This window comes from Primulina tabacum, chromosome 6 (assembly GCF_025594145.1).
Source record: "Primulina tabacum isolate GXHZ01 chromosome 6, ASM2559414v2, whole genome shotgun sequence".
In the NCBI taxonomy this organism is placed as follows: domain Eukaryota; kingdom Viridiplantae; phylum Streptophyta; class Magnoliopsida; order Lamiales; family Gesneriaceae; genus Primulina; species Primulina tabacum.
Genome location: NC_134555.1, coordinates 39,665,502 through 39,791,479, shown reverse-complemented (window position 1 = coordinate 39,791,479; position 125,978 = coordinate 39,665,502). Strand labels below are relative to the sequence as shown.

Genomic DNA, 125,978 nt, shown 5'->3' with positions numbered 1-125,978 from the left:
AATTTAATTCATTTTAGTAGTTATCATTCAATTGTATTTATGTTGGTAGAAATTGATGTCTTGTGTTATTTATTTTTGGTTCATGCGTTTATTATATTCTTGTGATATTTAATATTATCTTTCGTGTACTTCATTTAACTACATTGTTGTTTGGACCTTGGTAAAATCTATTACTCTATTAATTATTTTTATTGTTTTTCTTTTATGAATGATATTTGGATGAAAAAAATCTTTTATGGTTTGATAGAGTTGTTAATATGTCATAATCAGGTTGATTGAAAAGTTTGTGATGCGATCCTGGTGAAATGAGTGAGCAGGGTCGGGTGCTCCACCGGATCTGCTATCAAAATGATGAAGGAAATAAGAGTAATGTAGATATCTGAACCAGAAGCTTCTTCCCCGGGCAGAGAGGATTTCTGCACTCAAGAAGGTAACCACGTGAATGAGCGCCGGAGGGGTGTCCGGCGTGGCCACTCCGATGCTTAAGTCAGTGAATGATTCAAGCCAAGAACCAATGTAACCAAGTGATGGTTGTGATATTGGTGTGAATGAATGAATGAGAGTATTAAATATGTGAGTTAATATCTGAATAGAGAGTAAATGCAAATGAAGAACTTGATATTTATAGTAGAGGATGCAATGATGACCTCGTTTTTTGTGTTTGAGCATTAATGATAGTAGGGTGGCTGACTATACCCTATTAATCTGACATGTCAAATCTTACATTAGTCACGTCCAGCCCACTTGATTTTATCAACAATTAATGTCATTGTCAGAGATAGGTCGGCTGTGCATGCTCTATCAAGTTGGCGCCATTAAATGCTTCACTCATATCGAGGTGGCCGAGCAGAATGCCTCTCGGGTAATTACAGAAGAGCTCGGGTATTTCACGTCTCGGGGAAATCATGTCCCGGGTGGTCCAATGGCTCAAGGCATTAATCCATTTTGTCATGCTACCGGCCTGAGAGCATCCCATCCTGGCCCGGGCACCAACCATGGATATGCTCCATGGCCCGGGAAGTCCCATGGCCTATCCATGACCTGGGACATCCCAGTGCATCAGTTTGTCATATGAACAAGTGAACACATATGTTCATGGTCATGATGCTATATTGCTATTTTATCTATTGTATTTTGATCTTTTTAGATTGACAAATACTCTTAAACATGATGTTATTCAAATGAATTTAAACAATATCTAAATTTTATGATCATGTTTTGATCGTTAGTCAACCACATGTAACGCACGTGCACTTTCCTAGTATATATATACATATGAGTATGTGTGATACATGTTGATACTAGTTATATATAATATCAACTAAAATATGTATATATATAGAAAATTAAAAATTCAATCTAAATTTTTTTTATTATGAACGAATGATAATAAATAAAATACATATAAAACAATATAAATTGAAACAAACTCAAAAAAAAAAAAAAGTTTATGCATCCACACACTATACATTAGGCAAAGTAAAAAAAAAAAAAAAACAATGTAGATGGAGATAAAATGACAAGCATTATATGGAGATAATTCAACATATAATTCAAATTTATAGTTTGACCTCAATTGTCTTCTATCATTGTAATATATCATTAAATATATATTGTAGAAGTAAATAGTAAGTGCGATAAGAAAAAAATAGACAACATATCTATCGGAAAAAAAACGACAACCAAACAATTAAATTAAATCAATTGATCTCTCTTCCTTTTGCACTTACCCATGCACAATTTTTTAAGAGAAAACTGGATGCCAAAACTATGATCTCAAATGCAATTTCAAGAAAAATAACAAACTTTTCCATTTAAGCTCTTAGCAATTTACAAATACTCAAAATAACAATTGCAACAAGGGAGAATCTTTGTGAGTTTCAAAGAAATTAAAGGGATAAATAATGGTTATAGAATTTAAATTGTGATTAATATCAACATTTAATTTGACATACATGATTATTGACTCATTAACCTAAGAATAAATAATGTTAGAAAATTAAAATTAATAAAAAAATATAGAATACAATTTTAATATATATCTTATGATATTAAAATTTTAACATATGTCTTCGAGGAGTCTATCGATTTGTGTAGATGAATTGAGATTTTTATAATTGGACAACTAAATTTAATTAAAATAAATATTAATATTTTTAATTTTTCACGAACAATAGTTACATTGTAATGTAATTAAATATAAATTTAATAGTAACCAATATAAAATAGATAACGTAAATTAAATATATAGGATCGAACGCTTGTCGTTCTATCAAAAGCTATAACTGGTGGTAATGGTCAACTCAAATCTTTTAAATTGCACAGCAACACAAGCCCCACGTTTAGATTGTTCCACTCTGTAGGGACAATTATTGCACTCAATAATCTTCTTCCTAATAATTGCATTCCCTGCAATCAATAAGGATAGAACTCGTGACATTGACTCTGATATCAATTGTAGGACTGAGCGTTTGCCGCGCTTTACTAAAAGTTATAACTGGTAATGACGATGCAACTCAAATATTTTAAACTACAAAGCAACACAAGTGTCCGTTTTGATTACTCTACTCAGTTCGGACAATTATTGCACCCAAAAAGTAGTAAACACATACAATACATAGACAAGTGAAACGAAGGATGTAAATTTAATACTATCCAAACCATTACAAATCAATTTGTTTAACTCACATTCACATTCACATTAACAAATAATCATAAATAAAAAACTTAAAGCATATATTATCCTAATTAACTTATAATCGTTTTATTATAAGCCAATCGATTGTCATATCAGTTAAATAAATATATGCACTGAAGTATTATATTTACATTCTTTTAACTCAAATTTGCACATATTTATGTGATTCAACAACAATTTGCACCTACCATTTAGACATTCGAATAACAAAAAGACAAATCATGTTTTATAAGAGAACCATATTCAACCGCACATACCAAATTTGTTTTAATAATGAAGTCAATTTATTAAAAATAAATAAGAGAGATGAAAGAGCTCAAAATATATTATATTTTTTCGTTCTAATTAATTGTTTATTGAATTTGTTTAGTTAATGGTTGATTACATTTTTGTCAATATAAGTGTCATTTTCTATGTACATGAGAATAACTCTACAAATGCAAATAAATTATCATGACATTATTGTTATAATTAAGTACTATTTGATAATATATAATTATGGGGAGATTTAACTAAAATAGAATCTACGAGAGAAATTAAAACAATTAATCATTCAATTTATTTTATTTATTATTACAATTAGTGGAAACAAACTGATGAAAAAAAATTGATTAATTTTCCACACATTTCTTTCTCATTTTAGCAGCTTTACAAAAATATCTTTCTAGTATCGTATCATATAATAAAATAAATGTGGATGAACGGTTCATTTCATCCACACTTTTATAGGTACTCCTGATTCAAATTTATATATTTTTTATTAATAATATTTAATTTTGCAATTAAATTTTGGGTTTTAAAATATTATATTTGTTTGTGAATTTAGAAATTAATAATAATTATTATTTTCTTTTCAATTCAATTCATTTATTTAATTTAAAATTAATAATGATGGTTTTTACATTTTTTATTTTTTCATTTGTCAATATATTTAATTTAAAATTTATTTGAATGACTCTCCATTCAAAGCATTCAGATACTTTATCACGACTCTTTCATGTATATAATTTTTTTATTTTTTCAAAAATTAATTAAATTATGATTTTTTCAATAATTCATTGAGTTTATTCAAATGATAGTGAAATAGCTCAATAAATAACATAATTAATTTAATTTAAAAATTAAATGAAATTCCAATAAAATTATTAAAATGGGCCCAATAAATAACATAATTAATTTAATTTATAATTTAAATGAAAATCCATGAAAAGACTTATTTTGCTACATACAAATTAAAAATATAAATATGACTCAACTTTATTTTTCTCACGTCCGTTTATAATTGGAAAATTTTTTCATTATCCACACTTTTATTGGTATATATAATGAAATAAAATATTTTTTTTAAAAAAATAGAATGCAATATGCCATGATTAAATAGTATAATGAAGAAAGGCAATGAGAAAAAATCAAAAGCACGAAACCATAATAGTAAAATGTGGTTAATTAGTATTAATTATTAATTAAATGACAAAATGTGAAAGTACCATATATATTACTTGATACGTGGGAAATAGTAAACAAGTGAAGGGTAATTACATTCGTTCGTAATTGAAAAAACTTTTCATCATCGACATCTTTATAAATACTAGCACGAAACAAGTGCTTTCGTTCGATGCTCGCAAATACCAATATATAATAAAAATTAAAAATTAAATTTTCAAAAAAAAAAAATTGAATCATTTTGTTATTTATATGAGTTCAATCTATTGTCATATTAGATAAATAAATTAATTAAGACCTTATATAACTTAGTTGTAAAAAAAGAAAAAAAACATATATAACTTATTTTCAAAATTATTTCTCAAATTAAAATTTAAGCTATATAATAATTGACAATGAGAATAATAAATAGAATGAATGAACTGAAACAAATTTTAAAAAATATATATCCAAACACCAAGTTAAGGCATAATAACCTAAAAATCAACCAAATTATGGATTTTATCAATGCATAAATCATAATTTACATAAGTGAAATATATTAAAAATAAATAATTATCAATTTAAAATTTTCGTGACTAACTCATCAAAACAATATCAGAGTTAATGAAATTATAATATTGATAATAAAATATAACTCGTAGTATTCAATCTAAATAATATTTAACACAAAATTTTTTTGCATTTTGTATTCAAAATTCTATATCACGTATAGTTAATTTTATATCAGAATATATATTTTATAGATTAACATTGATAACTATTAATTTTTTGTTAAATATAATTTTAAAATAATAAATAAATTAATATATGTAATGAAATACGCATTCATAAGATTTTATGGTAAATATCAAAGAAATTCATATCAAATTTTTAAATATAAATTTGGAATTATATTCTCACCAAATATAACCAAAGAAATAAATCTTAATAAAAATGATATTGTTTGTATTTATTGAATTAGTTAATCAATTTCAAAATAATTAAATAAAGATATTAAAAGATTATATATAAAAGCTCTAGTACTTTAACAAATGTTAATCAATGATTGATATAATTATATTTATTATAATTAATATGTCATATATTGTTTTTACGGTAGAAAATAACTTATGTGTTTTTTAATTGCTCATCAATATTCTTTTCATGCCTTACATATTTAGGGTTTGATTGATGGTTGATTTTGACGATCATATGGATGCAATTTTTTAGTTATAAAATTTAATAAAATAATCATATATATAATATATACATTGTTATAGCTTTTTTCCCTTCAAATTTTCATATATTTTTGAATTTTTACTGTTGGGGATCGATGAAGAGTTTAGAGGGGGGGTGAATAAACTCTTTTCTTTACTGATATATTTTGCAAATGTGCTAAAATCCTGTTAGAGATTGTAGCTTTTCTTGTTCAAGGTTACGTCCAGCAGATCACAATAATAAGTGCGGAAACAATCCGATGGAATAGGGTGAAAACAGTAATAACAGTAGGCAGTAGAACTGTAGTTGTTTCTGGAAGTTCGAAGATAAAGTCTTCTACGTCTCCCCTTCTTCTGTTTCCAGAAGGTATCACTAAAAGACTTTGGATTTTACAGCATAACACTTGTACACACCCACTTCAGCAGGGCTTATCTTTTGCCTACTTGAAACTCTTAGTAACTCAACACAATATGATTCAATATGACAAAATTTGGAAAAGACTCTTTTCTAGTTTACATATTCTTCTTCAAAAGAATATCGTAAGGGGTTTTACTAGAAGAGATTAAGAAACAGCAGTACAAAATGATCTCCAAAGATCAGATATAAGATATTAAGCGTGTACTGCTTTTCTGCAAGTTGAGCTTGGAAGATAACGATTTGTTCGCGGTTGCTCAATGTAACGTTGGATAGATAATAAAGTTAATCAGCGTTGTTCTTCAAATGGGTTTGATCCATATATATAGATAATTTGAATCCAACGTCTGTAATGCCCGATATTTTGATTCTGTTAATATGAGATTATTGATTATGAATTGATATAATTATAGACGGGCTATTACGAGACCAGATTGGCCAAAACATATGAAGGGTGCAATTTTTAGACATAACTATTGGCGCCCGAGCGGTAGAAAATAACCGCCCGAGCGCCAATGGTCAACAGGAGCATGTTTTGGGCAGAGGATGCGGCGCCCGAGCGGTAGTTTGTGACTGCCCGAGCGCCAATGCATCGCAAGATTGGAGTTTGGGCAGAAATTCTGGCACCCGAGCGGCAATCTTTAACCGCCCGAGCGCCAGTGTTTAACAAAGATATGTATCGGGCAGAAGGCTCCGCGCCCAAGCGGTAACTTGCGACCGCCCGAGCGCCGACCGAAATTCATGAAAAAATAGACACGTATCATTAACCGAGCAACTTGATATATATATATACATATACACTTTACTTTCCCAGCGGAAAACGAAGAGAAGAATCGAGGAAAGGTTCTTGTATATGTGTTATTGTATATGTGAGAAATCCGTCCGTCCGAATTGTAATCTGACTTCAGTACTGCAATCCTATCGACGTAGGCTACAACTTGACGTAAGTTTTGCTACGTTTTGACATGCTTTGAAATTATGTCATTGTCAGAATTGAATAAGATTCATATATGATGTTCTTGACATGTTAGACATCATAGAATCGAAGTCAGATTAAGAAACGGACTGGTTATGTAATTGTTATGAATTTTGGAGTCGATTTGACTGAGATTCGATATCAGATTTGTATTATCGTTGAAATTATGAGTTATACCGGTATTGATTATGAGTTCTGGTATTATTTCTGAGATGTTGGGATTTACGGGGTTATCGAGACTGTATTGTTATGTCGTCGAAACCTCAGTAGATTGATATTGACCAGATTTACGATTGACTGAGATTGTATTGTTGTACTATATGTCGATTGACATTGATCAGATAGTATGTTGATTTGAGTATTGATCAGAACAGGTTCTAAATTGAGTTACATATTGATATTGTGTATGTTCGGTATTGTTATTACCAGATTGAGAATGGACAGAGTTGAATTCAAGACTTCGTCTTCGTCAGACCGAGAAGATAAAGGTATAAGTCAATGTGGTATTGGGACATCGACTCAAGTAGGATGTACTTGAGTTTCCCTAAATCACATACTTTACTTTATTGCATTGATATTTGCATTGATTTGATTGATATACTTGTTTCTTGATTGATAGATAGCAGATATTAGACGAGAATCTTGTGACAGAAGTGCCTGATAGTGGTGGGATCGCCACGGACACATTGCACGATGTTACAGGATAGTGTAGACATCTTGGGACGGAAGTGCCTGACAGTGGCGGGATCGCCACGGGCACATTGCACGATGTCTCAAGATGGGATATTAGCGATAGAGCTACAGTCCATGACGGATAGGTCAGGACACCGGATGTTGGTTATATCGAGTAATAGGATTGGAGTTCTTCTATTACGGAATTCGATATAGGAACACCATATTTGGTTATATCGAGTAATAGGAACATAGTTCCTTTTATTACGGAATTCGATATAGGAATACCACATTTGGAAACCGGGATCCCTAGACTAGGATTGAGTCTAGTCTTAAATGTGACGTCATGAGTCTAACTGACAGTTATATTGATTCATGTTGATTATGTGCCTGAATATGGTACATATTGATTTATGTTCCTGATGATGGTATATGTTTAGAATATGATTTATTCTTGATATGAATTTATATTCTGATTTGAATACACGTTAGACATATCTGTTATATGCTTTTATATTTTTTTTATGATTGCATGTATACATGATTTATACTGAGAATGTAATTCTCACCGGAGTTATCCGGCTGTTGTCTTGTTTGTATGTGTGCATGGCAACAGGTGGGATAGGATCAGGGTCAAGAAGAGAACGAGGCTGGACTAGATAGCGTGGAGATCCGGGCTTCGAAGCAACTTAGGATTCAACACTGAGATATAGTTGAACCTAGTTGAATTCTTGTAGATAATACATGATTTGTATATTTATGTTTCATATGTAATTTGAATTGAATTACATTACGTTTCCGCTTTGTATTTAAAAAAAAAATTTAGACCCTGTTTATTATAAATGTTTGAATTATTCCTAAAGACGATTAAGGAATGAATTAGCGTCCGGGTCCCCACAACGTCTATAATCAAAACGGCTTCTTTGACTTCTGATGAAATCAGCTTTATTACTTGAAAAGGGTCCTGCAGAAAAGCTTCAGAGCAATCAGTCTTGTTTCATACCAAAACTGGTAAGACGTAATAAATAACTTCGTACATCATTAATGGTGTAATTAATACTAATACTCGATAAAGTAACGGTAACATTTAAGACTTGTTCCGTTAGCACAGAAGACGTTAAGTTACTCTAATTTTAGATTGAGTTCTGCTTCTGGTTTACTAAGTTCTGAAGACTACTGCTTTTATATTGCCTACTGATTTTAACTAACAACCTGCTGGTTTTGATTCTTATCGCCACAATTAAGTTAAGTTAACAATTTTCCCCTTTGTGGTGATGCCAAAATCTGGACGTTAGCAGAGATAGATAATGGCAATATAAAACAAAAATATATATATTAAGATAATTAAAAAACAAAAGTTTTAGTTATCAGTGCCAATGTTCCTGAAAATAATTTCATCATTCTGAGCATCAGCATTTTGATCTCTTCTGGCAGAGGATTCTGCCATGTCTCCAGTTCTTCTTTCTTCTGCTTGTCTTCCTTCTGGTTCTGTTTCTTCCTCCTTTTTGGCATCAACGGCCATAACTCGAGCAATTAAGTCGTTCATACGCCCAGAGAGATTCATAATTCTATTGTTTAGCATATCCAGATATGGTGCCTGATGAGATACTCGTTCATTTAGAGCATTAAGAGATTGAGATTGAGACTCAATCTTGGCATCCATAGATTCCATTGTGGTGGAGACTGAACGAATAAAATCATCATGGTCAGTAAGTCGTTGGAGAATGTCAGTTTGGCCGAGCATGATGGCACCCTGGCTTCTGGAAACATCCTGTCTAAAAACAGTGATCTTAGCATACATTTTGCTTACAGATTCCACCGTGCGAAATATTTCTTTATATATACGGTCTCGGAAGAACGTTGAGCCACTCACTTCTGCGACATGTTCACGAGATATCTTCTTTACTATCTCCGAGAGATTGTTGAGATTTCTTTGCAGAGTTTCTATCTCAAATTCCATATTAAAGATTTCTGGTTCCGGAGATGGAGTCCTTGTGAGCATACGCTGCTTGATTTCAGCAACATGAGCAACATGAGCAGCATGAGCAGCTGAGTCAAAGACAGACACAACCAATGCAGTAGAGGTTGTAAGCTTTCGTACAGCATTAATGGTGCAACTAATACTAGTACTCGATAAAGTAACGGTAACATTTAAGACTTGTTCCGTTAGCACAGAAGACGTTAATTTATTCTAATTTTAGATTGAGTTCTGCTTCTGGTTTACTAAGTTCTGAAGACTACTGCTTTTATATTGTCTACTGATTTTAACTAACAACCTGCTGGTTTTGATTCTTATCGCCACAATTAAGTTAAGTCTAACATTTACTATATTTTAAAATAAAAATAAAAATTATATGTATTACATCATAAATTTTCATATGGATAGTATAATATTATCTCACTTGAAAAAAAAAAAGATGCAAATATATAATTTTTTTACAATCAAGTAATTTTCACACACACACACACACACATATATATATATATATATATTCATGTGTGTTTAGTTCTTATTTACGTATATGCATTGGACATTTCAAAATATTTGTTTTCGATGATTCATTTTTTAATATCAAATAGATCACAATATTAAAATTTTGAAATCATTTTTTTTTTAAGTTCTAGGGTTGTAGCATGATCAAATTTTATGTAATCTTCTGTCATTTACTTGAATCTGAATTTTTTTCTTATTATTGAGAATCTGGGCCAAGTTTACTTTTAGACACTTAATATCTAAATCTTAAACAATCTTAGTAGATGTTTCAAATACTATTAAATTTTGTGTATTGAATTGATAAATTTGTCTAATATATTTTTATATATATAAAAATGTCACTAAAATCTTTAAATTCTTAATTACAGCTAAACTCTGAATTTTTCTATGATATTCATGTTTTATGAGATTATTAAAAATTTAACATTCATAATCGTTTATATAAATTCTCCTAAATAATACATTAAACAATTTGTACTTTCAATTCTTAGTTAAAAAAACAATAAATTATGTTTGCACCGAACTTCACAATATCATATTATTATATGTTTATCGTTTTATTCTACTGTTACATATATATTTAATTTTTTTTCATTTATTTTCTTGTGATAATATAATTTATCACTTAATTAGAAATTACACTAAAAATATAATTACAAAATTGTACTAAAATTATATGAAAAAGATGTAGAGAGAAAATCAAAAGGATAAAATATATAAAGATATTATAAATATGTATTATTTGATAAAACTAATACATGAGCTATCTTTTATTTTTTGAAGTAATATAAATTAATACAATCAATGTATATTGTAGTGATAATTCATTAATTATTAATTATATATTAGGTGGAATAAATATCAAAATTTATGTTACATCATTTTTATATTTGTATTGAGAATGATGTCATTTTTATATTTTCGTGATTGGATAACAAAGTTTATGATCACAAACTTTTATAGTTATACAGATATAAATATATGATAATTCGAATGATATCTATTCATATATGTGGTGTATATAAATTTTATATATATATATATATATATATATATATATATGTATATATGCACAAAAATAGTAAATTGATTTGATTTTTTTTTGTCCAACGCAAACAGTCCGTGATTAAATGAACAAAGTCCATGGGACCAAATAATATCTCTAGCGCCCGCCGAATTTTTAAAGCATGAATTTGCAAGTGTCATGTGCTTGGTCGTTAATGCACATGGATCCTCTTGAATTTTGTCGATCCAACATTAAATGTTTGGCCATTATGAAAGAATATCAGTGGTCTGTTCTTGAATTTTAATCCGATTCAGTCGATCTGAGACATCCAAATTAAATCCCATGTTTTCTGGCACAAACTTAATTATATATGTTTGGATCCCGTCAAATCTTGTCTAAAATATTTTTGTGCAACACAACTTATATGATATGAACATTTGTAGGATCGAGTGATTGCCGCTTTACCAAAAACTATAACTAGTGGTAATGGTGCAACTCAAATCTTTTAAACCGCACAGTAGCACAGTAGCTCAAGCACTACGGTTCGATCGCTCTATCAAACAGGGACAATTATTTCACCCAAAAACATTAATTAGAAATATCATAGAAACATCGTGCAAAAGAAGTTAGAGAAGATATTTTACCATTATACATACATACTATATATATATATATATAATTGTTTGTGATTAACAATTAATGGAAATGTAGCAACACCATTTTCACTGAGAAAATGTCCAGGATCCATACATAAACATATCGATCGTCGATAATTTCATATATTAAAAAATTAGTTATAATATATATGTGGTTTTAAAAAAGAAAAAAATAATAAAATATAATTAGTATGGCCTCTGGCCGATATAATTACCGGGAGGATCATAATTGCAAGTAATGAAAACACCTCTGCCACCATAACAAACCACTCTAGCACACCCAATTCTCCTGGTGTTCCTCCACACTATCTGAGTGTAATGCCCGCACTGCTGACCATACACACAAGAATTTGACCAGTAGTCGTATTCACGTGCCTCGTCCACCCAAGACTGGGCAGCCTGATCCGGCGTCCACTCGACTCCGCTGCCCCAGAAGATGTTCTCCCCGTACGGGCCGTGCGAGTGCTCCAATGCACAATCTACTTGCCTTTGGTACGCGTACCACTCAGCGTATCGTGCCACGTTCCAGTCCCATTGCAATGGAGCCAATCCCACCTCGGATCGGGCCGAGTTTTGGAGATACAAGAATTGTTGGATTTCATCTTGGCATGTGACAACATTGTTGTCTAGATCAGTGAAGAGGAGGAGAAAGACGAGAATGAAAGTAGTATAGCGTGGCTTCATTTGTTCTTTTTCGTGTGATGGAAATTTGGAAGTTGGATACTAAATTTTATATCCCCTCGTATCCGTAGATCGGCGAGAAATTAATAGAGTAGTTGGATTATGCTGGTGGTTTAAAGTAGGGTTGTCTTCCATGTGCTATAAATGATAGCCACAACACTAGAAAGTGCGCTTTTTTCTTCCCCAAAACAGTCATGATGAGATGGGTAAAGTATACTCATTTTGATTCAATTTTTTTTTTTAAATACTACCACTGCCACATGTTGTTTTGCCAATGGGATTTAATTTTTTTCCTTAAAATAATATTGTAAGAACGAAAATTAACAAGTTGAGCTATTGGAATCTTGAATTTTGATATGTTTTGTGCTTTTTTGGTATAGAGATTCGTAGCCAACGATCCAAGTAATCTGAAAAGTAGTAGCAGCAGTAGTCATGGCCGGATGGAGATCTCCGAGTCATTAGGCACGACGCCCAATCAGAATCGTAGTAGGCATCAATGGATGGATCAGATACTCCACCATAAATAAGCTCAGTCACACCACAAATAGTGGTTTGAACGAAACTTATCCAGTTACCCAAAAAGTTACAATAGCTTTTTCCAAAAAAAATATTCATCTACGGACACCACATTTATATAACGGCAAAAGCTTATGTGAAATGATCTCACATATCGTATTGTGTGAGACGAGTTTCTTATTTGGGTCATCCATGAAAAAAAGTATTATTTTTTATGCTAAGATTTTGTTGGATCTCGGTTTTCTCGTGCCCAAAACGCAACGTAAGTTTTAAAATTTTATTTTGACATTCAAAATATTGTTTGGACACTCGTATGGTTTTAATAAAATAAACATACAAGGATGTTTAGTATATATACTTTTAGTGAAAATTCACTTTGCACCAACTACTCCGGTATTAGCGGATGTAGTTCTTGTTGTAAATCCCTTCGAACTTTCTTCAAATCTCCGAATCAAGTCCACGACCAGTTTATTTGTTCCTCTTCTAACTTGCACTAGAAAGTTAGAAGATGTTTTGCGTAGATATAAAACACAATTTGGTTCAAAACTCTTTTGAGAGCACAAAGAAATTGGAAGAGCCGAAAGTTCAATTTTCTAGCGAGAAACTTTCGGCTGCCTTTCGTCTAATAATGAATCAAAATCCTCATTTTACTTTTTATTAAGATTCGGTGATCTCCAACATATATTATTAATTTGATTAACTAATTGTCATTTCCTTAATTAATCATATTAATTAAGTCAATAATTTCAATAAAATCCTTGTGATGCATGTTACGTAAATTAGGAATCAAAATCCCTCATTATTATTTCTAATCCTTTCTTAACTTAATTAATCTAATTAATTAAATTAATTAAAGATTCTAAATATGCATGCCAATCTTTTCAATCTTGATTTTCTTTTAATACATATATTTGTGAGATCACCAAAATCTAAATAAAACATGTTTACTTCTTTTGACTGTCTTTAGTAGTCATGCTCTCAAAATTTTTATAAGCTTTTATAAACTTTATTTATAAGCTTATCGATTGATGATATCAAACTTATTTCTTATAAATTCAACTCATTGAATTTATTATCTCAACGGGAACAAGTAAACCAGTGCTTGTGTGACCCTCAATGGTTTAGAGATACAGCTAGTCATGGGTTCACAATTCTTTGTGATTCAGGACATAATCCTTTATTCGGGCTTACCCTAGTTAGTCTCATTCTTTTCATCAACACCTTGATCAAGAATGTCAGAACTCATTTCTGATTGCACCCATCGGATCATGGTAAGAGCGTCTAGTAGCATCGCCCCATGATCCCCTAGGTATCACTGATAGTGCCTGCAAGAACCAGTCGATTATGATTAACGTACAGTACGGTCCCTTCATCTCATATATCCCGATCGAATCTGCAACCATTGGTTAATCGAGGGTTGCATATTAATTCGATAACTACGTTATACATATAAATAGTGGCATCACATGTACTGTTGGATAAATCCTTCTCTAACGTACATATAATACTCTGGCAAGAGATTCCACGCACTATTATTTCATCAGATCACATAGGATATCCACACCCGTAGGTGAGCGGTGAATCCCCGACTACAATACACTGGCTCCTACATGTGTCGCAACTGTACCCAATCTCGCCACCTGATGACTCTCCTGGAGCCGGTAAACGAGTCAAAGCGTAGCCCTAGCATATAGAGCCTCAGTGTTGTCCCGGGTCGTAAGGACTAATGGTGTACAATCATAACCACGGACTTATCCCCTCGATGAATGATAACCATTTGGAAAGTCCGAGGGAGGGTTGTTCGGTATAATCATCATATGACTACCCATCTGTATGTTTGGACATCTCCATGCCCTTACCAAGAAACGCAGTACACAACATCACAGATGCTAGTCTCGAGCTCAAACGACATTTATCCATGTTTTAGGTGGCTGAATCGACTAGGAACGAATTTAGATCATACAATGTTTACAAACGAGTTTCAACATTGAATTACGATTCATTTGTATTAAAGTATAATCAAGGTCTTTATCTATGTTTGATAACATGGGTATACAGATAAAGAAATAACAAACCATAAAATAATGAATTATATTAAAGAAAGATTTTTATTACAACTGAGTCAATAAAATCCCTAGCCAACAGTTGGCTTGCAGGGCATCTACTCTAACAGATTTTTACTTTTTTATTGTGAATATCGAAAAGATTAACACGTCTCACAGATAAAGATTCGTAAGACCGTCTCACAAAAGATCGTATCATATTTGATTATATTATACCAACAAATTGAAAATTTTGGAATTTGATGTATAAATAAATCATTAAAGATTATTAAAAATGACATAAAATTGGTTGGTTAAAACAGTATAGACATATTGAAATATTATCCTATAACGAGAACCTCCAACATCATCCAGACTTTTATAATTTTACGTTCTTTTTGACCTATTTTCCTATTATTACTATAATATCAGTCATTAAAATATATATGAGTCTCCATCGATTTATTTTAATTGGAGAGAGTCTGATTTTTTTTAATTTGATCAGAAGAGTGACTTAGAGGGCAAGATGTTCTTTACACATGTTTGTTAAAATAAAATAAAAAACTAACATCACATTTTGATTCAGTACAGATTCGAATCATGTGTTTTTGCACAATTTAACACATTACCACTCCATTACATCATATTTAATTGGATATTTACGTAAATCATTTATATATATGTATATTTTTATCTAGATCGAGTTTTTTTTCATATTTGAGTCGATTTTTTCTTATTTGGGTCGAATATTTCACATTTGGGTCAAGTTTTTCATATTTGAGCCGAGTTGTTCATATTTGGGACAATTTTTTTTACATTTGGGTCAATTTTCACATTTTTGTCAATGTTTTCACATTTGGGTAAAATTTTACACATATGTAGCGGAGTTTGGGATGAAGTTTTGGGGTAGATTTTTATGTTTGAGTTGAGTTTGAGGTAAATTTTTTATTTTGATTAATTTAAGTTTTATTATTATTTGCACAATAATAAAATTAGGACGACTCTTTTTTTCAGTTTAGAACTTACTCAAAATTACCTAATTTCCCCCGATTTTAATGTATATATCAATTTTTATAAAATGGGTGGAGTTTGGGGTAGAGTTTTATGTCTGAGTGAAGTTTGTGGTGGAGTTTTTATTTTGAATAATTTAAATTTTTATTTTTATTTGAAAATTAATAAAATTAGGACGACTCTCTTTTTTCAACTTAGAACTTAATTGACTCACAATTACCTCATATCCCCAGTTTTATTGTATATATAAATTTCTATAATGATTTTAAATCAAATTTGAAAATTTCGAATTATCAAAATCTTATCAATTTATGTAAAGTTTCGACATTTAAATATATCAAATCAAACATTGATATTAAACACTTTTTATCCAAAAAAACTATGAATTTCGATAATATTTTTATTGTTAAAAATTAAATAATATATGAAATCTTAAATTAAATCCATATCTTACGTATTTACAAAATTATTATAAGAAGTAGAATTAATTTCAAATTCATTCATTATTGGATGAATTTGAAATTTATCGTAATTAACATGTAATATTATATAAAATAGAAATGTTGATTTGATGATATGGTATTCTTTATCTAAACTATAAAAAACATTTAAATATATTTAAAATATATAAATTTGAAATTCATCTAGTCAAACACAAACACAAATATTAAACAGAAGTCATTATATATGTTTCATGGTATATGTATACAGACAAAAATTTGCGTGAGACGGTCTTACACTCTTACATGTTGTATTTTGTGAAACGGATCTTTTATTTGATCATCTATGAAAAAATATTATTTTTTATGCTAAGAATATTACTTTTTATTGTGAATATCGGTAAGGTTAGGTTGATTTGTCTCACAGATAAATGTATTATTATTTAAAAAGCACAAATTTCATATCCAAATTAGATTAAATATTTGTATAATTGTATTATTATTTAATGTGCAACTTAAATGATTTTGTAACAAAAAAAGAAAATGTTCATCGTCTCAATCATTGTCAATAAAAAAAATCTCGAGCCGATGTAAAGGACGGACTCGCTTCCCGTCTCCGAAATCTTTTCAAGATTAAATTTTTTTGGGTATGTATTGACTTCCATGACCATCATCTCGAGGATCCCTTTCCAGCCCTTTACTCCGAATACGAAACCCGATTCAAAATTTGTAATTACCAGTGCTGGGCTGAGTTTCTTTCGAGTGGGTTTCCCGAAGAACAGGGAGCTTTATAGATTGTTGTGGGTGGATGACAGTGGGGAAATGGAATGGATTAAGAGATTAGGAAGTGGTTGGTTCGTGGGATGCTGTTCCGAGAAGGATAGGACGGTAGAAATAGAGACTGTAGATGGCGGTGAAGATGTTTTTGATGCGGCGGCGGCGGCGGCGAAACCCATGGCACAGCCTGATCATCTTGTTATCATGGTTAATGGCCTCATTGGAAGGTATAATTAGGATGATTATGCTCGTGATTTTTGTTTAGTATATTTGCCTAGAAATTCAGTTCTTATATGATTAAGCAGATGGAATTAGCTGAATGGCTTCCTAGGCAGAAATGGTATACGATTTTATATGGCTTGTATAATGATTCAATTGGTTGCAGTTTAAACTTTGTATTTTGTTGCTCGATTCTTTTCCAGTTTTTAATAAATTGTGTTTTCCTCACACCCTCAGCTCAGAAGATTGGAAGTATGCTGCTGAGCAATTTGTGATGCAATTTCCTCATAAAGTTATTGTTCATCGTAAGTACTGTATTTGCTTGATTTTTCTTGAATAAAACAGGCTATTGTGATTCTGTGAAACATAATTTCTTTGTTAGACCTAAACTTTCTGCTCACATTTATCATTTATGTCAGAACTCAGAAGAATGATATATTTTTCCACATCTGTTTTGTTGCAGGTAGCGAGTGCAATTCATCAACATTGACTTTTGATGGTGTTGACAGAATGGGTGAAAGGCTAGCCGAAGAGGTACTTTGGTAATATCAAACCCGCCCTTCTTTCTTCCCATAAAAATAGCTGGTTAAGATCAATATTCATCAGCTGAATAATTAATACAATTCTGACAACATAACCCAGGTGATTGATGTTATCCGTCGTTGGCATGGAGTTCGCAAAATTTCATTTGTTGCTCACTCCTTGGGTGGACTCGTTGCACGGTATGCTATTGGTAGGTTATATGAACTTTCAGCCAAAACTGGATCCACAAAATTTCCTGGATATGGCTCACATGAGGAAATAAATCTTTCCTCTCAACACCGTAACCAGATTGGAGGACTGGAACCCATGAACTTTATAACATTTGCAACCCCACATTTGGGTTCAAGATGGCATAAACAGGTGAATGTTGATCTCTCTATTTCCATTGAATCAATGACTTATATTTACCACATATTCTTAAACTTACAGTGGTTTACTTTCGAAAACACGAGTAAATAGGCTCACAACCACAACTCTCACTTGTCTTCTTTACCCTTCGTACTTCCTCAGCTCCCATTCCTTTGTGGTCTTCCTTTCTTGGAGAAAAGCGCGTCACAAACAGCACACTGGATTGCAGGGAGATCAGGAAAACATCTATTTCTCACGGATCAAGACGATGGTAGACCTCCACTTCTGCTGCGGATGGTCAATGACTCTGATGATATCCATTTCATGTCAGTGTAGATTACTGGGTTACCGATTACTTAAATTTTTTGAACCGTAAAACAATCGTTTTAGTTTGGTGACACTTTGTTTGTCAACACTTACAGGTCAGCTTTACGCTCTTTTAAGCGCCGTGTTGCATACGCCAATGCAAACTATGACCGTATCCTTCACCAGCATTGATGGAACAACAAGGTGGACATGGATTGTTGTCCACATGGCGTTTAATTAATCAGTTTACATATGTAACCATTTATTTTGTTTTCAGTTTACATTTGTAACCATTTATTTTGTTTTACTTAAGAGTGTGAAAATGCTCCAAATTCCTATTTCAACCCTGTCCATCAGGGTCATAATATTTTATTTAACCAAAAAAGATGTTCTATCAACTTGCACAATTAATTAATGTTTGCCTTCATGGATACCTAAGATGTGGTGGGGTGGCGAACTTCATCAATTCGCCGTCAAGATGAACTTCCGAAGGTTGGTTTCTGTTTTTGTCCGCTTATCAAACTCTTTTCTTTTCTCTAATAAAGTTAGATGAAGTGGGTAATTTTTCGAATTTTCTTTTATACAGTCAAATCATCTTGTTAGTGATACGAAGTATCCGCATATCATATACGTTGAACAGAGAATGACTGAAAATGAACCTAGTAAAGCATCCTCTGCAATTGGGACGCAAGTTATTGACTTGGAAGGTTTGTTCCATTTGCTTGCAATGGCAAGCTATTGTAGCTGAGTTGTTTTTGGCTCATTGAATATATTTATTTTGTTCTACTTTTATGAAGTGGTTAGAAACAAATGGTTGCACCTAAGTCAATGATAGATAGAATTAATTAGTAGCAAAGTTACTTGTGTCGAAATTCTCCAGTCTCTTGTCACACCACACCTCATTGACCCGGTGCGTGACATCATCTGTATCATATAAGAAAATGGAGAAGAATTATTTCAAAATGTCGGTTCCTGAAAAATAAGATGTAATCGTGGACAGAAGCTCACATATTCGTTCTGATTTAGTTGACATGAATTTCATTCACTTTTTTAGAGGAGATGATTAGAGGACTTAATCAAGTTTCTTGGGAGCGCATTGATGTAAGCTTTCACAACAGCAGACAAAGATATGTAGCACATAATACGATCCAGGTATATCTACCACCATGCCATATTCTTTCAGAATAGGGACCTGTTTATTTTTCTCAAAGTATCAATTGTTATGGAGTTCTATACACGGTGCAATAACGTTTAGCAGTGAAGTGTTGTTATGATATTAAAATATTAACACAGAAAAATAAATGAATTTACACGAAGATTGATAAGCCTAGAGTTTTCCCTCTGTACAAGTAAACATTCCCTAGCATAAGTTAGTAAAACTTCACCCAGAACATCAAAACTGAATGACATAACAAACACACTTCTCACATTTCATTCCCCTCTCTCGCGTGCAAAACCCTATCTCTCTCCCTCTTTGCTTCTAGATCCATCCATTACTATTTTGTAATTACCCGGCCCATTAAATCCTTAAGCTCCTGGCGCATGACAGTTTTCGATGCAAAGAATGATGACTAAGAATTGAGAACTATGGAAACTTCACAGCGGGCTTCTAGTTATTAACAACAATCGCATAGTAAATCACTTCCATGATTCAAACTTTTAACAAGATTCAGACGTTCTATAATCACAGCTGTGCGTAAAATATGAAGTCCCCGATATGATATTTTAATTTGCACCATCTACAGCTGGCCTTCATCTTATTATATTGAAAACCAACACTCCTTTAGAACTAGTTGGTTAGCTGGACTGCACAGTTGTTTAAGAGAACATGACACAATACCAGAAAATTTGCGTGAAACAACCACAAACATCTTGCCCGAAGATGCTTTTATTTCGACAGCATTTCATGCTCGTATTCTATATGTGACCTATGAAACATAAGAAGAGTTCTCCTAGAACTCTCTTGGTATAGCCTAAAATTAGTTTTATTTACTAAATTTCATTAGCTTCTTTTCTCTTTACTTATATATATATATTTTTAAAAAAAGATTTCTTGTAATGTTTGTATTCATGCCGCGGGTTCAGGTTAAAAGCTACTGGTTGAATTCTGATGGTGCTGATGTGGTTCAGCATATGATAGATTGCTTCCTTCTCTAGCTGCACGACCATGCATTCGGATACACTATAGCTAGACCAAAGAAGTATGAAAATTATTCCTTGCTCTATGGAATTTCATAATTCTCTAATTGTAAGTAATTTGACAGAATTATAGATACACGTGAGATTCTGTAATGTAAGCCACCTCCATTGTATGTATGCTTCCAATCTTTGAGCACGATAGACTTTTTCTTTCCAATGATCATATATATATCATATCAACTCTACTTATTTACACTAACCTATAACTTAATGATCACATTCTAATTCTTCCAATCAAACGAGATTATTTATCCTCTCTTTGAAAAGTATACATTTACTCCATCTAAGAAAATGCAACTGGAATATAATGTAAGTAGAAAATATACATTCACATGTGACAAATCCGACGTTATGAATGAATCGCGACCCAGAAAAATCGAACACGCGAGCTAAGATACCCGAATGCAACAGCGTAGTTCGATTGTAAATGTATACATACATGTATGTGTACATATATAGTGTGATGTGTGGGTATAAATCCTACTTGGCGGCCAAGAGCCTCCATGCAATAAATAAATAAATAAATATGAGTTTTATCCCTAAAAAAATTAAATAAATATGCATTTTATTATTAATTAATATTCACTTTTTAAAGAAAATATAAGTATTGAGTCAAGGATGTGGAGTCAATTCGTGCAGGCCGGAAGATTGAATAACTGGAGTGATCAAATTCAATCCTCCAAATATTCAAAAGCAAGATATTAGGCATGCTATCTATATATATATTATATATATATAAGGGTGATATTGATTATTTATGTCAATTAGTCTGCGCTGGTGTGCTGCAATATTAAAATATAGTACTACCTATTTTCTAGTATTATTAAATACCAGTGATCACGTTTCAGTTTTTTTATAGATAATTTTTGTGTAAAAAAATATATTATTTTTATTAACATATGATAATTATAAATTAATAATTAAATAATATTTACTTATATAGTTTGAACTTTTAGATAAATTTGAGATAAGTCGGAGAAAAATCGAAAAAAATCATAAAAAATTAGAGAAATGTACAAAAATTACTAATAAACTCACACCAGCAAAGTTAGCTAACAAATATTATAAAGGTTAAAACTGAAAAAAAAAAAAAAAAAACTTTCATGCCATATTGACATACAAAAGTTAGTTAATAGGAGGTGCTCAAGTTTAATAATATAGTATAATATAGATATATTTCGCAAGTGTTATTTCATACCCATACATACTATACTACTAGTGTACCGACGCAGACGTTGCGTGCTTGTATAATATTTTTTTATAATTTATTTGATTTATATTTAAATGAGCATCAAAATATAATTATAAGAAATAGTGAGGGACTACACTGTAATTTTGATATATAAATTAAAAAAATAAAAGAATAAAAAAAATGACCTCAGTAAGAATACTCTATCTGCTGAACTACATATAAGTTACATTAAAACTTTAAAATTTTATTAATATATATAATTATGACACCAAAATTAGCTACTCTAAGTGTCTCAAACTTAATAAAATAGTATAGATATCTGAATGAATTAATACTGGAGCATAAAATAATAAACCATGCATGTCAAATAAAAAAAACTAGAGATTAGATATAATCACGGGCGGAGCCACCGTACTTTTCACCCGGGCTAAACCGAAATTTTTTAAAAAAATTTATATGTAAATTTTGTATATTTTGGATAAACTTGATATTAGCCCGGGTAGATCAATTTAAAATATTAAAAGATTTTAGAGTATAAAATTCTAGCCCGAGTAGAATCGGATTCTTGGCTCCATCACTGGATATAATCATATAAATCTGAATATGATTTTTTTGCCCTCGGACAGTTTACTATGTGCTTAAAACAGAAATCAGATATGCTTATTAATTTCATTTCTCCATAACTCACACACAAACTCGAGTCAGTACGCAAGATGCCGGTCATTTGTATGAGGGGTAAAATCGTCTCGTCCAGTTAATACATAAGGCATTTAAAAAAAGAAACGTTTAAATCTCGTTTTATATTTAATTATAGGACAAATCAACTTTGGCGACCGTAAACTGAGAATGTCATCCGTGAACGGAAAAATTTATATATATATATATATATATATATATATATTTATATATATAGAATTACCTGACTTTTTTGGCCTACATTGCCCGGCATTAATTTAAATAACTCACTAGGTTAAGTATCATAAAATTATTGATTAATTAATGAAATTAGATACAGTCCAAGAAAAAATTATTTTATTTTTTATTTATAAATTACATATGCAAGTGCGGATAGAATATCTCTATATGTCCAGTTTTGATATTTTGCACATTCACCGGGCACATTTACGTGAGCACCGATAAGATGACACTCCACCCTATTGGATGCACGGTGTTAATATAAGTGTACATTATGAGTGTCCAAAACCGATTATATGTTTATTATTTAGGGTTGAGCATGAATTAAATGTTATCCATAGAAACTGAAAGGCTTAGCATGCCGACTAATATGACTTGAAAACAAGTAATTTGCTTTTTTGAATTTCAATTCCAGTGCGCTTCATTTGACCCTTTGATTTATATATGTATATTTTCTTAGATTTAAATATAATATCTGCGATATTGTAGAATATATTATGGCTGGCGACTTTGATTTTTGGTTGACACCTCAGAACTTTGAACATCATACCTTTATTAATATATTCTATAAATTACAGTGTCTCATTTCATTAATCATCTAGCCATCTCTCCTGCTTGAGGCAAAAAAAAAAAACTATATATATATATATATACTGAGGTATATATATATCTCTCAAAATCTCCAACTTCGAAGCAATATCAGATATGGCTTCTTGTGGCGTTGTGAGGAATAGTTTCTTTCAGTTGCTCCATTCTCATGATAACTCAAGCTTGCTATCTTCATCGTCATCCACACTTCCCAGCACAAGGCAAAAGGTAATTAAATTTCCATTCTTTATCTACAATAATGTGTCGGGAGAAATAGTTATTTTCGCTGAGAAAACAATCAAAACATGATTCTGTGGGTTGATGCATTTATTAGGAGATTATTGTTGTAGAAAATGTTAGTTGTCTCACATCGATTGGATAAAATATCTGAGAGTTGTATATATGGTCTTGGACAATCCTCCCCCATTGAACTAGCTTTTGGGGTTGAGTTAGGTCTAAGTCTCAATCTTAACAAAAAAACAATTGTCTGGGAGAGTAAATGAAACGTGACACATAAGCTGTGATATATGATTTGACACATTTGAGTTATGCATGTTACAGTATTGTTATTATTATCCGTCGTAGCTTTAGGTAAAGCAACAAACATAGCGTATAGTTGGACAAGAAAACCATGATAGCAGAAATATGTGCCAAAGTCGTCTTGTTTATAACAATCGCGGCCTAAATATCATCGGTCAAGCTCATGGAAACCATTCATTTTCAGTTTTCGGGCATTAAAGCTATCAAAGAGGACAACAATGGCAATGGAAGGATAACAAGAACCCTCAATTTTACAGGAGAAATGCCTTCAACTCCTATATTGGATACCGTAAACTATCCCGTTCACATGAAAAACCTTTCTATTGAGGTAAACTTCACGAACACTATTTTTTTTTTTTTTTTTTTTATGTATTGTTCAATTGTGCAAAACATGTATTACGCTAATAAATTAAATTTCTGAGATTCAAAAATTATATAATTAGAAAATTTTATAATTTAAATTTCAAAATTTTATAATACAAACTGTTGCATGTAGGAAGTTCGTCGAAGAATAATTATTACTGCTGTTATTTTAGGAGCAAAAAGTTCTTTCGTAAATTAATTTTATTTACTGGGTGGCGTACGTATAGAATCGTGCTAAGTATTAGGTCATGCACAATAGTAAATATATTTTCTCCAAATATTTGTAGGTCTCATGCTCTACATCATCAATCAAATATTTCACTTTTCAAATATCTCAAATTTCACAATCAAATATCACACCAACCAAATATTAATTGCTCCCACTGTCATTTTAATTAATAGTTTATTTTCATTTAAATAAAATAACTTACAATTTTATAAAAAATTATTTCACCACTTTAATTAATTTCATCTATTATTTAATATGTAATTTTTATTCGAATATAAAATTAGAAAGTTTATAACGGTTACAAAATATTTTTGAATATTAAAATGATTATTAAAATTAGAAAGTTTAATTAAAAGATATTAAAAAATGAAAAAAAAAATATGAATAACCGGTTACAAAGGTTACAAATTTGTAACCGGTTATTAACTTGGCACACAAATCAATAGAGCACAATTGTGAATATTTGGTAGTGAAAAATATTTGGATGACATGACACACACAATACCCACTAACGTGGGTGTCCTTACAATATTTAGTCAAATAAATAAATATTTAAAAAAATCCAAAATTTGAGTGCATGAAATTTGCTGCCACTGAATTTTCTTGACTAACCATGATAACACAAAAGGCCGTCAATATTTCAAACTTTGACTTCTATGTGCTAGAGGTAACTGTTACTACGAGTAGTTTCCAAATTAACCATGAAAAAAGATATTAAAAAAAATTTGAACTTCTTTATGAAATTAAATATGTTGTTTTCTTACATTCAACGTATTTTTACATTCTAGTTTTAATAATTTTCCCACTTACAGGAACTAGAAACATTGGCTGATGAATTAAGGGAAGAGGTAGTCTACAATGTGTCAAAAACAGGGGGCCATCTGAGTTCAAACTTGGGTGTGGCTGAGCTTACTGTCGCACTCCATCACGTTTTCGACGCACCTAATGACAAAATTATATGGGATGTTGGCCACCAGGTATGTATGTTTCGTTATGTAAGGTCGATTTTCTCGTATGAAGTCACGGTCTGATGATTGGTTTTATGCATCATACGTAGACGTATCCGCACAAAATATTAACCGGGAGGAGATCGAGAATGCATACGATGAGACAGACTTCCGGGCTAGCAGGTTTCCCGAAAAGGGAAGAAAGTGCTTATGATGCCTTTGGTGTGGGTCACAGTTCAACTAGCATCTCAGCTGGCCTAGGTAACCATTTACACTAAGATAAGAATAAGACTGATTGTTGAAGTAGATTTGTTTAATTATGAGAGAGTAAACTTTTGTCGTCCTCAGGAATGGCAGTAGCAAGGGATCTACTAGGGAAGAAAAACCATGTAATATCGGTTATTGGTGATGGGGCCATGACTGGAGGACAAGCATATGAAGCATTGAACAATGCCGGATTTCTTGATTCTAATCTCATCATCATCTTGAACGATAATAAACAAGTTTCCCTACCGACTGCAACTGTCGATGGACCTGCACCACCTGTAGGGGCGTTGAGCAAGGCTTTGACAAGGCTTCAAGCCAGCCGAAAATTTCGCCAATTTCGCGAAGCAGCTAGAGTACGCAACTAATTTTCCCCTAAGTTGTTTTGTAACTTTCGAACTGTCTCCTACATCAAAATTTTTGTCATGTCCATGCTATTGAATCAGATTTCACGGGATTCAACTTTTTGACAGGGCGTAACAAAACAAATAGGAAGCCAGGCTCATGATGTAGCATCGAAGATGGAAACTTTGGTTAGAGGGATGTCAGGGAGAACTGGATTTAGTCTTTTTGAGGATCTCGGCATATACTACATAGGTCCCGTGGATGGTCACAGCGTGGAAGACCTCGTCCATATTTTGAAGAAGGTAAAAGAGATGCCAGCACCAGGGCCTGTAATGATTCACATTGTCACGGAAAAAGGCAAAGGATACCCTCCTGCTGAAGTTGCTTCCGATAAAATGCATGGTACGTCTGCACAAGAATCTAATTAATCGGGTTAATTACGCAACAAGTAAGTATAATTTTACTCACGTATAAGAGTTTTATTTTGATCAGGTGTAGTGAAGTTTGATCCCAGTACAGGGAAACAGACGAAGGGTAAATCGATTACGCTTTCCTATACTCAATACTTTGCGGAGTCCTTGATAGCTGAAGCGGAGCGAGATGACAAGATTGTAGCAATTCATGCTGCTATGGGAGGCGGCACCGGGCTTAACATATTTCAGAAACGCTTCCCCGACAGGTGTTTTGACGTGGGAATAGCCGAGCAGCACGCTGTCACCTTCGCTGCTGGTCTAGCTACTGAAGGGATCAAGCCATTTTGCTCGATTTACTCGTCTTTTTTGCAGAGAGGCTATGATCAGGTGAAAAGAACTAAAAATAGAACCTGATCTCTAAGCCAATTTTTTATCAAGTACTCGGTCTTTTTACCAGTGGGTGATGATTTGATACAGGTGATACATGATGTAGACCTTCAGAAACTCCCAGTGAGATTCATCATGGACAGGGCCGGACTCGTTGGAGCAGATGGCCCGACTCATTGTGGTGCATTTGATACTACTTACATGGCCTGTTTACCGAACATGATAGTCATGGCTCCATCAGACGAGGCTGAGCTGATGCACATGATAGCCACAGCTGCGATCATAGATGACCGGCCTAGTTGCATCAGGTACCCCAGAGGAAATGGTGTGGGCACGGTTCTTCCTCCGAATAACAAAGGAATTCCTTTGGAGGTATAATAGAATAACCTTTTTTTTTTCCCTGATTCTCAACATGTTGCATAATTTGTTCCAAAAACAAACTCCATTAATTCTTCCGAGGTTAAAAGGCCAAATTAAATATTGCTGATTCGTCGCAGTATCTTAATGTTACATTCATTTTCCTACACAGATTGGCAAAGGAAGGGTACTAAGGGAGGGAAGTAAAGTGGCACTTTTGGGTTTTGGAACAATGGTACAAAGTTGTTTAGAGGCAGCAAACCTTCTTGAAAATTATGGCGTCGTGGCCACTGTTGCGGATGCACGATTTTGCAAGCCTCTCGATGGAGACCTGGTTCGGAAGTTGGCTCGGGATCATGAGGTCCTCATTAGTGTTGAAGAAGGGTCGATCGGAGGATTTGGTTCGCATGTTGGGCATTTCTTGAGCTTGAATGGATTACTTGATGGAAATCTCAAGGTAAGATATATATAATAATCACAAGCTAGTTCCATTAGTGCCGCAAACAGGCCTAGAAGTGCTCCAATAGTGCTACATACAAGTGTAGATGGTTTCTTTTGTAGATTAACTATATACAAAACTCATATGATCACATGCATGCATAAACAGAATTCAGATTTTGATGGTTTTGTTTTGATTTGTTTTTGGTGATGTTGATGCAGTGGAGGGCAATGGTTCTACCAGACAGATACATTGATCATGGAGCTCAGAATGACCAAATTGAAGAGGCGGGTCTCAGCCCCAACCATATCAAATCCACTGTTTTGTCACTCATTGCTGAACCTCAAAGGGCAACAAGAATCTCTGGTTGATCACGGGAAGAAATCTTCCCCAACTCCCTGTATATCCGCGCCGAGACCGAAAATTTTGTTTAACGGCTGAGCTACTTTATAAATAAATAATAATGATATATAAGTAGCTAAAGTGTGATGTGGTTCAATTCGTATTAGTTAATTTTTTGGTAAAAAAATGTTACAATATGATAATCTTTTGTATTATAAAATTTCAGATTCTTCATTTTTATTGTTGTTTTAGGCTTTAAACGAAGAGTAGATCTCTCGTGATACGGTCTCGCAAATCTTTATCTGTGAGATGGGTCAATCCTAACAAACGTGACGCGTAAACAAAATCAAAGGGAAAAACAGTTTTCCATACCCAAACCCATGACTAACAGCATTTCCAAGGAACGACTCATCGGTATTATTATAATTAAATAATACTTAATGAGACACCTCAATTAAATTATATTTTTTTCATCAAATTTTATAGTAACATATACTTCGAAAAATATGCACACACACACATGCGTGTGTGTGTATATTTGAGGTTTATTTTTGGGAAAAGAACAGAAGGATCGAGTTCGCACAGCAATTAGTGCAAGATGGGTCATAGATTTGAGAAACACTGACTGCTTTGGAATGCATTATTGTTGTCCTTTTTTATTTCATGACGTGTGTCATTGCGTCATGCAAACAAAGGCCAACTTCAAAAATTTTGTGTTTCATCGCTAAGACAAAAATTTGTGCAAGACAGTTTCACGGATCGTATTTTGTGAAACGATATTATGGATCGTATTTTGGAGACATATATCTTATTTGGTTCATACATGAAAAATTATTACTTTTAATGCTAAGAATATTATTTTTTATTGTGAATATCGGTATGTTCATCCGTCTTACGAATAAAGATCCACGCATTTTGACGAAATATATTATTAACATGATAAGTATAATTTTCATTTATTTCGTGACTAAATTACAATAGTTTTGAATAATAAAATAACAAACATGTATGTTTATAATTGTAAGATGATATATTTATCCACACTTTTAAATAGGAAATAGATTAATTAATTGATAATAATAATAACAACAACAATAATAGGTCATAAAAATGAATTGAATTCTATGTATTTTGAAATTGCTCCAATATATTGGAATTTATATGTTTTTAGCGACAATTAATCTAATTTCTATGAATTTAATTGATTATTAATTGATCGATATATTAAGCATAATGTTAAAAAATTATCAATAACTTTTAATGCTTTTGTTCATATGAAAATAACAATATTTTAGAACCATTTTGGCTTATCGAAATTGAGATAATCATTTCGGACATGTGACGAGATGAATGGAAAAGAAAATTTATTAAAAATATAATAATATACAATTATGAACACTTGAACATAGTTTTTCCATAGCTAATGTACATTTAAATATTTTTCAGGACAACGGCAATTACTCGATAAAAATATGTATTATATTAAAGGAAAAATTCATTTTACGACAAAAATGGTCTATAAAATGTTTTAAGTTGAAGTCATAGCAACTTTTCATGGCACCCGATCAAGTCAATATGAGGTTTCAGAATTTTTGAGTCCAATTTCCTTCCTTGTTAAAACAATTATTACGTGTGAATGGTGAACATATTCAAGTGCACATTAGCAACAAAATATGTAAAAACAAATATTTATAATTGTAATCCACATTAACAAGTGACCATAAGAAAAAAACATATTATCATGGAGAATAAGACTGCTGATAGATTGAAAACATGAACAAAGACACATGACAGAAGATCATATCGCCGAATACATCCTGGGGCACATGCGATAACACAAAATCAACAAGAAATTCGAACGCAACTTAATTTCTAGACGATTCGAAATTATCTATTTAACTTTTAGTCGAATTGTCAACGAGAAATTCGAACGCGACTAAAGTTAAATTCTTACTCTAAAGGTTAAATACTCGACTTTCCAATCATTTCCAAATGTGGCCATTGTTGGTCATTCCATTTCCATTGTTTCAAGAAATTAAGCTCATGTTCTGATGATAAGTATACTATTTACCATTTACTTAATAGTGCATAATGATAAGTATAATTTACATTTATGTTCTAACTAAAATACAATAATGCTGAATAATAAAATGACAAACTTGTAAATTCACAATAGTAAACTAATAGATTTATTCACACATATAGATAAGAATAGATAAGAAATAGATTTATTCACATATTTAGATACAAAATGTTTTGATGATAATTATATTATTTACCGTATAACCAGTAAGACATAATAATAAGTACGTTTATGTCATAAATAAAATACAATAATGTTGAAAAATAAAATGACAAATTTGTAAAATTCACATTTCTAAATAGGGAAATATATTTTATCAATTAACCCAAGGTCAACCCAAAAGTACTTAATTAGTGTGGTCCTTAATTAGAGGTTAATTCCTCGTTGTTATAAGATATATATGGACAAACAGAAATGTACACAAAAAACCAGCGAGGTAGTATCGTGAACAAAACAATAGGACAATGCTTAAAATAAAGCAAACCGAGGCCTGTATGAAATACAGTGTCCTTAAAACAGATTCGTCCACTCCGGGATGTGTTTCGAGTGTGAACTTGGACGTCTGTTTCCCAGGATACAACGAAACAACTAGCAGTACCCTAGCACGAGGCACCACTGCGGCGAACTGAAACGTACATAAACTTTATCACGAGACTGAGTAACGACAAAGGAGCAGCAGCCGGTGGAAGCAGCAGCAGCCGAGACAGCAAAACAAGCACAGCTTCGAAAATATCAGAATGTAGGAGAGTGTGTTGGGTGTGTATGAAGGACTTGAGGCTGCCCCTATATATAGGCACTCTGGTTCCATTTGGACAGTCACGGTTGGCCATTTGAAATGCCAAAGGTCAGCCCAGCTGGAGAACCAAAGGTCATTTCAGTTTGGAATACCAACGGTCAGCTGAAATACCAAAGGTCTTGGTCCATAATGTAAATTTTCGAAAATAAAAATAGCAAAAGCCAGGTGAACCTTGGTGGGAAATTTTTCCTTGATCGGTCCGACATTCGACGCACACAGGTCGCGCTCGTACGCTTGCACACAAGTCAAGCCTTTTTCCACTGCAAAACAAGCCCGGGATTTGCACCCCGCGCTTGTGTGCGCGAAAGAGAGCCTCTTGACCAATCATTGTTACACATCCATAAAGTGCAACTCAATATAAGCTCACTCATGCTATGTTTATTTTCCTATGTGAAACACTTCCCACTTACCAACTATTGGGCATTGCTTGTCCAATTTCCCATTTAATTGATATAAGTCCAATAGGCCTCTTAGTCCAACACTCGTAGTCCCACTCTAACTAATAACTAAAATATTGTTCCAAATGGACGAAACAAGTAAAATGTGAACATTGATCTTTTTGTTTCAATGAAATTTATTTTTAATTATGTGGCTCTACCAAAATATTGAAAAATTGTTTATTTAATGTACTCATCTATATACACTGGTGTTAAAAGTAAAAAAAAAAAAAATAAAATTCTCGTGATCTCACTTGATGATTCTAGCCACCCTTACATCTTTAAACATTACTTTCGGTTTGATACATGATATTATAGTATCCAATTATATTATAGTATCTAATAATACGAAGAGTGGGTCTCTTGTGAGACAGTCTCATGAATATTTATACGGGTCAACCCTATCGATATTCAGAATAAAAAGTAATAATCTTAGCATAAAAAATAATATTTTTTCATGGATGACCTAAATAAAAGATATTTCTCACAAAATACGACCTGTGAAATCGTCTCACACAAGTTTTTGCCTTATATGAATATGATATTTTATGTAGTGCGATTAATTATATCAATTAATTTTTTTTTTTTTTTTTTTGTGTTTATGCTGTGTATTGTTGAGCTGAATTCCAATCTTAAAACATATAAGTTATTTATGTAGTGCGATTAATTATACCAATTAATTTTTTTTTATGTTTATGTTATGTATTGTTGAGCCGAATTTCAATCTTAACTATGTTCAATCTCTGAATATATATCACATAAATAATTGTGGCCAGAGAGTCAAATAGATATGGAGGAAAAAGTATGAGCTCGGGTTGGACGACATACTCGCATACACCTTGGTTATTCGAATTGTTATGAATTCGAATTCTAACAAGTGTTTTTTTTTTTTTTTTTTTAATTTCAGATTGATCACATATGAGCTTCAAAAACGTCTTTGATACAAAAAAAGGCTTTTGAATGGAAATTTGTATTGAAACACCTTCCTTGTGAATTCAAGGAAAAAAATGTATTTAAATCTTCAATGCTTATAAATTTCATACCTACCCCTTCTCGTTTGATTGCTTTCTATATCAATGAAATATAAATTTGTATTTTACTGTACATTTATATTGTTTGAAACTGAATCAAAGGCATCTTTATATTTAAAAAAAAAAAAAAAAACCCCACAAAAACTTTTAAAATCCGAAAAATTTCTACAAAAACTTTTGAAAAAATTCGTAGAGAAATTCCTACAAAAATCTTTAATTTGGAAGCCTACTTTAAAAAATAATAATAATTTGCAATCTTTTTTGAAATAAAATAAATTATTACGATATAAAATTTATTTTTCCAATCCTGTCATGTAATATTAATGCAAAAAATTTATTTTTATAATTAATTTGATTTATATTTAAATATGAGTATGATAAAAAATAATGAAAAATTATATTATAATTTTAAATTATTATATTTAAATAGAATCATATTATAATTATGAAAATTAATGAGAGATTAAACTACAATATAAAATAATATAATTAAAAAACAAAAATTATAGAAAAACTCAAATGAAGTTTGAAATAATGAAAAAAAAAAAAAAAAACTGACACCGATTTGTTTATATTATAGATATTTTTAATAAATAAAAATAGATTTTTAAAAAGAAAAATAGATGCATAATTAGAAAAATAGAACTAAACGATATTTCAAAGAATTCCAAATTGTGGGCCCTATGCCGGTACCTATAACTGACAACAATAGTTGCATATAAAGAAAAATGTAATATATTTAAATTGAGTTATAAAATATATTTAAATATATAACTTTTAGTCTGGTCTTAAAAAGAAAACATTTATGTGGCTGAAAACATATCCACGTGTCCAGAAATAGTTCTATCTGTGACTCGGATATAGATACACACTCTGCTCTGGTAACTGGCACCCATACATCCCACTATTTCACGCTTACTCATCACCATCATTTTCCAAGAGAAGATCCAGATTTACAGCTGAAATGTCCATGCATGGAGATGGAGAACCGGGGACCAAGTATTTTCCGGCGGCCAGGAGCTGCGACTATTGCGAATCAGAGGCGGCGCTGCTATTCTGTAGGTCTGACTCGGCCTTCTTGTGTATCGCCTGCGATTCCAAGCTGCATGTTTCCCATACAAAACACGAGCGTGTCTGGATGTGCGAGGTGTGCGAACAGGCAGCTGCTGTCGTCGTCTGTAAAGCTGACGCCGCCGTGCTTTGTTCCGACTGCGACAGCGATATACACTCTGCAAACCCCCTAGCCTGCCGCCACGACAGGACGCCGGTGGTTCCCTTTTACGAGAATGCCGAATCTGTTGTCTTGAAGTCCACCGCTGCGCCGTTTGTGCCCATCTATAACCTCAACAGCAGCAGCGGCGTAGAACAGGCAGACCTTTTGACCAACGCATCTTCATGGATGCCAACAAAACTTCCTGCTGAAGGCCCGGACGTTAAATCCATTGAATTCTTGTTATCTGACTCAGATCAGCTCCTGGATTTCGAAATCTCTCAGCAAATCTCGTCACACCTTCTCGGCGATTGTGTTGTCCCTGCACAAACAACCACCAAACCGCCGGTGCCGTCTCTTTCACCCCAGAACTACTCATCCGATAACCGACTCGAGATCGATTTCACGACATCCAACGTTAATTCTTACAACAGCAGCTACACCACCTCATCTCTAAGCCACAGTGTAAATTTAATACATATTATTTTCTTTTCCATCCAAGTTAAATTGTCAGTGATCCTCATTGAATTTTATTATTTAATATTTCAGGTCTCATCATCGTCCATGGATTTGGATGTTGTCCCCGACGGTACCACCCTGTCGGACATATCGTACCCTTTCCCGAGCAACGTCATAAATTCCGTGGTCGATCTTAGCGGAAATCAAGGTTTCCCTTCCTTAGGACTGGACAGACAAGCCAGGGTGTTGAGGTACAGGGAGAAGAGAAAGAATCGAAGATTCCAGAAGACCATCCGATACGCTTCCCGGAAGGCGTACGCCGAAACCAGGCCAAGAGTCAAAGGCCGGTTCGCCAAGAGAACCGACGGCGAGCTGGAACTGGAAGGCGAACCGGTTTTCATCTCCGGCTCACCTGATTATGTCTTCGATGCCAGATACGATGTCGTTATGTCGTTCTAATTCGGAAGATTGAATTAAGTTTATTAATAATATTATTATATATTATAAAATATGAAATAATTGAACGCCATTCCTGCGTCTTTTCTGTCCCATCGTAAATTTCAGGACAAGTGGCTCCTCTTCCTTCATTAGGCAATGATTTGGTCAACTTTGCTTTATTTTGAGTTTCCCTGTATGATTATTAAAGTGAAATTGTGTATATATATATATCAAAAATTTGTTTGAGACTGATCTCATAGGTCGTATTTTGTGATACGATTATTTTATTTGGGTCATCTATGAAAAAATAATATTTGTTATGTCAAAAATATTACTTTTTATTGTGAATATCGGTAAGATTGACCCGTATCACATATAAAGATTCGTGATATCGTTTCACAAAAAATCTATTATATACATACGTATACCTTCAATTAAATATGTTTGACAAGATTTGGACGGTTACCAAATCAGCTTAACAGCGTCCACACATCATGATTTAGCAACAATTAGTTCCAGCTTCAAACCATACGTTATTAATACGCAATGAATTTGAAATTCGGCTTTATTGGTATATGAAGAGAAACGCTGCGAATGAAATTTCTTTTTTTGTTGTATTTTTGGATGTATTTAAAGATATGTAGTCAAACTTTGAGCTTAACGAGTTTTCGATAGATGAAAAAGACTTGTCGAAATATGATGCAATTTTCCATTTATATTTGTTTCCAAGCGTGGAATAAATCAAAGCTGGGTGTTATATTTTCTTTACTATATTTCTTACAACAATTAGAATATCTTCCTATGTTTCATTAAAAATGTTGTCCAATCAAAGATGTCATTCAATAAGACATGTGGTAGGGATATAATATAATAAAAATAAACGTGGCAATTTATTTTTAATAATACCGAATAGCTTAATAGATTTGTACCTTTCATTCCTGATTATCTAATTTTGATATAACATCAAAGGCTAATTTTTTTTTTTTTTGGCAAAAATTTGTGTGACATGGTTTTACGGGTCGTATTTTGTGTTAAGAGTATTATTTTTTATTGTGAATATCGATATGATTGATCCATGTCACAGATAAAGATTCGTGAGAAGGTCGTATACTCTTATCCAATATTTCACTTTGATTGATTCTGGCCAACTGTCGGTGGAATGCCAATGCAGCAATCAATTGTAGATTTGATTATTGTGCTAAGAAAATGGTACGGTAGACGTGAAGTTCATGTGGGCTGCCCATACTATTGCATAATGGGACCAGTGATTGTCGGGCGTAGCCAAGTCACTTTCTAATCTAACAAAAGATTGCTTATCTGATTGTCTCCAACTACGTTTCAGTAAAGAATTGGATTTTACGAAACACGACATTTCCAATGATACCATGTTACAGTGGACTTGGACTTGTTTTAAAACTTTAATATGGTTTCAAGGCGTATTCAAAACCGCTCGATAATGATAGGATCTTTATCTTTGAGCTCGATCAAAATATAATCATGTTATGACAAGTGACAATGCCAAGCATCGGATATGTCCACGGATTACTTATTACCCAATATCAGTATTCGAAAAATTACAAGATCAGTACACCGTAGTCATAGATTGAAAATTGTTGTTATCTTAAAGGTTGAAATGCAGCGAAACCAATTGGCGGGCGGGCACATTGACATTGGTTGTCAGAACTTTTTGAGAGATCATCCTACGACCTCCGAGGTTAAATTTCACTTTTCACTCCCTTCAAAACTACAACAAAAATCAGGGACATGCTCTCGTATTTGCGGCAAACCGTGAAGCCAGTAATGTCAGTCACCCCAAGATTTGATGATATTGACTGGCCGGGTAACGGACTGGAAGTGGAACCCCTTCCCCATCTTCAGCTTCATCTTTTGTCTTGTCCAACCTAAGCGCCTCCAAACGAGCAAGATCCATGGCCATCTTTCTCCTCTTAGTATACCGTCTACACGCCACCTGGATGAAGCAGCTGGCTGCCCTTGTAATCCATTATCTTAATTAACTTATCATCAGTTTATTATGAACCAATTAATTGTCATTATCAGTTAAATAAATATCTGCACTGAATTACTGTATTTACATTCTTTCAACTTAAAGTTGCATATATTTATCTGATTCAACAACAATTCATACGACTATTATTTGTCTACATTTGAACAACGGAAAGACAAACAATGTTATATAAGATAATCATAGTTAATTGCATATATCAAAATCTTTTTAGTAATGAAATCAATTTATTAAGAAAAAAATAATACAGGTGAATGAGGCTCAAAATATATTATAGATTGTTGGGTGCAATTAATTGTCTCTAGTGAGTAGATCAATCGAACGTGACATTTGTGATGTTATGCGATTTAAAATATTCGAGTTGCACTGTTACCACTAGTCTATAACTTTTGATAAAGTCGCATACGTTCGATCCTACATATTTAATTTATGTTATTTGTTTATTTTATATATGTTGCTATTAAATTTATATTATCATTTCATTATTATATAATTATTGTTAATGAAAAATTAAATATATTAATAATTATTTTATTTTACTTTTCTTTACTTGTCCAATTGTGAAAATCTCAAATCATCTACATAAATCGAAAGATTTCTTAAGGACATATATTTAAAATCTAATATCATAAGACATATATGGAAATTGTATTATATATTATATTTATTAATTTTAATTTTCTAACCTAATTTTTTCTTAAGTTAATGAGTCAATTACTGTGAATGTCAAATTAAATGCTAGTATTAATCAAGATTTAAATTTTATAATCATTATTTCTCCATATAATTTCGTTGAAACTCACAAATGTTCCAACTTATTGGAATTGTTATTTAAAGTATTGTTATATTGCTAAAGACTTAATTGAAATATTTGATATTTTCTTCAAATTGCGTTTGAAATCATAGTTTTGCCCTTCATTTCTTCTCAAAGAATTGCACCTGGATAAATGCAAAAGGAACAGAGAACAGTTCATTTTATTACTTGTTTGCTTGTCGTTTTCTTTTTATTTTTCAAGTGTTATTTCATCAATTTTTTTTCCTTATTGTACTTATTATTTACTTCTAGTATATATATTTAGCGAGATGTGCAATGACTAGTAGAAGATTTGAATTGACATATGATGTATTATTTATATAATCTAATTTTTTAAAAAAAATTCTTAATATATAGTGTGTGGATGAATAATTTTTTTTTTTTTTTGTTTCAATCCATATTATTTTATATGTGTTTTGTGTATTATCATTCATTAATAATACAAGTTTTTGATATTGAATATATATATTTCATATTATATATAATTTGTATCAACGTGTTCATGCTAATTATTACAAGTGCCTCCGTTGTAATAATTCCATCTGAAAATGGATAAGCCAACAATATATATATATATATTTTCTTTTATTACCCATTTTTCTGGGGAAAAAATAATGAAAACTCGTACTTTAAAATAAATATGAGTATTAAAGAGAAGACAATTACTCCTTCCCATACTATTTCTGAGTGCTTCATTAGCTAGCTTTCCGCCGCAATAATGAATACTTACATCAAAATATTAAAAAAAATCATCAATAATAATATATATAAAACGTGGAAATAATTGCGAACTTGAAAGAAAATATACATCATGAGAGACGATGATGTCCTAGAAAAGAAAACTGATTTTATAATTTTAATAAACATATAATTTAATATTTTGTTGAGAATAATTCTTGGCCAATTAATGTGAATTCTAAGATGCTATGTTGCACTAAAAATCTGTGATCTTCTGTACAAAGCTGCATTTCCATCGATCTCCAGTTCAATCTTCGTTTCGAGCTGATTATGGCTTTTTATCCACCGCATTTTGGCTTCAAACTAAACCAGATTTCTGTTCTGATGCGAAAGCTGAAAGGCCCTGAAGCATTTCGATGACTTCAAATGTGTCGTCTAGATAATATTTTGCCATACTTGGTTTCTGGCCGACGGTGCAGGCGAATACTTCTGCTGCAGCAGGCAATACTCGGTTGACAACCGAGCTTGCTATAGCCTCGAACATGTCCTCATCGGATCTGTCATCGCCTATGCACAGAACAAAATCTGCCGGCTGCCCTTTGATCTGCATCGTTTCTATTGCATTCTTTACCACCATGCCTTTGCTCACGCCCTACAAGACGTCATTTCGCTTGTCAAAAATTTCTGAAGATCGAATACAAATGATCAAATACATTATCCAATATACATACCTGTGGTTTCACCTCGACTATTTGCTGGCCACGTTTTACAACCACGGGATCGTTAGCAAGCACGCTCTCCAAGTGATCAAGAAGTTCTTTCGCTTGCCATGAACCAAAATCAGGATCGGCTTCTTGATGGTGCCAAACTAAGGCACTTTCCTTAATCTCAATCCAAGAACCATCTGTCGCCTCCGTGTAATGTTCCATTACCGGTAACACAATCTTTCTCCAATCCAAGTCAACTGCTAATCCGCAAGATTCCCATGGAGAAACTTTATTCCACCTAGTTGCAATTAAAGATACAAATTTAGCAATGAAATACAGAAACAAACCCATCATCATATCAAATTTCCTCACCTTGTGAAATAACCATGTTCTGCTGATAGCCCAAGCCGCTCACATTGTGAGAACCACTTCCCCAATGAATCCTTTCCTCTGCCACTAACAATAAACACCATATTTTTTGGGTCACTGCATAAATCGTTCAAGACCGATATGACTTCAGGGCTTGGTGTTTTGTCCACTCTATCTTGTGGCATCACAGTACCATCATAGTCGAGAAGTATAAGCCTGTTCTTCGTGCTGTTATATGCAGCAACGATATGTTCCACAGAAAGTTTCCTGAAATTCGGACCCAATGCAATTACTCTCGAATTCAAACCGAATCCAATACCCCAACACCTCTTGTTGTATTGCTCAGCACAAGCTTTCTCAAGATCCTTATCGAAACTCCTAGCCCAATAGGCAATGTCATGCGACAAAATGTACTTGTAATGCTTCTCGTGGTGCAACTCTTTCTCAGAGTCGGTCATCTTGATTCCTGAAACCATGGCCTCGGTCACACTATTAATATCCCAAGGATTTACCCGGATGGCACCACTGAGGGATGGAGAACACCCGATGAATTCTGATACTATAGCAACACTCTTCCTAGGTGTGGCAGAACCGTGAAGTCCTAAAGCCTTGTCTAACTCAGGGCTGCCTTGTCTAGATACAGTGTACTTATATGGCATCAGATTCATTCCATCTCGAATGGCATTAACCACGACACATTCTGATATGGCATAATATGCGACTTTTTCTTGAGAAGACACTGGCCCATTGAGACAAACAATTGGCTCATACCCCGGCTTACCATGCTTTTGATTAACCTCGGTTGCAATTTTCCTCATCTCATTCTGAACTTCTTGAATATCCTCCCCTCGACTCCTCGGTGCATTCATGATCTGAACTAAAACCACACGTCCCCTATAAATGGGATTCTCATCCAAAACCAGCCCCAATGCCATAAACTTCAAACTTATCCCCTTGAACATGTCCATATCATCTATACCTAACAACACAATCTTCCCATCATATTTTTCCTTTAATTCCCTTACTTTATTCGTGGTATCTGGTAGTGCCATGAGAGATTGAATTTGACCCATGTGAACCCCAATGGGGAGGATCTTAATACTAATAGTTCTACCGAAGTAATCCAGTCCAATATAACCCCGCTTGGATTGGTAGTCCAATCCAAGCATCCTACCGCAACAAGACAAGAAATGCCTAGCATAATCAAAAGTATGGAATCCAATGAGATCACAATTCAAAAGAGCCCTCAAAATCTCCTCTCTGACAGGTAACGTTCGATACATTTCCGACGAAGGAAAAGGAATGTGAAGGAAAAATCCGAGTTTTATCCGATGATACCTCTTTCTCAAGAACGTAGGAAAAACCATGAGATGATAATCATGCACCCAAACATAATCCTCATCTGGATTAATCACTTCCATAACTTTGTCAGCAAAGATCTTGTTCGCTGATACATAAGCCCGCCACCAGGCTTTATCAAACCCGACCCCATGATTCAGTGACAAAGGCAGCATATAATGAAACAAAGGCCACAAATAATGCTTACAAAAACCATGATAAAACTTGTTAACCAAATCTGAGGACAAGAAAGTCGGCACACATTTGAACTTATCAAATAATAACTGAGACACCTCTTCTTGCTCTGATAAATCAATATCCACTGATAAACAGCCCACATGGACAACCTCCACATCCGATGAAAACCCATCCCTCAATTGCAAAGTTACGGCATCTTTATCCCAATCAAAGCACCATTTTTTACCTTGAGAAGAATCTTTGTAACACTTCAAAGGCAGCTGGTTGGCCACAATTATTCTCCTCTTTTTACTAACAGGAGAAAATGGATAAGATTCCGGGCTCTCAACATCATTTTCACTTTCACTTACAAAATCTGAAATGATCCCTGGTACGGAAATCACTTTCGGAATACGGATTCGGTCGCCAGTACCCGAATAGTCCTCAAAATTCAAGAGATTAAAATAAGATCTCGACAACATGATGAGAAAAACAAAATCTTGGGATTTTCTTGAGTAGATAAAACAGAAAAACTCTCAAATGTACTTGAAACGAAACAAGATTAAGATTACACAATGGGTTTTTTTTTTTATATCATTTATCAGGTAATGTGTGTGTCAGCATGTTATAGTACACATGGGGCTAAAAATCGAAAGCTACGAGGTTGTGGTCATGGAGCTTTACATAGGAAGTAATGAGTTTTCGAATATGGAGATTTTCATAGATGCGAACAATAAATATTCAAGGCAAGTTTGAAATTTTAAAAATTATTATTATTTATTGATTTTTTGTTATTCAGCGGTGCTGAGGATAAGAACGAAGGAAGATGGATCGACTTACAAATATGGTACTCTGATCTACGTTAGTTTGAAATTTGACACCCAAGATTGACCAACCCACCTTTATATTGTGCGTGTGTGTGTGTGTGTGTATATATATATATATATTAGTATATAATAATGGATTATTTTAAACATATAAAGTTAATATGAACATGTAAAATATGATTATGTGTGAAACGGTTTAATATTTATTTAATTTTTTGGTGATATAAAATAACTGAAGTCCATATTTTCCTCCCTCTCAATCTTTTCCTTATTAAAGCCTTTTTCCCATTTTATTATCCATATATTCTTATTTCCAATAAAAAAATATTTAACTCAAACTTTTATCGGTTACCAAGTATACTTGTGCTATACTATATTTTAACCTATATATATATGTGTGTGTGTGTGAGAGAGTGTGTGTATTACTCCCAAAAGGCGTGCTTCGGGAGAAGACCGTGAAGTAATAATTAATTCACAAAGTTTGCCCATTTGGTTGTGACTTGTGTGTGTATCTGATTAATAATAATAATAATAATAATAAATAAATAAACAACTTTTATTTGCCGTATCCAAAAATGACATTCTTACCATTCAATTCTTATCATGCATGTTTCTTAATTAATATAATATTAGTACATTAAAATAATAAAATATGGAAAAATTTGTGTGAGGATTGAGACAGATCTCTTGTTTGGGTCATTTACGAAAAAGTATTACTTTTTATGCTAAAAATATTACTTTTATTATGAATATTGATAATGTTGACCCGTCTCACAGATAAATATTCGTGAGACCATCTCAGAGACCTATTTTACAAATACAAGGTAATGAAAAAAAATTGATTTTAAATTTCTTTTTCAATTCATTTACTCGCAAATCCTTTGTCATTGGTCAGACGATGCGTGGATGACCAATTTTTACTTTGACTAATTACCCACGATGGACGGCGAGGATGGCAGGGTGACCTTGCGACTTTGACTTTATGTTATCTAATTAAAAACTGACACGTAAGGAGAAACGTACAGTTGGCTGTTTTCAAAATTTGAAGTGGGATCCACTTTATCCAGTTTTGAATTTTGAATTTTATTTATTTAATTTTGTACCTACAAAAATATATTACCTCACGTGATTGTAAATTTCCAGTGTCTCTCCATTACACATCGGAAAATGAAATAGTGTTTGAAAAATGATAAAAACTCGGTGTGAGACGATCTTACGAGTCGTATTTTATGAGATGGATATCTTATTTGGGACATCCATGAAAGATTATTACTTTTTATGCTAAGATTATTACTTTTTATTGTGAATATCGGTAGGGTTCACATCTCACAGATAAAGATTCGTGAGACCATCTCACAAGAGATTTACTCTTGAAAAAATCATTAGAACTGTGCATTTTTTTTAAAATTTTAATTCACTTAATTTATGAAACGCATGATTGTTCCCATCACGCAGCTAATTAATTGATTATATAATATTGTTTTTTTGTTTGAGTGAGATTATCTACAACTACTTTTGAAATTACGTTCAAAAAAAGTAATCAAAATTAGTTGGTGAAGATGGTCTAATTTTAATAAATAGTATAGATAATAATCCAGAACAATTATATTTTACATAAAACCTTACTATATGTGAAACATATTTTATGAAAAAATTTGATCTGTATGCATCATATTCAAATAAATTATAATCCATTGAATTAGTCGGTAAAGTAAAATTATGAAAAGTATTTATGATAAAAGTGCTTTTTTTAAAAAAAAAATATAGAAACTTCGAAATTACGTTCTTCGACTTTTTAATTACTTATTGAAATTTATGCAGAAAAGAAACTTTGACTTTATTAACGTGTTTATTAGGTGTGGTTTACAAAGCTGAATTTTTTTTTAAAAAAAATGTGCACTTGAAATTCTTCCCACCCTTTGTTGATCAAGAAATGAATTTTTCTAACGTCAGAAAAATGGATTTGGGTCAATTCAAAGTTTTTTCTTTGTTGATGACTGCCATGCTCCCTTTCAGGAACTTGCATCTAGGGATAAATGAACCAGATATTATGAAAATTCTAAGCCTCGAATTAGACTCGGCTTGATTTGAAGCTCGAAAAAATTGTGAGTTCGGTTTAAATCAGGTTCCAATTCAAATTCGGTTCAAAATATTCGTAAGTTATTCAAACTATTTCTCGAAAATAAATATTTGAAAAACTCATGATCATACATGTTTATGTCTTAAAAATAAAATGTCAAGTTTTAATAGCGGCTCGCGAACTATCTATTAGTATAGTTTGAGATCGAGTTTTGCTCGGAAAAATTTCAAACACGTCGAGTTCGGTTCAAATTCGAATTCGAATTAAATATTTTTCAAATGGGCTTGAAAAGTTAGTTTACACACCTACGACTTACATCCATCGATAACAATGTATAAATAAATAAATAACATTCACGATATACATCACAAATGAACAATTTTATCAGAAGAAATAGTTTTGGCGTGCAAATGTAGAGTTATTTAGGAACAAGATATCGTCGTCACACATTTACAACACTGTAAAACAACCAAGAACTTCAGTTTCACCCTGCCATTTTCAAGGAATCAGTTTGGAGCAGAACCGATGAGAGTGATTATGTTAAAATAAGCTGTATATTAAACCCGAGCCGAAATTATCTCACAAAAAACCCGATAAAAGCCGCCCAGTATCCAGCCAACTGCAATAAGAACAAATTGAAGAAGCAAAACGACTCGAACTTTGTTACATTTACCAAGAAACATCCATCTTAGTGAACGAGTAAGGGTATGGTCTTACCTGAGCTATAATGCTTTTACCAGTTCCACCTTCAATGACCAATCCTACTGTAAGACCGATCATGGCCCAAGCACCATTGATTGCTTCAATTTGGCGTTGTTTCTGCAGTGACCGGGTCGAGTCATTGTCAAGAACATAGATATGGAACGTCTCAAACATGTATAACTAATAAAAAAAAAACTTTCGATAACATTATTATCAACTTACTCTGAGTTTCTCTTTTGCTTTGATTTGAGCCATTTGTTTTGATGCCAATCGCTTGGCTTCCAATGGATCGACCATGACCACTTCTTTCTTTGAATTTCCTTTGTCTGGAGACACCTATATGAGAGTCAAAAAGATGAAATTTTTGTTACTGATTAGCAAATATGATACTATCGTTGCATTTGACAGAAATCCACCTTTTACTGAAAGATACACCCCTTCAATTAGAAATTTATTTGATTCTTCATCCATTTTCAAGAGTAAATATATCTTTTATCATATAAAATAAGCAAAACAAAAACATAAAATGGTAATTCTTTCCATTAAATCAAGTACACGAACCTATACCAGCAAAAGTGCAAACTCACATGTCTCCATACAAATCACAAAGATTGACTCATAGCTCCACGAGTTTCCCTAGCTTTAACTAGCTCAAAAAACTGGTTTCTTCAAAACCTTCTTTGAAAAGAGGGGGTCCAATGACGGATATCAGCAGTTGAATAAGCAGCAAATGCTTGGTTTATTAACAAACTATTCCCTAATAAATGACCCATCATGCCTCTCGCTAAGGACAACTTAAGAACAAACTATATAGCATGAAAGCCAACCTCAAAAGTCAAGTGCAACTTATTTAGTATCGAAACAACAAATTAAGGGCTAGTTAGTTTTAACAACCTATTGACTCGGCTGGCGATAAAACAAATAATCATGTTCAAGCAATCTCTTCTAAGTTGGACACCAACATGCTGGTTGAAAGCCACCAATCACATACCTAAAAACCGCTTTGAGCATATTCAAACCATTAAATTGGTATTATACATGCAGAAGCCTTGGTTGGTGCATACATTTGGATTCGCCAATAGGATTGCTTGACTCCTTCGAGGATGCAGTCTCGTATCTTGTTTTCTTTTCAATCCCCACCTGCAAAAGGAAGGGGAATTGGAAGGATTGAAACTGCCAACTGAAAAAAAAAGACGATTCACTAAATTTTTTATTTAAATACTTATTAAAATCGATGCAGATTTCAATAAAGCTCACACGAGATCAGGTGATAAAATATTAGCAAGCATATTCTCAGTCGGACGGAGCAGTGGAGAGTGTTCCTAAGGATAACATCTTTCACTAATTAACTTACTATTACACTCACAAAATCTTAGTACAGCTTACCATAAAGATAACTAAAAGATTAGGTAAAAAAAAGTCGAAGTATAGAACAAAATATTAACTAACATATTCAGCAACAAAACGAACAGGGGCAATCGCTAACAGGGATAAACTTCACTTGCATATTTCGTGGCCCAAGAATCCTGGTCCACCCCTTCACATATTCCATTATATTGCAGTAAATACAACAAGCGGCTAGCTCACACAAATTCAAATTAGGTGAAAGCAATCCCAAAACAAGCCCTTTCAAGAAATGGGAATAAAAAAAGAAAAACTCAAAACTACTGCTGAAAATCAGTAATCAATGAAAAATATTCAGATCTCATCTCCAGTCGTACAAATAAAGATTACAAATTGGGCCCTGGGGAACAGATAGCCCAGCTCTTAAATTAACTTCAAGAACCACAATCTGCCGACATTTATGAGCCTAAAACCGTTCACCCAGTGTGCTCTACAAAGATTACAACTCAGGTCCATCCCCAAGCTCATGGGATGAACGAATAAAAAAATTGTAGGCTAATAAAGAATGGGCATCAGAAAATTGGCAAAAGACTTGCCTAAACGTAGTTGGAGGCAGAGAATTAGATGAAGATAAGCGGCGAGCGGAGAACACAACGGCCCCATCCATAATGGACAGTGTTAAAGAAGACAACATATTTCCTATCTTTTGGAGGAACGATTCAGATTTTATAGTTATAATGGCCGGAAGGATTGGGATTGGTTGGAAACGTAGGAATCTTTGTAGCCATTGCTGCAGTATGCTTGTAATAAAAATAGGACGGCGCAGATCAACCCAGTCGATCGTGGCCGTTGATATATCTAAAATAGTTGGGCTTATCTTGTGGTTTGTCAATCCAGCTGCGGATGAAATTGTTGTATTTTGGACTTTTTTTAATCTGCATTTGTTAATCAGTGTGATATTAACTCAAAATAACAGTTTTGTGACGGGTTTTTTTGTTTAACCTGAACAGTAAAAATATTGTGTATTAGATATTAGAGTAATTCTTTTGTGAGACGATCTCACGAATCTTAATTTGTGAGACGGGTCAACCCTACCCAGGGGCGGAGCCAAGGATTTAAAATTAGCTGGGGCTAGCTCCGTCTCATGATGTATTTAATAAAATAAATAATTATCTAAAAAATTTAAAATAAAAAATATGTAAATATTGACTTAATGAAAACATAGAACAAGAGTATTTAATATTTAATACATTCAAAAACAGTAAAGCTAAAACACTATTGAAGTTGTGCTCTGCGATTCTTCTTAGAATAAAACTCGTAAATTATTAAAGCATTATTAATTTTTTCAACCAAATCTCGTTCGATGTAGATTACCCTAGAATCTCCGAAAAACTCTGCTTTCATATTGTTACGAAGAGCTGTTTCAACAAGTTTCATTGCTCAAAAATTCCTACAAAATTCTATAAATTCGCATTTATATTTTCTATAGCATCTAAACATCCAAATAATCAATAATCAACACAAAAATCGACAATACCCAATATAAAATCTGAAAATTCGAAATAATACTCAAATAAATTCCAAAAAATTATCAATACTATCAATCGGCTCAAATATAGTATCTACAATCAACAATTTAATATATATCTATTATCAGAATTCAAAAAAACCAAAATACCCAAATTTCGTAACACTAAAATATGAAATTACATTTAAATTCGAAATCTAACTAAGAACAACAAGAACGAGCTGTAGAAAGTCTAACACTAAGATTTTCTCATGATTTTTGGTGAAAACGGCGATCGATGGGCGACGGCTAATTTCAAGACTACAAAGAAACTTCAAAAATTTGGTATTAAAAGAAAGCTTATGTCGTGGGCTTTCCGAATCTACAATCAATTTTGAAAACTGATGACCGATGATGAAGTTATGGTCATTTGAAGTAATGAAAATTGTGATAGTTTGAGATAGAAGAATAGATTGACGTAGACGTAGCAGGTAAGTGAAAAGAGAGAAAAAACATATTAGGCTTTGGGACTAATCAATTTTTTTTAAAATAAAACATATTTATTCTTTAAAAAAAAAAAACTAGGTGGGGCTGGAGCCCAACCCAGCCCCTTACATAGCTCCTGCCCCTGACCCTATCGATATACACAATAAAAAGTAATACTCTTAGCATAAAAATTAATATTTTTTAATGGATGACCCAAATAAGATATTCGTCTCACAAAATATGATTCGTGAGACCGTCTCACACAAGTTTTTGCCTAGATATTAAACTTGTCTAAGATGCTGTTACAAATAAATAACTTAAATAAAAATAATTCATGCTAGAGCAAAATAATCACTAAAAAAATTATTGATTTTACAATACCAAAAATGTTTATTTTATTTTTTAAAAAAATTATATTTCCTCTTAAGTTAAAAGAATGAAATTGCATTCCAAAAACAATAATAAAATAACTAAATAGTGTAAAAACTATGTAAAAAAAAAAAAACTAAAGCTACAAAACAAAATTTTCAATCAACGCTTTAATAAGTATTGTTGTCAGATGTATCCAACAGCCATTGCAACACAGTTGTAAATAATCGTATTATTCAAACAACGGCGTTCTAAGACTTAATTCTTTTTACCTCTCCGCTCTTTTGTATAGCATATGATCCTCATATTTATAGGCATGTTTTTTATACATACAAATAATTGTAAGACAACTTTTATAAAGAAATAAACATTTTTAAGCTTATCAAATTAAATCCAGAGTCAATACAAAACTCTTAATCAAATATTTAATAAAATCCTATCAATAAAAAAATTAAAAATAAATTATATATTATATCAAAGAATTATTTTTCCTTTCAAGTTTCATGTTATTATATATACGAAACTCACGAATTCGGTCCAATTAACGTCAAATTCTTAATAATTAAAATTCCTTTCACATTCAACTTTGGGTAATTTGTAGAAAAATACATCTGTCAATCATTTTTTTAAGATTCAGTACCTATCAATTTTTTTTTTGTATTTTAATACCTGACAAGTGACCAACTTAGTTTTTACAACATGTTTCAAGCATTTTTACTTTTTTACCCTTTTTAATTAATAAAAAAGTATATAAATCCCTATTTTTGTTGGTCTATTCTCTTTCCACTCATCATTCCCGATGCATTTGGATGACATGTACATTGAATTAAATATTTTTTATTTAAAAAAATTTCACAACTAAGCATTGAACTCTTTGAAATACTTAGTTTTACTTGTCAAATACTTAATTTCAATTTTAAAATACTTGATTCAGTAAATAACATACTCAAAATATGTATTAAAACACTAGATATTCGAATATGTAACGAAAGTTCACCAAGTGTTCGTATTTCCATCCAAGATCCATTTGGATGACATGTTCATTTCATTTAATTATTTTTTTGTTTTTAAAAAAACAAATTCGCAACTAAGCATTGAACTTTTTCAAGTAATTAGTTTTACTTGCGAAATACCTAATTTCAATTTTAAAATACTTGATTTGGTAAATGAGATACTCAGAATGAGAATTAAAATACTGGATATTCGAATATGCAACGCAAATTCACCAAGTGCTCGTATTTCCATCCAAGATCCATTTGGAAGACTTGTTCATTTCATTTAATTTTTTTATTTTTAAAAAAACAAATTTGCAACTAATCATTGAACTTTTTCAAGTACTTAGTTTTACTTGCGAAATACCTAATTTCAGTTTTAAAATACTTGATTTGGTAAATGAGATACTCAGAATAAATATTAAAATACAGGATATTAGAATATGCAACGTACTTTAAAAAAAAGAATAGGCAACGTAAGTTCACCAAATGCTCGCATTTCCATCCAAGATGCATTTGGATGACATGTTCATTTCATTTAATTATTTTTTTATTGTTAAAAAAACAAATTCGTAACTAAGCATTGAACGTTTTTCAAGTAATTAGTTTTACTTTCGAAGTACCTAATTTCAATTTTAAAATACTTGACTTGGTAATGAAATAATCAGAATGATTGTTAAAATACTGGATCTTCGAATATGCAACGTAAGTTCACCAAGTGCTCGCATGTCTATCCAAAATGCATTTGGATGACTTGTTCATTTCATTTAATTATTTTTTATTTTTAAAAAAACAAATTCGCAATTAAGCATAGAACATTTTGAAGTACTTACTTTTATTTGCGAAATACCTAATTTCAATTTTAAAATACTTGATTTGGTAAATGAGATACTCAGAATGAGTATTAAAATATTGGATATTCGAATATGCAACGTAAGTTCACCAAGTGCTCGTATTTCCATCAAAGATCCATTTTGATGACTTGTTCATTTCATTTAATTATTTTTTTATTTAAAAAAAACAAATTCAAAACGAAGCATTGAACTTTTTCAAGTACTTAGTTTTATTTGCGAAATATCTAATTTCAATTTTAAAATAATTGATTTGGTAAATGAAATACTCAGAATGAGTATTAAAATACTGAATATTCGAATATGCAACGTAAGTTCACCAAGTGCTCTCATTTCCATCTGAGATGCATTTGGATGACATGTTCATTTCATTTAATTATTTTCTTTATTTAAAAAAACAAATTCGCAACCAAGCATAGAACATTTTGAAGTACTTACTTTTATTTGCGAAATACCTAATTTCAATTTTAAAATACTTGATTTGGTAAATGAGATACTCAGAATGGGTATTAAAATACTGGATATTCGAATATGCAACGTAAGTTCATCAAGTGCTCGCATTTCTATCCAAGATACATTTGGATGACATGTTCATTTCACTTAATTACTTTTTTATTGTTAAAAAAACAAATTCGCAACTGAGCATTGAACTTTTTCAAGTTCTTAGTTTTACTTGCAAAATACCTAATTTCAGTTTTAAAATACTTTATTTGGTAAATGAGATACTCGTAATGAGTATTAAAATACTGGATATTCGAATATGCAACGTAAGTTCACCAACTGCTTGCATTTCCATCCAAGATACATTTGGATAACATGTTTAAGGACTTTTTAATAGCCACAAGGCTTTGAAAGAGAAAAAAGGCTTGGAGCGAAGATTTGAAGATTTTCGGACAATGTTCTTCGAGATAATAGCCCGTGATAGGAACGAGTAGCATAATTCATGGATTTACAATTTACATATAAATATGAAGTCGGATACATGTCGATAGTCATAGTCCAGTAGGTCGAAAGTTAGGGGATTTAATAAAACAACATGCAATTCACCCTTGATAGGAAATCTCGTCGAAAGCATAGATCATTGTCGAACGAATTAAGAAGATTAGCGAGGGGTAGGTGAACCGAGATTCTCAACAAATTCATTTCTCATTGAACTTTAATCAATCATTCTACCTTTATTTATTTCATCATTTAATCCTTGAACCATTTCATTGAATTTTTATTTAATAATCGTAGTAGTAAACAATCATATGAAGTATCACTGCTAAAAATTGAATAACTGAGAATAATAATTGAGAAATACAGTCCTTAGAGGAACGATACTCGTACTCTTGTACACTATATTATTACTTGACATCGTGCACTTGCGATTATTTCGAGCTTGAATATTATTAATTTTTACTAAGAATTTTACAATGAAAGTTTTGCTCGATCACTAAGCATGAAACATTTTGAAGTACTTACTTTTACTTGTGAAATACCTAATTTTAATTTAAAATACTTGATTTGGTAAATGAGATACTCATAATATGTGATTTAATACTGGATATTCGAATATGCAACGTAAATTCAGTCATGCTTGGTTTTTCCAACTAAGATTCATTAGAATACTTATTCATGTCATTTATAGAAATGAACACAGTTCATTACTGATCGTGAAGTAAGAGTAAGTTGTTTGTAGATCAAAATAAGCACTTACTTTTAACAAAAATATAGTAGCATACTTGTCCCGGAGTAAAAGTAAGTTCTTTCTTTGTATACCGAAATAAATTGTTATTTTTATTTCATAGAGAGTGATGAACAATGTATTTGTTAAAATTTCAATTGCATTGAAATTGCATCATAATGCATATTAGAAATATTCAGTATTTTATTACATATTCTGAGTATCTCATTTATGAAATCAAGTATTTTGAAACTGAAAGTTACTTATCAAATAAACTAAGTACTTTAAAAGTTTCATGCTTAGTTGAGAATTTGAATTTTTTTTTTACAAAATAGATATCACATGAGAAGAATATGTCGTCCAAATGCATCTTCCAAGTAAAGACCAACACTTGGTGAACTTACGTTGCATATTCGAATATCAAGTATTTTAATACCCATTCTGAGTATCTCATTTACCAAATCAAGTATTTTAAATTAGGTGTTTCGCAAGTAAAACTAAGTACTTGAAAATGTTCGATGCTTAGTTACGAATTTGTTTTTTTTAGCAATAAAAAAAATAATTAAATGAAATGAACATATCATCCAAATGCATCTTGGATGGAAATACGAGCATTTGGTGAACTTACGTTGTATATTCTAATATCTAGTATTTTAATACTCATTCTGAGTATTTTATTTACCAAATCAAGTATTTTAAAATTGAAATTAGGTATTTCGCAAGTAAAACTAAGTACTTCAAAAAGTCTAATGTTTAGTTGTGAATTTGTTTTTCTTTTAAAAATAAAAAAATATTTAAATGAAATGTACATGTCATCCAAATGCATCTTGAATGGAAATGCGAGCACTTAGTGAACTTACATTGCCTACTAGAATATCCAGTATATTTTATTAACTTTTATGAGTATCTCAATTATCAAATCAAGTATTTTAAAACTGAAATTAGGTATTTCGCAAGTAAAACTAAGTAATTGAAAAAGTTCAATGCTTAGTTGCGAATTTGGTTTTTTTTTTTAAATAAAAAAATAATTAAATGAAATGAACAAGTCATCCAAATGGATCTTGGATGGAAATACGAGCACTTGGTGAACTTGCGTTGCATATTCGAATATCCAGTATTTTAATACTCATTCTGAGTATCTCATTTACCAAATCAAGTATTTTAAAACTGTAATTATGTATTTCACAAGTAAAACTAAGTACTTGAAAAAGTTCAATGCTTAGTTGTGAATTTGTTTTTTTTTTAAATAAAAAAAATTAAATTAAATGAACAAGTCATCCAAGAGCACTTGGTGAACTTGCGTTGCATATTAGAATATCCAGTATTTTAATACTCATTCTGAGTATCTCATTTACCAAATCAATTATTTTAAAACTGAAATTAGATATTTCGCAAGTAAAACTAAGTACTTGAAAAAGTTCAATATTTAATTGCGAATTTGTTTTTTTAAAAAATAAAAAAATAATTAAATTAAATGAACATGTCATCCAAATGGATATTAGATGGAAATACGAGTACTTGGTGAACTTACGTTGCATATTCAAATATTTAGTATTTTAATACTCACTCTGAGTATCTCATTTACCAATTTAAGTATTTTAAAACTAAAATTAGGTATTTCGCAAGTAAAACTAAGTATTTCAAAAAGTTCAATGCTTAGTTATGAATTTGTATTTTTTTAAATAAAAAATATTTTAATTCAATGTACATGTCATCAAAATACATCGGGAATGATGAGTGGAAAGAGAATATGACCAACAAAAATTAGATATTTATATAATTTTTTATTAATTAAAAAGGGTAAAAATGTAAAAATGCATAAAACATGTAGTAAAAACTAAGTTGGTCTTTTGTCAGATAATAAATTACAAAAAAAAACTGTTATATATATATATATTATTCTTACATTTGATTATTATTATTATTAAAGTGTAAATTAGGAGGTTATTATCTTATTTACCCATAGGACATCCAAAATAAATGCCCAACACTAAGACAAAAACTTGTGTGAGACGGTCTCATTGGTCGTATTTTGTGAAATTGATCTCTTATTTGGGTCATCCATGAAAAATTATTACTTTTTATGCTAAGAATATTAATTTTTATTGTGAATATCGGTAGGATTGACCCTTCTCACGGATAAAAATTCGTGAAATCGTCTCACAAGAGACCAACTCCAAAACTAACTAGGACAAGTGTTGGCTTACAACTTTAAATGTTCACATGAATCAAACATGGGAAGTTTGGAAGCGAATCGATATTACTATAAGGTAAAAACTTTTGTGAGACGTCCTCAAGGGTCGTATTTTGTGAGACGGATATCTTATTTGGGTCATCCATGAAAAAATATTACTTTTTATGCTAAGAGTATTACTTTATTGTGAATATCGGTAGAGTTGACCCGTCTCACAGATAAAAATTCGTGAGACCGTCTCACAAGAGACTCACTCTTACTATAATTTGATTAGATTTCTACAAATAAGATCACCTCGTATTGTTTCTTTAATATTCCATCAAAATTTTCGAGCGAGATGAAAGAATTGCGGTTTTTAAAGTAAATAAAAAAATAAAAGGATCCAATTTATATTTTGCAGAACAATATGAACACATTCATAAAATTTATATGAGATGATCTCACGGGTCATATTTTGAGAAACACGTCTCTTATTTGGATCGTTCATAAACTTTTTATGCTATGCGTAATATTTTTTATTGTGAATATCGGTATGGTTGATCTGTCTCATCGATAAAGATTCGTGAGACTGTCTCACAAAATACCAACTCAATATTGAAAATGACTAGTATAGTAAGACCGGGGAATCTTTCGATAATGTTATGCAAGAAAAAGAAAGAAAGAAAAGAAAAATCAGATCTTGATAAATCCATGGCAAGTATAACAAGATTCAAAATACGTATACACAATAACTCCTAACATTTTATGCAAAGAATAAACCAAGAAAAATTACAAATTCTGATCTCATTTTATTTTCCAATTTATCTACCAATGAACTGCCAAAAGAAACAAACAAGCGAAATGACCAAAAACCAATTTTTTTTTTTTTAAAAGCCCTCTAAACATTAGAAGAAAAAGTTGAGTGAACCACTTTATTTTGCCTTCCCATAAGCCAAAGAAGAGTCCTCCTAGCATAAGATGGTGCATTTGTTTCTGAATCCAAACTGTTGCAACTTTGTTGTTCATCTTCACCTCCATTTCGCCACCTACTTATGCCGATCTCCGAAATAGTCCTCCCGCATCTACTACCGTTCTTGGGGTTAAACTCATTGGCACCCACCGGATTCTGATGCAATGGGAACCGGAACCAAATTTCGGAGACAGCCAAACTTTCACTCTTGCTCCTACCAATGGACTTGTTAACATTGCAATGACTATTACCACTTGTACCCTTTTCATCACCTTGGATTTCAAGAATCCGAAAGGCCTCGAAGCCGTTAAATTCGACCCTCGAATCGAATCCACATTCGGACATAGCTTGCCTGTGCCCCGGTGTCAAAGGCATACTAGGCTTCTTGCTAATTTGTTTCTTCGTGGGAGTGTTTCTTATAGGAACTTGCAAAGATAAATTCTCATCCATTACATAAGCAAATGACCCCATTGAAAAGCACCGCCTTGCATCAGCATTAGTTTCACCAACACTACTAGAACCATCTTCATGACTTCCATCATCAAGATTCTTAAACTTCCCAAGCTTAACTGAAACAACTTTTTCCCCACTACCCAAAATTACTTTATTGCCCTCGTGAATCTCGCAAGAATCCTGCGCTAGATCTGCATGATGCAGCTTAAAATCATCTCCATCTTCATCATCACGAGGAGGACTCAACGGGGAATTCACTCTCGCAACGTCTCTATCAGAAACAATCTCCCTCGAACTTTCACCGCCAGATTCAAGAAGAAGAACTATAGGGCAACAGTTTATGTTACCAGTATTAAAATCAGGAAGTAAAGTTGCTCTACAAAGGGGGCAAGTGGAATGAGACAAAAGCCAAGTATCAATACAATCCATGTGAAAAGCATGGCTGCATTTAGGCAGTAGCCTGAGCTTATCTTCACCCTCAAATTCACACAAACACACCGCACAATCAAAAGGATCCTTCACTCCTATAATGGCTTTGTAGTTGAAAATGGGGAGGGTATCAATAAAAGACTGGTCAACCCCAGAATCATGCAAGTGAAAAAGTTGATGCAACTGGCCCTGAAGGGCTGTCACGTTCTCCATTTCATCGGGATCCCTGTTTGGAGGTCTTAACAAGAATCTAACAAGAAGGTGAAGTAGCCCGGATATGAAGAAAATAATAGCGATGATTATTATGATCAGAAGTACACTAGGGCTTACCTTTTTATTCAGATTGAACCCAGAACCGGAATATTGTGAAGCGGGGATGGAGGGTGGGGGTGATTGGAAGAGAAAATATGGCTTTTGCTCTTTGATTTCAAGAACCATATTCATATTTTCTTGAAAAAGCTTGAAACAAATACCAAGATTGGATCTTTATTCAAACATCATAAATGAGTAGACGTGGGAAAACATTGGCTAAATGAAGAAATGTTTTCAGCAAGTTTTGAATAAAAAATTTGTGGAGAGATGAATAAAGAAGTTTGTGACAAGGGCTAAAGGATTTCTTTTCAGAGTGAATTTTTAGCCTAAAGAAGAAACCTAAAAGGTCAAATTCCAGAGGAGGAGAGAGCTGGCAGGAGGGGGAAGTAAATGATGCACAGAAGGTGAGATTTGAATTTGCATTAATAAATTCATCAGCACAGCCAAGCAGCATTATTAATGCTGCTTGAGCAAGTAAATAATTGAATTTTCCTTGTGAACCCAAACAGCCCACTTCCAGTATTGTATCTTAATTAATAATTGTACACACGGGGTTTCTAAATAATTTGTTTTTGCATTCTGATCACATTCTTATTTCAGTGCTTCTATTCTATTCCCTTTCGTTTCTTTAAAATTTTAAAATATTTAATTCCCATGCAAATGCAAGTCTTGATGTGGGAAAAAGACAACAAATCATATAACCGGAAGTCAAAGGAGGTACAGGTAAACCCCAATTCATGTGAAAATGGAGACCCAAAAGCGCGGATTATTCCATCCTACCTATGCAGGCACGGCCTGCAGGGGTACATCCATTCCGGCCCAATTTTTTTTTTTCCCCATGAAGTGGAATCCCAACCATTCATATGGGGGGTGGGCACTGCTCCCACACTCAGGATCGAACGAACCCAAAAACACAAGAAAACATCACATTTTTTGTTTCTTAGAATTTGAGACAAATACAACAAAAGCACACTGCTCAAGTGACTCCAGGTCTCCCAAAAATCATGCAATCCCTACTAGATTGTACATACACAATATTATATATGTGTATATATATATATATATATAATACAACTAGTTATATATAATACAAAACATATTCAAATTTATTCCTGTACATTGTTGTTTTAGTCAATAAAATAAAATTTATCCAAACATCTTTTATGATATACTATAATTTGAATTAAAGTTTGAAACCATGACGATTATATATCCCAAGGGATCCATATATCACAACCTGCCCTGTGCAGCAGTCCTTGACCGATCCCTATATCATATTAATATTTAAATGGGGATTTAGAAGGTCACCTCTCCCATGTGCAAGCGTTTGATTTTTGAGCCCATGTATTGTATTACATTTAAGTCCATAATTTTTCCGAACCAATTCTTTGAAATCTTGATAACTCCGTCGAACAACTATTTAAATCAGTATTATAACATTAAATTTAATCTATGATGTAATGGAATAGAGACGAGTCCTAATAAATTTAGTTGAGACGAGTAAATATATGATTTAACATGTTATATATGATGATACTTTATTAATAGGTCCATTAAGATCAGACCCAAACCGAACTTTATACCCATTGTCCATTCCTAACCAAGGTAGGTGGTCCATGATGAATCTCAGATATTCTCCTATAAAAATCAGATTTACAAGTATAATTATTCATTCACTATATTGATTCTTAGCGGCGTTGCTCTCTTATTCTATTCTCAGTACCTGACATGAGCGTCGGAAAGGCTACGTCGGGACATCCTCACGGCCTCCTTCTAACTAGGTGTGTCAAAATCAGACACGACCAATCAACCTAACACGGTTCAACCCGAAAAAATCAGATTTGGGTTTGGGTTTTTCGGGTTCGGGTCAGATCGGGTTAGACCCGATAGCTGACCCGAAAATAATGATCGGGTGGGGTGGGCTCGGGTTAACCCGAGTTGACCCGAAAATTGGGTTGACCCGAAAGTTTTAATTTTTTTATAAAATATTATTAATAAATATTGCATACATTTTTATATATTGTAAATCTGAAAAAATATTATCATAAATTTTCATAATTTAATATTTATTTTGAATATTTTTTATTTTTTAAACAATTGTTTATTTGATTTAGTAAATTTATTTTATTTTTCTACAATTAGACTTTCAAATTTAAATTATATATACAAGGGATATTTAGTTATTATGTGTTTAAATTAAATATTATTAATTTTTTTTGAATTTTATTTAATTTTCTTTAAAAAAAATTTAAAATCGGAAGAATCGGGTTGATATAGGTTTAAAGTTCGGATTGAGAGTTTTTGGATTGGCTCGAATTCGGATTGAACAATTTTTGAATAATACTATTGCTCAACTCGACCCAACCCACCCAAATTGACATCCTTACTTCAAACGATCTCATTTGTGATTTCAGACCAGAACAGATTTGAGGATTGAATTCGGTCTAGTCTAATCCACGTGAATCGAAGCGAATATTGTTAGTGAGTATCATATGGGGTGATGCATTTTTTTCATTGCATATATTTTTATATGACTTGAATCCAATTCAAGGAACCCGAGAAAATCAAATACATCTTCTACCACAAACAAAGATCACGGGAATTAGTATCTCAAGAATAGTGTAATGCCTAATTTAAGGAACAAACGTTTCATAAATGAAAAGTTAGTAGCCTTGGAGCGCATAAACAACAACGGATGACTGTAATTCTCGATCCACCTTGAAGTGAGCATGAAAGAATCGCCTTACCTGTCCGTGGAAAAACAATTCCTTGTTATATTGCCATCTATGATCTACCACATTACGACATATCATAGATTAAATAACATGTGGTCGTATACTTATGTTTACCTCGCGGAAACCACGCGCCAAAAAGAATTCCTTTAATAGCTTTTCTTGTGCATCAAACACTACAATGTGGCTAGGTAAAGACCAGTTCCTGACCAACTCGGTTGCAAAACCAAGTGGATGCAGTAAAAATCGATCAGACTCATCCAAGATTCCTTTCTCTTCGCTGTTTGAACATACGTTAAAACAAAAATGAAGTAATATCTCCTAAGGAAGATCTGAAATCTTCGACAAAGTGTACCAGGAAATTCTATATTTCCACCTTGGTGTGCAATCCAAGAAGCGCATGGGAAGATCGTGATGCAGTGTTGAGTAGTATGGTGTAGCATGGCATGGTGTCAAGAAGAGTATATTTTTCACTTTGTTCTCACTAGCCTCCTTTGAGAGATAGTTCATTACATCCTCGGTTCCTCTCTGTAAAGTAGCAGACGAGTCAAATCTCATGGGTGAATTTGTAAAAAATCACAATACAAATACATAGTAACCATGTGTATCAGAAAACCTTGGTTTTCTGATAAAAAAATAAAACATATTTCGGTTGAAATATTGATTAATTCAAGAATTGGAATTATGTACCTGGTGAACCATACTCATATATAATGCCATTGGGATATTAGTAAGGAGCAAGAAAAAGACAGCCATTTGCAGCTTGGTAAGGCGCTTAACATACGAGCTTGAAGTCTCTCTCAGTTTCCTCTTTGACAGTTCAGATGGGCTTAACTTCGCTAATGAGTACCCAGAGAACATCAGTGCTAAAGGAAGCACAGGAAGAACAAACCTGATATTTGAATTCTGGCAATAATGAGAAGCATTAATGTTTGAAAAATGAATTTAGCGCACTAAATAAAAGTATTGGGGAACAACAATTTCTTCTACAGGCCAAAGTGGCTGTGGTATTTGAGCTATTGTACGGCTTAAAATGATATAAAATGCACTGTTAACTGTCAAGGATGACTTTCGGTACAGCTGTAGGCACTCAATCTTACAAATAGAACAACAAATTAAACAGTACCTGAATTCTTTGTGACCAAGGAGACTATATGTTCCTAAAACCCATGCAACCAGTCCACAAAGCTTCCACTGTCTAGACATGATAAAACCAGCCAAGGAAAATGGAAGATACGTAAATACCATGACAGTAAATCCTTGAGAAAAGTACCAGTGCCATGGATGAGTTCCATAATAGTCTCCACCAGAAGAAAGGAAATTGAACTTTACAAAGTTAAGAGGTACAATCACCCATGTGCCATACATTAAACGATCCAATAATGTAGTGAGACCGAGCACCAGTCCCCTGGGACAAAAATTTGGAACATAAAGCAAGCATCTCTGTTAGTTAGTTCATAAATAAATTATGAACTGGAACATAAGAAGGTACATTGCATGGTAAATGTTGTGGATCCAAAATATATTATTAGTTAGCTCATATCAGAAAAAAGTAAATTACAGGTGGTATACAATAGAGCTAGCACAAAATGTCCATTATGACTAAGATAAGAAAAATAAACACCGAAACGGATGGAAGCATAAACAGGTACTTTGCATGGTCATGGACCGGTATAAAAAGTTAAAATATAGGGGCACGCTAGTGCTGCCAACTTTATTGAACCAGAGGCAACTGGAATTGGAGATACCATAATGCGGGGCAAGTGGCACAAATTTACAAGCGTGAGAACCAACTCAAAACATTTAGATGAAGTACGATTTACGCAGAACAGACATGAACCAGTTGGTCGAACCAGTTGGTCGGCTGTGCAAAGAGCTGTGGCCTATGTTGCACAAGCAGGTAATTTGCATGGTCATGGACCAGAATAAAAGTGAACAAAATAAATTTGAAACCAATAAATAGAAGTAGTTAATCCAAAAAATATTGTTAATGAACTCATATTGAAGTAAGGACAACGAGAGGTATTCTTCAATAGAGTTCACCCGAAATGTCCATCATGACTCAGGTAAGAAAAATAAAAATAGAGAGATGAAAGTAAACTAAAAGTCAAAACTTGAACTACTCACCCAATTGGAATGACATCGAGAAGGACAAATTTTAGCTTATCACGAGCCAACAACAACTCCAAAGTACCAACATAAATCCATATGATAGCACTTGTTGGCCGAATGGCACATGCTAGTGCTGCCATGGCCAGCGCAAACTTTCTTGAACTAGACGAAAGTGCATTGGGAGATACTCTAATACAAGGCCAGTAGTACAAACTCACAAGCATGAGAACCGACTCTAAACAATTAGATAACGTACGAGTGATGCAGAAAAACATGAACCAGTTGGTCAATTGTGCGAAGAGCTGTGGAATACGTTAAGTACTTCATCACAGTCCATTAAGCGAATCAACAAACCAAAGTAACCAACATGAAACCGTATGAAAGCCATCAATAGGTAAATCACAAGACAGTTAAAATAAAGTGGGAAAACAAAAACAAAAGGAAAAAAGAAAGCATCGATTCCACATGAGGATACTGCCCAACTTGCAACACTGTCCCCAAACAACATCTTGGATAATTTGTACAAGTATAGATCACCAAAAGCTGCGAATATGGACTGCAGCAATCGAGGAGTCCTTGTCTGCAAAAGGTTCCCATATTTCTGACTTTGAGAAAAATGGGTATATTATTATGCTAACAGACTGAAGAAATCGCAGAGATAACCTTCGCAACATGACATATCTTGTCAATTAAGATACAGACGACAATACAACAAGATTAATATCACAATAAAGCCAAGAAACTGACTCTAGGAGCATTAACAAGAAAAAAAATAAGCATAATTTACCATGAACCAAGGTGAATCAAGTCGAAGAAATGCAAGAATTTTATAAATAGCAGCAAAGAGAAGCGGATGCAAGTAACTCCTTAAACCCTTTCTCCATTCCCACGTCAAATGACCATATCTGATAGAAATGCGAAAACAAATTATAATATATAGATGGTCCATAAATCAACGAAGTAGAAAACTTGGCAGACCCAAAAGCGATTCGATGAGAAACTTCAAGAGATTGCCAGTGTTCATCTGGATTGAAATATGTCTGCACAAGCAATGAGTTAATTATCCGCAGAACCAAACAAAGCGTAAATATCTTGTTCAGTGGCGAAAAATATTGATTTGGGACGAGTTTCTTGCTGATATCTTCATCAATGGGTGCTTGAATTGCTCGGTATTTCCTTCTACTCATAGTTTCCATAGCTTTCTCTCGCTGGATCCGACCGCCGCGAGTTGCCGGAGATTGGGGCTGCTGGTGGAGTGGCAAATTTCCGGTTCGCAAGGAGGGTTTTGTTGAAAAAAAGTTATATTATACAAAAAAAATCATTTTTATTAGGAGCCTCTTTTAATTTTTTCAAGGGCACCTCAGATATTTTTTTATTTATAATTGTAACAAATATTTTTATTATTAAAAAAACCTAATAATATCGATATTAACAATAATAATAAACCATATGAAATAAAATTAAAAATAATGTTATACATTTTAAATTTGACAATAAAAATATTTCCAATTTCACTTAACCTAGAATGACCGCTACATTTGATTTTAATTTTAAATAAACCAAATCCAATTAAAATAGATTATTTTGGTTTTTATCCAAATTAAACAAATATTTGGAAAAAAAAATTAACTTTTATATATATAATATAATATTGTCACAAATGTTAGAAAATATAACTCAGATAATTGGCAACTACATGATAATAATTTCAATTTCCTAGTTCTAATTCCAAATTAATCATTTTGGCTACGTTTGGTTGGAAAGATAGGATAAACTAATGATTAGTATGTAAATGATAAAGAAAATGATTGTGGTAGGATTGTAATATATGGTGTAAAATAATATTATGTTTGGTAAGATTTTTAAGTGTAGGATAATTTTGAATTTTTTGATGAAAAGACAAAATTGCCCTTCCCCTTCGCGGCAGGCGGCCGGAAACGGCAGACGGGAGGCGGCGGCCAGAAACGGCCAGCCGGAAATTTCGACCGGCGCCGACGGTCGGCCGGCGGTACGTCGGCGGTCGGCCGGCGGCGATCATGGCGGCGGCGGAGGCAGTCGGTGGCAGGAAGTGGTGGTGAGTTTGAATATAAGAGAAGGGTAAAATTGGAAAAAATAAGAGGTATTAATAGTTGGATAAATAATCCTAGGGGGTGATGAGGTATTATTTTAACTACCTAATATAACCTAATCATTCATAGGAGGGATTGACTTGGTTAAACAATCACGCGTACCAAACAGCTGACTAGGTAGGATAAAATAATCTATCCCGGCTAATCATCCGAACCAAACACGACCTTTAGGTTTAAAGAAAGTATATATCGAACTTCCTGCGAAGGTGGACTGTCGTGTAACTTTGCATTAAAACAAAAACAAAAACTTGTGTGAGAGGATCTCACGAGTCGTATTTTGTGAGACAGATCTCTTATTTGAGCCATCCATAAATAAATATTATTTTTAATGCTAAGAGTTTATTGTGAATATCGATATGATTGACCCGTCTCACAGATAAAGATTCGTGAGACTGTCTTACAAGAGACCTACTATGAAAAAAATCTCGGTTCTTTATCTCAAATTTAATGCATGATTTGTCAAACTTTGATCAAAGCTTCTTGTTAATATATACCAGTCCCGTGGTATAGAGTGAACCTCTAGATTGCATTATTATTTTTTGAATCATTTATGTACCTCATTACTAATAATTCTACATTTTGTTGGGATTTTTAAAAAATAGAATCACATTGAAACCAATGTAATACATTAAGATTGCGCTCACAAAAGAATCTTAATTCTATATCTCAAATTTAATGCACGAGTTGTCCACATAGATTACATCCATTTCAATATTTGATCTTTCTTAATGGGATTAAATAACATATACAGATGTAGATAGATGAACTGATGCAAGATTTGATTTTCACTTATACTACACCAAAAAAAAAGTGTGTGCGCGCGCGCGTAAATAAAAAAGATATGGTAGGATTACAATTCGTAAGTAACGGGAAGAGCGGTCCATAGAAGAAGCCTTCGGGGCCGGTCCAAAAACCGGGCTTGCCATGCCGGTTCATCACTCTCAAATGAGAAACCACTTTTCATGTAAAGATTTTTTGCTGCCTCATTATCCACAGCCACATGAACATACAAATCACTTATCCCTGATTAAAAAAAATGATGGCGACCAAAACTCAAACTTAGTTGAAAAGGAGACTAAAATTTAAGAAAAACATCGTTCGGGCGAACCCAGCTAAGGGAAAGGACTAGATAGAGGGGGTATATGCTGCATAAGTACTCGTGTAAGTAGGATAATTTGAGCTATTTTACCCCAGGCTTCAGCAACATTCTTAGCCTTTGCCATGAGCTCATACCCGAAACCATTTCTCTGGAATTCGTCGGCCACACAAACATTGCTCAGGTACGCCCTGGCAAAATCAGCTCCAATCGTCTGTTGAATTCGAATCCAAATTGATGTCAAGTCATTAAATAGGAAAATATTCAGCTACTTAACAAAGCCTGAAAAAATTGAATAACCCATTGAAAAATTTGAGGATTGATACATTCGTGAATAAGAAAAAAACATCCAGTAATTCATAACACCTCCTTATACTAGTAAAAAAACACAATGGTTTTAAAGATACAAAAACATTCAATACCCAGAATTTACTCTTGATAACTACCGCATACAAAATAATACATGCTTTTTTACATAGTTTGGTGCTAGAATATACACCTTAGGTTTCATCCCGACTAATTCATGAGGGAGGCTGACACACTGATTCAGATCTAGAGTTCCTACGACAACTCGGTCTTCTTCGTTAAGCGAAAACTGCAAGGAATTGAGAGAACACAGTTCATATCATGCCACTAGCAATCATGCATAACACAGAAAAATCGATAAAAGAAAATTTAACATATTATTATGATCTCTTTTGTTGTTATCTTTCAGCATTTCTTCTTTCATTTTCGGGAGTTTGGTTCAGGCCTCCGTAGCTAGCACTCAGTTCATGAATTAAATAGCTTGTTTACCATTGTTGGCCATATAAAATTTATATGATTAGTTTTTCACGTGAGCTTCAAGACAGTATCAGTATGCAGCATTTCCACACAGGCAATGCATAATTTCAGTTCCAGCATCATGTTACTGTCAAAAACTACAAAGCTTACTCAAGATAGCTAACTGAAATATAAGTATGAATCTAAGTTATTGGGTAATATATGCTACAAATATAAATGAAAAAATAATATTCAAAGGAATCCAATTTTAAATATTAAAAAGGATTCGTCTCAATTTCTAGAATCAAACGCATCAGCATTAAATCACAACGAACAAGAACAATATTTCTGTATATCAGAAGCAACAAACAGAAGAGGGTAAGATTTTAGCAAAAAGCAACTTAGAGATATCGCCATGAACTTAAGTTACCCAGAACATAGGAAAAAATCTATAAACAGCCAATATAATTTTTGCTTCTTGTGGCCATGTATCACCTTAAAGTCTATTAGTCATAATTCCCAACTGACACGACACAATACCTTAGAAACCAATATAACAATACTTCAAAAAAAATAAACATGACTGTCCAGATTCCCCCAATCGTACTAATCAGCATCATACCCATAAATGATAAAAGAACATTCTCGTTAGGACAGCTTACTTTGCAAAAACTGCAAAAATGTACGAACTAACATCATTCACATAAAACGATAAAGATCATGGCAGTGTGGAGAGCTTACTTTGCAAGAAGTGCACAAATCACGGAAAATATTTGAAACTAGAGATATTGGCAGTGTGGCATTGATACAGGAAACTTTTCTAAAGCCCGTCTTTTTTCCTGCAACACGTTCTTTTAAAGCTTCGAATTCAAGATCAGCCAAGTACTTTTTATGATCCTAATAGAACTTGACAAGAAGAAAATAGCATCAGAGTTAAATAAAATAAAATGAGAATGAATTGGTTTCTTACATCTAGCCGCCGATGAATCAAGCCAACACTTGAGCTTTTATATGCTCAAAATTACACATGAACATATTGGCCGGCGTGCAATAGCTTGAAATCAAGTCCGAAATGGAACTTGAATTCGAAATCTGTTTCAAGTCCAACTCAAACCAAGTTTTAATCGAACTTCGTATTAAAACAATTCATATTACTCAAACCAAGTTCGGTCATACTTTAGATTCAAACAATTCATTTTCAAGGGTGCAATTTGCTCAATAAATTTGGGGCTCTAACGTGAATTTCAACGCTGCTCGTATTTACTTAACATTGCAGTCTTTCTTGCAGAAGCATGAATGGCAACAGCAGGACATAAATCACTACGACGGAAAGCAGCTGAAAACAAATGAGAGACAGATGATAAGGTTTTGAGATGACACTCACTTCGATGCCGAAGGTCTGTTCATTGAATTCATAGAAAGTGCGCACGCGCAGATTAGCTGCGGCCCAGAGTTCCACGTCAGAGCAGCTTTCCGACACATTCAACAACGACTTGTCAGTTCTTGCAATCCTCGACCGCGGCAGAGGTGATACCAGGGGTGTTTGGTGGTCGGATAGTTGACAATAACGAGGAGACGAGCGAGAGACGTTGGGAAGGTGAACGGAGGCAGGAAAGAAAACATCGGCGGCGGCGGTGGAGGGGTACGCGTAGGAGCTGTGATGTAATGGTATTAGGATAGCCATTTCCCTTGTCCACTCGATTGACTTTGGAACCGATCGATGCAACGGTTTTTGCTAAGCGTTCAAAGCAGATTCGATTGTGCACGATTTTTAATTTATTTTAAAAAAAATTATTTTTTTTTCACTTTCATCGACTATTTATTTAAAAATAATAATTTCTTAAATATATTTGAAATATTTTTTTGAAATAAATAATATTTAAAAAGATACTTCTTTGATGTCTTCGAACTATTTATTTGAGAAAATGATCTCCAAATATATTTAACTTTTTAATATTAATTTAACCATTAAAGTATTAAATATTATAAAATAGTAACTTGAATTATAATAAAGCATTGGTAAAAATTTGTGTGAGACGGTCTTATGAGTCGTATTTGTGAGACAAATCTCTTATTTGGGTCATCCATTTAAAAATATTACTTTTTATTCTAAGAGTATTACTTCTTATTGTGAATATCGGTAGGATTGATCCTGTCTCACAATGAGACCGTCTCACAAGAAACCTACTATAAAATATATGAAATTATGTTGATGTATTTGGGTTTCCAAAAACCGGACATAAAAGATTTTAAGCGACATAATTGTAAATTTTAATCGGAAAGGAATTAATTATTCAAAAATTTATTATTCTATATAGTTATTTTAATTTTAAAGTTTTAAAAAAATCTTACCATTATTTCAATTCTAATATTGGTAGACGGAGTCCAATCATTTGGAAAATTAAAAAGTATATGAACAAATCCGATGAAGCATAGTCGGTGGATAAAATAATTGAAATATCAAATTAAACTTCGATTGAAACATTAATGTGTATTATTTTTATACGTACGAGCAAAATTGTTGTCTAATTTTAAAATTTTTATTTATCAAATCTTTAGTATTGCTTCATTGCAGTAAAAACGAGTATATCGTCTACTCGTGATAATAAAAGGATATATAAATATATAGTTTTGATATAGAGAGCATCCACCACGAGACTTATATGAGTACCGATGAAATGGTGTCTTGTATATTTAATAGACGGAGTTCGTCGTCTTAGTCGGTTCTCACATAGGAGCTTGTCATATTAAAATTAAATAATTATATTGGACACTGGCTTCAAGCCATGCTTCAATGCTGCTTTCCATACTACATCTATCATGTCCACGTCCAACGCCCCAACTTCGTGGTGAGTCCATCCTTCCAGCGAATGCACAACTCCACCAGCATGGCAGGCGTGGACGACCCCTCGTCCCATTGTATACTGCAGCCAAATTGACAATAAAAAAACTATAATTTTGAGACAATTGGTGCTGGAGTTGAATGGTGTGAAACAACCAACTTTACTTAATTGTACAAGGGACATTTGAGATGAAAACGTTTGATTATTTGATTAGGGGTGGTTTATGTATCGACTTACCTCGCAATATCCTAGTCCTTCGACGTCTTCGGGTAATTTCATAGCAGCAAGATCACCATAAGTGCAGTCTCTTCTGAATTGAAGCACGGGTGGGACAACAAATTGATGGAAATGAGTTCCAGATGGGGCAAACCTTTGCTCTCTTGCTGTGATCCACTTTCCAACTATCCATGTCTGTCAGAAACCAACACACTTATCAAGCTTACAACAAGTTCTTGTATATCTGTTCTGAAGGTGAGGAAAAACTAGTACCTTGCAATGTTGTGCTGCTTGGTACTTGGTCACTTGGACTAGATACTTCTGATGATCAGCTTGTGCTTCTTTCTGAATTTTTCGAAATCTTTCGGTTGATTGAGTTAGCATCTGCATAATCATACATTCATTATATGTCTTGTTAAAAAAAAAAAAGAAGCATACTACACAATCGAAATTTGACAGAGTATTCATATCTACGCACAAGAACTCGAACTCCTTTTCTGCAAAGATAAAGGGCGATAGCCCTTCCGAGTTTTGAAGTTGCTCCAGTCAAAAACACCTCAGTCACATCCTCATGGATCTCATTTAGTATCACTGCAGCTGTTAAAGTATTCCCGTGGACAACTCGAACCTTAAGGTCGGGATGCTTGTCAACGAATAGTTTTCCACCTCCATTGAGAGCCTCATTCTGCACAGAGATTTAAATTTAGAAACTAAACATAATAAAAACGACAAACAATTTCATGAAATCGGAGCATTCCTCCACATGCACACCTTATTTAAAGCAGCGAGACTAATAACTTTAACACCCAATCTGTTAGGCCCTCAGTATAGCCTCTTCAATCTGCTGATTGATGCCTTTTGCAGCAAATGGCAAGAAATACTGCAAAATAAAAATTAGAAAAAAAAATCAGAGATTCTTTAATATTTCCTACCTTGCCAAGATTGGTTTTGAATCAAGTCTCATTTACAAACCTGAAAACCAAATCTGGGAACAATCCACGATTGGTGCAACCGATCCCTAAGCTCGTAGAATGAGTACAAGAACGTCTTGGACTTAGCCCACATGATTAGCATAGCCAAAAACGATAATGGCAAGAAGGGTATCAAGTAAAGTCTGGTGTAGTAAGGCAGAGCTGCAATATTTCTGTTGCAAAAAGGAGGGTGCATAGCCGATGACATGTCTACTACATGGGCTAGAAACACGAAATCAGGGATTCTCACATTTTTTCCTGCATTTTCAAAAACACAGAATTGAGTTTCTCACTTGTCATGTTTCCTGATCAAATACTTTTTTTGTTCGACCTTTTTCCACATTACTAATCACACAACAAGCACAGTTTAGGGGACTACAATATCCTACATTTAACAAAATAACAGAGAACTGCTAGTCATATATGATGATGGATTAGCCGACCTGACTCTACACGGTTTCTCTTGTGCGTCTCCCATGATTTTTTGTTCAAAGTATTTCCTAATGCATCAAAAAGAGGCATGAAAAGGCAATAATTGGTGTCCATCTCTGCGTGATGCAGGCTGTGGTACCTGCGGTGAAAAGGAAATACAAACAGAATTACAACTGCAAATGGACCTTAAATTCATGTTGGCATATAGCATACACGATTCACCAAAGTTAACCAAATGACTTGACGCTTACGTAGGCGTATAGACGACGTATTTGAGAAAAGGGATGGCCTCAAAAATCTGATGAGGAATGATTTCGACATTTGAGTGACCCAAACATCTCAGCAAATCGAAGATCAAGATGTAACCATAGATCAAGCTTAAAGATCCACAACCGATCAAGAACGAACCCATTACTGGTATCCCGATCAAGATAGTCAATAAAAGTTGTTCCAAAAAAGTGCCATGTCCAGCTGCAAGAAAGATCGAACAGGAGACGAGTCACAAACTGGCTCTTATTCATTGACTGGTCCAAAAAAATTAGTCCATCAAGTATCAAAGTTTGAGGTATAAAGCTGCATAATTTAATCGGTCTAACCTGTGTAGGCTTGTGGCACAGGAGATGAATGATGGAGAGAATGGTAACTATTAAAAAGATAATCTCCATGGAACCATTTGTGCATGGAATAATAAAGGGGCTCTGAAATGGCTATGTGAAGTGCAATGGCTGAAGTGATGCCTCTCTTGTTCCATAGAGGCATTGTTTCAAAAATTGGAAACATGTACATAACCAAAGTAGCCACCATAGCTTGAAGTAAGATAAAATTATCCCTGTTCAACCAAGAAATTCTTTTAAAAAAAGCAAACACGATATTGTTAAAAATAATAATAATTATTATTATGTGATCATAGTGATTACCCAAAAAATATAACAATTTTCATAGTATATTTTAAAATAATTTGTTACTCTAAGCTACTTTCTGTTTCCTGCTACACTTTATTATGTTAAAAAATAAAAACACAATAATCATCCATAAAAGAAATATATATAAATTTTCACATATATATGATATTCAAAATTTAACTCTGAAAACCAGAACAATTTTAAGGTTTGGATTCAGCCCTCCAAAGACGATTACTTTTATCTTTCTTTTTTTTTCCAAAAAAAAAAGGATTTGCTGCAGAAGAACTTTATAGGGGTTTCTTAATCAGCCTCTTTTAGCACTTTATAGGGGTTTCTTAATCAGCCTCTTTTAGAAGAGGCTCTGCCTCTGCGTACACTAATGATCTGTTTCTTGGGAAATATATTCCATTGCACGTGAGAAACAAAAAAGAGAACATTAAAAATCCAAACAAGAAATTACCAATGCCATTCTTTATCAATCTGCTTAAAATCAACCCCTTTCTTCACAATCAACCGATTCCGAGTAAAAAATAGCATGTTGCAGTAACATGTCCACCCTTGGTACATTAAAACTCTAAGCGCGCATAAAAGGAAGATATGAAGGAACCAACAATCTTTAAAGGACTCCTCTTGATATCTTGAATACATGACTTTCCCAGCAAACAGCCCATACAAGACATACTGCCAAAAAACAAATAAAACACCAAAAACTAAATCCCCTAATATGTTTCAAGAAATCAGAAAATTTCACATGGGTTTCGTCTAAAATCTATTAAAAAAAAAATTGGCGGACAAAAGTTTTCGTCTTGTTGCTAACGTACCTTATATTTACCCAAGATTTCCCATGGCCAAGCGGAAAGGGGTGCAGCCATGTCTGAGTAGCTGCAGAAACCTTAATTCCTCTCTGTCTCCCAGAGGTGTTTCCCTTCAAACTGAAGTATATTTCTGAAGCGGAAATATATTGGAAACTCCCCCAGTTACTTTGGAGGAAGAGGAGCAAAACTATATATTATGGAGAAATATAAGCTTTGGAAATGAATAATGCTGTTTAATTTGGATGACACTTTCAGATTGGAACATTAATTTTCCACACCAGTGTTATTTATAAACACATAGTATACATTGATGATTGATGGTTAAGATTCGAGCTGTGTTTTATTTATTAATTAATTTATTATTATTATCCTCCAAATAAACATTAAACCAGGCAAAGTCTGTGTTCAGGTAAGGAGTTAACAGTTGATCAAGGTCAAGCCATTATTTGTGCCACTTTTCAATGTCCTTGCATTTTGTACTATTTTAGCTAATAAACTGCATCTTGAGAAGCAATTTTCCCATTCCCACAAATAAAACATTTCATTGTACGTAAAAATCTTTGTATTCGTCATGATTCGCAGTCTAATCACCCCAATAACTTTATTTGAATTTTAAATTCCATTCTTATTTACATTTTTCAAGTTCACATGTCACTTATTGATGGGATTTTGACAAAAAAGAAAAAGAAAAAAAAACCAATGAAACTAACTGATGGCCTTTTCAGTTTACAAATCAGACCGACTTTATTTTTCTAGAAAGAAAATGGGAGTTGAACCAAATTTTGTTGCATTTTTCGTACCGTTTTCATTTATTTCTCGTGGAAAAATTGGATCATAGAGAAGGCAATATAAAGACGTTTTTTTCTATAGACTAGTGAATAGATAAATAATTAATGTGATCTTCTCGCCAACAGATTGACGGTCACCAATCTTTCTGATATGCGCAAAATAATAATAACATTTTGGAAGATCAAAATTGCATTTGGTGGAAGTCATCTTTTTGTTACTATGCGTGTCCACATGCATGGATTTAATGTGGCCTTGAGTGTGTAGGTGAGTTGGGGGAAGGATATGGGCTGGCAGCAGATGAGCAAATTTAAGGGTACGTCTTCTCCACAAATCAAATTATTCGAAATATATTTCAGTTTTCACTTGGATATATCAAGATGCTACCTATGACTATAGCTCATGCTACTTTTTATCACCAAAATCGACATAAATTTTGATATATATATATATATATATATATATATATATATAGGCAAAAACTTGTGTGAGACTGTCTCACGGGTCGTATTTTTGTGAGACGGATATCTTATTTGGGTCATCAATGAAAAAGTATTACTTTTTATACTAAAAATATTACTTTTTATTGTGAGTATCGGTAGTGCTGACAAGACACTGCGTACATCATCATTATATTAGCATCACATCAGCTCCACGTCGTTGCCATTTTGAAAGAGGACTAAAATTGCAACAAAATACATTTTCTCGTATAATAATAATGATAATAACAATAAACATATCCGCGTACAACCGTGTGTGTCCATTCATATACATGTATTATATTCAAAGTTTATAAAAAAAGTATTTTTTTAAAAAAATGACCAAATTGAACAATACTTTTAATTTAAATTTCTATTAGAAAAGGAATTTAAATTAGATAAAATCGGTGAGAAAATGAATAAATAATAATAATTTTAAGTTTCCCCACCCACCATCATTCTCACAATCTCCTATCTTCCAGCTGCTATTGTTTCTCAGAGCTGGACTGACCATCACATTTCGCGTTCTATTGTACTAATCTTTCATGGGATCTTATCTAACCAACGTGGGAGAACTCTATTTAAACTCATTTATATACAATACTACGTGTTGTCACGGGAGAAGATTGTCCAACTCATATATACAACTTTCAGAGATTTTATACAACAAATGCGGGACAGTTAACCGTTTGCATTCAATTATTTTAAGTTTTTTAAAACTAAAACCAAAACTAATTAGCACTTCTGTTCAACTAAAAATCATGAATTCAAATAAAAATAATTTGCTGACATGCAATTGAATGTGTGAGATGGTCCAACTTCCAAGTAGTCCATCTCTTTTGGCTCTTATCTTAAATACACCATGTGAATATTATAAATCCCTATTAAATTCAATTGCATTCATCTTCACATTCACTGTCTGCTGCACTACTACTTCACTTGAAATGTTTCCAGTATTCGTACATATATTAATAATTCTACATATTCATTCCAATATATATATTGATACTCAGGGATGAACCCATCAAGATCCGGCCCAAATTCCCGGCCCATCATTAAGGCCCACAGGTGAATGGCCCATGACAAGCCCAGGTATTCTCCTATAAATACCAGATTGGAGCGTATGATTATGGGATTCAATATATTGTTTTCAGCAGCGCCCTTAGCTGCTCCCCCCATATATCCTCAGTCACTGACTTGAGCGTCGGAGGGGCTACGCCAGGACACCCTCCTGGCCCCCTCCTAACGGTCTTATTTGTGATTTCAGGCCCAGGGTAATTTTGAAGCCAGTGTCTGGATTAGTGACGCTTGCGTGGATCGGACCCTAAATTTCCCGTATATATATAAAGTTATACCTTATTGTAATATATAAATATTAGAAATTATTATTTTTTAAAAAAAATAAATAAATAAATAAAATAAAAAGTATGGGTGCAAGAGTTGCCTGGGAAGATTCATATGTTTGTCGTTTACCTAAACTTTGTTGTAATCCTATGAAAGCGTTTGTTCTTTTTAAGGAAAGTGCATGTCTTTTAATCTTTCTTTTTTTTTTTTTTTTTATGTGATTCACAACTTGAATAATAACGAGTTGTTCAACCTTTATCCAAATAAAAAAATATTTGTTTAACTTCATTCAAGTTTTTATAAAAGTTTAAATGAATAAATCCTTTTTAGAAAAGTGTTTTATTAAGTACAAAAATAATTATTTAAATTATGTAATCTTTTAGTTTGTTTGTGATATTGTTTTTCTCCGTTTGTAGAGATTATGTAAAAAAAAAAATTAAACATCACGTGAATTTTAGAGATGGATGTTTATAATTGGTTAAAATGATTATTTAGTTAAGTAGGATATAATTTTGGCATTTTCCAAATTTATATTATATAATAATTATGTGGATTTTTTTTTTATAATAGTCATTTTGTAACCATAACAAGAGATCGTGAACGCTTATTTTAATTATAATAATTGTATTATGATATGAATATATGCATGTATACATAATAGGTTTATAGATTTCATTAAAATACTTATTAATTTTTAATCCAATAGTCTGATATTCTTTTTCTCTGCTACAAACGCAACATGGAATAAACTAATTTTTTTAAAAAAAGGTTATATTTTTCGTAATTATTTTTTTAGGGTTTTTTCTAATTATTTAAATCACATCGAGATTTTTTTCCGAAAGTTTGTCAAGTTTCTCTCTATTGCACATAAAAATAATAATTCAAAATCACTTCTACAAAAAAAAAGGATTTAAATTTTTATTTTTTCCGAAAGCAAAAATAATTCAGAATTTAGAGAATATTAATAAGTTACAAGTAAAATCTCAGTTTGGGCACGGAAATGACTCGTCGCTGTTGCCACAGCTATATTGTCTTTTTTTAAAAAAATAAATTTTTTTTAAAAAAAGAAATTCAATACATTAATATTGGTGTCATAACTAATTAACATTGAATTTTCCCAAGCTAGCGCTCACCATTGTCCAGCATCCTACAGCCAACAATGAAATTGAGTTTTAAATTCTTTCAATTATTAAAATTTTGAAATTTTTAAGGATAATGTGAGAACGTTACATGATTATTTTCTTTTACATATTCATTAAGTATTTATTTATTTATATTATATTTTTACAATAAAATTACAACTTCGTACTTGTTTTTGGCCCTTTTCATGGAACTAAAGAGACCCATTAATCGTTCGTAGAACAATTCAAAAATTCTTCTCGAAAAGAAAAGGTCAAAGTATGATATTGAAAGTTGAAACCATTGCCAGAAGATCTAGCATTCTTCGAACCAGAGGCGGATACAAAAATTTAAGGTTTGAGGAGACCGCATATTAAGTGACGATAGTGTGCGGCGTTTTGGAGCTACCCAGAAATCTTTTTTATACGAAAAAAGAGTTAAAAAAAAATTTAATTTTTGATTCCATAGGAGATGCTCACGTTAAACATCGACATATCATAAAGATAGAAATTGAGTTATCTTAACAAATATTCAAATTGAGTTCAATAATAGATGTTGAAATTGGTCTAATTGAAAAAGAACGAAGGTAGACTTATTAATCACTAAGCCCAACAATCATAAATAAATAAAAATTTAAAAACAAACTTGAAAATGGAAATGAAACCGATGCGATCCGGGTGAATTGGGTGAGCAGAGCCGAAGTAATCTACCGGATCTGATAAGAGTTTTATTAAGGGAAAAATGAGCAAGGGATATGGCTTCAAACTGTAACCTGCAAACAAGGAAGAGAACTCGTGAATGGGCGTCGGAGGGGTGTCCGGCGTAACCACTCTTGTGGGGCCCTTAGCTCCTAATCGTTATCACAATGCACTTTGATTAGGGTTAACTTGGGACCCTTAGCTCCTAATCGTTATTACAATGCACTTTGATTAGGGTTAACTAATTACAGCGGAAAACTGGGTTTAAATTTTTTTTACAATGAGTCCAAATCATTTTATTTGAATATTAAAAATAGTATTTAATCTCACGTCATAAACATGCCCACACGTAATCAAAACCAATCATATACAAACATCTCATATCCTCGGGACATGCCCCGGTATATAGATACATATACATATATACTGGGAACAAGACATAAACATAAAACCTCAGCCCAAGCTGTGGCTTCCTCCAGAAGTACCCTCTCCGGTATCCTGATATCCTGGAGTACCTGCCATTGTCCACACACAAAGACAACAACAGCCCCCCTTGGGGGTGAGCAAAGCTCCGTATGGAACAACCAATCATATATACCACAGATATCTAAACAATGATATATGGTATGCAATGCATGTATGTCGTAGAGGTATCATGTCAAATGCCCATCCACTGAGCACATGTCAGAATCAATCGAATCGCTATCAAATCAATGCTCGAGCTGGCACACCGGCCTCAATAAGGGATACTCGTATGATAGCGTCGACAAAGCGCCATCAAATCCCAAATCTCATATCCAATCATCGGGGCCACAATTGTCTATGCTTTACGGGTCATATAATACCAACATAGCAATTATGTTCACAAACCCCAGAATCCAATCAAATCATATCAGGGTATCCAATGATCATAACTCAACGTGCATGTCATGTATCGATGTATGCATCAAACGATGTGTGTTAACAAAACATTTATTTTATACATCGATATCTCAATCTCATTGTCATGTATGCCACATCAATCAACAAATAAGGCATATAGACATGTATTCTCATTCCAATCAATCAAATCAATCCGACATATATCATATAATACAGATACCTGTCGTATGTTACCCGGTCGCAACATACCTTAATTCTTCGTTTCCAGTTGATGTAGCCTGAAGATATTGATATAACACTTTATCTACATCAATAACATACTCATTCCAATCAATAACATAATCCAAAATCATTACTATGATTTTCAAATATCATTTGAAACTTCAAAAATTCATATCAAATCCAAATCATATCATAATTCAATTCCGACTTCGAATATGAGTTTCTTGTCGGTTATTCTACTACATACATGAATTTCAACTTCAAATACAGGCTATTCCAGCACTTTGATGTTTAGAGCTGCTGGAACTAGAAGAAAATTACCTCAGTCAGAAGCCCTCGACGCGAAGATCACAAATATATAATTTGTTTCGCGTTTAGACAGCGTTTCGAAGTCGATTCGGACGAAAGAAATTCGAATTCCCTCGTATTCTCTCAAAGCCTCTGAAATGAAATGAAGAAAACGAACGGCAAAAATTGTTCTTATCTTCCCACCGCTCTCGCGCTCGGGCGGTAGAATTCTCGCGCCCGAGCGCGAGAGGTTCTGACCCCGAGTTTCAAATGCACCGCACTCGGGCGATCAAAAATTACCGCTCGGGCGCGGCATGTTCTGCCCGAACATACCTTTTATATATCCTGGCGCTCGGGCGGTCATTTTCTACCGCCCGGGCGCCACATGTTCTGTACAAATATTTATTTTTGTACTATATTGGCGTCCGGCTTCTCCATTCGAGCTCTTACAACGTCAATTCATATCCAATATTCATTTTCTCAATTTCATTGTCATGATATACATCATATACATAATCACATGACAATTTCATAATTATCGATAATCAACATGGGATTTACGATAATACGATACACGGTCCTTACAACTCTGATGCTTAAGTCAGCAGGCAAAATATAATGAAGATAACCAGTATAGCTTAGGAGAGAAATAAATGCTACTGGTGTAAATATATATTTGAATATGTGTGGTTGAATGTGTTTAATGCAAGAAGAACATTTTTATTTATAGGAAGAAAGATGATGTTTCTCCTTATTTTCAGTGCCTACTTACCACTTGTAGCCTTGGATGTTGACTGGAATATTATGCCGCCCTACTTTTCCATCGTGTCACATCAGTTGGATTTTGTCAAGAACGATTATCGAAACAAGATCTTACCTACTCAAATGCTCGAGTGTGGTACTGTTATCGAGGCTTACCGGGTGGTGAGTCATCTGGAAGCTGGTATGAGAGCACGGGCTTTTGATAACCCGATGAGAAGATGTCTTGGTCATTCATATGCCTGATCTCTGATGAACCTTTCCTGCAGATTGACCATGTTTTGATATATGATTTTAATATCTAGGGTCATCCATGACCCGGACTCTTATGAAATTATCAGAAACCATCAAAAAAATCGAACCAAACACTTCTAGCATAGACTAAAAAGTCGAACCAAACACTTCTTGAGAAGGTGTCTTACCATTTAAACTAGTTATCTAATGCTAACTTAACTTAACATTTTTATTACTACATATATACTACGAAAAATAACTTGTATATAATAATAATAATAAATTAAAAAGTGTCCTCAAGTAGGGATGTAAACAATCTACATCAAACCAAACAGTATCAGGCTTAAGCTTGGTTCGTTTAGGATTGTCTGAGGCTCGAGCTCGATTCGAGCTTCTATTATCAGGCTCGAGCTCGGTTTGTATTGAAATTACTAAGCTCGATAAAAACTCGAGCTCGACTCTTTAAAAGCTCGTTTATCATGTTAATCAAGCCGGGCTCGAGTTTGATTCATTAATAGCTCGTTTATCATGTTTAACAAGCCTGGCTTGAGCTCGGCTCGTTTTCGAGCTCGTAAAGAATATAATTGAGCTCGAGTTTGAGCTTGATTTGAGCTTGTTAAAAATTAAATATATCCATGAACTAATTTTAAATCAGACATAAAAATATAAATTCATTCATAAATAACCAAAAGGACAAAAAGAACAAATAAAAACATAAACTCATTATATTATTGAACATCCCAAAATAATACATCCAACATCCAGATAACAAATATTCGTCATACACTGATATCAACATATAAATAACATTGCAATAATTTCACTCCTTTAATACTCCATTCGCTGTGTTCCAAATAAATTTTATTTTTTAATCAATATAAATTCATTAAATTCAATTTAATATCATATTTTAAGATAATAATTTTTAAAGTTACTCAATGTGTATATGACTTGTTGATGTAAATTTTTTGGGAAAAAAAGAATAAGTTGATGTATTTATGTTAATTTATTATGTTTTAAAGAACATTTTAGTATAATGATATGCAAGTAAGATAAAAAATGTAATTGTGACTATGTAGTGTAAATTAATTTTTTTCAACTATGTTTTGTGTTCAATTCCTTCCATTAACATTAGTACTAATATTTTTATTTTTCAACTCAACAAATGAGCCAAGTTCGAGCTGACGAGCCACCTAAACGAGTCGAACTCGAGCTTACAAGCCAACTAAACAAATCGAGCTCGATCTCGCGAGCCTATTAATAAACATGTTTGCGAGCCTATTATCAAACATGTTTGCGAGCTCACGAGCCTAATATACTTAGGCTTGAGTTTGGTTTGATTAAATTTTCGAGCTCGAAATCGAGCTTGAGTTTGGCTTAATATGATTAACAAACGAACTCAAACGAGCTTTTCATCGAGCCGAGCTTTGAATAGATCACAAACGGTTTGGTTCATTTACATCCCTACCTCCAAGTTACAATGTAATGTGTGTATATATATATATATACATATATATATTTATATATGTATAGCAGAGGCGGGTCTACATAGTAACTTGGAGGACACATTTTAATTATATATATATATATATATATATATTAAATAAAATATCACTTTATAATTTCTTAAAAATATTCTTAGTCACTTGTGATCTTTGACCTAGTGACATAAAAAAAATCCAGGAAATGGGGACAGAAGGCCGGGAGGGTCGATTTAATATAAAAAGTATACTAAAATAATCCAGTTTTGTGCAGCATAAAAATCATTATAAGTTAAAATATACAAATTATTATGATAAACAAACATATATTGTTGAAAATGTGACAAAATTCAGCTTATAATTATAAGACGGAAGGCGACTTATATATATTAATATTCCCAAAGACCAGGCATTATTTTACATTAATATAATTATTAAATGGACTTGGCGTACAAAAAGGCTTCTACACTTTTCACCCGGACCCCTCGACTTAATTCTCTAATAAATGATTTTCAATACTTTATAAATAGAATATAAGACGTAAAACATTATCCAGCTGTTCTAAGTTTTTAAATACATAATTATTTGTGAGTAGGTCTATTATGAGATGGTCTCACGAATCTTTATATGTGAGACGGATCATTCCTATCAATATTCACAATAAATTTTAATGGATGACCCTAAATGAAAGATATGTCTCACAAAATATGACCCGTAAGACCGTTTCATTAAGTTTTTGTCATTACTTTGTCTACCATACATAAGCACAAGTACGTCATACAAGATATGCATGCTAAGACGTGTGCTACAGAAAAGGGATAAATGAGATAAGCTTATTTGCATTACCAAATTATTCTTTGGTAACTTCGGAGACCGCGATCGCTACTTTTTAGTATGCATCGAACAAACTCGATTCTCTTGCCCTGTTTTTTATTTAGCTTTACTCTTTTTTTTTTCAGGAGAAAAAGACTCAATCATCAGATAAATCCAAAGAAGTTACATCAATCAGCTAAGATGGGTACAAAGCATCAACTCAACACAAAAGTGAAGGGTGGGAAAAGACAAAATGAGCGAGACCATGTGCTACTCGATTCGCACATCTGCAAACGTGATTTATACCGTTAAATCTACTATAATCAAGAAGATCCAAAATGTTGGAAATCAATATTCCTGGATGATTTAGACCAACAGTATGCGATGTCACCACCTTGATTTAGCTTTTCCTTGGTGTGCAAATTCAGGTTCCATTCCCATGTCCCTATTTTATTACAGCATACGGTGCCGCGAACGTGTACAATATTTATTCTAATTAATTTGTATTAAAATAAAATTAATAATTATAAAAAAATTAGTGAGGTGTTATGGCGGAATTTGATTGAGATAATATCACAAATAAGTTACAATGACAATTTTGGAAAAAAAAGTGAAATTAATATTGAATTCCACCCGTGAGGCAATGACATTCCAAGTTGAATAATTCCCCAACTAATTTCTCAACTGTACCTAACAACTGTTGTATTTTTATAAAGAAGCACACATGGAGCGGCAGTGCACATGTCGTGTTAGACCATTCCAGGCAAGCAACTGAGAGTGACATTTACATCAATTAAAATTTTTGAAGGCCTTTCAGCTCAAGCCCACCTAGATTAGGTCTGCACCTGAGACCTACCCAGGTTTATTTTTATAATTAATTAATATCCTGATTATTTTATCTTTTTTTTAGACAAAAACTTGTGTGAGACGGTTTCACGGATCGTATTTTGTGAGATAAATATCTTATTTAGGTTATCCATGAAGAAGTATTACTTTTTATGCTAAGAGTATTACTTTTTATTGTGAATATCGGTAAGGTTGACCCGTTTCACAGATAAAGATTCGTGAGACCGTCTCACAAGATACCTATTCCTTTTTTTATATATTATTAAAAGAGATTTACTTGCCCCACTCCCCTTAACTTTTTTTTTATAAACTAATATTTTATGTACAAATAAAGTAAAATATTGATATGACTATTTAATATGAATGATCTTATCATTTGTTTTCTATAATTTTCAATATACTAAATTAAGATTATTTTCCTATAAATATATATCCAAAATGGTAAATATCAATATTACTATTTCATATGAGTAAATGTAAAAGCCAAATTCATTAGATATAGTTATTTTTCGGGTTTTTTTATTATTAATTTAAAATTTTAAAAATAATTCAAAAATAATTCAAAAATAATTATTTTGCAAAAATACTTCAATCCGCGCCTACACGCTCCACGTGGACGAGCGTCCGCGCTTAGCTTTTGTAAGTGCGGACGCTCGTTCACGTAATATTATATTATTATTATTATTATTATTATTATTATTATTATTATTATTATTATTATTATTATTTCTTATAATTTTTAATAATTAATTTAATTCGAATAAAAAATATAATATTTAAGTTTTATTATTATTATTTATAATTTTTAATAATTAATTTAATTTAATAATATTATTTATAATTTTGAATAATTAATTTAATTCGAAAAAAATAAAATATTAAGTTTTATTATTATTATTATTATTATTTATAATTTTGAATAATTAATTTAATTCGAATGAAAAATATAAAATATAAATATTTATAATATATGTTAATTATTAAATATTTTTTTATTATTTGGTTGGGTGATTGAAAAATTAGATATATGAGAGGATTGAAATGAGAAATTTAAAGTGATATGAGATGATTGAAGAGAGAAAATTAAGGAATTCTTATGTTCTATTTCAATCACCCAACCAAATAATATAAAATATTTAATAATTACAATATATTATAAATATTTATATTTTTTTTATTTTTCATTCGAATTAAATTAATTAATAATAATAATACTACTACTTGCGATTGAAATTAAATTAATAATAATAGCTTAAATAGAAAATAAATAATGTAAATTTAATAATAGAATGAAAATATTATAATACAACGTAAGTTTTATCGATATTATATGCTAAAGTTAAACCTTTTATTCGTGTATTGGTGAAAGGCTACTATTTTTATTCTCCTTAATTTTCTCCCTTCAATTCTCTCATATCTTTTTAAATTTCTCTTTTCAATCCTCTCATATCTCTAATTTTTCAATCACCCAACCAAATAATACAAAATATTTAATAATTTGTTGAAAAATATATTTAAAATGTGAGTATTGAATATTTGAATGTTGAATATTTGAATGTTGAAAATAAGAGTTGTAAATATTGAAAATTAGTGTGTGATGATGTAGGTAATGATGTATTTTATTTTTGGATTATTTGTAAAGATTTCCTATAAATAGATCTCTCATTTGTGAAGAAAATCACAATTGAGTAGAGAGAAAAATATTATAAAGTGTGTAGTTTGGTAAATTTTGAGAGTTTGAGATTTTTACTTTTTACCATAAATTTTTACTTTTTCACAACACGTTATCAGCACGAAGCTCTAAAAGTCCTACATACTTTTCCAAGCTCCAAACAGAAGAAAAAGGTAACAAAAATAATTATATTTATTTTACTGTTATTTATTTATTGTGTATTTATTTAATATACAATATAATGTTATTATTAGAAATAATAAAAATAAATTTTTCATAAACTTGTTATAAATCCTGGGAGGATGTTAAGACGACATCCCACACTCCCGGTAAGGGATACGACAAGTATAAAAGCCTATAAGGTTTTTAAACAAAATAAATTATGACACTCATTATAATATTATGATATGATATACATAATTATTTAAACATGTCTAATATTATATATATCATATTATTATCATAAAATTATACAAATACATACCTTTATTTTTTTTTGTACCCCAACGGTCATAAATGGTAAACAACGGCTATTTTTTGCCCTATAAATATGATCTCACAAACAAATTCCATCACTCCAATTTTCTCTTCTTCTCTAAAAATTATTCATCATCAAATTTTTCGAAGAAAAAAGAAGATGGCTTTCTCAAGGTTATTTTTAATTATTTTGGTTATCATACTCACGAGTCTTTTATTTATTGGAGAATATCCTCCTCGTGTGTTTTCTTTATTTTTACAAATACTTGTACTTGTTGTTTATCCGTTACTTTGTATTGCAATAATTATTAACTAATAAAATGCATCGTAATTTTTTTTTAGTACCACCATGTCAAATTTAACAAAGCTCGAATTTGTTGCGCTCGACATCACGGGAAAGAATTATATGCCATGGACTCTAGATGTAGAAATGCATCTTGAGTCATTGGGTCTAAGCGAGACCATTAAAGAAAATGGCATATGCACGTCACAAGAAAAGGCAAGAGCCATGATATTTTTGCGTCGACATCTCGACGATGGATTGAAATGTGAATATCTGACTGAAAAAAATCCCATGGCTTTGTGGAAGGGATTAAAAGAAAGATTCGAACATATAAGAGAAGTTATACTTCCGACCGCCCGGGATGAATGGAATACATTGAGATTCCAAGACTTTAAAAAAGTCAGTGATTACAATTCGGCGATGTATAGAATAATCTCGCAATTAAAATTTTGTGGACATGAGGTCACAGAATCTGAGATGCTTGAAAAAACATTTTCCACGTTTCATGCATCAAATATTACTCTACAGCAACAATATAGAGTACGTGGATTCGCGAGATATTCTGAACTCATCGCCTGTCTTCTTGTGGCGGAAAAAAACAACGAGCTATTAATGAGAAATCATCAGTCCCGACCCACTGGATCAACAGCATTTCCAGAAGTAAATGCTGTAAGTAAAAATGAATTTAAACCTGGAAACCAAAATCAAATTCAAAGACAAGGTTTTGGTCGAGGTCGAGGTCGAGGTCGAGGTCGTGGACGTGGACGTGGACGTGGAATTGGCCGTGGTCGTGGTCAAGGCCGTGGTTTTGAAAATAATCGAGATAGTTATTTTTATAACTCATCTCAAAAGAACGTCCCAAACCATCCACAGAAAAGGCATCATGAGAATACAAGTGTTAATGAGAAGCACTCAAAAAGATATGAAAGTTCTTGTTACAGATGTGGTACTCCAGGACATTGGTCCAAAGTTTGTCGAGCCCCTGAGCACCTTTGTAAACTTTATAAAGAATCATTAAAGGGGAAAGAAAAGGAGACCAACTTCACTGAACGCAGTGACCGTTTGAGTGATTCAACTCATTTTGATGCTGGTGATTTTATGAATGATTTCTCTGGAAATGATCAATATGTTGGTGGGATAGAAATGAACAATATTGATGCTGCAAATTTTCTCAACGATTTCTCTGAAAATGAACAATATAATGGTAGAATATAAATGTACAATAATCTATTTTTCATGTATTCATAGAATAATGTTTTATTGTATAATTATGATTTGTGTTATATTTAAATATATATTGCAAGTAATTTATTTCATTGCATATTTTTTTGAAGTTCAAATATGGAAAATGCTATGAGCAAAGCTGAAGTTTGCATACCTGATAGTGGTACAACGCACACTATCCTCCGAGATAAAAGATATTTCTTGGAACTAAAACCAACAAAAACAACGGTGAATACAATATCAGGTCCTGTAGACTTGATTAAAGGATGTGGTAAAGCACAATTTTTGTTACCTAATGGTACAAAATTTTTGATCAATGATGCTTTATATTCACCACAATCGAAAAGAAATTTGTTGAGTTTTAATGATATATATTCCCATGGGTATGATACTCAAACAATGAATGAAGGGAATGAGAAATATATGTGTCTTATCACATATAAATCAGGAAAGAAATATGTGATTGAAAAACTACCAATGCTCCCTACTGGATTGCATTATACACATATAAGTCCCATTGAATCAAACATGGTAGTTGATAATTCTTCGATATTAACCAATTGGCATGATCGATTGGGACATCCTGGTTCAACAATGATGCGAAGAATTATAGAAAATACACATGGTCATCCACTGAAAGACCAGAAGATCTTTCAGAATAATAAGTTTCAATGTAAAGCAAGTTCTCTTGGAAAACTTATTATAAGACCATCACCAGTCAAAATCCAAACTGAATCATCAATGTTTCTTGAACGTATTCAGGGTGATATTTGTGGACCAATCCATCCACCATGTGGACCATTCAGATACTTTATGGTATTGATTGATGCCTCCAGCAGATGGTCACATGTATGTTTATTATCAACTCGAAATGTTGCATTTGCAAGATTACTTGCTCAAATAATAAAATTGAGGAATCAATTTCCCGATTATACAATCAAGAAAATTAGACTTGATAATGCTGGTGAATTTACTTCCCAAACTTTCAATAATTATTGTATGTCTATGGGAATCATTGTTGAGCATCCTGTTGCTCATGTACATACACAGAATGGATTGGCTGAATCATTGATTAAACGTCTGCAAATGATTGCTAGACCAATGATAATGAAAACAAAGCTCCCTATTTCTATATGGGGACATGCAATTTTACACGCTGCTTCATTAATTCGCATCAGACCAAGTGCATATCATAAATACTCCCCATTGCAGCTTGCATTTGGTAAAGAACCAGACATTTCTCATCTGAGAATTTTTGGATGTATGGTGTATGTGCCTATTGCACCACCGCAACGAAAGAAAATGGGACCTCAAAGAAAGGTTGGAATTTATATCGGTTATGATAGTCCATCAATCATTCGATATATTGAACCTCAGACAGGCGACGTGTTCACAGCACGTTTTGCTGATTGTCATTTTAATGAGGAAATCTTCCCAATGTTAGGGGGAGAACAGAAACATAACGAAAAAGAAATTACATGGTATGTATCATCATTGTTACATCTGGATCCAAGAACAAAACAATGTGAAAAAGATGTACAACAAATTGTACACTTGCAAAGAATAGCAAATCAAATACCAGATGCATTTGCAGACACAAAAGGGGTAACTAAATCATATATACATGCTGCAAATGCCCCTGCTCGAATTGAAATTCCAAAGAAACAAATGGAAGATACTCATGATGTCATTAAACGCGTGAAGCGTGGAAGGCCAGTCGGTTCCAAGAATAAAAATCCTCGAAAAAGAAAATTTATAGAGAAACACGATGATCACAAAATAAAGAATGACGTTTCTGAAGAAACACATGATGATCACAAAATAGAGAATGGTGTTCCTGAAGAAACACATGATGATGAAAATGTTCTGTCAGAACCACAAACTGACGAGAATCATGAAATCTCTATCAATTATATTAATACTGGAAAAATATGGAACCGAAAAGATATAGATGAAATTGATGATATATTTTCTTATAATGTGGCAATCGACATCATAAATGATAACGAAGATCATGAACCAAAATCTTTTGGTGAATGTAAAAATCGGCAGGATTGGATAAAATGGAAAGATGTCATCCAGGTTGAATTAAATTCGCTAAATAAACGTAATGTTTTTGGACCTATAGTCCTTACACCTGAAGGTGTAAAACCTGTTGGATACAAATGGGTTTTTATTCGAAAGCGAAATGAGAAAAATGAAATAGTAAGATATAAAGCTCGACTTGTTGCACAAGGTTTTTCTCAAAGGCCTGGAATTGATTATGAAGAAACGTATTCTCCTGTGATGGATGCAATTACGTTTCGGTATTTGATTAGCTTGGCGGTATCTGAAAATTTAGAAATGCGTCTTATGGATGTTGTTACAGCTTACTTATATGGATCACTTGATAGTAATATATATATGAAAATCCCTGAAGGATTTAAGATGCCTGAAGCACAAAGTTCAAAACCCAGGGAATGTTATTCTGTGAAATTACAAAGATCATTATATGGGTTAAAGCAATCAGGTCGAATGTGGTATAATCGACTAAGTGATCATTTGATGAAAAAAGGATATGTAAATAATTCAATATGCCCTTGTGTTTTCATTAAGAAAACAACATCCGGATGCGTAATTATTGCTGTATATGTTGATGATTTAAACATCATTGGAACGAATAAAGAAATTCAAGAAGTTGTGTCATACTTGAAGGAAGAATTTGAAATGAAGGATCTTGGAAAAACCAAGTATTGTCTGGGTTTACAAATTGAACAAAAAGAATGTGGAATGTTTGTTCACCAGACAAATTATACAGAAAAGATCCTTAAACGTTTTAATATGGATAAAGCAAATCCTTTAAGTACTCCAATGGTTGTTAGATCATTAAACATAGAAAAGGATCCATTCCGTCCATGTGAAGATGATGAAGATATTCTTGGTCCAGAAGTACCATATCTAAGTGCCATCGGTGCCCTTATGTACCTTACAAATTGTACAAGGCCTGATATATCTTTTGTCGTGAATCTGTTGGCAAGATTTAGCACATATCCAACAAAGAGACACTGGAACGGAATTAAACATATATTCCGTTATCTACGAGGAACGACAGACTTGAGACTTTTGTATTCAAAAGATGCTAATCCAAGTATAATTGGTTATGCTGATGCTGGATACTTATCTGATCCACACAAGGCACGTTCCCAAACTGGATATGTATTTACTCGTGGAGGCACTGCAATATCTTGGCGTTCTCAGAAACAAACGCTCGTAACAACTTCATCAAATCATGCCGAGATTATTGCACTACATGAAGCAAGTCGTGAATGTGTGTGGTTAAAATCAATGACCCAACATATCCAAATTTCATGCGGATTATCATCTGATGAGAAGCCTGTGATACTATATGAAGATAATGCTGCATGTGTTGCTCAAATGAAAGAAGGATACATAAAAAGCGACAGAACTAAACATATTCCTCCTAAGTTCTTCGCATTCACTAAGGAGCTAGAGAAGAATAAATATATTGATGTTCGTCACATTCAATCAAGTGAAAACTCATCAGATCTCTTCACAAAGGCACTTCCTACGTCAATATTCAGAAAGCACATATATAATATTGGAATGCGCAATCTACGAAATTTGTGAAGAATTGTTCGTGTCAACATGAGGGGGAGTTTACGTGACTGCACTCTTTTTCCCTTACTATGGTTTTTATCCCAATGGATTTTTCCTAGTAAGGTTTTTAACGAGGCAGTATAAAAACACGTAATGAAAACAATCATTATGATCATCATCACAAGGGGGAGTGTTGAAAAATATATTTAAAATGTGAGTATTGAATATTTGAATGTTGAATATTTGAATGTTGAAAATAAGAGTTGTAAATATTGAAAATTAGTGTGTGATGATGTAGGTAATGATGTATTTTATTTTTGGATTATTTGTAAAGATTTCCTATAAATAGATCTCTCATTTGTGAAGAAAATCACAATTGAGTAGAGAGAAAAATATTATAAAGTGTGTAGTTTGGTAAATTTTGAGAGTTTGAGATTTTTACTTTTTACCATAAATTTTTACTTTTTCACAACATAATTAACATATATTATAAATATTTATATTTTATATTTTTCATTCAAATTAAATTAATTATTCAAAATTATAAATAATAATAATAATAATAATAATAAAACTTAAATATGATATTTTTTATTCGAATTAAAGTAATTAATAATAATAATAATAATAATAATAATAATAATAATAATAATAATAATAATAATATTACGTGGACGAGCGTCCGCGCTACGTGGAGCGTCTGCGCCTACAAGGTGCGGATTGAAGCACTTTTGCAAAATAATTTTTTTTGAATTATTTTTGAATTTTTTTAATTTTTAAATTAATAATAAAAAACCCATATTTTTCATATTCTCTAAGATGGATTATTTTTTTAAAAAAAAAAAATTACCCCCTCATAAAAAGGTATAGTGTAGTGATCCGACACCTCTCATCCGCGATCATTACTCATAGGAGTTCTCCAGCCCAGGTACTGGAGCTTTTACCTTCCCATGATTCGGACCTAATACCTCCTAGACATATAGGTCTTGGCAAAACAATCCTGATACCAATTGATCTAGGAGAAATCCTATGAGTAATGATCGTAGATGAGTGGTGTTGGGTCTTTACATCTAGTGTGTGTATATATATATTTTAAATAATATAATATAAATAAAATTTAGACGCAATGATAACTTGAAAACATGATCTTCCTGAATAGTGAGGCCAACACCAGACATTGAGGCCTAACAGGTGACTGAAATTGAAGCCCAAAATTGTAACTAAATTGGAATATATTAGAATAGTCTGAAATTTGAGAATAACGTAGAAAGAGCAAATTTTTTATTTTTTTTAGCAAAACAACAATGTTCTATCACTATGTCCGCACCATGCCAGTAGTTACAACATAACTCAAAAAGATCTGATATGCATCCTTTGAACATAGAGGGCTACTCATTTTCACGAGTCACCTGCTCGGCCTAGCGCATACAACGGGGAATAACTAAGCCTTAGTGCTGCGAGCATGGTCGACGGATGGACTTAAGGATAGACGCTTCTGCGGATATTACAGAAGCTTTGGAAATGAACTTGATCACCATTAGACCATCAGTTTTTTTTTTATAAACCCTTGCAACCAGTGATTTTGAATAGCTACCAGAATGCCCTCTGGAACAGCCACTAGTTGCTTATCGATTCTTTTACATAAAGCAAAAACCCAATACCTCATGATTCATCCATCCCAAAGCGACCAGAATGCTTAAAACCAGTTTACCTGATGGAGGAACGCTCCATCGAAACTCGACAGGCTTTGATGATGATAAAATAACAGAAAGAAATCAAGGCAACTCTGTAAGAAAATTCTGCCGATGAGCCAAAATGTGCAAGACAGGATATGAGTCGCATAAATGTCTAACAAACATTAAATTCCAAATGAAATATTATTACTGCATAAATCTAACTATAACAATTCAAAAATGTCCGAATCATCAGGGCCAAAAAAAAATTAAAACAATATACTGCACATAATACATCCAAGAAACCAACATCGACTATATAATCCAGCCGAACCCTCGAGAATGTACGTTCAAGGGTATCGCTTCCATGAATTGTCCTCCGTGTTGTTTCGGAATGCACAACACCCAACCGAGTACACGATGATGAGGAAAACGAGGAATATGATGTTTATAACAGCCACCTTTTTCCATTCAGTCTTGATGTTATCCAATAGTCCAGCCTTGCACGATTCGCAACCATAGCACAACTTACTCGAGTCGTTGTTCCATGTAGCACAGTCAGTGTTGATAGCTGATGATGTCGAGTTACCGATCCAGTTCGTTGGGCTAACATATTGGAAGTTACAATCATTCGATGGCTTGCAGCAACCGGACTGTCAATTCAAAACGCTATTTTAGCATACAAATCTTTACCCAAACTAAATATATTCTAATAAGATTTTAAGTCAACATGATATCTTATGCACAACGAAGGCAACATTCATAGTACTATTACAGTATTTGATGAATGAAACTAATACAAATAATGGCGACTATCCGAAAAGGTGATGAGTTTGGTAGAAAAAGTAAAGAAGAACAAAATATGAGTAAAGAAAGATCAAACGGTAAATTTTTTAAAAAGGTTAGCACCAATTATTCGGTGAGAGTCAATTACTAATAGTGGGACCACAATCACCAATTATTGATATTCTAATCAAAACTCACTGACCAATTTCCTCTTTTGATTTTTTTGATCAACCACCACATATAGTTTCTCAATCTTTTCTAAATTAAAAGAACACCAGATCTTTTCCACCAAAATAATCCATGCCAGTTTACAGAAACAATCCAAGATTTAATTTTGGAACAGGATGAATATCAAGATCTAATCATAACTGCTCCCACAAATTAAATACCAAGATCTGAATAAACAAGTCAAACTTTCCCTTCCTCGAGAAGAGATCCAGAAAAAAAAGTTTTAAAAAAGGTGTCGGTTCTAGCAGGGCCGCATTTAAAAAAGTTTCCAACTTTATTCAAAAAAAATCAGAAAAAGGTTAATTTTTTAGTAGAATTTTAAATCTTGAATACCTGAAGAGCAGAGAGGTGCTTTCTGTAAAAATCATCCACTGGAGTAGACACATCCTCGATAAGACTCTGGCAAATCTTACTATCAGCCAAGCAGCTACTAATCTTACCCCAATTCTTGTTAACTCTTTTCTGCAACCAATTCGAATAATCCCCAAGTCTATATTCTTTATACCCTTTCCCAGAAATAGCCTCTCCGGCGCCTTTGTTAGTCACCACAAATGCGAAAATGGTGAAGCAAAACAATAGAACAATCAGCAAGAACATGACCAATAGATAAACCCACATCAGCCAAGAAACGCGGCAGCAAGAACCCACGATTCCTGCAATCGATACCAGCAGAATGAACACTCCTATTGCGATCACGGGCTTGTCAAGAAACCGCGCGCACTCTGTGTTGCCTTGCTTCGAGAGCCATATTCCGCCGGCTATGATGGGGATCGATAGAAATAACGTGACTATGTTCAATATCCCCACCAGATTATTGCTGCAGCGCACCATTTTTCAAGAGAAACTTCAAGATTTGCCTCTTTCTAATTCAGCTGGAAGAGAAAAGATTCAAAAGAAATCCTTTTTGGGTTTAGAAGATAACAGTGAATGTATTGTGTATATATAGGTGAAACGGATCGGTGGGTTAGATATTCTTGGCATCATGATGAGAAATTTCAAAGAAGGAATCGATCAGATTCGGACGAAGCAACATGAGATGCTGCGGCGTAGCGCGTGGCACCATAAGCGCGTTTGACAGCGAGAGTCAAATTAGATTGGATGAAGTTTAAGGCAAATTCAAACGTTCTTTCCAGGCAAAAATTAAAAAAATTATGTTTTCTCCAAAAAAAATTTGGATTTTTTACATAAATACAAATAATTTACAATATAAAAATTTATATATCCCTTCCTAAACTAGTTAAACGCTATTTTTTCTTGTTGAATTAGATAAAGTAAAGAATTTTCAGGTGTGTGAACCTTTGTTAGAATTCTTCCAATTATTAATTTTCCAAGTGATACTAATTTTTTTTATACAAAAGTATATACTATGTTGATGTCTTTTTATCAATACCCAAATAATTTATATGTGAAAGAGGTAGAGTTGTCCTCTAATTAGGTAATTACTTTTTGACCTATGAATTCTTAGACCATGACATAAGATTTGGTCATCCCGCGTACGGTTTTTCTTCACTTTCTTTAAAGTGTCGACTTTATGTGTGATACATATTTTTGCTTGTGGGTATGTATATATTCATACGTGTTTGTGTGTGTAATGACTTTGAAAAAGAAGTCGTGCAGTTGATGTCTTCTTGAATGATTAGATCTCTATTGCATCCGGTTTATTCGTGATACAGTCTCACGAGAATATGAGCTATAACTATTATGAAAAAGTAATGTTTTTTTTTTCCATAAAATATTATATTTTTTATGAGTTGTGTTGGTTCGGAGACCCGTATCACCAAAAGTAATCCGTAAAACGATTTGACGAGAGTTTTTATCTTCTTGAATTATAAGGTGGTTAATTTAATATAGAGTGAGTCTCATGTGAGACCGTCTCACGGATCCTAATCTGTGAGACGTGTCAATCATACCGATATTCATAATAAAAAATAAGACTCTCAGCATAAAAAGTAATACTTTTTCATGGACGACTCAAATAAGATATTAGTCTCATAAATACGACCCGTGAGACCTGTCTCATACAAGTTTTTGTGAATGATATATTGTTAATTTCTTTGATTTAGTTATAGAAAGAATTAGGCATGTTGCCACTTGCTGATTTGGCCAAATCCAACTGGTTGAAGATGGTTTTGGAAAAGTTTATATTATCACCTAATTTACCCTAAAAATAAGGACCAGGGTAGGCAGGAGAAACAAGCTGAATTAAATAAATTGTTCATCAGAAATAAAATAAAAATCCTCTTGTATATGCAAGTATCAAACTGCAATTGGTAATGTGAATCATTATTTTAGTATATCATTGAGTCTTACAGACAATAAAAATCTCGACTGTTTAAGACTCCTGCCGATCGAGAAAGATTAAATTATTTTATGGACAAATTTAATGTTTTTATACGGATTAAAGAACCAGTCTTCAGTCCAATACTACGAGCTTCGAAAAATATATGATTACGGGGTCTTCAAGTTTCTATTGGGAGATTTTACTGGCAAATATTGGCTACATATTTAGTACAAATAATTGATAAGACAAAACGAGTTACATTTTTTTTCGACAGACTCTGTAAGAAAAAAGAATTAGAAGAACGGGTCGATATTTTTCTTGAAAGTGGAATTGCTTTAATTAACGAAGTAAAATGGTATATTAAATACTAATTAAGGCGAACAAGTGTAGTAGGCATTTGATAGGGAAAAGGGACAAAGTTCAACAGCATGAGCATAGGGTATTGGCTTTCCGTCATTGACAAGGCAATCATCGTATTCTAGTCGTTTGAACTACTAAGGGTTCACTAATATTGCCGGCGAAAAGCAACTACAAAGAAGATGATGATTCGTGATCTCGCAATCTGTGTTGCACATGTTCGTGATCATCACGGTGTATTTTGGTATCCCATTTGTTGATCTTAATCATTGGATCACTTGAATATCGGACTCGCGATATTGAGACGCCCAAGTCGTTATTTTCACCCGTTGCTATATTTTTCTCCGTAGGAGATTTTGTTTATCTGGGATAGGGAATAATGAATTTGATCAAAACTCTGTGGTAGGATTCATGGTTTGACCATCGGCACGAAATATAAGATGAGAGCTAAAAATACATAAATTTTGAGGTTAGAGAAATAATAATGGCCATTCTTGAATACATTGGGCATTCAGACGAAGATGATGCTTAAGAAATTGGTTTCCATGTCCTTAAATAATAGATTCGCTGTCTCCAGCAAAATCACAGTGTTGGATTTACTTATTACCAATTTTTTAAAAAAACAAACAAACAAGAATACAAAAAAACTCTTGAATCTATCTTAATTTCTTGAAATGGCCAGAAAGTTATGAAATGTGTTGTCTAGAGATTTTGGCTTTCCATGAGTATCGTTGATCTTGTCGTGATTTATTCTAAAATTTTGTCACAATAAGGGAAAAAAATACACCCGCCTGATTAATCAGCCCAATTGAAGCCAGATATTCAGAGTACAAAATGGACCATTTTGTTTAAAAATGAACACGATGTGAATGATAGCTTGTTTATATACATATATACATATATATATATACATATATATATATACATATATATATATATATATATATATATACACACACTTGCAAAGAAATTACTTGGTCCACACCGTGCACACATGCATGACTGAGTCTCTCTGGACTAAGTGCCTGAAGGCCAAGTCCAAACAAATTTGAAGCCGTCATCACCAAAGCCTTTATCTATTATCTGTACATGACTATTGCACATACAGCTGAATCTAAGGTTAATCACCATGGAATATTTTCAAAAATATTTCGGTTTTCTGCTGATTATTGGAAGATCAATCCAACTTTTTTCAAAAAATGCAAAGTTGATGGCTTTAGTAACCACAATTTCCCTACTCACTTCTTCAATCTTCTTCCTCCTCTTCGACTTCTCCTCGCTCTCGTTGACTCGCGACATGCTCGCCAAGGAATCCTTGATCCCAATCACAAGTGCATCTAGCTCGGAATTCAATAACCGTGTGCTCAGCAAAATCAGAAATTTCCCACTACTCCTCTCAGTATACATGGCCTTCGTTTTTTCCTATTCTTTCATCGCAGTTCTGTCCATGATCGCCACAGTCATAGTAACATCTGAATCTTGTAATAACAAGACTTTATCCTTGAAAGAATTGTCATCAAGAATCTTGAAATCTTTGAGAAGGACAATTGCTACGGGGGTTTACACGACCATATTCGTGATAGGCTATGTTTTCTTGGTCATTTATTTGGCAGGCCCTGTACTTTCGAATTCGTCTTCTAATCCGTTTACTGTCCTCGGATATGGTTTATTGTTCTCTATGTTTGCGTATATAGTATATCTTTATATGTCGAGTGTTTGGATTCTTGGATTGGTTGTTTCAGTGCTGGATGAAGAAAGTTGTGGGCTCGTGGCATTGGGGAAATCTTCAGCTATGATTAAAAAATACAGGTTTAATGGGTTTTTCCTGAATATTTTCTTGAATTTGATGACTTTGGCTTTATTTATAGGTCTAAAGATTGTGAAGGGTCATAATAATTGGTTATCAGATGACCCGAGTATTCTTTCAGGGTTGTATTTGGTGAATTGTTCTTGTTTAGTGAAGATTTTCAGTTTTGTGGCTTACACGGTTTTGTATTTCGAGTGTAAAGAGAACCCTGATGAAGAGATTGAATTGGGCGGGTATGGGAGAATTTCTACAACTACACCACTTTTCAGTGGTATACCTTGAAGGTTCTTATGATATTCCCTGTAATTTATGGATTATTCATCTTTATATATGTAATAATGTATACATTACTCTTTCAGACTTTCGTTTTTTTCGTATATTTGGGTTGCAGTGGACGGATTTAGAAATTTTATCGCAAATGAATTACTCATATATGAATTATCATGTAATGTAGCTGAACTTAAAAATCGATGAGAACCAATCTTAAAAAAGTCGAACATATAACATTTAGGCAAAATGGTGCAAGAAACTTCGGAAAATGACAAATCGCCTATGTTGGCAACTTGGTATCAATCAAAATCAATTATTGCAAGTTCATTAGCAGCGTCAAGTCCTACTGTATTTTATGACTGGACAAAACAAAATTATATACCCAGAGTGGCTCGAATCCTTGATCGTGATCTTTAAAAACAAACAATTGCTACACCGCAAACTGATATATGCAAAGATTGAGAGAAATGGAAGGATCTACATGTTACATTCATTTAGCTTTCCTCTTGTCTAGCCTTTCGTATATGGAAATTAAAATCAATGAATATGCAATGTGTGTGTGTGTGTAAAGCCATGCAAATAGAATAGGCTAGACAAGAGGAAAGATAAACGAATGTAACATGTAGATCCTTCCTTTCTCCCAATCAAAGAAGTATGAAAAGCATCAGTGGTTACAAACTTAAAAAGGGAAAAAGTACTTTTTTACTATTTTGGTTTTCATGTTAGAATGCATAAAACATTACCATACACAAGAAAATTAAAGAAAATGTTTATGTTCCCTTGTTCTCGAAAAACTATCATTAACAGTTTACTACTGAATATGGGATGCATCAAATGTACCTCCCCAGCCAGGAACACCAGTACCACTGATGACAGGGCCGTTAACTACTGGAGGAAGAGGTGCATATCCACTGCTGGTAAATGGATTCGTTCTCCCTCCCACAACTCCAACCAAAGGAGGAAAAGGCCTACTAAAATTGTCAAGATCACCATTTCCATGAAAAGTAGGTGGATAAATGTAACCTGAATTGATATGAGGGGCGTTGTACGGAATTGGAGCTACAAAAGACACGAGAGAATTGTTACACACAAGTGGAAAACAAGAGAAAATAAGCTTTAGTAAGATTTCGGGTAAGCTATAAAATGCTATACGGGGTGCAATTCATCACAGTGGCTAATTATCTTGGCCACATTAGTTTTATGATCAAGATGGTAGGTAGTTTGATAGGTGAATCTCACCCAATGTAGCAGACAACCAACAAAGATTTCATGTATGGACAGAAAATTACCTCTAGCTCTCTTCTCAGCATTTAACACTTCAGTTTGCAACCTTTCCACTTCTTCAACCACGCGAATAAGGTCTTTTTCCATGATCTTCATTTGTTCCACCTTTTCTATGTTCAAACCTTTTTCATGTTCAAAGACCTTGCTTTTGTTTCATATCAAAAGGAAATAGTCAAGGCCAAATATGACGGAACACATGACGAAATAAGACCGTCCATAAAAACGCAAGAACTGACACCATGATGTCAATTTTGGTCTTGGTTTCCGTTAGTGTTGGGTTTGTTTTGAAGGATTAGGAATTAGGGGAATGATTTGAAATCTATTTAATGCTTCATACAAAAATATATAAAATTTGAGTTTACAACAAATTTTAAATGAAAGGATCTGAACCGGGATTTCAGATGGCTATAGGACGAACTTAAATATAATGAATTAGTTTAACTTTCTTTAAATGAAAGGATTTCAAAATTAATGAACACGACAACATGTTATGATAGGGATTTCAAATGTCCTAAAAATAAACTATACATAAATTGAATTTGAATATGAGTTTAATTTTCTCAATTTGTTTTTTTTTTTTTTGGCAAACAGATATGGTGGATATAGATAACGGACTTTAAATTCAGCTCAAATGCGTGAATCCAAACTCAGCCTAAAATGATTGCAAATCAGCTTAAAATGGTTGCTAATGTCCAAAAAAGTGCGATAAAATTATAAACAATGATTTAAAATAATTTACTCAAAAATCCCTCCACCCAAACATTTTGTAAAATACCTTTTACCTATCCTAAAGATGATGTACTCGTGGCATCAAGTAAAGACCATTAAGAATGCCAATTTAGTAATGGGAGATTAGATGAGGGTGAGAAGACGTCATATGAAAAATAATAGAGAATGTGGAAAGCTCGCTGTATTTACCGTAATCTTTTATGTTCTTGTCTCAAACTACCAAGTTCAGAATGCATTTCTGGAAGCTTTTTAACATCTGCACGAACGGTATCCAATTCATTTGTAGCACGTTGGATTTGAGCAGTCAACTCTAGCTTAGCTTCCACCAAGCTTTGTGCTTCAACACGGGACTCTTGAAGTTCCTTTTTAATATTGTCTCCAGCTCTAATATTTGCTTCCATTTTTCCAGTCTTGTCCAATAAAATCCGAATCTGAATGTCACCTTCTGTTTGTATGCTTCTGATATGTTCTCTAAGTTTCTCCACTTCCCGTTGTGCAGCTACAAGGTCCTGCCTCAAGGCAATATGACTACGTGCCAATTTATGATTATCTTCAGAAAGTTGTTCTATTTCTGCAGCCTGGGTGGCCAATTTTTTCTCTAAAAGAACATGCGGAAGTGGTTCCATAGAGTGAGAGACAGCAGGCAACAGACCATGACGTGCCATCTCTGGAGCTGGTGTAAAATGCCTATCATGCGGAGGTGGTATATTTCTTCTTGAAGCCATGAGTAAGACACTACTGAAGATGGAAAGGAGAAAATTTAGAAGAATTTCGTGCTAAATCATCACAAAGCACTGAGGCCACAGATATAACTTCCAAATAAGCTAACACACAGAGGATGATATTGTACTATCCTTTGAGAAATAAAGATGTTGACCCTCAAGATTTCCAGGTCAGCATCCAGCAAACAATCCACTCTTCAAAAGCAGGAATACCCAATGTTTTTAACCATAAGAAGCAAAAGATTTCTGAATACAACCACGAGGCCGAAAATATTTTCAATTCCTTTTTTGAAATTTTTCCTTAAATGGGCACATTTCTTTCACTAATACCCATTTATCCAATATTTTTTTAATTTATGATAAGTATGTTGAAGACGAAACAACAATCCACCATCAATATGAGATTATCTACTGGACAGCATATAAACGATATGTACAAAATATGAGAAGCTTTGTTTTGAAATGTATACATCACACAAGACAGAACTCATCAGTTAAAATTTATAGGGCCCGGATTGCCTTACATGAATCGATTGCGAAAATTACGAATTTATTTAGTTGTTCATGGAAATTGTGATCTTTCTAAATCAGCTCGTCCTAATTTGTCACTTTCTCAATAAATTTTTCTTTGGAACTACTTAATAAACCAATTTCATCGATGCAAGCCTAAGAGAAGAAAATATGCTTTACTGCATAACCAATCTCACTGTTAAATCCATTAACAAAAGGAATGACAAAAAAATCCTTAGACCAAAATAATCCAAACTAAATAAATGCATCTTGATAAGAATAAAACCACGAAAATCTAACAAACCAATACAAAATAATCATGACCAAGCCCCACTGGTCAAATTCTTAAATCACCATCCCCTTTGATCATCTCCTCCACATATATAAATACTCATCTCCTTCATTTGGACCAGTACATGAAAAATTAAAGTTTAACAATGGCGAGATGAATTCAGTATGCACTATGCAACCAGTGCCCTTAAATACAGCCACTAAATCAACCTCAACTATCACGATAAAAATACAATAGAATACGTATCAGTTTTATGGCATGCAACACGCCGACAATATAAACATAAGAGATGACTCTCTATGCCGTTGTGCACATAGCACATTGACCCAAGAACCAAAAGATGGCTCATATAATCATAGTTGTCAAAAGCACAAGAAGTGCGGGCTTAAGCACACGGCTTCTGTGAAGTGCGCGATGTTTTGCGCTTTGCACTTTAAGCATGCAAAACAACCTTTTTAAAAAAATTCTGACAGAGGAGAATTCGCCCTTTGAAAATTTGATTTCTCCTCTATTTCTTTTTTAAAGAAAGAGTAGATGAAACCCTAACATCACATCGTCACTGTCCTTCGTTGCCTCTGACCTCGCATTTTAACATTTGATATTTGGAAGTTGACGACGACGACGACGACGACGACGACTATTTCAACATTTAATGTCTCGTGTTTCGTATTTTTAAGAAAAAAAAATATTTTACTTTTATTTTTTTAGAATATTTTATTGCTTGCACTTTATTTCCGTAAAACATGCTCCTCGGTTTGCGTTTTGCGCTTAAAGCCCTAAGACACTTGAGCAGCTTAATGCGCCTTGCGCTTTTAATTACTAAGCATACATATATACTTATGTGTTATGTGGAGCATAGGAAAACAAGAGGTTGCACACATGCACTGCTGTAAAGATAGAAGTTTAAACCGCAGAAACCAAGAGGCAACTCCCAAAGCAAAACAGAAAAGAGAATAAAGACATGCAGAATCTCAATGGATATGAACCTATATGCAAAAGTAAATAATGCAAAACCTAACCGAAGCTGGACACAATATACACGTATACAACCTGCAATAAAACACAAAACGACCATATATACGTCCAAATTCATAGTTATGGTGTCTTTGCCAAATAAAGTGGAATCGAAGTCCATTCGCCGAGTCCTTTGTTTAATATGATTGTAGAACTTTGGTAAAACTCTCGAAATCTTAAAAATATATATACATATAAGGTCTAAAACTCCATACTTCTGATATATTTAAGATATAATTGGGTAACTATATTCTAAATAAAAAAAATAGAAAAAAAATACTCACTGGTATCAAATAAAATTGATGGCTGCAGATCGAACTCATATGTCATAACGCGAGATCGAATATGGGTTTCTAAAGCTACTGAAATAAACCATATAATCACAAACAAATCCAATAAAAATAATTATTTATTTTCAAGATTTGCATAAAAACTAAAATCTAAACTTGGAGTACACGGCCAATGCGAATCTCAAACACCAAATTCAAATGGTTTTCAAGGCAAAGCATCAGACTTTCATATTTAAAACTTGAATGGAAATCCAACTTAATATCCATAAACAAAAAACTAGGTTTAAAAGCATAAATAGAATCTACTAACGGAAGATTAACAAGGTTCTGAAAATAATTCTCGACCTCCCGATTAATTATTTCCTAATGGTTATAATATTGTTAGATGCCAAAACAAATGCCCCAATTAGGGTTCTCGTTCATACCTCAATGGCTTAATTCCTCCGGCGAAAAAATTATAGAATCCTCCGGTTTCCTACACTAGTGTTGTTTCCAAATATAAGTGATTCGAGAGCTTGGTCCGATGGCAAATGACAAGAAATAAATAATGGTAGTGATTTTGGGCCTAACCCGTTATTTTTTACACTGGTCCCCAATTTGGATTCCATTATTTAGGCCCAAGATTGGTAATTTTGGGCCTAATCCATTATTTTCACGATTATTTATTAAGGGGTCCATTATTAGGAGCATTTTCGAAATAATATCGAAATAAATACATCTTCTTTTGACTAATCTATGGCAACTTGCTCTAGATAATATAACTCGAATTTCGAAAATTTTGATCCATCTATCACTAAAATATTCGATTTTCACCTATCGTTGATTTATTTCCTATGAAATGTATGAAACTTTAAGATTTATTTAATTTTTTTTGACTTTTTTTAAAAGTTAATTGCTTCCAAGTTAATTCATTTCCATTCCAAAATAAAAAAAAGTCCTCATAATTTTGGCCTTTAATTAGCCACCGTCTTGTGGTCACCATGTGCTATGAAAGTTGGCTCATTTATGGTCACCATGAGCAAGAAAGTTGGACTTGTTTGCCCTATATATGTTTAGACGACATTGTTTGATCTTAAAAATAAGGTAATAATTAGGACAGATAATTGTGCTAAATATCCATGTGAAATTCTTTTTGAGTTAATATATCTCAGTGAATAGATTTGAGCATTTCAATCTCTCTATTAATACGCAAATTATGTCGATGTTCAAGTGAAAATTCTCGTTGAGCTAATACATCTGTACAACAGATTTGAACACTTTAGTCTAAATCTAATATATTTTTTTAGCATGTAAACCTTTATCTCTATGAGAAAATTACGTTAAATATTCATAAACGTTTTTTGTGTATTTCATTCTTTATTCGCGATCAATATATAATTAATTGACGCAATTAAATCGAAACAATGATGGAAATTTTTGATTTATAATAGAAAAAGAGAATTTTTAGAAAAATCCGTGTGAAAATTATCGATCCCAATATCATCACATTTTATATATTTTAAAATAATAATAATTATTTTACACACGCGGCTCGACTAAAATCCCTGTGATTTTGATTGTGAATATATTCAATTACACATTAAGCATCATTTATATCAAAAAACTTTAAAACTATAAATATATCACATTCCCGTGATTCATAATATTCGTATATTATGTTACACACGCGGCTCGACTAAATATTAGTGCAGTCATAATTAAGCTTGCTCAGAATATATTGATTTGATCCGGATAGGATCTTCCTCAAGTTTCTAAAAAAATTTCCGCTACTTATCCATCAAACGCTAGTCTTTGTCCCTCCTCATCCATGCTCATACTCGTTTCCAAACATCTCAAACTAGCACTTTGAAAAGAGAGGCTATCCACATCTACGTGAAACCTTTGAAGTCCAATGCCATCTATGCTTACAATGCTTTGAGAATACTCACAATCAATTGCTGATGGATTACTCCTCAATCTCGGAGGATCCATTGCAAGATTTTGTTTGATCGATAAATGGTCTTGGAGATTGAGGTTGGCTTCAAGTTCTTGCCACACTTGACTCATTGTCGGCCTTTCTTTGGGTTCTTTCGCCACACATTTTAGCCCAAGTTGTCCCATTTTGAGCATCATGTCCATGTTGCAATATCCCTCTAGTAAAAGGTTGGCGTCCAAGATTTCCTCAATGTTTCCTTTCTCAATACTAGGCCTTACCTGCATTCATCAAACACACAAATTTATTCGACGCGAAATTCATAAATAAGTACGTATTCATAAATTTGAACTCACCCGATCAATAATATGAGACTTGATATGAGTCCCGGTAGACTCTACCGCAGGTCTAGCAACAACAAGTTGTAGAAGTATGACCCCGAAGCTATACACATCCGTGAATGGAGTCAAATGAAAACTCGAACAATAAGCTGGGTCCAGATATCCTGGGGTACCTTTGACCAAACTGCTCACGTGTGATTGATCTCCGACCGGACCTGATCTGACCAGACCGAAATCTGATACTTTGGCCTCGAATCTGTCGCTAATCAATATATTACTCGGCTTTATGTCGCGATGGATAATACCCGGTTTTACCTCGTCGTGTAAGTGCGCGATCCCTAGTACACATCATGGAAGGACGAAATTTTAAAAATGAATTTGTATGAAATTTAATATATTTAAATACTCATTTCTTACCTTTGGCAGCTCCGATTGCTATATCTACTCTTTGCCTCCAAGTTAAGCTTCTTCCTCCCCTCCCTAACTCGGTGTGATTATTACAAGATTTTCATAAATTCTTTTTCAAGCGTGATTAATATTCATTTAGAAAACGTTGTACATATACATATGACCTACCCATTATGTAGTCAAGTAATGAACCATTGCTCACGTATTCGTATACCAATATTTTAGCTGCCTTTGGCCCTATTTAAAGAAATCCCCGACGTCATGCAGGAGTTCAAGTCTATTACAAAAAATCAAATTTGATTTCGATAATCACTCACCATTTTCTTCGCAGAAACCCACGAGTCTCACCGTGTTGTTGTGCTTCACTTTTGACAGCAATCTCACCTCTGCTTCCAGATAAATATATATAATAAACCAGAATTTATTTCAAGAAACAAAATAAACCAAATTAAGTACCGTGTAATTCTTTATTCAACGTTTCACCTAAATCGATCTTACATTGTCATGTAGTTGGATCGTATAGAATATATTAATTTGAGATCGTTACAATTTGTAAGTTTCAGCATACTTGTTCTATTTTCACTTTTGGTGCACCGAGTTTTCAAAGTTTGATCTTAATATAATAACTTTTAGTTTTAGACTATTTTGGTCACTGGAAAATACTAACAAATGTCACGTCAGTAATTGGATTAAAAATTGTGGTAGATACAGACTTTGAAAAATTAATATATCAAAACCCGAAATTGAGGAAATTAATAGACCAAAAAAATATGGGATTACCATTTCTGAATTCTTCGGTGGTAGTATATGATTCTGCGAGGGGCTTCTTGATTGCAAGAATCTCATTAACACCAAAAGTTCCGCAATAAACATTGCTAAACGCACCATTGCCAACTAAGAATTCTTCACTAAAATTGTTGGTGGCCTTTCGTAATTCTTCCAACCGAAAACTTCTTAAATTCAATTTCTCTGCATCTAGTCTTCCTGATTTCATCACCATTCCAAGTTAGCTTCGTGAAAATTTATATAACACTTGAATATATATAGTTGAACTCGAATTTCGTCCCAAAATTCACTAAATTAATCCATATATATATTTACCTCGTCTTCTCCCGCACAACAGGAAACTTGGAGCGAGCTTCCTTCTGAAACAGAAACAAAGCCAGCCAACTACGAATACTAATACAATTGCGACGGTGATTCCGCCGTATAAATGTCCATTTCTGGACTCGGTTTTATGGTTTTCCAACCTTGGAAGCGTTGAAACTGGTGAAAATGCTTCTCTATTCTCCATTTGTATTTTCAAAGTTCAAATGCTTTTAGTTCAAGTGGGTAGCACACACACACACATATATATTATATTTATATATATATATATATATATATAATATTCTACTTTTCTTGATTCAAACTTAAAAGGAGTAAAAGGATATGGGATTACAGGAAAAGTAGGGAACTTAATGATGCATGAAACCAAAATTTAATGCATGAATTAGCTAGCCGGCCTTTAAAGTAGTACTGCTGTTATTATTATTATTTCATGTTCTGCTTGTTGGCATAAACAGGACTTGGTCTTTTAATCAGGCGGCACAATTAGCCAAACAGGACATGTTAGCTGCGAGATGGATGATGCTGTTGGATATTTTTTGCTCTTATTTTAATGTTACTTGACGATGACAGGCAACTTTAGTAATCCAACGTTTTTGTTTTTTGTTTTCGTCTGACCAGGTTTACTGGATATGACATCGTACCAAGCATGTGTGTCGGAATTTTTTTATATTACGTGCATGATCACTGAAATTTTTATTTAGAAAAATTGTATTTTGATCTTATATATTTATATTTTTTTTATAACGTGTGTGATGTGTCATATTAACACTCATATAAAAAAAACTAAAATTTGCAAAAATAATAATAATAATAATATGAGACTAAAATTAAAATTTATCGACACAAAATATTAAAACCACGAAAACTATATTTATGTTTGTGTTCGTTAATAATCTTTTATGAATTTCCAAGAAAGGATCCCATGTTATATATCTTTCACATATAAGTGTTAGCTTTTTATTCCTTGGATTTGATAGTGTATCACTTTTTAATTTTCCCAAGATAAACCCTTATTACACTTTTATAAATAAAGTCCCATTAATGTGATGTATTTTACATTTTATTACTACGTGGTGATACCCAGGGATGAGCTCACTGCCCAGGGTCCATTCTTAGTTCAAATGGAAGACAAGCTCATCAAGCGTTTATGTATTCTCCTATAAATATCAGGTATGAGTATTAAGTTGGGGGATTCACTATATTGTTTTTCAGCAGCACTCTTAGCTGCTCTCTACTTATATCCACAGTCTCTGACTTGATCGTCGGATGGGCTACGCCAAGACACCCTCCTGGCCCCCTTCTAACGTTCTTATTCGTGATTTCAGGCTCGGGACAATTTTGAAACTTGCGTCTGGACTAGTGATACTTGTTGAAATCGGACCCTAAATTTCCCGTGAGTATCACATGTGGCCTCTCAGAAAGATGGCTTTGCTCTATAAAAGGAATTATTTATTTAAAAATTTGTGGTATAAATAACTATAGAAAATAATTATTTATATGAATGTGGCATCATATTGAGACAACAACCCCTCGTGTCAGTCACACTTTCATTAATGTTATTATTAGTTCGACAAAAAAAATTATAGAAACATTAGAATCATTAAAGGAAAAGGATAAAAAAATATTATTGGATTTTTGACATTATTGTTAACGTCATTTGGTTAGAGATGATTTAAAATTAATTTCACTGTCCAACTTATATAATATTGTTATATTAATCCTGACTGAAAATTAAAGGCTACTTCCATATGTACGTCTCATAATCAATCATCTTCCTCGTGTATGTGAATGAACAAATATATATACACACACACACACATAGGTGTGTACATATTTATTTATAATATGGTGTATGTTTTCATGTGTTTATTATATATGTATATTTGAACGTATATATACATGTGTGAGTACGTGCAGGATCGATCCAAGTAATTTTTGGGTCTGAGTCTAATTTTAAAAAAACGCACATAAATCATAATGTGTGTTTAATTTTTTAGTTCCATAGTAGCCTTTTCGAATTAAATCAAAATATTAAAAATAATATAAAAAAATCAAACAATACATAACGGTCAAAATATTTCTATTATAATTAAATAATAAAATCAACACATGTCTAAAACGATCACTGAAAAATATATCGTCTTTAAGTTTTAAAGCTAAAGACGTTAATGTATGATCACGTTGTTCAACAATTTCTTTTTCTATTTATAGCACAGTCAATCAATTCAATATTTATTTTGACATGGTTGATCGGAAAAAATTTTAGATGAATTTTAACTTTGATAAATTTCGTTATGCACTTGTTATTATAACCGGGATAAAATTAACAAGATTTTATAAGCAACATGAGCTTTTGGGAAACACTCATCTAATTTCTTAAGGTAAGTTACTACATCAATTGTAGATTTTGCTTCTCTTGTTAATGAAAACTTCAAAAATGTCAACTCCGCAAAGAAATCATCTTCATTAATACAAGAACAACTCTTATTAGTCAGGGAATAAGTTTTATATTGTGTCAATTTACTCTAATATATAATAAATTTAGGGAATAAAAAAAGTTTCTCTTTATACTTGACCCAAGACAAATAATTTATATTGGAAAAAAGTTATCAAGATGCTCAAGATTAATAAATTTATCGAGAAACAACAACAACAACAATAATAATAATAATAAGTTTATAGAAACACAAATCGCATTCTGAAACACAAAATCGCATCGACGTTTTAAACTACGTACATGTCACGAGCTACTTGATTGGCGTTACAATGGCAACGTTGGATTAAATAAATAAAATTAAAAATAGGTTGCATATGAATGTACTAACTCGAATTTGAAGGAAATTCTTATGAATGAATTTTAAATAATATCATTTTGATAAAATGATAAATCCAGGAGATATGAACCTAAGCTAATTTAACCTTAATCATCAATGAGCAAAGATCAAATCATCTAAAACCTTCGAGAGTCGCACGATGTTTAGTTCGAAAAATATATATAAAATTTGAATCATATATTAAACAAAATTTAAAAATGTAATTAATTAATGTGCTAGTTATTCGTATGTTCACAACAGGTACGATGTTTTCTTTCTCAATTTTGATTTTTGATTGAGATGTCCATTTTTTTCTCTTTATTTAGCTTCAAGAATTGATTTTGATATTTTCAGAAAACTATGGTAGAGACTTTCTTGCCATGACAAATTGTTTCGATTTTCTAAGACAGTCGCTTGGAATGTCACATACAAATTGGCTCACTATCTAAGGAGACACGTTTTATATTTTCATATGATACCTCATAGTTTCGAATTCGAGACAAAAAAAATCAAAAATATTGTTTTCAGATATCTTAATTCATCAAATTTCTTTAAGTGTTTGCTTTCGATGAATGATCGAAAAGAGACACTTTAAGAATTGATATTTTTGAGACGAAAGAATTGCTTTTCTGTAAAAACTTTGAAACAAATGTGTCATGATCAGTGTTATAAAAAGCTGTAGGCAGTAGGCGGGTGGTTACCTACCGCCTAGCGCCTAGGCGACTAGGCGGTTTTTTTAAAGCTTAAATTCATTAAGTGGTTCATGAGTATTATGTTTGTATATGAAATATATATTATTATAAAATTTAAAATTGTAATAATAAATATATATGAATAAATTTTTATATATGAATCATCCACATCAATTTACTAATTTACTACAATCGTTGTACAATGAAAATTAAATTTGTTCAACATTTTTCCAACATAATATATTGATATTAAACCTAAACATATTGATATTAAACCTAAACATCTAACTCTTCTAGTTCATCTCCATATTTTTCCAATACTTCTTCTGTATCAAAATACATGGCTTTTCCTCCTCTTCATCCGATACAAATTCTTCTTCGTGAAATTCCGTTACATCTTCAACATTTGTCTCAACATCTTCATCTCCACCATCAACAATCCATCAATGTGCTGTAGTTGCTTCACTAGCAAGTAGAACATCCACTCCTTTTTCTTCTTGCCTTCTCTTCTTGTTGATGATCTTGGCATTGAATTGAACATAAACTAAATTGTTCAACCTTCCGGTATCTAGTCTATTTCTTTTCTTAGTATGGATCTACATTAAAAAAATATTAATACTGAATACATATATAAAAATATATAATAATAAGTATAGAATAATCAATTAAGTAACTACTCCCTCAAAAGTACTCCAATTAAGTGTAAAATCGTTCAACCTTCCGGATTTTTAATTGTAAAATCGCCTAGGCGACTTTCGCGCCGGGCGGTCCGGGCGCCGCCTAAGCGGCTGATTAATATGGTGGCGCTTAGAAGTTTCGACTAGCCTAAAATCGGGGCGGTTTTGGACCGCCGAGCGCCTAGGCACCGCCTAGGCGGTCCTAGGCGGGGATTTTTAGAACACTGGTCATGATATCCTATATTTGATTTTTGTGAGTGTGTAAGCTTGAGTTCTTTGAATCATTTTCTCGGGACCAAAAATGTTTTATGTAATTGTTACATAATCCTTGTCTTTGAGGCATGACCAAACTCGTACATGCCTAGGAACTACACTTGTTGGAAATTAAATTCATTGGATTATATGCAATGATTTCTATATAGAGGTCATGAACCTTGTATAAAAACCTCATTAAATAAATTAAATGTTAGTTAAATGCTTTTCAAGTATACATAATGACTTCATTCCACCACCCAAAACAAATACCTACATATGAATCATTGCGATAAATATTTGCTGCGAATAAACTAATGAATCGAGTCCAATTAGCTAAACTCATCTTATATGGACATCCATGAATACATATTCAAGAGAGATTTTTTTTTTCCTGTTATGATTAAAAGTAAGCAGCTTTTGTACATGCTTCACATATTTTGACTCATTTCCTCTTGTAAACGACAGACGAAGAAGTGTGAAAGATGGTTCTATGACATAAAAGTACTCTGTAATAAAATGACTATGTTGTGTGCAGTGTTGTAACATCTAACACAACATATAGAGAATTATTTTAACATACAAAACTTTACGTAAATAAAATAAGACACACATAGTTATGCACAAATATGATCACTTGTGCGGTGACTCATGACAAAATATTCACTTAAAAACTTGCAAATTTACAAAATCAATACTAGTGAATAAAAAAAAAGTTAACTCCCACGACAGAGTAAGGATGCAAAGTGCATCCAAAACACTCATCAAACTAAATAACCAAAACTACGGGTATAACTTTAATGAAGCTGAAAATTTTTTTAATGAACAACATACTAATCTACACTGTGATTAGATGTTGTGTTTGCGTGTCTTCAACACTATATGACAACATAACAATATGTCTTGACTTGTGCACTTGACATTTTCGATGTAAATCTTCAATTCTCATGCTTGTTCCTGCAGCATCTCTCCTCTCTCTCGTTGTCCACATTTGAAAACAGCTTCCTTTGTCTTTGAGTTTATTTCATAAAAAAATATTCTTAAAATTCATGGAAACAAAAATTTTATTTGAAAATAAATTTTTTAAAATATTATGATCATATCTATAATTTTATCATAAATATATATGGTTTATAAAAAGAAAATTCAATGATTTATCAATAAACACATAAAAAGAAATTTTTTAATAAGGAATAAATCATATTCCTTTCAAATTGTTTTCAGTTAAATAGTAGGAAATGCGAAAGGGTATGACGGTCACTTAATGGGCTGGTCCGATTCCACGCTGTTCATTTCTTACCCACACAACGGGAAATAAATAACAGAGCTTTTCGCCTGAATTCATCCGATAATAATCATGGGAACCGCTCTGTTGCATGGTTCTTCTTGCTTGATTAGTGAGCCTCTTGCATTCTCCACTGATACGGAACCATGGTTTCCTTTCCCATTTTATCATTTGACTCGTGTTTCGAATTTAATTACTTGATGAATTGATTAGCTGCTTTTGTGGCAGATTTTGGTGAAGTGGGTGTTCTTGGGAGGAATTTTCGGAGTTCATTTTGTGGCAAATATTCAATCTTGATCAGAAACACTGGCGCAGCATCAACAAGGCGTGCCACCGTTACTTCTGTTGTACATGTTTCTCTGTCTTTTCTGTGATTTGATTACCACTTATTGCGGAGTTCAAAATAAAATTACTGATAAAGTGCTGCAGTATGCTTGAAATAGTAAATACATAGAGATTATCTCAGTTTTGAGCCTCAGCTTTTAAAACTTCATTAGTTCCCCCTTATTCCGTTGGCCGCTTGCAGTAATTTCGTCGGAATAAGAGGATATTTTTGCGTTGTTTAAGTTTGAAATTTGCATTTAAGAAAAACTGGAAGTGAAATTTAAGTTTTTTTTCACTTTGATACTTCCTTCTCATTAGAATGTATCTTGTAATCATTTGTTTTCATATGGTTGGTGCATGAATCCAATAATTATGTTAACTGGGAAAAGTTATATCTTACAGATTATGGGTGAAATTTGAAGTTTTAAAATTTGAGTGTAAAGCGCCCCCATTCACCTCATTGTGTAATGGAGATCATAATTCGATGCAGTAACTACGCAGTGTAGCTTTAACATCATTTTTTTTTGTTTCACAGCTTGGGAAGAAAGTTAGGAAAGATACCATCATTCCTGACCCTGATTACCGTATTCCAGTTGTACTTCTTGGTGCGTATTGGTGCTAAGAAAATGTCATGCAAGCAAACTGCAAACATTTTATTTTGTTTCCTTATTCATGAAATGATCATCGCCTCTCTTCCCAATGTTGGCATGGTTGTATAATGATGATATGCAACACTTGGCACTATAATTTTAGTTCCTTTGTACGTAGTCATGGCCCTTGGGATGCATCTTGCTATGCCACATAATAAGAGATGAACATTGACTGTTGGAGATGGGGGTGAACACAGGAAGTAATCAAGGGGATTGAGGGGAACCATTTCTAAACTTGCTTTTTTTGAATTAAAAAAAATTGATCTTATTTGTCATTGTTCACACATATCACATATACAACATCAGAGAGCTGAAATTATGATTATTTGAATTTTTCATTTGATAGGAGCGGCTGGTGGTTTTGTATTTGCGGATAATTTAGCAGCCGCAGTCCCCATTGGTCTTCTTGGATTACTCCTTTTAGTTCAGGTAACATGGAGGTTTATGCATTACATTTCTAAGAGTCACGGATAAAGTATCAATAGCTTGTCATGTTGGGGTACCATTATGAAGCAGATATAGATGTGATTCTTCCTATAGTTTGAGAATGCAACTTTGACTATCGCTATGTACGGAATATTGCAGTAACATTCAAATGATTTTATATATTTGTTTCAGGCAACAAGGGTGAGATTTGTCTTTGATGAAGAGTCCCTGGTTTGTTTACTAATCTCTTCTCTAATGCATTTGATGCAAACATTGAAGCAACTCAATTATGCATTAGTCTAGGCTCGTAACCTTATCATGATTATGGAATGACTGATTGAGAATTCTTCTTATCCTTAGGGTAATGTAACTTGTACACCGACTATTGTTCGTCAATCCATCAAATTTGTAGTAGAACTTCATACTATTATGCTTACCATTGAGGCAATAATAGTCTTTTTCAGGATGATGTCACATCGGTATAAACGTCAGTTTGATAGGATACCAGCATACTTATGCATCAAAATGATTTTCAATCCTTTTGGTCGACCATGCATTGACGACAATAAGAGCTTATAACATCAAAAAATTAAAACTAAAAAAGTAGTGTTCGGTTTCCAAACTAGTGATTTCTGAAATTTTAAAATTTCAGAAATTAGATTAAATTGTTTGGATAAACATAGATTATTGGAGAAAAAAAAATAACATAGGTCATTGAAGATAGGAAAAAAACATAGAGCAGATGAACTTACAGTGTAGTTTGGGATAGAAGAAATGTATCGAAGTTTAGATCTTATGAGATTTCAGCACCATATTTAAATATTTATAAATCCTTCTAAAAGACTAAAAGGAATACTTGTAAATATCTTGTAAACACGTAACTATCTTATACAATATTTTGAACAACGGACAGGACCACAAGTTAGAGGAAGCAGGCTCTCAGTGACCTTTTCCATGCTGCAATATGTTCTTAAGTTTTACTTCCTATAGCATGACTAAGTAGAATGCTCTTTTACATCTTGATCACATGGAACTCATTTATGCCGAAGTTCAATAAATAATTCCAAGAAACCTGATCACAGGAGGTAAAAATTGGAGACCAGCTCGAGGAATCAGGTGAAAATGCTTTCGTGGGTGGAAAAAACAGTTGGAAGTAAGTGTGAGCTTTTATTCTTTATTATTACGTACTGAGTTGTATTTAAGAAACGGGGTTAAACAGTTGGATAGACAATTTCCGGTATCAAAAGAGCTGAATTTTAGAGTGCTTACATGGTTTTTGACACAACTTTAAAGTCCACAGGCCCCAGGGAGTGAACGTATAAGCAGGTGTAACTATTTATTATCATTATTACGTGATCTGTCAGATATTCAACATTTGTGAACTGGGAGCTGTGGTGGCCTTCTTTTCCAATATTAGTTTATTTTAAGGAGACACAGACAAAGCCAGAAGGACAAATTCACTTTTTCCCAGTAATTTTTGTAAGTGTCAACCACCTTGAAACCTGAGTATCTTCTACCTTGTTTTACTTCCGTGATCAAATTCTTGGTCGTGTACTGATAAAACCCATTTATCCTTCTTTCCTTCTATCGTTTCATGTAGAATGGCAAGCAACTCTATGATGTTATGGTAGAGCGATGTGGTTCTTCGAAAACCAGCGGCCCTAAATAGTGGCAACGACTAATGTTCGAGCCCGAGATGAATTCGGTGTGCACTCGTTTTCTTTTGCATGTAGTAATTCCATATACGGCTTCCTTTTCTTTGTCGTTTGCATGGTTATTTGGTAAGACAACTCTGGTATGGATAGTATCTTGAATTTAGTCAAGACAGCGCTAATAATTTATTTTTTGCAGGAGAGGCCGAAATCCAAAGGTTGTTTATGGAGGGAGGCTCAGTTTCATGGACAAATTGCAATGTAAGATCAATTGTCGCTTGTCTGTCTAATTTTATATTTTCATTGTATTAAGGAAGCATGTTGAATCTAAACAAACTTTGACATCTCTCTGTGTTTGTGAATAGCTAGAAGGAACAAAATCGGTGGGGTGAATCAAAGCAATTGTTTCTTTAACTTCCTTTTTTTAAAAAAATAAATCCCAACTTATATTGAATTTTTTTTAAAAAATATATGTCTTCTGTACTTTCAAAATATATTAAATTGTTCGATCAAGAGTAAAATTTGGATCCGACCCTCGAAAATTCCAGGCTAAAAGAATCAACTCTTCCGACAAGATAATAATATTCATGGTCTTCGAGAATTACTAATGTCAAAACCGTAATCACTTTTACTCAGAAAAAAGAGTTCGGATCTCTATGTAATTTAAACATTCATTCATTCATTCGCTTAAATAAACGCAGCAATTAGTATTTTCGAGCAAAAACTTTAACCCGTCCAAAATGTCAAAAAGAGCATAAATGTCACAATGTCGGGATTCACTCTCAATAGGAATAGCAATTAATGTTCTTTACCATTAAAGGATAAGAACCGAAAAAAAAATAACAAAAAAGGGTTACTTATGACTAATATTTTTTGTAGTCTCAAATTTTTACGATGTTTCATCCACATGGGATATTTTATTCACCGCAGATCTAACGACTATCATTGATTAAAATATTTGGAGTCTATGTTTAACTCCAAATAATTTTTTTCGGTGCAATGAAGTTGTTGTATTTATTACAAAGATAATGTCATCGAGATAAATTGAATTGAACTGCTATCATCCTGTAAAATTATATGATTTGTGAAGGAATATTAACCTTTACTAATTGAGTAACAAACAAAAAAAGAATGAAAATAAGATTGAAGCCATGAAAGGAAAAGGATGTCGAAATGGTATTGGACGCAAAGTCAAAATGATAAGCGAGAAAAAAAAATCTTCACACAGTGTCTAAACAAATCTGGAGCTGAAAAATCAAACACGGATTCAAAATTTAAAAAGAAAAAGAAAACCAAAGTAATCTTTAGAGATTACAATGACTCCAATCATGGTTATTATTGCGTGCAAGGAAAAAAAGTGGTCTTTAATCTTTGATCAAATGTATAAATGTCTTGGGCTGGGAAGCTCGAGATGAAGTACTTTTTTTCTTCATCAGTCAAAGAATTGAAGAATCATTACGATTGAGGTAAGGTGGAATTTAATTTATTGATTATTATAAAGTTTCTTCGTCGAATTTAAGATTTTGTTATATATAGGTGATTGGTTTGCAAAAAAAATAAATGATATTTTCTACTACTAACTATCTGTTGTAAGAAATTAAGGATGACCTTTAATTGAAATTGTGTTTTGGAAACATAAACTTAGCATGTTAAATTAGTTACTTTTGATATGATGATTACTGACCATATTCATCTTTGTGCTCAACAATTATGTAGTTGTCAGCAAAATGAAGTAAATGTATGTCGAAAAATTAAATTGAATGAATGATTGGTGGCAGAGACAATGCGTTGAGTTTTGTTGAAAATAAGAATAGACGTTTTTATTGAGTCTTCACACGGACAAGAGGCTCTATGAATAGAGCTACCTCCCCTCATTTTGAAATCATCCCTTTTTCGAGTTTTCTCTCATCTTATAGCATTTGAGTGCTTAGTTCTATAATATTTGTGAGGTGTTTTGTTCTCCTGTATTAAGAGAAAGTGTGTTCTCTTTGGAAACACGGTGAGTAGTACACCATAAAATATTATACCTGAATTCTTTTCATCTTGCATGTGGTTTTTTCCCTAATAATTTTTAGGAGTTTTTAACGTAAATCTCGGTGTTAAATTTATTCTTTATTTTCTTATTTATTATCTCAAATTGTCGCACCAACAAGTGGTATCAGAGCCTTTGTTTAAAATTTTTTAAATTCTGAGTATGCTATGTGGCTGTAACCTAGACTGATCTTCCATATCAGAAAGTTTTTTTGAGATTTTTTTATTAAGATGAGATTATTTTGTCTAGTCTACTAAATTTTTGTAGACATAATGCAGTCATGTACAAGATAACAAAGTTCAATGGAAGCAATTTTATGCTGTGAAAAATAAAGATACTAGCAGTTTTAAGAAAAGAGAATTTTTTGGCGGCTATTGGAGATAGATCGGTGGAAATTACGGATGATGGAAAGTGGAATGAGATTAATGACAATGTTGTTGTCAATTTACCCTTGGCTATAGCAGACGAAGTACTATCTAGTATCTCTGAGATAAAAACAGCAAAAGTTATCTAGGATTATCTGATAAAAATGTACGAGGTCAAGAGCTTCTACTTCAAAGTTTACCATATTCATATAATCAATTTATCATAAACATAACCAACAATATTCTTTTGGGCTTTCTAAAATTCAACGATGTCTCAAATGTGGTTCTCGAAGAAGAAAGCCAGCGCAAGAATAAAAAAGATATGTTGGTAACTTCGAAGTAGACAGAGGCTTTGTCGATGATAAGAGGAAGATTTATGGACTGTGACTCCAGTGGAAGCCAAAGATGAGGTAGATAAAAGTCGAGAAGTAAGAAAAAAAATATTTGATGCTTTAAATGTGGCGATAAATGACACTTCAAGAAAGAGTGTACAAGTATCGAGAAGAGTTCTCAAGAAAATGTGGCCAGTACTTCAGGCAGTGATGAAATATTATTTAGTGAAGCGGCAACGGTTGTAGAAAACAGTCACAAATTTTGTCACATGGATATGGATTCAGGAGTGACGTGGCACATGACGTCTCGGAGAGAATGATTTGATCATTGTGAACCAGTCTCAGGAGGATCTGTATCCATGGAAAATGATCATGCCTTGAAAATCGCTAAGATTGGTACTATCAAAATAAAAATGTTTGATGGCATCATTCGCACCATATATGAGGTAAGACATGTGAAGGGACTAACGAAAAATCTTTTGTCCTTGAGGCAATTGGATGACATCGGGTGTAAAACCCGTTTCGAGAACGAGATCATGCAAATTGTGAAGGGTGCGCTTGAGGTTATGAAGGCGAAAAAGTTGCTGCAAATCTGTATATACTTTGGGATAAACACACAAAGAGGCAGAATTAGATGTTGCATCAATTGGTTCAGAAGAAGAATTAACAGTATTATGGCATAGAAAGCTCGGGCATATGTCAGTACGATGGGTGAAAATTCTCTCAGAACGGAAGCTACTGCCGGGACTTAAAGAAAGTGTCATTACCTTTTTGTGAGCATTATCTTACTAGTAATCAACAGATTAAAGTTTGACACTTCTATTGTCAGAAGCAAAAGCATATTGGAGCTGATTCATTTGGATGTTTGGCAAGCACCCGTTATATCTCTAGGATGAGCGAAATAATTTGTGTCGTTCATTAATTATTTCTCTAGGATATGTTGGGTGTATCCAATCAAGAAGAAATAAGATGTTTTCCAGATCTTCAAGGATTTCAAAGCGCGGGTTGAACTTGATTCTGAAAAGAAAATCAAGTGTTTGAGGACTGACAATGGAGGATACCATTGATGAGTTTGATGCATTTTTTCAACATGAGGGCATTAAAAGACAATTAAAAAAGGCTTACACACCTCAACAGAATGGAGTGGCGGAGCAGATGAACATGACCTTATTGGACAGAATAAGAGCCATGTTGAGGAATGAGCGTCTAGACAAGTCATTTTGGGCGGAAGCAGTCAAAACCGCTTGTTATATTATCAATCGTTCTCCTTTAGTGGCGATTGATCTGAAGATTTCGATGGAGACGTGGACCGGGAAGCCGCCATATTATTCTCATTTGCATACATTTGGAAGTTCTGTATACGTTCTGTACAATGAGCAAGAAAGATCGAAGTTGGATTCAAAATCCAAAAAATGTATCTTTTTAGGTTATGCTGATGGAGTAAAAGAGTTTCGCTTGTGATATCCTACTGTCCACAAACTTGTCATTAGCAGAGATGTTATCTTCGAAAAAGATAAAGTAAAGGGAGACAAAGGCGCAATGAATTCAGAAACTATTATATTTCAGGTGGAAAATAAGATGGACGGATGTCAAATTTTTTGTGAAGCAATACCAGAGCATGAAGAATAAGAACATGTTGAGTATAAGGTTTCCAATATGAGGCAGTCAACTTGAGACAGAAGACCACCAGGTTGGCTTTCAGATTATGTCACTAAAAGCAATATTGCATATTGTCTATTATCAGAGGATGGTGAGCTTTTGAGTTTCCACGAGGCTACTCAAAGTTCGGATGTATCCTTGTGGATGATAGCAATGCAAGAAGAGTTGGAGTCATTAGACATAAATAAAACTTGTGATCTTATTACACTACCATGAGGGAGGAAAGTCATTGAAAACATATGAGTCTATAAGATCAAGCGTGATGATAATAACAAAGTGGAGCGGTATCGTGCTAGATTGGTGGTAAAAGAGTAAGCTTAGAAAGAAGACATTGACTTCAATGAAATATTTTCTCATGTGGTTCGGCTCACAACAGTCAGAGTAGTGTTTGACCTACATCTAGAACAGCTAGATGTGAAAATGGCATTTCATCATGGAGATCTTGAAGAAAAATCTATATGCTCCAGCCAGAATGTTTTGCGGAAAAAGGCAAATAGAACTTGGTTTGCATGTTGAACAAATCTACATAAGATCTCAAACAGGCACCGAAGTGTTGGTACAAGAGATTTGATTCATATATCATGAGCCTTGGATACAACAGACTGAGTGCAGACCTTTGTACATATTTTAAGAGGTCTGGTGATGATTATATCATTTTGTTGTTGTATGTGGACGACATGTTAGTAGCAGACCCCAACAAAGATCAGGTCCAAGGATTGAAGGCACGGTTGGCTAGGGAATTTGATATGAAGGACTTGGGGTCGGCGAACAAGATTCTAAGAATGCAAGTTCATCGAACAGAAGTAACAAAAAAATTTGGCTTTCCTAGAAAAATTATTTGAAGAAAATTTTGAAACGCTTCAACATGCAAGATAACAAGCCAATATCGACTCCTCTTCCTGTGAACTTCAAATTATCCTCTGAGATGTGTCCTAACAGTGAAGCAGAGAGGATGGAGATGTCTCTAGTATCATATGAATCAGCGATGGGAATTTTGATGTTCGCTATGATCTGCAAAAGACCAGACATTGCTCAAGTAGTGGGAGGAGTTAGTCGGTATATGACGAATCCTGGAAGAGAGCATTGGAGCACTGTTAAGAGGATTCCTAAATACATTGGGTACCTCAAATGATGCATTATGTTATGGAGGATCAGATTTTACACTCAGGGGCTATGTCGATTCAGATTATGCAGGTGATCCTGATAAGAGGAAATTTACCACTGATTATGTATTTATACTTGCAAGGGGAACAATAAGCCGTGTTTCAAAACAGCAAACAATTTTGACATTATCTACAACGGAGGCAGAATACATGGCAGCTACTCAAGCTTGCAAGGAGGCAATATGGATTAAAAGGTTATTGGAGGAGATCAGACACAAACAAGATTAAATTTCTTTGTTTGTTGACAGTCGGAGTGCCTTGCACATCGCAAGAAATCCAGCCTTTGATTCCAAGACAAAATACATTGGAGTCCAATTTCACTTTGTACATGAAGTAGTAGAAGAAGAAAGCAGTTATCTTTTCCCGTGGACATAGTAGTCTTTATGTGCATCTTCCCTAAATTATATTTGGTGTTGATGGATTTGTGATTTTTAGTTAATTAAGTTCTAATTGTTGATACTTTCATTAAGATCGATCAGAAAAAAAATAAAAGAATAAATGGCCCTATTGCTAATATTTTGTTCTTATAGGGGCTAGTCGCCAATGTTTAGTTATATAGGAGGGTTCATTTGCAATTTTGAGACCATATCAATTTGTCTATAAATACCAATCATTTGTTACTTTGGAGGTATGTGCTTTTGAGTTCTAAAAGTTATTATCTTTTTTATATATTTTTGGAGGTGATCGCTGATTTGACCGTCGGAGAGTTTTTCGTCGGGTAATCCCCGACGCTTCTAACGTTTGTTCGTGAAGTAGGTGACAGCCCTGAGAAGACAATTAATTGAATTTCCATTTTGTTAGCTGATTCATAGTAGCACGAGGCCAATTAATTCTCTTATTTCAGGTATTCATTTTAAGACCCGCATCAGGTATAATCCACTTCTAAACCAAAATTTTGAGTGCAGGATGTGTTTGGAGTAGTGTTATTAATTGTTGCATTGGGTTCTTCACATACTGGTTGCATGTTCGATTGCAAAGATGAAGACCATTTTAGAGTGACAGATTATGGAGCCAAAAGCGATGGTCAAACTGATGATTCACAAGTAAACTTTTCATGTTTTATTTTTTGGATAATTTTGTTTGTTGTCACGTAATGTTTATTTTATTTAATATAATTTTATAGTGTTTTTAATTTTATTGTTATTTTCAGGCTTTTTTAGAGGCATGTGATGCTGCGTGTATCGCACCAATTCCATCTTCAAGATTCATTGTTCCTCCGAATAAGACATATTTACTAAACCCTGTTGTTTTTGAAGGTCCATGACAACCTACAACTACCTATTTCATCGTAAGCACGATTAAGTCACTCTATTTTTTTCTTCTCCTTTTATTATTACTATTTAAATTGAAAAATATTTTTAAAGTTTATTCCTTTTAAATTTTTTTGATAAAAAGAAGTTTATTCTTCTTGGAAATTAAAGAAATTAATTCTGTAAAGTTTTGTCACGTCAATTGTGTACTAAAGATTTCAGGCACGATTATCGCGCTGGAAATGCCTAGCAAATGGAATGGGAAGGATGCCAGTTGATGGCTCGCTCATTAACAGCGCACAAACACACACATTGTTGCGAGGATGCAATAGCTTTGTGGTTAACAATGTTGTTATCGAGTCTCCTGCAAATTCTCCCAACACCGATGGCATTCATATCCACTCTTCCTACAATGTGATCATCATCAATTCCAAATTTTCCGTCGGTATTTATAGTTAATTTCGTGAAATTTAAAGACGATAATCTTTGTAGGTCTGTCTTGAGACGAGCTATGTGTGGAAGTATCATGCATATTAAATTTAATATAAGATGCTTGATTAGTTGATGTTTGTAAATTCAAGTTGAAGTTAATTTGTAACGCCCCAGATTCGACGACACTCCTCACTGTACCAAGACGAGTCTTTTCAGCGTACTTATGTCCTCACTCACACGTACCCTAGAAAACTTCCCATGGGGTCACCCATTCCGAAATTACTCCAAGTCAAGCACGCTTAACTTTGGAGTTCTTATGTGATGAGCTACCGAAAAGAAGATGCACCTTCTTTTCGGTAGCTCATCACATAAGAACTCAAAAGTTAAGCGTGCTTAACTTGAGGCAATTTTGGGATGGGTGACCTCATGAAAAGTTTCCCATGGTGCGTGTGAGTGATGACATAAACACGCTGGAAAGACCCATCTTGATACAGTGAGGACAGTCGTCAAATCTGGGACGTTACAAATGGTATCAGAGCCGACCTCTCTGAGTACAGTGTGGTTCGGGGACAAACCAAGCGGAAGCTGGTGGGCATGTGAGGCCCGGGGCCGAAGAGGGCGGGGGGTGATCGCCGGTGCCATGAGGTGGCACAGACAATGAGCGGCTCCTTACAGACTTCTAGGTGGAGGGAACATGGATGAACCGTTCTTACACCGGAAGGAGAGGGATTCCGAAACTATTCAGGTATGGGACTGTACAGTCACATAAGAACTCCAAAGTTAAGCGTGCTTGACTTGGGGCAATTTTGAGATGGGTGACCTCCTGGAAAGTTTCTCAGGGTGCGTGTGAGTGATAACATAAGCACGCTGGAAAGACCCGTCTTGATACAGTGAGGACAATCGTCAAATCTGGGGCGTTACAAGTGGTATCAGAGCCGACCTCTCCGAATACGGTGTGGTTCGGGGACGAACCAAGAGGAAGCTGGTGGGCATGTGAGGCCCGGGACCGAAGAGGACGGGAGGTGATCGTCGGTGCCATGAGGTGACACAGACAATGAGCGGCTCCTGACAGGCTTCTAGGTGGAGGGAACATGGATGAACCGTTCTTACACCGGAAGGAGAGGGATTCCGAAACTGTTCAGGTATGAGACTGTACAGTCACATAAGAACTCCAAAGTTAAGCGTGCTTGACTTGGGGCAATTTTGAGATGAGTGACCTCTTGGGAAGTTTCTCAAGGTGCGTGTGAGCGAGGACATAAGCACGCTGGAAAGACCCGTCTTGATACAGTGAGGACATTCGTCAAATCTGGGGAGTTACAAGTGGTATCAGAGCCGACCTCTCCGAGTACGGTGTGGTTCGGGGACGAACCAAGCGGAAGCTGGTTGGAATGTGAGGCCCGGGGCCGAAGAGGGCAGGGGGTGATCACCGGTGCCATGAGGTGGCACAGACAATGAGCGGCTCCTGACAGGCTTCTAGATGAAGGGAACATGGATGAACCGTTATTACACCGGAAGGAGAGAGATTCCGAAACTGTTCAGGTATGGGACTGTACAGTTGAAGAGGGCTTAAAAGATTTGATATGTACTACTCATATCAAGAAGGTGCATCTTCTTTTCGGTAGCTCATCACATAAGAAATTCAAAGTGAAGCGTGCTTGACTTGGGGTAATTTTGGGATGGGTTGCCTCCTGGAAAGTTTCCCAGGGTGCGTGTAAGTGAGGACATAAGAACGCTGGAAAGACCCGTCTTGATACAGTGAAGATAGTCGTCAAATCTGGGACTTTACATAAATGATTTGGTTAATTGATTTGAATAGGGGATCATTGTATTCCTATAGGTGATCGAATTTCCAACGTCAAGATAGACAATGTCGAGTGTGGACCTGGTCATGGTATTAGGTAAATGTTATTTCTTGCCTTTTTGGCCTCATTAATCTTGCGATGCAATACGTACGCTGATAATTTAATTTAATGTAATAAATATATCAAGAACAATGTTTTCTGTAAATTTCGCCATTATTAAAACGCAAAAATAACTATAGTATAATTTAATATAACATAAATACGGTTGGATCTCGGTTTTCTCGTGCCCAAATGCAGCGGAAGTTTTAAAATTTTTAGATCTTGACATTCAAGATATATTTGGACACTCGTATGGTTTTTATAATTAAACAATCATAGGGAGTTTAAACTTTATACCTTTTGTGAAAGATTCACACGGCTCCAACTATTCTGGGGTTAGTGGAGATAGCTCTGGATGAATTTCCTACGAACTTTTTTCATAAACTCCTTTCTTTATTCTTTGAATCAGGTCCACGACTAGAAGATTTGTTCCTATTCTAATTTGCACTAGAAAAATTAAAAGAGATTTTACGTTGGAGATCAAAGTTTGAGAGGCGGCTCAAACTCTTTTTCAAAAGAGAGGGCCGAAATTTTTGGAGAGAAAAGAGAGGCTCCTTTTTGAAAATTAGTGTGTTGTGGTGGCTAGGGTTATGGCCTTTCAACTCTCTTTTATAATCAAGTCATAACCTAGATATCATAAATAACATTAATGGGCTTGATTAATTAATCGGGCTAGTCCAACTAGTTTAATTAATTAATCAAAGTCCATTAAGAACTTTAATTATTTAGTATGTTGGACTTGTACTCCTACAAGCCCATTAAACATACTTCTCACTATATTTAATTTAATGTTTAATAAACTCAACTTTTGAGTTTAATAAATTAAATCCATTATGGATTCAATATTTGAATTTAATATTTAAATTATAAATTCAATTTCTTGAATTTATCACCTCCAAAATTTAATATCTAATTATCATATTTGGTTATTTACTAAAATCGCTCTCAACTTTTGAGTTTAATAAATTAAATTCTCAAATTTTATAAATTCAACTCCTTGAATTTATTTTTTCAAAATTTAATTATCATGAATTCAACTCCTTGAATTTACTATATCATAATATAAACTCAACTCCTTGAATGTATTCTCAACGTGAACAAATGATCCAGTGCTTGTGTGGCCCTCAATGGTTCCCGGATACAACTAGCCGTTGGTTCACAACTCTTTGTGATTCAGGACATAATCATTTATTCGGGCTTAACCTAATTTGCCACATTCTATGTATCAACAATTGATCATGAGAATGTCAGAAATCATATTTCTGATTAAACCCATCGAATCATGGTAAAAGCTTCTAGTAGCATCGCCCCATGATTCCCTATGTATCACTGATAGTGCCCACAAGAACCAGTCGATTATGATTAATATACAGTACGGTCCCTTCATCTCATATATTTCGATTGAATCTGCAATCATTGGTTCATCGAGGTTTGCATATTAATTCGATAACTATGTGACACATATAAATAGTGGCATCGCATGTACTATTGGAGAACTCATTCTCCAGCGTACATCTCATACTCTGGCCAGAGATTCCACGTACTATTATTTCATCAGATCACATAGGATATCCACACCCGTAGGTGAGCGGTGAATCCCCAACTATAGTGCACTGACTCCTATATGTGTCGCAACTGTACCCAATCTCGCCACCTGATGACTATCCTGGAGTCGGTAAACGAGTCAAAGCACAGCCCTAGCATATAGAGCCTCAGTGTTGTCCCGGGTCGTAAAGACTAATGGTGTACAATCATAACCACGGACTTATCCTCTCGATGAATGATAACAACTTGGAAAATTCGAGGGAGGGTAGTTCGGTATAATCATCATATGACAACCCATCTGCATGTTTGGACATCTCTATGCCCTTACCAAGAAACGCAGTACACAACATCACAAATGCTAGTCTCGAGCTCAAGCGACATTTATCCATGTTTTAGGCGGCTGAATCGACTAGGAACAAATTTAGATTATACAATGTTTACAAATGAGTTTCAACATCGAATTACGATTCATTTGTATTAAAGTATAATCAAGGTCTTTATCTATGTTGCTCACATATGTATACAGATAAAAAAATAACAAACCATGAAATAATTAATTATATTAAAATAAAGATTGTTTATTACAACTGAGTCAATAAAATCCCTAGCCAACAATTGGCTTTCATGACATCTAATCTAACAAATACATTTTGTGCCAAAAGGTAATTTATTATTATTATATTGATAAGTCTCCGATGAGACCGTCTATATTCGTGAGACGGATCGATCTGGTCTATATATTAAATGAAAATGAATAATTTTGATATAAAAGTAATACTTTTTTCACGGGTCGGGTCAGATAATAGATCTATCTCACAAAATTGACATGTGAGACGGTCTCATGTAAGTTTTTGTGTTGTTATATTATACATATATTTTAAGAAAAAGTAGATGAGGCAGTAGTCAACAAGTAATAGGTGTAGGATTTCGAATGGAATTTTTTTGTTTATAAGTTAATAATTTGTTTCATAATCTGAATTTTTTGTAAATGATATCAAGTGTTAATGATGTGATAAAATACTTGGTCTTGGGAGCTTAGGAAGACAAGGAAATTATGTACAAGTAGAGAAGATTCGTATCTCCGACGCATTCTTCAAGGGAACCACCAATGGAGCTAGAATCAAGACATGGCAGGTAAATTATATTTCCAAATCCGTATGTTTTTGCTAATTTTACAAGTGAACCGAACAAAATCCGAAAACCATCGATCAAAATTACTGTGACGTGAGAAACCCATGCAAAGAAGAGGTACACTGCAAATTTATTAGTTTTTTGGTTTCTAATTATTGTACAAATCTTTTTGTATTTTTTTTGTGCATTATTATTATTAAATTAAATTAGCGATGTTTTGTGAAGGAAACCCGAGTTGAAATCAGAAAAGTGAGTTATAGGAAAATATACGGGACATCGAGCACTGAAATTGCCATTAATATAAACTGTAGCAGTGTTGTGCCGTGTTACGATATATACATGGAATCTATACAGTTAACATCGACTAGCCCGGGAGAAAACATCGTTGCAGATTGTGCCAATGCTTATGGTCAATAATTTGATGTATTTCCTTCTCCATGTATTTCAAATTGAGCCACACCATTATATATCAGTATATGTTAGGTGTCCATCGGTCATCCCGTACCTTCTATAGCTGGCTGGCCAACCACTATCACCAAAAACCAGAAACAGTACAATATGATATGCTAGGATAAAACGAGGCTCAGACGAACTGATTTTAGTCTCTCCAAATACGCAGTTCTCCAAGGCAAAGACCACAAAAATTTCCCAATCAAAAACCATGTTACTGATAACCAACTCAATCCTAAGCAAATAGTCCCTAAGCACACATCTCACCACACAAACAGTAGGCAAATTAACCAATGCTGGAAACGACACTGATCGAGATATCACAAGGAACCGAGGGCAGTTTCCAATCTCACACACACTTTCATATATTACTTAGGAATAGAGAGGAAGAAGATAAGAGAAGAGCTCACATGCATCAAGCAAAGAGCCATGCACACAGAAGAAGAATGAAGAGTATAACGCACACTTTCACGTTACTGCCTCTGTCCCAAAAACTCACGCTTGGCTGCTGAGAACAATCAGTATTTAAAATAAGACATAACAACCTAGTAGGCCAAGTCTTTTAAGGGAATGAGCTTTAGGTTATTGGGCTTGGAATAAAGTTGGGCCAAACCCAACAGTATATCAATCTATTTACATTTAATTATACTTACTACTAATAATTTTTCTTTTTAACAACAATAATAATTTATTAATAAATGTACATGATTATTAACATATTATTATATTATAAATAATTTCATTAATCAAAATTTAAGACTATATATTATTTGTATGTGTTAAAAATAATATATATCAACTTTTCATTAAAATAATAATTTTTTTATATCATTAACGTATTAATAACTTTAAGTTTCTTCATCGTATTTTATCTAAACACTTTAACAACTTATTTTAAAAATAAAACCAAACATCTTATAAGCTCATAAAAAATAACTTATCCTTCAAAAAAAAAAATAATAACTTATAAAACATAAGTGCTTATAAGCTGTTTGAAATAAGTTTAACAAAATACCCTCCAAGTTCAATGAGAGAC

At 33.3% G+C, this 125,978-nt stretch overlaps 14 protein-coding genes, 1 long non-coding RNA gene and 2 pseudogenes across 20 annotated transcripts; 7 read left to right on the top strand and 10 right to left on the bottom strand.

Annotated features, from left to right (window-relative positions):
* Positions 1–11,571: 11,571 nt before the first annotated feature.
* LOC142548207 (pathogenesis-related protein PR-1-like) lies at positions 11,572–12,452 on the bottom strand. Its single transcript, XM_075656525.1, has one exon. It carries the CDS (start codon positions 12,241–12,243, stop codon positions 11,746–11,748), a length of 498 nt encoding a protein of 165 aa, XP_075512640.1. The 5' UTR covers positions 12,244–12,452; the 3' UTR covers positions 11,572–11,745.
* Positions 12,453–16,794: 4,342 nt separating this feature from the next.
* LOC142549480 (putative lipase YDR444W) lies at positions 16,795–20,811 on the top strand. Its single transcript, XM_075658444.1, has 10 exons — positions 16,795–17,253; positions 17,483–17,550; positions 17,709–17,779; positions 17,888–18,148; positions 18,299–18,462; positions 18,559–18,614; positions 18,882–18,934; positions 19,029–19,149; positions 19,497–19,594; positions 20,528–20,811. The coding sequence occupies exons 1-10, from the start codon at positions 16,913–16,915 to the stop codon at positions 20,597–20,599; spliced, it is 1,305 nt and encodes a 434-aa protein (XP_075514559.1). The 5' UTR covers positions 16,795–16,912; the 3' UTR covers positions 20,600–20,811.
* Positions 20,812–23,354: 2,543 nt separating this feature from the next.
* Positions 23,355–28,226, top strand: LOC142549478 (putative 1-deoxy-D-xylulose-5-phosphate synthase 2, chloroplastic). The gene is made up of 10 exons (XM_075658442.1): positions 23,355–23,564; positions 24,061–24,204; positions 25,281–25,445; positions 25,526–25,676; positions 25,764–26,035; positions 26,153–26,426; positions 26,517–26,824; positions 26,915–27,196; positions 27,354–27,638; positions 27,842–28,226. The coding sequence occupies exons 1-10, from the start codon at positions 23,454–23,456 to the stop codon at positions 27,989–27,991; spliced, it is 2,142 nt and encodes a 713-aa protein (XP_075514557.1). The 5' UTR covers positions 23,355–23,453; the 3' UTR covers positions 27,992–28,226.
* A 4,964-nt stretch (positions 28,227–33,190) lies between these two features.
* LOC142549479 (zinc finger protein CONSTANS-LIKE 5-like) lies at positions 33,191–34,634 on the top strand. The gene is made up of 2 exons (XM_075658443.1): positions 33,191–33,984; positions 34,069–34,634. The coding sequence occupies exons 1-2, from the start codon at positions 33,274–33,276 to the stop codon at positions 34,435–34,437; spliced, it is 1,080 nt and encodes a 359-aa protein (XP_075514558.1). The 5' UTR covers positions 33,191–33,273; the 3' UTR covers positions 34,438–34,634.
* A 3,371-nt stretch (positions 34,635–38,005) lies between these two features.
* LOC142549477 (putative alpha,alpha-trehalose-phosphate synthase [UDP-forming] 11) lies at positions 38,006–41,374 on the bottom strand. The gene is made up of 3 exons (XM_075658440.1): positions 39,011–41,374; positions 38,663–38,936; positions 38,006–38,583 (listed from the first exon to the last, which is right to left on the bottom strand). The coding sequence occupies exons 1-3, from the start codon at positions 41,002–41,004 to the stop codon at positions 38,290–38,292; spliced, it is 2,562 nt and encodes an 853-aa protein (XP_075514555.1). The 5' UTR covers positions 41,005–41,374; the 3' UTR covers positions 38,006–38,289.
* A 2,376-nt stretch (positions 41,375–43,750) lies between these two features.
* Positions 43,751–46,282, bottom strand: LOC142549476 (uncharacterized). 2 transcript variants are annotated; one of them, XM_075658438.1, is made up of 5 exons: positions 46,072–46,282; positions 45,196–45,311; positions 44,354–44,467; positions 44,147–44,248; positions 43,751–44,048 (listed from the first exon to the last, which is right to left on the bottom strand). In XM_075658438.1, the coding sequence occupies exons 1-5, from the start codon at positions 46,136–46,138 to the stop codon at positions 44,004–44,006; spliced, it is 444 nt and encodes a 147-aa protein (XP_075514553.1). In that variant the 5' UTR covers positions 46,139–46,282; the 3' UTR covers positions 43,751–44,003. The 2 variants fall into 2 exon arrangements, with proteins under 2 accessions (XP_075514553.1, XP_075514554.1); XM_075658439.1 differs by having other exon boundaries at positions 45,196–45,271; positions 46,072–46,269.
* Positions 46,283–54,209: 7,927 nt separating this feature from the next.
* Positions 54,210–56,081, bottom strand: LOC142549475 (RING-H2 finger protein ATL13-like). Its single transcript, XM_075658437.1, has one exon. The coding sequence runs from the start codon at positions 55,813–55,815 to the stop codon at positions 54,418–54,420; it is 1,398 nt and encodes a 465-aa protein (XP_075514552.1). The 5' UTR covers positions 55,816–56,081; the 3' UTR covers positions 54,210–54,417.
* Positions 56,082–58,184: 2,103 nt separating this feature from the next.
* On the bottom strand, positions 58,185–61,831 carry LOC142549473 (mannosyltransferase APTG1-like). The gene is made up of 9 exons (XM_075658436.1): positions 61,506–61,831; positions 61,315–61,432; positions 61,003–61,107; positions 60,543–60,829; positions 59,542–59,823; positions 59,106–59,307; positions 58,792–58,943; positions 58,533–58,695; positions 58,185–58,430 (listed from the first exon to the last, which is right to left on the bottom strand). The coding sequence occupies exons 1-9, from the start codon at positions 61,721–61,723 to the stop codon at positions 58,347–58,349; spliced, it is 1,611 nt and encodes a 536-aa protein (XP_075514551.1). The 5' UTR covers positions 61,724–61,831; the 3' UTR covers positions 58,185–58,346.
* On the top strand, positions 59,823–60,936 carry LOC142549474 (uncharacterized). The gene is made up of 2 exons (XR_012821212.1): positions 59,823–60,063; positions 60,119–60,936. It is a non-coding gene; the product is annotated as an uncharacterized LOC142549474 (long non-coding RNA).
* Positions 61,832–63,305: 1,474 nt separating the features above from the next.
* LOC142549472 (GCN5-related N-acetyltransferase 7, chloroplastic) lies at positions 63,306–66,267 on the bottom strand. The gene is made up of 5 exons (XM_075658435.1): positions 65,899–66,267; positions 65,256–65,411; positions 64,252–64,347; positions 63,846–63,966; positions 63,306–63,679 (listed from the first exon to the last, which is right to left on the bottom strand). Exons 1-5 carry the CDS (start codon positions 66,196–66,198, stop codon positions 63,507–63,509), a joined length of 846 nt encoding a protein of 281 aa, XP_075514550.1. The 5' UTR covers positions 66,199–66,267; the 3' UTR covers positions 63,306–63,506.
* A 783-nt stretch (positions 66,268–67,050) lies between these two features.
* On the bottom strand, positions 67,051–70,991 carry LOC142549471 (very-long-chain aldehyde decarbonylase CER3-like; annotated as a pseudogene).
* Positions 70,992–89,755: 18,764 nt separating this feature from the next.
* Positions 89,756–91,570, bottom strand: LOC142549470 (tetraspanin-8-like). Its single transcript, XM_075658433.1, has 2 exons — positions 90,918–91,570; positions 89,756–90,223 (listed from the first exon to the last, which is right to left on the bottom strand). The coding sequence occupies exons 1-2, from the start codon at positions 91,413–91,415 to the stop codon at positions 89,921–89,923; spliced, it is 801 nt and encodes a 266-aa protein (XP_075514548.1). The 5' UTR covers positions 91,416–91,570; the 3' UTR covers positions 89,756–89,920.
* Positions 91,571–94,627: 3,057 nt separating this feature from the next.
* On the top strand, positions 94,628–95,311 carry LOC142550266 (uncharacterized). Its single transcript, XM_075659499.1, has one exon. It carries the CDS (start codon positions 94,628–94,630, stop codon positions 95,309–95,311), a length of 684 nt encoding a protein of 227 aa, XP_075515614.1.
* Positions 95,312–95,978: 667 nt separating this feature from the next.
* Positions 95,979–100,692, bottom strand: LOC142549469 (protein FLX-like 4). 4 transcript variants are annotated; one of them, XM_075658429.1, is made up of 4 exons: positions 100,566–100,692; positions 97,502–98,050; positions 96,589–96,728; positions 95,979–96,358 (listed from the first exon to the last, which is right to left on the bottom strand). In XM_075658429.1, the coding sequence occupies exons 2-4, from the start codon at positions 98,035–98,037 to the stop codon at positions 96,111–96,113; spliced, it is 924 nt and encodes a 307-aa protein (XP_075514544.1). In that variant the 5' UTR covers positions 98,038–98,050; positions 100,566–100,692; the 3' UTR covers positions 95,979–96,110. The 4 variants fall into 4 exon arrangements, with proteins under 4 accessions (XP_075514544.1, XP_075514545.1, XP_075514546.1 ...); XM_075658430.1 differs by having other exon boundaries at positions 97,502–98,047; positions 100,566–100,659; XM_075658431.1 differs by lacking the exon at positions 100,566–100,692 and adding an exon at positions 98,879–99,003 and having other exon boundaries at positions 97,502–98,047.
* Positions 100,693–101,807: 1,115 nt separating this feature from the next.
* On the bottom strand, positions 101,808–104,110 carry LOC142548206 (putative serine/threonine-protein kinase PBL11). Its single transcript, XM_075656524.1, has 7 exons — positions 103,903–104,110; positions 103,582–103,785; positions 103,119–103,187; positions 102,970–103,038; positions 102,811–102,873; positions 102,409–102,731; positions 101,808–102,333 (listed from the first exon to the last, which is right to left on the bottom strand). The coding sequence occupies exons 1-7, from the start codon at positions 104,093–104,095 to the stop codon at positions 101,911–101,913; spliced, it is 1,344 nt and encodes a 447-aa protein (XP_075512639.1). The 5' UTR covers positions 104,096–104,110; the 3' UTR covers positions 101,808–101,910.
* A 5,477-nt stretch (positions 104,111–109,587) lies between these two features.
* On the top strand, positions 109,588–113,096 carry LOC142549468 (uncharacterized). Of its 2 annotated transcripts, none has more exons than XM_075658428.1 (9): positions 109,588–109,742; positions 109,859–109,977; positions 110,490–110,559; positions 110,951–111,033; positions 111,223–111,261; positions 112,113–112,183; positions 112,395–112,509; positions 112,631–112,735; positions 112,882–113,096. In XM_075658428.1, exons 1-8 carry the CDS (start codon positions 109,703–109,705, stop codon positions 112,697–112,699), a joined length of 606 nt encoding a protein of 201 aa, XP_075514543.1. In that variant the 5' UTR covers positions 109,588–109,702; the 3' UTR covers positions 112,700–112,735; positions 112,882–113,096. The 2 variants fall into 2 exon arrangements, with proteins under 2 accessions (XP_075514543.1, XP_075514542.1); XM_075658427.1 differs by having other exon boundaries at positions 109,844–109,977.
* Positions 113,097–119,692: 6,596 nt separating this feature from the next.
* On the top strand, positions 119,693–124,941 carry LOC142550265 (putative polygalacturonase At2g43860; annotated as a pseudogene).
* The last annotated feature ends 1,037 nt before the right edge of the window (positions 124,942–125,978 follow it).

Excerpts from the sequence above, each read along its gene's own strand:
- LOC142549468 (XM_075658427.1), top strand. The coding sequence starts at position 109,703 with ATGGGAACCGCTCTGTTGCATGGTTCTTCTTGCTTGATTA. Across the intron at positions 111,262-112,112 it reads TCTTTGATGAAGAGTCCCTG|GAGGTAAAAATTGGAGACCA; the intron begins GTTTGTTTACTA and ends ACCTGATCACAG. Across the intron at positions 112,510-112,630 it reads ACTTTTTCCCAGTAATTTTT|AATGGCAAGCAACTCTATGA; the intron begins GTAAGTGTCAAC and ends CGTTTCATGTAG.
- LOC142549477 (XM_075658440.1), bottom strand. The coding sequence starts at position 41,004 with ATGTTGTCGAGATCTTATTTTAATCTCTTGAATTTTGAGGACTATTCG. Across the intron at positions 38,937-39,010 it reads GAACATGGTTATTTCACAAG|GTGGAATAAAGTTTCTCCAT; the intron begins GTGAGGAAATTT and ends AATTGCAACTAG. Across the intron at positions 38,584-38,662 it reads TAGTCGAGGTGAAACCACAG|GGCGTGAGCAAAGGCATGGT; the intron begins GTATGTATATTG and ends GACGTCTTGTAG.
- LOC142548207 (XM_075656525.1), bottom strand. The coding sequence starts at position 12,243 with ATGAAGCCACGCTATACTACTTTCATTCTCGTCTTTCTCCTCCTCTTC.
- LOC142549480 (XM_075658444.1), top strand. The coding sequence starts at position 16,913 with ATGACCATCATCTCGAGGATCCCTTTCCAGCCCTTTACTCCGAATACG. Across the intron at positions 17,551-17,708 it reads TCATAAAGTTATTGTTCATC|GTAGCGAGTGCAATTCATCA; the intron begins GTAAGTACTGTA and ends GTTTTGTTGCAG. Across the intron at positions 17,780-17,887 it reads GTGAAAGGCTAGCCGAAGAG|GTGATTGATGTTATCCGTCG; the intron begins GTACTTTGGTAA and ends AACATAACCCAG.
- LOC142550266 (XM_075659499.1), top strand. The coding sequence starts at position 94,628 with ATGGCCTTCGTTTTTTCCTATTCTTTCATCGCAGTTCTGTCCATGATC.
- LOC142549478 (XM_075658442.1), top strand. The coding sequence starts at position 23,454 with ATGGCTTCTTGTGGCGTTGTGAGGAATAGTTTCTTTCAGTTGCTCCAT. Across the intron at positions 25,677-25,763 it reads TAGCATCTCAGCTGGCCTAG|GAATGGCAGTAGCAAGGGAT; the intron begins GTAACCATTTAC and ends TGTCGTCCTCAG. Across the intron at positions 27,639-27,841 it reads TACTTGATGGAAATCTCAAG|TGGAGGGCAATGGTTCTACC; the intron begins GTAAGATATATA and ends ATGTTGATGCAG.
- LOC142549475 (XM_075658437.1), bottom strand. The coding sequence starts at position 55,815 with ATGAATATGGTTCTTGAAATCAAAGAGCAAAAGCCATATTTTCTCTTC.
- LOC142549473 (XM_075658436.1), bottom strand. The coding sequence starts at position 61,723 with ATGGAAACTATGAGTAGAAGGAAATACCGAGCAATTCAAGCACCCATT. Across the intron at positions 59,308-59,541 it reads CTTGGTCACAAAGAATTCAG|GTTTGTTCTTCCTGTGCTTC; the intron begins GTACTGTTTAAT and ends TTCAAATATCAG. Across the intron at positions 58,944-59,105 it reads ATATGAGTATGGTTCACCAG|AGAGGAACCGAGGATGTAAT; the intron begins GTACATAATTCC and ends GCTACTTTACAG.
- LOC142549479 (XM_075658443.1), top strand. The coding sequence starts at position 33,274 with ATGTCCATGCATGGAGATGGAGAACCGGGGACCAAGTATTTTCCGGCG. Across the intron at positions 33,985-34,068 it reads CCTCATCTCTAAGCCACAGT|GTCTCATCATCGTCCATGGA; the intron begins GTAAATTTAATA and ends TTAATATTTCAG.
- LOC142549469 (XM_075658429.1), bottom strand. The coding sequence starts at position 98,037 with ATGGCTTCAAGAAGAAATATACCACCTCCGCATGATAGGCATTTTACA. Across the intron at positions 96,729-97,501 it reads CAAGAACATAAAAGATTACG|CAAGGTCTTTGAACATGAAA; the intron begins GTAAATACAGCG and ends ATGAAACAAAAG. Across the intron at positions 96,359-96,588 it reads TGCTGAGAAGAGAGCTAGAG|CTCCAATTCCGTACAACGCC; the intron begins GTAATTTTCTGT and ends TGTCTTTTGTAG.
- LOC142549470 (XM_075658433.1), bottom strand. The coding sequence starts at position 91,415 with ATGGTGCGCTGCAGCAATAATCTGGTGGGGATATTGAACATAGTCACG. Across the intron at positions 90,224-90,917 it reads AGCACCTCTCTGCTCTTCAG|TCCGGTTGCTGCAAGCCATC; the intron begins GTATTCAAGATT and ends TTGAATTGACAG.
- LOC142548206 (XM_075656524.1), bottom strand. The coding sequence starts at position 104,095 with ATGGAGAATAGAGAAGCATTTTCACCAGTTTCAACGCTTCCAAGGTTG. Across the intron at positions 103,188-103,581 it reads CACCGAAGAATTCAGAAATG|AGGTGAGATTGCTGTCAAAA; the intron begins GTAATCCCATAT and ends ATCTGGAAGCAG. Across the intron at positions 102,334-102,408 it reads AGTCTCATATTATTGATCGG|GTAAGGCCTAGTATTGAGAA; the intron begins GTGAGTTCAAAT and ends TGATGAATGCAG.
- LOC142549472 (XM_075658435.1), bottom strand. The coding sequence starts at position 66,198 with ATGGCTATCCTAATACCATTACATCACAGCTCCTACGCGTACCCCTCC. Across the intron at positions 63,967-64,251 it reads TAGTCGGGATGAAACCTAAG|ACGATTGGAGCTGATTTTGC; the intron begins GTGTATATTCTA and ends CGAATTCAACAG. Across the intron at positions 63,680-63,845 it reads GAATGTTGCTGAAGCCTGGG|GGATAAGTGATTTGTATGTT; the intron begins GTAAAATAGCTC and ends TTTTTTAATCAG.
- LOC142549476 (XM_075658438.1), bottom strand. The coding sequence starts at position 46,138 with ATGGGGCCGTTGTGTTCTCCGCTCGCCGCTTATCTTCATCTAATTCTC. Across the intron at positions 45,312-46,071 it reads CTGCCTCCAACTACGTTTAG|TTGGCAGTTTCAATCCTTCC; the intron begins GCAAGTCTTTTG and ends TTTTTTTTTCAG. Across the intron at positions 44,468-45,195 it reads TCCTATTGGCGAATCCAAAT|GTGTCTCCAGACAAAGGAAA; the intron begins GTATGCACCAAC and ends ACTCTCATATAG.